General features: G+C 43.4%; 1 long non-coding RNA gene across 1 annotated transcript; it reads left to right on the plus strand.

Annotated features, from left to right (window-relative positions):
• Positions 1-25,280: 25,280 nt before the first annotated feature.
• Positions 25,281-104,811, plus strand: LOC146867662 (uncharacterized). Its single transcript, XR_014966119.1, has 3 exons — positions 25,281-25,338; positions 28,372-28,468; positions 104,694-104,811. It is a non-coding gene; the product is annotated as an uncharacterized LOC146867662 (long non-coding RNA).
• The last annotated feature ends 39,368 nt before the right edge of the window (positions 104,812-144,179 follow it).

Consider the following 144,179-nt stretch of genomic DNA (forward strand, 5'->3'; position numbering starts at 1 on the left):
GAGGTGGTTCGTTACGTCTTTCGGACGTGGGGAACCCCTCGGGTGGACCTGTCCGCCACCCGCGAGAACGCGCACTGCCCGTCATTCTGCAGTCTCCAGTTTCCGATGCAGGGGGCATTGGGGGACGCGTTTCAGTTGAGTTGGGGCTCACAACTCCTTTCCGCGTTTCCTCCCATACCCTTGATTCCTCGGGTTCTGAGGAAGATTCGCCAAGACCGGGCCCAAGTTATATTGATCGCCCCGGATTGGCCAAGAAGGGTGTGGTACACAGATCTTATCCACCTCTCCTCGTGCCCTCCGCTCCGTTCCCTCTGAGGGCAGACCTCCTCTCGCAGTCGGAGGGGCAGGTTCTACACCCCCACCTCCAGAGCTTACACCTTCATGCCTGGAGATTGAACGGGGCAACCTGAGTTCTTTCTCTCTCCCACCTGATGTGGTGGATGTTATTTTATCGGCCAGCCGACACTCCACCAAGTCCATTTACTCCTACAGGTGGTCCAAGTTTGTAAAATGGTGTTGAGAGAGATCCATTGACCCTTTAAAAGCCCATCTTTCTGAGGTGCTCCAGTTTGCTCTTTCCTTGGCTCAGCAGGGCTGTGCTGTGGCCACGGTCAAGGGCTATTTATCGGCCTTATCGGCTTTTCTATGTCTACCTGATCAACCGTCATTATTTAAATCTCCGGTTGTACTGAGGTTTATCAAAGGCCTTACAAACAAGTTTCCACCTACTCCTTTTGTAATGCCACAGTGGGACCTTAATCTTGTCTTAACTTTTCTGATTGGGTCCCCGTTTGAGCCTCTTCATAGTTGTCCTATGAGGCTGTTGTCCTTTAAGACGGTCTTTCTTGTAGCCATAACCTCGGCAAGGAGGGTGAGTGAGCTTCAAGCTCTTAGTTCTAAACCCCCTTTTCTAACATTACATGCTGAAAGGATGGTACTCAGGACCAGGGCTGCTTTCCTGCCCAAAGTTGTTACTCCGTTTCATTTGGGGCAGTCTATTACTCTCCCTGTTTTTTATCCACCTCCTCATCCCTCCAAGGAGGAGGAAAGGCTTCATCGCCTGGATCCAAAGAGAGCTGTTAGGTTTTACTTGGACAGAACGAAGGACTATCGTCTGGACGATCAGCTGTTCGTGGGTTATGTTGGACATTCCAAAGGAAGAGCGGTGCACAAGCGCACTCTATCAAGATGGATCATCCTTGCCATCAAGATCTGCTATGCCCTGGCTGGTAAGGTTCCTCCTGAGGGTATTAGGGCTCATTCAACTAGAGCTAAATCATCTACATCTGCTTTGGCCCGGGGTGTTCCTGTGGCAGATATTTGTAAAGCCGCGACTTGGGCCTCCCTCCATACTTTCGCAAAGCATTATTGCTTGGACTCTGAGATGAGGAGGGAGGGCCACTTCGCGCGCTCTGTCTTGCAAGACTTTCTGGTATAGGAAGGTGGACACCCACCTCCGGGAGTGGGGACTGCTGTGGGAATCTATTCACAAGGTGAGGAATCCACTGGCAGATGTATCCATCAGAAGAACAAGTTACTTACCTTCGGTAACGCTTTTTCTGGTGGATACAGTATCTGTCTGTGGATTCCTCACTGGACCGGCCGCCTCCCCGTTGTCCACCTTTGTATACCTTAAAAGTTGTCTTGTTTGAGATGTTGTTATGCTTTCTGGTACAATTGTAGGAAATGCCTATTTTGTTTAGCTTTCCTTTTGTTTATGTACTGTGTATATTTGGTTGTATATTGTATACTGTGTATACTTTGAATCTGTCGTTGGTCCACCGGAGGCACGGAAAAAATGGGTGGAACTGACGTCATCACGCCGACGTGGCTCTCTTATGGCTCCGGTGACGTCATACGGAGTCGCAAGCGGAGCCGATGCATTATGACGTCGTCCACGTCGGCGTAGAGAGCTGGGGAAAAAAGTTCAGTGGAATGCTGGCGCAGGGGATATTCACAAGGTGAGGAATCCACAGGCAGATACTGTATCCACCAGAAAAAGCGTTACCGAAGGTAAGTAACTTGTTCGTCAGCAGCGTATCCGTGGTGGAGACCAGCACCAGGAGGCGCAGTTCGCGCTGCTCCACAGCCACAGGGACAGGCCGTGGTGAGGTGGAGGAGACAGGTGATAGGAGGATGGGCGTTCGTGGCAAGCGCCACTAGTCATACAGTACGGCATCCCTGACCATGGTGCGGTAACCTTGGCCCTGTCCAATTGTACTATTGCACACCCGTGACTACAACGGGCATGTTTTGGTCCTCATTGTGTGGGGGAACTGTAATTCACATTTATGTGTGACCGCACATACATCAGTGCTCCTGTGCATTAAACAGTAGCACCACTAATGATATCGTCATGGCTCATTCTTACCTGGGTCAGAAATGATGTTGCGTGATGTATGTCCGCCTCCTTTGGCTCTCAGCTGTGTTAGGAACGTGTGCCTGTCGGTGTTGTGCGGGTGGTTGGTCATCCCGGTAGTCGTCATTCCGTCCACCCCTATGGGTATCTCCCTTCTGGTTGCGATGTTGTGCAGCATGGCACATACTGCTACAATCCTGCAGCAGGTGTCTGGTTTGTATTGCAAGGCACCACCAGTCTTATGTAAGATTTGGAAGCGACTCCTCAGAATACCAAATGTCCTCTCTATCACATTTCTGGTGCTTATGTGGCTTGCGTTGTAGCGTTGCTCCTGTGGTGTTGCTGGATTGATGTAGGGGGTGAGGATGTATTCACGCAGGGCGTATGCACTGTCACCTACAGGATGGAAGCAAAGGCTTAGCGGCAGTGATGAATATACATGTGTGATGCTCATTTTATGAAGAGGTATGTGTACGTACCAAGCAGGACTCCCTCTCCAAATTCTCCATTGAGTAGGCGCCTGTGGATGCCACTGTGTCGGAATATGTAGGAGTCGTGTGTGCTCCCTGGAAATTGTGCCACTAGGTCCGTGATGATGTGCTTTGCATCGCACACGACCTGCACGTTGATGGAGTGGTAGGACTTGCGGTTACGGAAAATGTACTCATTGGCTGAGGGTGGACAGATGGGGACATGCGTGCAGTCAATGCATCCTATGACATGGGGGAATTGGGCCACCTGGTAGAATGCCTGTTTGGTGTGGTCCAACTGCTGTGGGGTTGTGGGGAAGCTGATGTGGTTATGTATCATTGTCAGCATGGCATCAATGAATTTGTGGAAGAAGCGTGATAGTGCGCTTTGTGATACGCCTCCCGCAACGGCGATGACCCCCTGAAAACTTCCAGAGGCCAGTAGGTGCAGGCTGCATAGGACCTGGACGTGCGCAGGAATAGCATTGGTCCGACGTGTCTGGTGCTGCAGTAGTGGTTCAAGGTCTGCAATTAGGCGCATGATCATGGCACGGTTGAGACGATACTTGTCGTAAACCTCATCCTCATTTTGGCTAAGCAATGTGATGCGCACTCTGAAGACTCTCTCCTTGACCCTTCTCCTGCGCTGTCCTGCTGCATTGATTCGCATCCTCCTTGCAAGCACGTAGAGGGCTGCCATTTTGTGCAAGGTACCAGGGTCTCCTGGCCCTATTTGTATGGCTTACTGATTGTTAGCATCTGTGGCACTTTTAGAATTTTTTTAGGTATTTTTTTTCTTATGCAACTTTACCTCCTGGTTCCGATTCCCCTTAATCTGCTCATGCAAAATTGCGATTTTTGGGATTTTCGGTATTTGCGATTTTTGATGCATTCATTAGCGAATCGTCATTTGCGATTGGCACATGCCGGGCGCTATTAGGGATTTCGGTATTTGCGATTTATTGTATTGCGATTCTTTATTTTGACAGGGCTTCTTTTTGCGATTCTTTATTTTTGCGGGGAATTATTTAGCGATTCTTTATTTTTTCCCGATTTCTGTTGATGCATTGGGAATCGGTTTTTGCCACTCGCTAACGGGTGATTTTTGCGATTCGGTATTTTTGCGAGTTGATTTTTGGTTGATGCATGTGCCAGTCTGTTTATGCATTGGGAATCGTTTTTTGCCACTCGCTAACGGGTGATTTTTGCGATTCGGTATTTTTGCGAGTTGGTTTTTGGTTGATGCATGTGCCAGTTTGTGAGCAGTGAAAACTACTTGAAGGCAGTATACAATATTCTTAAATTCAGAGAGTTTGTTCCAATCCCATCCTCCTCAGTTTATTGTTCAATACATTACTCTGAGACTGTGAGAAGAAAGAAGCTCCATTTAAAATAGTGTAAAACACACGTGGATGCTACATCCAACAATCACCTCGAAAGGCTCAACAAAAAAAATTGATCAGGAACTTAAACATATATCTTCAGGATCCCTCAAAGAGCTGGTTGACCTACCCGTGGTGATGGAGGGATTCACTATTAGTTCAATGTCTGGGGAGGTAATTGAAAAAAATCTGATATATGTCAACAGGCAATCATTGTTAGACTTAATGGTCTTATTTCATCGGAAGCTCTGGCGACCACTGGCCCCACCAATGGTTGCAGCATCTTGTAGGCATGTGGGCATGTTAGACGTGACTGTAAGTTAGATGGAGGGCTGTGAAGATTTGATGATGCTTCATGTTTTCTTGTTATGCCCTCCCATATTTGTGCTGTTTTTGAGTCAAAGCTTGACTGCAGATTCTCTCTGTGCTTTGCGATTGCAAAAGGGAGCATTTTTCAGCGCCTCTGATTTAGTCAATTTAAGGGGAATATATAGGATTGCCCTTATTGATACAATTAGAGTAGAACTATCTTTTAACTCATCTGACAACTTCTAAGCGCCGCAGTCTGTGCATTGTTCAACGACCCCTGTGATCCTCATGTTTTATCTGCACCATGGATGTTCTAATGTAATGCCATTTCTATTGAGGGGTGCAAACACAGTGCTAAACCATTTGTTGGGCACTTGGTGTTCTGGTTTCACTTTGGTCCTTCTCATGACTGTGACCTGTTTGATATCCTGCTGCAAAGAAGGGATGCAGGATGTAGGGTATGCTGAGGGCTTATCACAGATTGAGCCACACAGTGCCAAATGGAATTTTCACTCTTAGTCCTCCGCCTTCTTAAATGTTTGATCTGTCTGAACAGAGGTGGGGTTTGTTCCAGAAACAGGCAAAAAGGTGTTAAATGAATAAACAGACCACGAGTATGGCCCTGATCTGAGTGAATACTAAATTTGCACATTGTGTGACATTGAGGTCAAACTCAAGGGACTCAAGAAGTTCAACTTGTTCTGTTGCAGGTTCATTCTCAGGGTTCTCCACTCATGACATGAAATCTCCTATTATCATTATCTTTTTTCCGGGTCAACATTTGGCAGTGAAAGCCTATATCAAGGAGCTCATCTGGGCCGAAGACAGGAAAGGGGGTGGCTTGCGGAGGCAAGGTCATGGCCTCTCTCCTAGAGTGGGATACTTGGCCCAGGCTGCTCTTCTACTGAAGTGTGCTCCAGAGCAATGGAAATATTAAGATGAACATCCCACTCCGCAAGTTACAACATTTTACGGAGGGCTGCCACTCTTAAAATACCTGATTCCAGAATTACGACACATTTTGGTGAGGATAGGCTTCATGTGTGTTCCCTAAATACCAGTTAATAGGTACATCTTCCCATAATACTGTAGAGTCTACAGCTCCATGGAGCATGTGAATGTGCTATGCAACACCAGACGTCAGCTGTTAGTGCCTTCATAGAAAGAGACGTTTCAAGGCACGGGCAAAGTGGGCAATTGCCCAGGGCCCTCACCTTCCAAGGTGCCCCTTGAAGAGTGAACTTTCTCTCGAGTTTAGTTCTGTGTAGTCGGTGCTTAATTTGTAAAAAATGACAGAACCAACAAAACTACTAAGCATCACACTCCTGCAAGTGTGACAATTCAGGCTATTCAAGGCCCCCATTGCAATAAGAATGGCCTGGGCGGCAAGTGTTAGTCATTTTTAATGTATATTGAATTAATGAACAACTGGTGTAGTGCTGAACTTTAAATTAGATAAAAAGTGCCGCCATGTGGCAGACTGTAATAAGTGCTGGTGTTGACAAGTAAGTGCTGGTGCGGAGCACAGGAAACCACCAGCTGAAATTAAGCAGCGTGTTTAGTTCTGGATCTCAATCCTTAATGTAATATTCAAGGTTGTTTGTCACCACAGGCCTTGAATTACCTAAAACATTACTTGCCTGGGGCTCCCAAAATCCGTTAGAAGACAAGGAGGCGCTGTTATAAGACAGAGAACTGAGAATGATGAAGAATTGCACGTCCCACAGGCCCGACCAAGTGATATATGGAGTCCCTTTAGAACATATTTGACTCTGAGAAATGAGAATGAAGGAGACTCTTGAAATGAACCAGCATCGCAGAGCTGAAAAAACATAAATGGAACGTTTTTCACTAATGTTTTTGCAAATTTAGAATATCGCGTTGTATTGACACAGCACACTGTTCTGCAATGCTTGTATGGTGGGGACGGAGACGGGAGTGACCCTACAAAACCGTGCCTGATCGCTAACTCCAAGGTTACAAAGCGAATGCATCTGCATGTTTACTGTAGAGTTGTATTTGAAAACTAATAAATACATAAAATAAAATGTAGATGTGAATTGTTTGCTGTTTCACCTAAATCAAGCGGTGTTAAGTGTGTTTTTAAACAGTCCTGTCTGCAAAAAGTCAATAGATTGTCATTACTTCATTTAACTGGAGGCCCAAGACTAAGGAATATCAACTTAGTGAATTCCTAGATTGCTTAAATCTAGGTCCAACATAGAGTCTCACTTATGAGATGTCACATTAAAAATCATTTCCATGTGACAAGTCAAGCTACTTCTTTTTAAATGCTTGCAGACTGCCCACATGTAACAGGAAGACTGTTTATGTGCATTAGTGGCAGGGAAGGGTGTATTTTAATACGGGCAAATGTATTCCAGATCCAGAGAGTGGGTGTAGTGCAGAATGAAGTAAGTTTGACGAGTTCATGCTTCACATCATTTCACCTTTGTGACATTTGGTGACTTTTCTGACTAATAACATAAAAGCGTATGTTATAATTATATATGCTATGTTTATTGGTATAGTGCACATTCAGCCATTGGTATTGCCTCGTAATGATTTTCGCATAAATTAAGATCAAATCAACAAAGAAATTAAGTCCTCCTCCAGAGTTTGGTCTGAAAGATGAAGACATTGAACAATCGAAATGATATCCAATGTCAAAACAGAGCAGCAATCATATAGATACTTTACTTGCTCTCTAAGGGCCCGATTCACAAAAGTAATCAGAGACAAAATCCTAGCTTTACGACTTTCGGTATTCACAAAAGGCATTTAGGAGTCGCACTGGCGTAACGAAAATTTAGGGGTCCTACCTGCTAGGAATGTGAAGGGGCCCCCTCCGGGCTCAATCAAGAGCTCTCAGGCAAGAGTGCTGTGCTCAGGGGCCCCCCTGGAGCTTTGGCCCTCCCGCACCGCGGGGTCCTGTGTTACACCCCTGAGGAGCCGTAAAATTAGGATTTTGTCTCAGATTACTTTTGTGAATCAGGCCCTGAATGTCAGTTACACTCACTTGCCTGATGTCGGAGTAGTCTTAGCACTCCACAGGTTGTGGTGCATAGCGATTCTCAGTCCAAGAAGTGAAACCTGTTATTAAGTGACCAGCTTCCTTGTCATCCATCTTTGTTAAGAATGTGGTGGCAATTACGTCTTCAATTAGGAGTCCAGTGATGCAGCTGTTGCCACTGAGGTTTTGCACTGGACTTTACTGTGAGGTCATGTTTTTGTCACACAGTGGAATGGCTGTATATCTTTCGACTGTAATGCAACACATCCAAACTGTCTGAAATAAGAGGCCACAGGGCTAATCTCACCTCAAACCAAACAGTTTCCCGCATCCAACAAAATGTGCTTCCATTCAAAAGTTGTAAAAAAACAGCTTTTCTTTGCAGTGAAAAAATGTGACTTCTCTGAAATGGATACCGTTAAGTACAACCTACATCTAAAGCTCTGCCCTCTTACATTTGGACAGTGTTAATTTGAAAGAGAGCTGCTACAGCCTCCATGATGCAAGCTACTCCACTCAAGAGGAAAAGGAACTTCCCTACGGAGGCGACAGATCTTGTAGTTACATACGCTGCAAAACATTACACAAAACGTGGCCTGCCTCCATGCACTCTCAGTGAAGCGGAGAAGATGGTCATGTGGTGAGAATTGACAAATTGTTAGTGCATTTGGAGTGGATGTACGCATCATGAGAGAAATAAAAAAGAAGTGGTAGGGTGAAGGTGAAATCTTTCATGGTGCAGGTGGCACAGGCTCTTCTTGGAGGTGACCTCGAATTCTGTCTCCCTCTCACTCATCCCGATGAATAGATCTTCTCCACCATGCACCCTGACCTGCTACATGGCGTGCCTGTTCTCGAAAATCCAAGGCCAGGTAAGAACCAAAACTGCTTTTTCTTTACATTATATTAAAACTCCCCACTCATGTCACACTCTCCTCACCCCTCAAAGATAGGCCCCCATCTCATCTACACTCAGCTTTACCCCCTTTTCAGTTTCTCAATTGATTATACCAGTCTTCATACACTCTAACTTACTTGTATACTGTATCAGTGTGTTGGTAGCAGCAGCTGGAGCAGAAGTAGCCTCTTCTGAGGCAGGGTGACAACCAGGCCATGCACCTAAACTCTTCACTGCCACCCACTCAGGTATGCCAAATTAAAATCAATGTCACTACCACATTTTAAAGACGTGTATGCCTTTGCTTTTCATACCACAGCACTGACATTAATGTAGCTTTAGTATATGTGTTGTGAAATAATAATTTTTCATTATTGTAAGTGTAGACTTCATCAGTCATGTTTTCTTTGCTTCTACTAACAAATGACTAAAGGAAGTGTCCATCTTTTATGATTCAAGCCCCTCTTTTACATCTTGGCGCCCGAGATAGAATGTTTGCTTAGCTTGTTCAGCCGAAATGTTTACGTTCTTGTTGATATCTGAAAGTTGTTTTCTTAATTTCCCATGATCTCAGTCTTCAGACACATGCATACCTCCTTTGTTTGAATCAATCACATGATCCTCATTGCAGACCAATTCACGTAGAACTATAAATTTGTGCCTTGCCTTTGCTTACTGAGCATGCTCCAATTCAGTTTTCTTGAAGCCTCTGTGGCCATTTGAGCATATGATTCACAAGTGTTGGAGCTGGCCTTCTCTGCAGGGTCACCCCCAAACCTTTTGCCTTCACTCATCCTGTTTTCTGAACCCGTTTTTGTTGGATTTTATGACTCTGTGCACTTTACCACTGCTAACCAGTGCTGAAGTGCTTGTGCGGCCTCCTTTAAATCATGGTAAAATTAACTTACACCCAATTGGGCCATTTAATTTATTTATAAGTCTCTAGTAAAGTGGTACTACATGTACCCATGGCCACGAATTTAAATGCTACTATTTGGCCTGCAGCACTTAATGTGCCACCCACTTAAGAAGCCTTTTTCAACATGTATCAGGCCTGCCATTGCAGGCTGTGTGCAGTTCTAAATTGCCATTTCGACAAGGCAAAATAAACCTTTTGCCAGGCCTCAACCTTCCTTTTTTTAATACATATATGTCACCACGAAGTTAGGCTCTACACAGGCCTTAGGGCAGGGTGCAGTGTATTTAAAACATTGGACATGTACTTTTAACTTCTACATTCGTTTTTCACTACTGCAAAGGCATTGGGTTACCTTATTGCATTTAATAAGGGTTAACTTTTGAATAGGAGCAGGTAGGTAGGAATGTCAAATTTGGTCTTAAATGATTTTCTTTTTTAAACCCTGCTTATTGGTAAAGTTGGATTTTACGTCACAATTGTGAAAATGACACTTTTAGAAAGTTGTAATTTTTATGTCCTAGCCATTTGATGCCTGCAGCATGTATCTTGGGTCAAATGAGATGGTGTACCTGGCAGTTAGCCTTTGTGTATTCCTCCCAGACAGCATCACAAAGGAAGAATGGGTGTTGGCAGGATCGGCCATCCCAACCTAATGGGAGGGGGGAGCTGTCACCTACCGCACCTGCACTTCAAAGGGACTGCCTCAGCACACTTACAAAGGACTTCACATTAGTCTGTTGTCACACCAGACCCCTCTGAGTTAGGGCAGGGGAAGGATGGAAATTTCAGAATCAGATGTGGAGGGAAGTCTAGAAGTTTCTCCCACTTCAAAGCTGGCAACAGGTATAAATATTAGACCCTCAGACCAACTCTTCCGATCACTTCTGTTTAGTGTCCTGTGTGTTAGAGATAGCTGGACCCCCTCTATTCCCTGACGGACGCCGTAGAAGAGTGATGTAAGTGATTGGGTGTGGTTAAGAAAATTCATGACATAGTCGGGCAGTTAACGTTTACAGTCTGAAGAATTAAGATGTGTAATACCGAGCTCCGTGTGTGGCGTGATCATTTACATGTACCTGCACAGGGGAGGACGCTACAACTGATGATGAGATTGGGGATTACGTAAACCCTGCAGCCCGAAGAACTGAGAGTGCTCTCCAGGAGAGTTTGCCATGGTCCAAAAAATTGCTGATGGTGCCACGTGTGCCTCAGTCGAAATGAAAAATCTAAGGTTGTTATATGTGTAGTCAAAGCGCCACTCCAGCCAGTGCAAGGCCTGGGCAGAGTAAAGTCCTTACAGAAAGTTTGTTTGTCAACAGCTAGAAATTTGTTGGCAAAGTTGAGACAAGAGATTCTGCTCCACAGCCTAACACAGAGCCGTCATTCATACAGTACCACCACGCCAAAGGCAGCAACAACCAGGTACAGAGAAACGTTAAAGGCAGTAATAGCCGAGTGCAAGGAAGCTTTGAAAGCGGAAACATTTCTGATGCAATAAAATGATAAAGGCAGTGGAAACCAGGTACAATGCAACGAGGTGAGAGTGGGGTCGATCCTATGCCAGAAACAAAGGAACCACACACTGCCAAATAAGAAGACGGCCCCTCACAACCAGAGACAACTGAAATGTTAGCGCAAGGCTAGAGCTTAACAAAGGTGCCGGTCCAAGTGGGCAGCAGACACTCCCGACAGCAGAAAGGTCCACAGGTTATGATGCTGCGGCATTCCTAAAACCACCGCCTCCCTTAAATACCGCCACAAAGCAAAATATTGGCGTCAATTGAACTGCCTGGATCAAATCTTTCAATGATTTCATTGATGCGCTGGAAGAAGCAAGTGACAAAAAGATAATTGAATATCTAAAGAATTTGGTGGGTGAGGGAGTTAAAGAAGTGATAAAGAAAATACCACACAGTGATGAAGTGTCGTACCGCCAAATCAAAGAGGTGTTAAACACCAAGCTAAATCCAATGCCAAATGTCCACTATGAAAGGTACATTTTCAGTCAAGAAAGGCAGAAAGCCAGTGAAACGATGGATGAGTTTGTAGAAAGACTTGATTCACTCATCAAGCATTGCAAGTTCAATGAGTTCATTGATGAAGAGGCCATGCGTCTCAGGGTACTAGATGGTTGTCTCTACAATTTCTGAATGCTGAAAGAGACACTCTGTCTGGAGTGAGTACTTATTGCTGCTAGAGTAGAAGACAGAGGTACAAACTTGCACTCATCTGATTTTCGTCTCTCTTCCTTTGTTTATCCAGGTCACTGTAAATCATGGTGGACACGCTGAAGAGTTTACGATCCAGAGTATGGAGGACCAAAGCCCTGGAAGAAGAGCCGGACCCTGGGTTCACTGGCTACTCGTAGGCACATGTTGGAGTTCCTGCTGACAGCTACTGCAAGACAGGAATTGTTACCAGAAAAGGCATGACCTTTAGTCATGGCTCCAAAATGGCCAAAGAAAGGAAAGTTCTGCTTTTACAGAATTATTGGGCTTTCCTTGGGCTCTCATTGTGTAAGTGTGAAGCACTTTTGTTTTTAACTTTATAGGCACTGTGCCAAAATGGCCGCCATTTAGGAATGTACTGGTTTCCCTGTGCCATTTGGCTTTCTTTGTATTCTTTTTTGCTTTCTTTGGGCTTTGTTTGTTTGATTTGATTTGATTTGAATTGTTACTTGTTAAGCGCACGAATGCCGGAGCGTCTTGGCGCTGACTGTGATACATAGATACTGAGGCATACATTGATACTGTGGCATCCTAACTCTAATTATTTAGATTTTGGAAAACAGCCAAGTTTTCAGCTCCTTCCTGAACCTCAACCGGTTTGGATGAAGTCGCAAGGTGGATGGCATCTGATTCCAGAGTTTGGCCGCACAGAATGACAGAGTGCGGCCCCCCCCATCTTGCCCCCCAAATTTTTGGAATACAGACAAGGCCTTTCATAGAGGATCTGAGTGTTCTAGCTGGAGGGTACATGATAAATAATTTCTGTATCTCCCCAGAAATTCCTCCGTAGAGGGCCTTATGTACTAGACAAAGAGACTTAAAATTGGCTCTTTGCTGGACGGGCCTCTGAGGTGGGACGACCCTTAGGGATATTCATGAGCAGTCTAGCAGCGGCGTTTTGTAATAACTGCAGCTTCCTCTCCTGCGCCTTATCAATCCCCACAAAGAGCGCGTTGCAGTGGTCTAGTTTAGATAGAAAGAGTGCCACTACAACGGTCTTTTGGAGTTCATGTATAATGAATGGAAAGTGTTTTTAGGAGGAAAAAGCAGGAGGAAGTTAGCTGGCTGACTTGGGCCGAGAGATTGAGCTGATTATCAAGGATCACCCCCAGATTCTTGACCTTGGTAACCGGGCAAGGACAGACTCCCGCCTCCGTTGGCCACCAGTTGTTATTCCATAGCAAGGGTCCCTTACCAAATTCTAGGACCTCGGTTTTATCAGTATTTATTTTCAAGAAGTTTTTGCTCATCCAGATCATGATGTCTTTCAGACATGCATGAAAGCTGTTAGCCACTAGCTCTGATGGTTTAGAGACTGAGATTGTAAGCTGCGAATCATCGGCATACATGATTAGGGAGAAGCCATGCTTCCTGACTAAACTGGCCAGCGAAGACACATAGATGTTGAAGAGGGTTGGTGACAAAGCAGATCCCTGCGGGACAGCGCATGGGAGCTGAAAGGTTCCAGACTGTAGGTTCTCCCAGTGAATGGGTTGTTCCTTGTTTTCTAGGAAGGAGGAGAGGAGGGTCAGAGCAGTATCCTCCACTTCCACACCTCTCAGCCGCTGCACCAGCACCGTATGATTCACAGTATCAAATGCCGCTGAGAGATCTAGGAGAATCAGCACCGTTCTGCCCCCCCATCAACTATCTTCCGAATCCCCTCAGTGGCTAGTACTAAAGCTGTCTCAGTCGAATGACAGGGCCTGAAACCATGTTGTGTAGGGTCCAGCAAGTGGTTCTCTTCCAGATAGTTTATCAACTCCTTGTTCATGGCTTTCTCCAGTATTTTTGCTGATAAAGGCAGCCTGAAATTGGCCGGTATTTTTTGGGCTCTAGGGGGTCCAGGGCTGACTTTTTAAGAATTGGCCTTATACAGGCCTTTTTCCATGCGCTGGGATATTTACCCGTTTCTAAAACTTGATTCAGGAGAGGGGTAAGATGTGTACTAATAGTCTTTGATACTAGTTGAACAATGACTGGAGGACAGGGGTCGTTAGGCGAGCCTGATTTTGTTGATATCACCGTGGTAAGTGCCCTGAAGCTTGAGAGCCTGCCATTAGCTGTCCACACATTTATGTTTGAAGGGCTATTACCGGACGTGGTGACGGCCGAGTTTAAAAGATCATTGTAGATCAATTGTACTTTGCTCTGGAAAAATTTAGCCATTTCATTACAAAAAGCTTGATCTGGTCTAAACTGAGCTGTATGCTAGGGTTTTGCTAATGTGTACACAGTTTTAAAAAGTTCCTTTGAGGAATGTACAGCATCTCCAATTTTAGCAGTAAAATATGCCCGTTTAGCTTCAATGATAGCTTTCTTATATTCTTCTAAGTTTCCATTGTAGGCTAACTTATGATTGGTACTGTAATCAGTCCTCCAGGTCTGTTCACTCCTTCTACATTTCATTTTTATGATTTTTAAATCCAGACTATACCATGGTGCGGTTACAGATGCTCTTTTGACTGTTTTATTTATTACAGGGACAGTGCCGTGTACAGCTGTCCTAACCCAATTATCAAACTGGTTGGCTGCTGTATCGTTGTCACTATCTAAAATGGGTGGACCAGGATTCAAAGTCTGTTCCAGGTCTTCCCTTTTTATCGTATTCCATTTCCGGACACTCTCCTTTATAGCAAGAATAGGCTGCGGTTGACTAGGCATTTTGGTGACCACCTCAAAATATATAGCTCTGTGATCAGTCCAGGGTAGCGGTAGAGTTTTTGTCACAGTTATATCAGGTTGGTTTGTAAAAATGCTGTCCAAAGTGTGGCCTGCCAAATGTGTCGGTTCAAATACTATCTGGGAGGGCCCATATGCTGCTAAATTATCTACAAGTCTTAATGTATCTGGATTATTCTCTAGTTCAAGGTGACAGTTAAAATCCCCCATAATAGTAAAGAAATCCGACTCCGAGCTTGATTCTAAAAAATTCAGGAGGGCCTGGGAAAAAGCAGTTCTAGGCCCAGGGGACCGATAGACAAGTAGACCTTGAAACATGAAATGGTCGCTTAATTTAAATGAGAACAGTAGCGCCTCTGCCGGGAGCAACGTTGAAGCCACATGGCGTAATTTTAAGTCATCTCGGTAAATCAGAGCTATGCCCCACCCCCCCGCCCTCTGTCCTATCCTGTTGCACCACTGCATACCCTGGAGGAAGGGCCACTTTCCAATCGGGGTCAGAGCTAGCGTCTGTCCAGGTCTCGGTTAAAAAGACGATATCTGGCTTGTCTGATTGTAAGAGGCATTCAAATTGATATTTTTGTTTTACGAGTGATCGCGTGTTTAATAGTATACAGGAAAGAATATGCACTTGTGTCTCAACTTTACTTGCCTGACCGCTATTTACACCCATTTTATGAGGAGGTGCTTGTCTGAGGTCATGCCCTTTATTGCCTTTTGAGGCGCCCTTATTCCCAGTATAGGGTGTAGTTAGATCACTCCCCTCGGCCCCTGTTAAAGGAGTAAAGCGGAAACCGCAACCAAGGCATTGTGTGAGCGTGAAGCGCTTTTCTTGCAACAGCTGTGGTGCACCTAAGAGTAATAATATATCAATGTTCTTCTCGTACAATGTGTCTCTAGGCCCAAACTGTTGCTTTCTAATCTGTGGAAGTGTAGTGTGACTTGATGCTGTGTACACATGATATTGTGGAGGTTGTGACACTAGTGGGACACAACACGGGTAGGGGAGAAGAAGGGGAAATGGTTGCAGTTTAGTAGAACAGGAGAGAGCAGAGTTCTCGGTGTTGGTCCGCATGTACCACTCAGTGTACCTTCACATCTGTTGCTACCTCTTGAAGTAACAGCAATCAGTTGCCTCATGTCCACCTGGAAAGCAGCCATGGTGACATACTCATGGGGTTTTGGGTAAGACACTATGTGAGGGCTAAGGTGTGTCACAATCAAATCTCACCCTCAACCACTGAGTATCCGACTGGGTATCTGCATTAATAGTACTAATTGTGGAGGGGCGGTTTCAGGCCTCAATAACAGAGGGACCTGCTCCTGGAATGCCACAGATATAAGCTTGTGTTGGCCAGGACGGACATTATTGTGGTGTTCAAATTGACCACGCACTAGGTGGTATTCACATCCTCCGTCTAGATTTTCTTGGATTGGGAGCGAGTCACTCTCTGGGTGGGTTCTACCACCAGGCTGGTGGATGGTCCCTCTTTCTCTGTAGTTATGGTATTCTTTTCCTGTGCCTGCCTAGCAGCTGAGACCTCCTTCTTTTTTGCCCCTGGCCCCACAGGTCCCTGCTTGCCCAATGAAAATGAAAGGCAAGGAAAGACAAAACTCATGAATGCCTATTTCCATTATTTCATGTAAATGAAAATATCTTTCAATATTAGTATGTTAAATGAGGCACAGAATGACAATGCCACGTAACCCACTCCCCTCTGCCGTACAACTTATATTCCACTTGCACTCTTAACAGGATATGGAGCAGCGCCCAGAGCTACCGGCTCGGGAGCTGGTGATCCGGGTTCGAGTATCGGCATTAGCGCAACATTCTGTGATTCTGGGCTATTCACTTAATCACCCCGTGGACACCACCTAGATACCCTCACGGGTGATAAGCTGCGCTATATAAATTTGCAAACAAACAGTTGGTGACTATTAATTCACAATTAAACATTTATAGTTGTGTATGATATGGGAAAAGAAATGTCACCTTATCATGTTGTATGCTTAGAAGTAGTAAAACAATGGTCTTCCTAATAGTCCTTTATGATGGCAAATAGGAACATACTCATGATTCGAAAGTCATTGAATGGTACAGCATGCATGCACATTATGTACACTTGATGGCAGACACTCGTACATTTTAAGTCAAAGTTGTGTGTATGACATGATGCAAATTACGTAGATTATATGTGTAATGAACATTTAACATTAGTAGGTCACTCATTGTACTAAATAAGGGCATATGACAATGGCAATTTATATTTTATATTAAAAACATAGATGTTTTCATTTAAAATGAAATGCTCCCTGTATGCCAACATACTAAACTATGAATTGTAATTATTTAATAAAAATGAAATTCATAGAAAAGTTTACAAATGTTTACATTAATAACAATCATTCAGCTATCAATTTTAGTCACAACATATAGTAAAAACAACATGGATTTAAACAACAACATTAAACATGAGACATGCACAATTACATTTTCAAACGACAGATAAAGATTTACATTTTTATATTCTTGGAATTACCACCATGTTGCTGGTCTCTGACCCCTAGCTGACCATGGAGTGGGAGCCATACTGATCTCAGGACATCCTGTGCCGTGAGGTGAGCTCGTGGTACCACAAATGTGACCAGGAGCATATCCTCTGCCTTTAGCCTGAACCAGTACTGGAGGTCATCTTAGCGCTAGAGGAGCTCAGTAGCTGGGCATGAACACCCACTGCAATGCGGGACAGGGCAATGATCCACCAGACCTCAGTCCACGCTGCACTGCTTAGCTGGCTTTCAGGTTCCTCGTAAAGCTGAGGGTCCTTCTGGAGGACCCCTTCCCTATGATTATTATTAATAATATTATTATTGCAGCTTATAAAGCGCACGGCTACCTCCAATGAAAGTGTCCCGGCGCTAGCAGCGGATGCAGTAGGGTAAAACTGGTGGGAAAGCTTTAAGGTAGGCCAAAAAGTCAGGTCTTCAGAACCTTCCTAAACATGGGTTCTGACTTGGCGTTCCGTATGTGCTCAGCCATGGAGTCCCAGAGAGAGGCAGTTTTCCCTGAGAAAGCTCGGACGCCAAACCTGGCTTTAGCAAATCGGGGAACCACAAGAAGTTCCTGGTGATTCGACCTCAAAGCCCTGGTCTGGTGGTATTTCTGGAGTCTCTGCTTCAAGTATTGAGCGCCAGTGTCTCTAGCTGCTCTATAGGTGAGGGTCAGCGCCTTAAACTCTATCCTCCTTTTTACAGGCAGCCAGTGCAGGCTGTGCAGGTGGGGGGAGATGTGGTGGCGGAATGGCACATTTCTAATAGGCCTAGCTGCCACCTTCTGAATAATTTGTAGTTTCCTGATCAAGTAGGCTGGGTGCCCCAAGTACTAACTGTTAGCATAGTCCAGCTGGGACGTGATCAATGCGTGGACCATCGTTTTCCTACAATCCATCGGCAAGAGATGAAGGAATCTCCGCAGGGTTTTCAGTTTCCAAAAGCATGACGAGGAAACGTGGCAGATCTGGGCTTTGCCTGAGACGTTAGAGTCAAATTTGAACCCCAGATTCCTAGCGGAAGCAACTGGAAAAGGAGGAGGATTGAGCTCCGAAGGCCACCAAAATTCGGACCGTGAAGGAGAATGCTGATTAAAAAACAGGACCTCCGTTTTATCAGTATTCAGCTTCAAGCAGCTGTCAGTCATCCAGGTTGAGATGTTAATCAAACACTGCTTGAAGTTGGTGAATGCTGCCTCAGTGTGATCCCTAAAAGAGAACACAAACTGAGTCTCATCAGCATACGAGACAACCCTTACACCACATTGCCCAACTAGCGAACTTCAAGCAGAGCTGTCTCTGTGCTGTAGACTGATCTAAAACCCGACTGGGAGTCATGAAGATAGTTGTTAGACTCCAGGAACACAGATAGTTGTCTCTGAACTTCCTTCTCAAGGATTTTGGCTGGCAGGAGGGAGATAGGCCTAAAGTTCTCAAGTTCTGCCAGGTCCGTGTCCTCTTTCTTGAGGATTGGCTGGACCAATGCTGTTTTCTAATTCCTCTTGGAAGAAACTGGGGGCCTTCCCACCTCGCTCCTCAGCTACTTAGTACACTTCAATACTCAATACTCAAACAAGCAGTAGGATGGAGGACAATTGGGCAGTGCTTCTTGGATGATTCAGGAATGGCCTACTCCCTGTTCCGTTATGTTACACCATTTGCCATGGTTGGCTGAGAACCAAACCCAACTATGGAGCCTTTGCCTCCAATACGAAGTTCTCCACCTACAAACTGGAGGCGGATACGTCCACTACGTAGCTAGATTAAATAGGGATGATCATTGCAAGTTCCCAACCAATTAAAATATAGCATAGCCATTTCACAGCAAACAACCATAAGTCAATATCTCATTACTTCTTATAAAAATACTTCTTTAAAAAGGTCTGCCATAGATGCCCTCTTTGCCTAAACGATCTTGTACAAGGAACCGCCTAAAGGGCCAGACTTTCAGCTACTGTTCATCCATGTCCTTGTGCATAAAACATGGGCAAAAGAGCAGAAAAAGTGCTTAGTCGTCCTTGTGCATTATTCATAATTAAAATATAAAACAGAGCAGAGGTAATGAGGATCAGTATTGTTAAAAAAATGCGTTAAAGGGCGCGGCTGTCCACTCAGTTCATCTATGCCCTGCTGCTTAAGTGATATAGAACAGGGCCAAGTAAAATACAAAGTCTTCCATTTGGGTTTGTCATGTGGCTGATTTTAGTCGTTGTTGAATCTTTGTGGGGTGATTTCTTTCAAACGGGCTCTTGCCACCAGTGTAAATTTGCCGAATTTGGCCAAATCTGAGGTTGTGGTGCTGGTAAAAAAGACTGCTACTGGTTCTACACAGGTCTGTACCCCCTTGGTCAGAAAAAATGTTCATAGTAATTTCCGTCAGGGCTGTTGCAAAGTTGAACAGCAGCATATAAGTGGCAGTAATGACTTTTTTCTTTAGTTGCATAGTCTGCATCCTATGCTATGTGATAGGGATTTCCAGTTCATATTTAGTTCTTTTATAGGGAGAGGCACCAGCTTGGCCCACAGAATCGCTTTCAGGCATTTCTTTCTCAGGGCTTGGCTCAAATATGGCTGTATGTTATGGAACTCATAAGATGCTGTAAGTGCTGTGTGCCTTTGTTTTCCCATCAGGCCAACAATGTCGGCTTCCCATGATAGCTGGTGTACTTGTTTATTTATTGCTGCTTTTAGAGCCATATAACTTATACATTCGGTTTTCCAATTCTCAAAGGCCAGGTTTAGCTTCTCCACTGCTGTATTTAGGTAGCTGCTCCAAGTGTTGATCTTTGCAGTGTATATCGGCTTTAGTACCTCCTTCATACAGCCTACTGGGGTATTCATGACCCGAAAGTAGTACATTGCATGAGTACCCATGCATGCATATTTTTGATGAGTAATGACGAACTCTAATCGTATCACCCTATTGCGTGTATATGGGGGTAACTGAAACATGCGCTTATATCCTTGGCACTGACTTTTCTCTAATTGGATCTTGCATTCACATGGGAATGCCTGTTGCGCAAAGCCTGCTGTGGACAGCAATTTTGCCTTAATGATCCTCCTGATTGATATGGTCGTTGGGCTATATAGTTTTGCATTAAGCTTACACAGGGCGTATGTGGTTGCCTGCACCTAAGTTTTCATCTTGTGGAGATGTACTGTCACCTTCCCAGTTTCACTAAACCATGCCCAAGGTAGTTGTAATTTCTGCCGGTTGATATTGTCTCGGGGCCCAGTCTCCATCTTTGAGATGTCTTCCTTGCGAAATGTCAAAATATCAGCACTTTAGTCTTATTTTGATTGGCAACCAGGTCATTATCAACATTGTAAATATGTAATGCATCTAGCCTTTTCTGGAGGTTTGTCTTTGTATAGTATTAACAATAGGAGGTCATCCGCATACTGCATTAAATACACTTTCTTCTGAGCTATCTTGGGTGTAGCTAGATTAGCTTTATGCAGTGCTTTGCCCAAATCTGCTGTGTACAATTTTAAAAGTGTTGGGGCAAGGACGCATTCTTGTTATAAACCTCGGTCTGCTAAGAGTTTTGAAGAGACCTTGTCCCCTGTGAACTTTACTTGCAGCCAAGTCCCTCAAGGGAACTGATGGCATTCAGGAGGCTGTCCGGAATCTTCCAATTTTGGAGCTTCCTCCAGAGGTTGTTACACACTACCCCGTCAAACAAGGAAGAGTAGTCTACAAAACAGGCGAACACTGGCATGCTGTTTTTGCCGGAGGCTTGCTGAACGACGTACGACAAGGCGGCAATGTTGTCAATAGTTGAACCTCCCTTGCGAAAGCCAGTTTGATAGTAGGCCAGTATCTCTTCTTCTTCGATCCATTTTTTTTAATTCTGTCACTAATGTTCTTGCATATGCCTTCACCTCATTATTCAGGAGGGTGATTAGTCTGTAGTTTTTCGGATCAGTATTGTCCCCTTTCTTAAATATTGGGTGCAGTAGTGACCCTCGCCATAAGTCAGAGACTTCAGCGTTCATTCTACATGCTGCAAACTGTGGGGAGAGGACCCCAGCTGAAAACGTCGGGTCTTCTCTGAACATTCCTCCTTGCAGACCGTTTGGGCCTGACGCCTCTTCTTTTCTTATCTTTTTTACTATTTTTATTAGTGGCTGCTTGTCCAGCAATGTGGCACCCTTCTTTATGGACTGTGGGCCTTCTTTGGTGTTTCTTGTTATGGGTATATCTTTTAGCATCCTCCCCAGCCCAAGTACAGGCAAATGACCACGTCACCCACGGAGCTCGGTATAACACCTCTTTATTCCTCAACGTGTAACCGTTAACTGAACATTCTACATCATGAATTTGATCAGCCACTCACTAATGGCACTGTTCTATGGAGTCCATCAGGTACCAAAAGAGTCCCGTCATCTCTAACTCACAAGACTTCTCCCCCTTTGTTAAATAAAAAGGACAAATAATACATATGTACATCACAACTCTTCAATAAGCCCTTTTGATGCTTGAATCAATCATCCACATCGGTCATGGGAGGTTGCGGAGATACAGGAGCAGTGCCCATGACTGGCACTGGTGACAGAGACACTGGTACAGTCGTTGGGCTCTCCGGAATCTCAGGTGGATAAGTCTCACTTCTGACATACTGGAGCTGGCGAAGGTCGAGGTAGGTGCTTGAAATGTGAAGAATCTCGCGTAATGGACCTTCCAGGGGGGTGAGAAGTCACCATGTGTCCTTTACTAATCACAATCTTCAGCGGGTCAGCATCAAAAGTGTAGTGATCTGCTGGACTCGTTCTAGTGTTCCAGCATGTGCCCTATGTAACCAGTCACTCCCCAAAGGCTGACCTGTACACTCACCCCAAACCCATCCATCACAGGTGTCACCGGTGAGGTGACCCTGCTAATGAAAGGTGCTGGGCACACGTGCCCTGGACCAGTTCCAGCTACCATAACTAAGTGTCCGTGTTGTCTGTGCGCTTCATGAGGGCCTAGGGCCCTACACATTGCAATGGCGATGAGCAGGTTGGACCCATTTATGAGCATGCAGCAGCCCTGAAGTTTGGCGAGGGGCAATCGTAGCCTGTGTCGAAGGCACCCCTACCAACAAGCTCCTCCCGGCAGGAGAGCAAGATGATGCCTGCAAGTTGATGACCCTGCAGCAGCTGCCTGCCGTAAGCCAGCACATTGACTAGTGGTGTCCCCCGAAGCAAGGAGGGTGAGCTGGCCGAATGTCCTGCCTACCACAATCCCAGAGAGGCAGTTGCGGACCAGGCGAAGTTTCCGCTGACCCATCGAGCGTGAGGTGAGCCCCAGAGATAGCAGCGTGAGGCTGTGAGTGAAGGCGAGTGAAAAGAGGGTAATGGGTTGCAGCTGGCTCCATGTATGAAGTGCCTCTATACTACAGACCGGGACCGCAAGAAGTGGACCCCCATCCTGCACCTCCGAGAGCCGAAAAGGAGACTGAGCCTAAGTACCCGCAGAGAGGTGCCAAAAGTAAGCAGAGTTGAAGCGCTACAGCAGATGTGATCCAACCTGCCGCTCTGCCCAAAGAAAGCACTGTGAGGGTGAAAAGATGGCTGAATGGACGCGGCGGCTGTGTCCCACCCAGGCACTGGTCCGCCGCATACTGTGAAGGGGGAGGTCTGCTCTACCTTGGGTGAAGGATCAGAGACTAGTCTACTTCCTACACTGCAATCTCAGTGCCAGCAGTGCCCTGACAAGAGACATGATGACAAGCGCACCAGCATAGAGCCGCTGTAGAGTGAAATGAAGGGTGGTTACAGCGCCACCTAGCCCACGCTGTAACACCGCACCCGGCCTGGGCGACTGCTGCCTTAGTGCGGGAACAGAGACTGCAACGGAATCTCTGCCGGCCTGGCAAATCCCAAACTACCCTTCCATGAAGCAGAAAAAACAAGTAGAAGGAACTGCTATGTCCTTTGGTTCTCTGCGGCACAATGTATCCCTACCTGCAAATGCGGGGGGTCTTCCAACGTTCATGCTGCCAGTTTCTGCAGCTGCTTGAGTATGGCGACTGCAGCGCCTCCTGGCGGCCCACAGCAGCAGTGCACCCGACATGCTGCAGCCCAGAAGTCTTCAGCGGCAAGCCGGTAAACCGGTGAGTGGGGAAGGGAGACATGCGTCTCTAAGCCTGCCTGGGGAAGGAGCAGAAGCTGCAGGCAGCACTGCCACCAGTCAAGCAAGTGAGGCCACGGTAATTGGGAGAATCATCGCCTGCTCCCCCTGCAAAGCCAGCCAGCCTGTAGAGACCGATATAAGCAGGAGCTGCAACGCTGGTAAGGGAAGTGCTGTAATGGTAAGATCATGGTGAAAGGGGAAGCTCCCAGCTCACCAGTGTATTTCTATTCCTGATACTGCTGCTACCCCAATGGTACCAGGGCAGTAGGTGAGACTTTGAGACAGAGGCTGTGAGGAACAGCTAGGAAGGGCGCTGAGAGCACCATATGCCCCCTGTTGATTGCTGGACATTATTACAAGGAGGGGAGAGACTGTGACCACCTGTAGAGGGAGAACTCTAAGCAGCTTGAAGCTGCTCCTGCCAAGAAAGCTACCAGACAGACAGTAAAACAAACTTAGTGAAACCAAAGACAGTGCCCAAGAAGAAGAAAGGAAGTAGAGCAGCAGAACTGGGTGTTTACCCATGCAAGGCCCTGCTCATCAGCCTGTAAGTAGTGCTTGTGGACAGTGTGGTCTGAGAAGGCTGAGGGCGGGTTGGCCTGAGAGAAGAGGCCCATGATGAGGAGAAGGAGTTCCAGAAGAGAGAGGACCGGGCACGTCAGCCTTCAGCAGAGGGTGCCCTTGGAGAAAGACTGACAGCATGTGGACAGAGATGCACAGAGGGCCGCACCGGGAAATCTGACACCAGGGCAGGAGCCCTGGAGAGAGAGAGCACTCTGAGAGTAAGAAGCAGAGGCTGCACCAACCTGCCACCCCATCACAGAATGGTCGCTGTTAGTCTACCGAGTGAGTCACATGGAGTGACCAACCTTGACAAGCATGCCCACACGTGGGCAGGAACAAGTGCCGCTCTGGCATAGCCCCAAGGTGCAAGCAGTGCATCCTCGAGTCAGGAAGGGACTGACCCTCCAGCCAGGGAGCAAAGCACCAAGAAGATCCCTGAGGGAAGGGACAGGACTTGTGAGAGGTCCGGGAGGAAAAAGAAGATCTGTGAGAGGTCCACGTGGGGAAGAGTCATGTCCTACAGATAGGACAGGACGTGACCAGGGAGGTTCCTGTGAAGAGAAGGTCACAGCGAGAGGCCCGTTCAGTAGACAGAGGAGAAGAGAATCAGTCCTCGGAACAGAACATAATAGGGATGTCCATGGGAAGTGCACGTCACATTGAGAGCCCTGGTCAAAAGGGAGAAGAGCGTGGCATGATGCCACATCATGGAAGAGCCATGGAGAAGAGCATGGCAAGATGTCACCAAGCAACGTAGCGAAGAATTAGAGGAGTGAGGAGAAGAAGAGTGGTACCATGTCACGTCACACAAAATAGCGATGAGCAAAAGGGTGGCACAAGGCCACAGAACCATATCGCAAAGAAGAATATGAAAGAAGAGAAGAGAAAAGAGTGTGATAGACCCGTCACATGGAGAATCACTGACAGTCATCAGTAATTGTCATTGTTGTCAAGTGTGTACGAGAACCACCTAAGGAGCACCGCACATCCAGTGTGGAGCTCTATGTCTGAGAAACACCTGGAGTGTAAAAGGCGTCCCTGGCGCCGAGGGAGATTGGCCACCCAAAAAACATCCTAACTGAGTAAAATCCTAATTTTAAGACTTTCGGTATTCACAGAAGGCATTTAGGAGTCCTAAAGTTAGGGCTCCTAACTTCTGTGAATACCGAAGTGAGTAAGTGTCTTCTGTGAATACCAAAACGAGTAAGTGCCTTCTGTGAATACGAAAATGGTAGTAAGTTTAGGATTTTGTCTTAAGTTAGTTCTGTGAATCTGAGCATTGCAGGGTCACTTTCTTCATGCCGAGTCATCCTAAAGCCTGTTATGATTTTTTTTAAAGCTTGGGCCTAGGAACCCAGTCAGTGTTTTGGGTAGATTGTATTTTAACAAGCATATATTCCAATTTGATCCCAAACAGGCTAGCATTTATGAGGTAGAATGATTAGTAATCCCTTTTCTTTTTTCGTCTTAATGAGCCAGGACTGATTTGCCACGATTGTCATCTTTCATTTCATAACAGCGCTCTTTACGGTAGAGTGGCTGATTAGTAATTGCTTTTCTTTTCAATGAGGTAGCTTAATTTTGCCATGTTGGCCATATTTCTTTGTATAGTAGTGATTTCTATAGCAACGATTGCTCTCTTTGATTGTAGTACATAACCGCACTCGGACGGTTACCATGGACGCCGCCGGGGATGCGACGCAACGTGGAAAAGCTCATGTACAAGTGATGTACACCCAGAAGCACTGCACCAAAGTATTTAGTTGGATGCAGCTTGGGAGCAAGTAGCATACGGAGCTCCAGGGGTCTGAAATCGGTTACAAAAACGGACGATCACCCTTGACGAAGTAAGTGTGGGTTGGGGGGCCCTATATCAGAATCTTTTCCTAAAAATAACTCTGCGAGGAAAGGTCTTGTCACAACATTACACATAATCCCTACAGTGTGTGACTACAGGGCTCGCCCCCTCGGAGCCTCCATTTTGTGAAACAATACCGAGCAATAAGTATGTTATTTTGATCTTGAAGAAACGTAAAAATGCATATTTGTGTCATTATCTTTACATCACTTTGTGTGCATTACCACTTTAAGCTAATCACTATGAGCCTGATTACCTCACACAATGCATGTTTCTTATACATTGCGCTGTCAAAGCAACGTTCAATTGCAGTGCGTGCATTTTCACATTGCACTGCCAATACAACATGGACAGCAACACTATGTAGAATTAAGCCTGCATCCTGTAATTGTCTCCATGCTTTCCAATACAGAACACAATTAGCAGCCTACTGTGAATTATTTCCGGGGCACAGAGGTTCCATCATGCTTGGAACTAAATGCATGGCGAAAGAGCGCTGGGAATGCTATGCCCATGCTCCCTTGAATAATCTACTACCATATAACAATGATGCCTTCCTCGTTTGATATTGAATACCGAGACTCAAAGGGTTAAGTAAGCACAGACAACTGTAAGTTACGAACTGTGAATTGAATGTCCCATGCCATAGCACACATGCAATACTGGTCCTGAAGAAAGCTATCCTGACCCAAAGGGCATTTAGACATTATGGCTGAAACATGTTGACCGAGACTTAGGATGTGAAAGTTCATTGCTTTCTCAGAGCACATCTATCACTGCTTTTAAACTTTGACCAAGGTTGCTTCTATTAAATATACCGTACTGGCTGCCAACCTGGAAGCAATTTTAAGTCACCCTTTTCTTCACTTGAGAGTACCCAGAAACACCTGCTCCAATGTAAGCAGGTGTTATAGCACATCCTTGATGCACTAGGTGTCTCGAGTGGTACCTCAATGATGAAGCATGCCACCAGCTAGGTTATTGGGTGAGGGGTACTTAAAGAAAACCTAAACGTGTTTTCACACGGACGTGTGAAGGACATCTCAAGCAGACAAAGTATGGTAGGATGCTTGCTTTTCTTTGTTGAGTGCATTTATGAGGGAAGATGACCGGACTGTCTTCTCACTCTCTAATGTTGTTATCCTACATCTTGTAAAGATATAGTCTAATGCTGTACTGTTGTTGAAGGAATGAACACAAGAGGCATTTGGCTGAGCATTCCTTGCTATTATCTCTGCGGAGGCGAGGTTATACACCTGGGAGAAGTTGTTAAACTACTTTCTGCCAGACAGCTAATCCCATTGCTCGTGGTGTCCGCACCAAGGTTATGTAGATTGAAGACGCCTGCTATGACTACATCTAATCCTGGATGTTCACACAGTGATTAAATAAGGACAACATAAATTAAATAAGGATAACATGTCTTGGATTGTCATAGTTTCCATAGTGATCTCTGAAAAAAACAATATTCAAGATCTAGATTTAATAAAATATGTAAGGAGATGTATGTGATAATAAAGATATGTAATCCTACATGTATTATTATCTGTACACTACGCGTGGGGTGTTATTAAATGAATCATACTTGCACATATGTGTGAATGACTAATGTAGTTGTAAGAGAAAATACTGGGATGAATAAGTGAGTTACATGTTACTTGGTACATATTGTATTGAGGCTTACAAGGTTAGATGTAGCATAATGGTATTGCAACCATGGTGTCTCAGGATGTATATGTGGACCCTCGTTTGCGGAGGTCTCCACCCTTTTGGCGGAGAACTCCACACCTATGGTATATGGCAAGTGTAGGAGGATATAGACGCCTGGAGTTTTTTGTAAACATCATTTGTTATACTGGTGTTTAGATGCACACATAGTCTTAGAATACCATGGGGTGGTATTAGATCCCTTCCCACTTTAATAAATCAATTATATTTCGATTCAGAGAATTACTGTTCGCTGCCTTGTTTTGTGGTCTTAACACTACATTTATAACCCACACTATACTGTGGCTTCTCTCTCTTTTTTCTTCTCAGATGTCAACCTAAACTGACTTCCTCTCTGCTGCCGATCTCTTTCAAATTATATTTTGGCTGCATTGTTTTTAGATGTCTCAATGACTTTACACCCCTTGTGTATGTCCCATGGCCATTTGCAGACCCTTTTATATAGTCTTTGCACATAGCCTCTTATCATTTTCTCATTCCACGCTGGGCCCATTTCCTACATTCACACTTAGGGCCCCATTAGGATGGCGGCACCCTAGCGGTGCTGGGACTGGCCGCCAGCAGTGCGGCGGTCCTGCACCACTGATTAGGATGCAACCGCCACCCTGGCGGTCGCATTCCGCATCATTGCCATTGCGGCGGGTGCTGCTGTAGGCAGCACCCGCCGCAATGCCAAACAGGCATGTTGTGCATTGCCATGCACAACGTGGCAGGCACCGCGCGGTGCCTCCCACCTTGTGCATGGCAATATAGGGGTGTACTATAGGTACCCCCCAAGTGAAGCCCCCCACCCCCTCTCCGGGGGCCCGCAACGGGCCCCCAAAGCAATTCCCGCCAGCCTCTCCATGGCGGCATCGCCATCATGGAAAGGCCTTTGAGGACACCCATCCTAATATGGATGGCGGTGCCTGGTAGGCACCGCCACCATATCAGTGCCAAGTTCCGCCTGGTCGGCAATCGTAATGATTGCCGACCGGCGGAAAAGCGCCGGACGCACCTTGTGTCTGCCGCGATACCCCCCGCCATGGTAATATGGCGGGGGGGTAAATGAGGTTGTGATGGCGGGCGGACCGCCATCATAATGACCCCCATTGTGCCCACAAGATTTAGTGTACTTTGTCCTGTCAGATTTTAATTTCTACTCCTCTTTCTTCCCTTTGCCAGCACTTTTATCCTAAATGATTGCTTTGCACTTTTAATAATTCACCCTATCGTTTTTAATTGTGACTGTTCTTTATTCTGTTGAATTGCTTAATCTGTTAAATTGCTTACCTGAAAGATGTTCCCTTTCCAGAACCCACCCCATGCTTGTTCGAGCTACCCAAGAGTCACATGGCAGCAGGAAGCAAACTTACAGTGGTCTGGTCTTGTGGATGTCATAAATCTTCAAGGTAGCCCCATGTGATCCTTTATCGTGTGTAATGACACAGATGTGCACTTTTAATGCTTGTGAAGCTGAATCAATAGCACCATCAGGAAAAAAAACACGCTTTAACGGCAAGTCTAATGTTTAAAAATACACCCAGCACATTTTGCTTATTTACTGAAAGCAGTTTAGAAATGTAATAACCACGTATCTCTTTACAAATATTGTCACATTGAGCTTAACGTGTGGAAAACAATACATCAAGTTAATAAAAAGTAGAAATGTGTATTTTTGTAAAATATCTTTTGACCTTTTAAAAAAAGATGGCTATGTAAGTGCAGATTTATTAAAAACAAATGTATGTCTATTTTGGTGTGTTTAAGTGAGCATAAGTAGGCTGCAAAACAAATTTTCTGGGCCTGCTGGTCTGGGCCTCACTGACAGCTAAAGAAACCTGGCTTTTAAAAATTGACAGCATGCAGGATTTTGTTCAATGTGTGTTATCCCTTTCTTCATAAAACAGAGGAAATTGTGCTCTTTCCATGGTATTGTTTATTTGTGCTGTAACAATGATTGTGCTTCAGAGAACGCCTGACTGCCAGAGGCATACACATAATCTTTCAATGCTCAAGGTTGACACACCACAGTTAGTTGAACTGTGCTTCATTCATGTTCTCAAAAAGGCATTGTTCAGCAGTGCACTGTTCCACCTGTATGTAGATGAAAAGACCTTATTGCTCATTAAGTTCGGGACGGTATCTAGAGTAGCCTGTTTTACATAATTGAACTTTTACAATGTTGATTGGTTATTGTCAGTGTATCTTTTTAGCAGGGCCGGACTGGGACCCATAACCGGCCCTGGCAAACTGCTCAGTGGGCCCCCCTGTGGAGCAGTGGGGGGGTGCGACCGAGCTGTTTCCTAGGGCCGGTTTGGGCCGATTTTGTTACAGGGGGCCGATATTGCCGGCCCCCGGTAACAAGAAAGGCACCCCCAGGGCCCCAAACCGGCCCCCACCCTGGCGGCCCACCGGGGAAACGCCCGGAGCCCGCTACGGCCAGTCTGGCCCTGCTTTTTAGTGCAGGCCAACGTGCCACTTCAAACTATGCAAAGGGCATTATTCACTACTACTGTGAAACTATAAAATGTGCTGCTTTTGGGATGTTTGTGAGAACTTTTTTCCTTATTCCTACTGAGCAGTCTCTACGACAGGTTGTGATTCGAGTCTATACGTGAAATATATTTGTGGCTGAGCTTATGTCATCCTCTTGCTGATTTGAATTGCCTGAATAACTAATCTTTTCGCTTTCTGTCATGATATTCAATTTTAAATAAAGCTTCAGGGTTTGGACTTTTGTCATGTCCTGTGTGGATTTTCCTTTGTTTGCCTTGGGACCTCATCCTATGTGACTCAGGCGACCCGATCTGCCCTATCGGCCCCTTAGGAAAGCGATGACAGCTATAAGGGCATGACATCAGGCGCGGCCAGTCCTTTTCGGCGGAGGGGTCGCGCCACTCTACCTTTTGTCCCGTAGGAACAGTGTCTGTCAGGCTGAACAAAGGTCAGCCTGATAGACACTGTTCACTTTCAGTTCAGGCAGCCAGACATGCACAACATGCGCAAGCTCCTGGTTGCCTGAACTGAACTTTGCTGGACTGAGAAAGTCACTGCTCCTGTGGGCGTGATGACCTCAGCTTAGCAAAGGGCCCTGAGGCCCTCCCCTCAGTGACGTGGGGTGGCGTCACTGATTGCCTCGCACCTGGGCGCTTCAGTTTTAAGCCCTGAAGCGCCCGGGGTCGAGTGTCAATCAGTGACGCTTCATCACAGAATTGTGTGGGGTCAATAGTCTCACTGACCCCATCCCACTCTGTGATGACATTGGGCCTGCTGCCTTCCCTCATTGGCTGACCTGGTCAGCCAATGAGGAAAGGCAGCAGTCCCAAGCCTTCTAGAACAGCCGAGGCAGCGCAGAGCTGGTTGCAGGTGTGTGTTTTGTTTTGTTTTTAAATTGTTTTGTGCGTGCAAGTATGAATGTTTGGGAAAGAGTGTTGTGAATGAATGAGTTTGTGTGTGTGCGTGCGTGTGTGAATGCATGGTTGTGAGTGTTATGTGTATGTGCGTGTGTGTGTCCCGTCTGCCCCCCTCACTCCAAAAATACCCGGCCGCCCCTGCATGACATTAATCCCAGTGGCTTCACTCCATGTGATATCATTGTTAATTGATTATGATAATTAGGCCCCTCACTATTTTCCTTAGAACTTGCACCGTGAGGGGGTGTACTGCACAAACCAAACATCGCTTGCCTCACAGTGCACATTCACACTTACACACTCACACACACACAGTCCACACTGTCCTTATGGACAACAAACAGGCTTTCACACTTCAGCACATCAAGCAGACACCTAGTCAAGTGTGATCAGAGAGTAGTGAGTTATCACTCAATCTCCTCTCTTTACTGGACTTGTCTGGCTCTTTTTAGAACATCTTGCAGCCAACGGGTGGGTTCTGCTCCCTTGCTTTCACAGCTAACCTGTTGGAGTAACATTATGATGGCAATTTGAGAGTTATATATCACTCTTGTAGACATCACATTTTATCAGATGTAAAAATGCTACAAAAGGGCACTGACTATGCTATTGCGTACATAATAAATTAAACGTGGCGATAAGCACCGCAAATCACATACGCCATTGGTGACTCGCTGTACGTTAAGATATTAATGTCAAACTTGAATCAATCATTGCCTAGACCACAAACTCTTGGCAAGTGCTGGACTAGGACAGGGTGCACTCAATCCCGACTTGGATAAAAACACTTAGGCCCTGATTATGAGTGGGTCAATGTTTTCGGACTCCTAAGCAAAATCCAGGTTTTATTGAACGCACTTATTGAACGCACCCACTAATCACTGAGTGCATTAAATATCTCACCCTTGGTTACATTTTGGCAGGTCAAACCTGCCGGAATTGAACGGGGGGAAATTATATTGGGGGAGTATACACATGGTATTCCCCAAATACTTAGTGGCAACAACATGCATGATTACAGGCAGTGATCACTTCAGTGTATCAGGGAGGATAGCCAGCAGTAATGGAAAAATGCTTTATCAATTTGGAGTGCCTCAAGATGGTTAATAAATGACAGTCATAGCTGCAATGTCCCTGGCACAAAGGTAATACCATTTGTAATAAGGCTCCCTAATGCCTCACGATTTATCACTCAGACATCACCTTTAAATATATTAAACATATTTTGGAAATCCAACTATTTTTCTCCAGACATCAGGTTATGAGCTCTAAAAATGCATATTTTCACCTTGACTAAAAGCTTTTCAATGTTGGGATACATATGCATAATTCAACCAATGAAAAGCTTCTAATTTAGCAGGCTGGCTGTACACAGGAGAGTCACTTGCAGGTGCCTGGCGAGCTACCAGTAGTTCACGACCTATTCATTGTTTTGCCCCTTCCATGACAAATGGTATTTGTAGGCGCATCTGAAAACTGCAGATAAAGTTGATGTTTGAGTGGCAAAGTTATCTACATTTCAAGACGTATTAGTAGTACTAGGAGTTTGGCATCGACTTATACCTTGACTTGGAGCTAGACCCATTTACTTAACATAGAGATGATTTGGGTTCTTAGTTTGGTTGATAGTTGTTACTAAGTTTAGCTTTTACAGGTGGTTGGTCCATTTATTTGTGTGTGGAGGCAGTTATAGTGCCAGGATGATGGTTGGTATCGACTGAAGAGAAGAATGATAATTTTTAATCAAGAAAGATATGTATGTAAATAGTGCAAGTTTGCGAAGCTGCAAACATTTTTTCTCTGAGACTAACTTAGTGACTTTTTATTAAAAAAACTTTGCAAACTTCATGATTTCACAACCTTTGCAAATTTTTAACTAAAACAATAGCAAGTGAACCATCTGGTGAATAGTGTTGAAGAGAAAGATTTTTGCCAAAAGCTCAAATTTTAGCAGGAAAATTCTCTCACAGAAGAGACTGGGAAGAAGAATGTGTTGTAAAACTTTTTTATGGGGGGAGAAACTTAGGTTGCAAGCAAACTTGAGAAAATGTGCAAACTTTGGAACTGGTGAAGTTTACAACTTCACTCAATTTTGTAGACAAAGATTATACTTCTTTTTCTTGAGTGATGAATTTAAGCATCAGTCTCCTGAAACTGTTTAGATTATTCTTTTAAGGGCTCACACTACTCACAACTCCGTCATTCCTAAGCTGTGAATACCTTACACCTACCCTTACAGAGAATGATGACCATTTTAGTTTCCGGAAAGAGTCAAAAACCTAGTTGCCTCTCACCAGAATTGCCATCTTGTGTATTTTCCCAGTAGTGGAGGTTATATTGGGTTGCTGAGGTCATCTTGATCTCATTTTGTTTGTGTTATGTAAATTCTGGTCATAATACAATGCAGGTTTCAGCAACGATACCAGGTCTTTAGATGCAGTGAGTAAAGGATAGAAATACTACAAAAGTAGAATCTCAAAGGAAGTCTACCAGAAGGCTGATATTTGACATTCTGATGTCATAATGTTGAAGAGTACTGTTACTCTATCTCTTGCCTGTGAAATGTGTATGGCATGCCATACGAAGCGTTATGTGAAAAAGAAATCAAAATAACCATAATATTCTCGTATTCAGGAATTATTTTTAAAGGAGGAAATGAGAACATTATTATTTTGTTGAGAATAATTATGATTAAAGAAGAAACATTGAAACAAAGCATGTTTTCCATGTTTAAAGCAGCAACGTGACAAATAAAAAGGGTTAGCATTAACGATTGTGTTGGGTTTTGAAGTGGTGGCATGTATAGAGGTAGTGTTTGGTGTAAAGGAAGAGGTTGGTGTAGTGGTAGTGGAGGTGCAGGTGCAGGTGTAAGGATTCAGGTCTGAGGTAATGGTATTCTGGTAGAGTTAGAAACATGTGTAAAGGTAGGTGTAGGAGCTGGGGTAGTTGTGGATAAAGAGGTTCACGTAGGTGTAGAAGCTAATGTTAGGGCCATTGTAAGTGTGAGGGCTTGTATAACTTCAATATATTCATCATCGCATTCCAATAAGAAAAGTGAATCATTATGAATTCTTCATTTTGTATTTAGTGTATTTCTTCATTACAGCGGCAGGCTCTGTTAAAGAGTCTAACCGAGTTTCTTTCCAGATTTTGGCGGGAAAATGAGGCTGAAGAGATTGCACATTGGGTTATTAGAATACTGTTGACCGGTGTGATTACTGCAACATGTGTGTTGGACACCAGGTTGTAAGAAGCATGGTGCTGGGGTAGTTTATTAGAGTACTGTTTATCAGTGTGATGGCTGTGACATGCGTTGGATACCAGGTTGTAAGATGGATGGTGCTGGCATGGGTTATTAGAGTACTGTTGATCGGTGTGATGCTGAAAAATGTGTGTTGGACACCAGGTTGGAAGACTGGAGGGTGCTAATGTGGCTTATTAGAGTACTGTTGATCAGTGTGATGGCTGTGACATGTGAGTTGGACACCAAGTTGTTAGATGGATGGTGCTGGCGTGGGTTATTAGAGTACTGTTGATTGGTGTGATGGCTGTGACATGTTTGTTGGACACCAGGTTGTAAGCTGGATGATGCTGGCTGGGTTATTAAAGTACTGTTGATCGGTGTGATGGCTGTGACATGCGTTGGACACCAGGTTGTAAAAAGCATGGTGCTGGCGTGGTTTATTAGAGTACTGTTGATTGGTGTGATGGCTGTGACTTGTGTTGGATGCCAGGTTGTAAGAAGCATGGTGCTGGCGTGGTTTATTAGAGTACTGTTGATCGGTGTGATGGCTGTGACGTGTGTTGCACACCAGGTTGTAAGATGGATGGTGCTGGCATGGGTTATTGGAGTACTGTTGATTTGTGTGATGGCTGTGACATGTGTGTTGGACACCAGGTTGTAAGATGGATGATCTCAGTGTGGGTTATTAGAGTACTGTTGATCGGTGTGATGGCTGTGACATGTGTGGGACACCAGGTTGTAAGATGGATGGTGCTTTCGTTGGTTAATGGAGTACTGTTGATTGGTGTGATGGCTGTGACATGTGCTTTGGACACCAGGTTGTCAGATAAATTGTGCTGGCGTGGTTTATTAGAGTACTATTGATCAGTGTGATGGCTGTGACTTGTGTTGGACACCAGGTTGTAAGAAGCATGGTGCTGGTGTGGTTTATTAGAGGACTGTTGATCGGTATGATGGCTGCGAAGTGCGTTGGACACCATGTTGTAAGATGGATGGTGCTGACGTGGTTTATTAGAGGACTGTTGATCGGTATGATGGCTGCGAAGTGTGTTGGTCACCAGGTTGTAAGAAGCATGGTGCTGGCGTAGTTTATTAGAGTACTGTTGATCGGTGTGATGGCTGTGACGTGTGTTGGATGCCAGGTTGTAAGATGGATGGTGTTGGTGTGGGTTATTAGAGTACTGTTGATCAGGGTGATAGCTGTGACGTGTGTTTGACACCAGGTTGTAAGAAACATGGTACTGGTGTGGTTTTTTAGAGTACTGTTGATCGGTGTGATGGCTGTGACATGTGTTGGACACCAGGTTGTAAGAAGCATGGTGCTGGCGTGGTTTATTAGAGTACTGTTGATCGGTGTGATGGCTGTGACTTGTGTTGGACGCCAGGTTGTAAGAAGCATGGTGCTGGCGTGGTTTATTAGAGTACTGTTGATCGGTGTGATGGCTGTGATGTGTGTTGGACACCAGGTTGTAAGATGGATGGTGTTGGTGTGGGTTATTAGAGTACTGTTGATCAGGGTGATGGCTGTGACGTGTGTTGGATGCCAGGTTGTAAGAAGCTTGGTGCTGGTGTGGTTTTTTAGAGTACTGTTGATCGGTGTGATGGCTGTGATGTGTGTTGGACACCAGGTTGTAAGATGGATGGTGCTGGCGTGGTTTATTAGAGTACTGTTGATCGGTGTGATGGCTGTGACGTGTGTTGGACACCAGGTTGTAAGATGGATGGTGTTGGTGTGGGTTATTAGAGTACTGTTGATCGGTGTGATGGCTGTGACGTGTGTTGGATGCCAGGTTGTAAGATGGATGGTGTTGGTGTGGGTTATTAGAGTACTGTTGATCGGTGTGATGGCTGTGACGTGTGTTGGACACCAGGTTGTAAGATGGATGGTGCTGGTGTGGTTTATTAGAGTACTGTTGATCGGTGTGATGGCTGTGACGTGTGTTGGATACCAGGTTGTAAGATGGATGGTGTTGGTGTGGGTTATTAGAGTACTGTTGATCGGTGTGATGGCTGTGACGTGTGTTTGACGTCAGGTTGTAAGAAGCATGGTGCTGGTTTGGTTTTTTAGAGTACTGTTGATCGGTGTGATGGCTGTGACGTGTGTTGGATGGCAGGTTGTAAGAAGCATGGTGCTGACGTGGTTTATTAGAGTACTGTTGATCGGTGTGATGGCTGTGACATGTTTGTTGGGCACCAGGTTGTAAGCTGGATGATTCTGGCCTGGGTTATTAAAGTACTGATGATCTGTGTGATGGCTGGGACATGTGTGTAAGGCACCAGATTGTAGAATGGATGATTAGAGTACGGTTGATCGGTGTGATGCTGTAACATGTGTGTTGGACATCAGGTAGTAAGATGGATGGTGCTGGCATGGGTTATTGGAGTACTGTTGATTGGTGTGATGGCTGTGACATGTGTGTTGGACACCAGGTTGTAAGATGGATGATCTCAGTGTGGGTTATTAGAGTACTGTTGATCTGTGTGATGGCTGTGACTTGTGTGGGACACCAGGTTGTAAGATGGATGGTGCTTTCGTGGGTTAATGGAGTACTGTTGATTGGTGTGATGGCTGTGACATGTGCTTTGGACACCAGGTTGTCAGATAAATTGTGCTGGCGTGGTTTATTAGAGTACTATTGATCAGTGTGATGGCTGTGACGTGCGTTGGACACCATGTTGTAAGATGGATGGTGCTGATGTGGTTTATTAGAGTACTGTTGATCGGTGTGATGGCTGTGATGTGTGTTGGGCACCAGGTTGTAAGAAGCATGGTGCTGGCATAGTTTATTAGAGTACTGTTGATCGGTGTGATGGCTGTGATGTGTGTTGGATGCCAGGTTGTAAGATGGATGGTGTTGGTGTGGGTTATTAGAGTACTGTTGATCAGTGTGATGGCTGTGACATGTGTTTGACACCAGGTTGTAAGAAGCATGGTACTGGTGTGGTTTTCTAGAGTACTGTTGATTGGTGTGATGGCTGTGACGTGTGTTGGACACCAGGTTGTAAGAAGCATGGTGCAGGCGTGGTTTATTAGAGTACTGTTGATCGGTGTGATGGCTGTGACTTGTGTTGGACGCCAGGTTGTAAGAAGCATGGTGCTGGCGCGGTTTCTTAGAGTACTGTTGATTGGTGTGATGGCTGTGACGTGTGTTGGACACCAGGTTGTAAGATGGATGGTGCTGGTGTGGTTTATTAGAGTACTGTTGATCAGTGTGATGGCTGTGATGTGTGTTGGACACCAGGTTGTAAGATGGATGGTGTTGGTGTGGGTTATTAGAGTACTGTTGATCGGTGTGATGGCTGTGACGTGTGTTGGATGCCAGGTTGTAAGATGGATGGTGTTGGTGTGGGTTATTAGAGTACTGTTGATCGGTGTGATGGCTGTGACGTGTGATGGACACCAAGTTGTAAGATGGATGGTGCGTTTTTTTAGAGTACTGTTGATTGGTGGGATGGCTGTGACGTGTGTTTGACGCCAGGTTGTAAGAAGCATGGTGCTGGTTTGGTTTTTTCAGAGCACTGTTGATCGGTATGATGGCTGTGACGTGTGTTGGATGGCAGGTTGTCAGAAGCATGGTGCTGGCGTGGTTTATTAAAGTACTGTTGATCGGTGTCATAGCTGTGACTTGTGTTTGACACCAGGTTGTAAGAAGCATGGTGCTGGTATGGTTTTTTAGAGTACTGTTGATCGGTGTTATGCTGTGATGTGTGTTGGACACCAGGTTGTAAGAAGCATGGTGCTGGCGTAGTTTATTAGAGTACTGTTGATCGGTGTGATGGCTGTGACGTGTGTTGGACACCAGGTTGTAAGAAGCATGGTGCTGGCGTGGTTTATTAGAGTTCTGTTGATCGTTGTGATGGCTGTGATGTGTGTTTGACGCCAGGTTGTAAGAATCTTGGTGCTGGTGTGGTTTTTTAGAGTAATGTTGATCGGTGTGATGGCTGTGAAGTGTGTTGGATGCCAGGTTGTAAGAAGCATGGTGCTGGCGTGGTTTATTAGAGTACTGTTGATCTGTGTGATGGCTGTGACGTGTGTTGGATGCCAGGTTGAAAGATGGATGGTGTTGGTGTGGGTTATTAGAGTACTGTTGATCGGTGTGATGGCTGTGACGTGTGTTTGACACCAGGTTGTAAGAAGCATGGTGCTGGTGTGGTTTTTTAGAGTACTGTTGATCGGTGTGATGGCTGTGACGTGTGTTGGACACCAGGTTGTAAGAAGCATGGTGCTGGCGTGGTTTATTAGAGTACTGTTGATCGGTGTGATGGCTGTGACTTGAATTGGATGCCAGGTTGTAAGAAGCATGGTGCTGGCGTGGTTCATTAGAGTACTGTTGATCGGTGTGATGGCTGTGACGTTTGTTGGACACCAGGTTGTAAGATGGATGGTGCTGGTGTGGTTTTTTTAGAGTACTGTTGAACGTGTTATGGCTGTGACGTGTGTTGGATGCCAAGTTGTAAGAAGCAAGGTGCTGACGTGGTTTATTAGAGTACTGTTGATCGGTGTGAATGCTGTGACATGTGTTGGACGCCAGCTTGTAAGAAGCATGGTGCTGGCGTGGTTTATTAGAGTACTGTTTATCGGTGTGATGGCTGTGACGTGTGTTGGATGCCAGGTTGTAAGAGGGATGGTGTTGGTGTGGGTTATTAAAGTACTGTTGATGGCTGTGATGGCTGGGACGTGTGTTGGATACCAGGTTGTAAGATGGATGGTGCTGGCGCGGATTAGTATTGGGTTGAGGACTTCTGGTTTGTCCAGGCTCCCGTACCCACCCCCCATGGCCAGCTCCTTATTCGTTATCCATCTCCAGCCATAGCTTGGATCTTCCTGCAGCACAAGTATGCATTTAACATCTCTGCAACGAGAGCCGGGCTTGTAATAATGTAGTTCCCCACCGAGCAGACTGTCTACCCTCCAAACTAGCTGGAAAAGCAACTTTCTCAAGCTCAATTGCTGACGATGGAGATGTGGTTTGTGACCCGCAACCATAAGTGGCCATTTGGAAGCCGCTCTGCTCTTCTCCTGTGTTTTGCGTAATGCGTGACAGGAGAGCTGACGCTGTGTTGTTTACATTTACAGTCACCCGACATACCTAAACTCGCAGCAACCGAAGTTTTCACCTAGGCTACTTATTTCTGCATCCCTGACTGCGTGTATTTAATGCTGTACTCACAGGCCGCACCCAGAAAATATTTCCTGTGCAGATTCCACACGCTTCGGACCCACACAGGGCGAGCTGTCGCATAGCTGCGATGCAAACCTCTCATCAAATCATACTATCTTTGAAACCTGTGGTCAGCCACATTTGTGGTCCCGTCACACTATTTTGATCTGAGTAGAACAGCTGCCTTTTCAGAGGCCCAGGCGGTAGGCGGGTTTATTGCATACCACTGCTTATGACGTCACGGCCACAAAAGCAAACACATCTGTCATATTCATTGAGGCGCATGGAGCTCACACAGATACGCTGTGACTCCCTCCGCGAGGTACCGTGGTGGCCTCGCTAGTCACAGAGCATGTCGCAAGAGGGCCCTTGACATACCTAAGATTTACTTTATTTATTCATTGAGAGTTTTATAAAGCACACACAAGCAAAGCCCGGGGTTTCAGAGTACAGTATACCAGGTAATGAGAGGTTACAGTGATATTATTTTTTGTGCTGCACGATTTCGAGAGGAGCGGAATTGCCTTGTAGTACTGCAACCCGATTTACTGTCTAAAAATCTTGGCGGTAAAATTGCATGTGGCTCGGGAAGCAAGTGCTATCCGGCCTGGTCCTAGACCCAGACCCTTTCCTGCAGGCACGTGGGGAACATGCAATGCCCCCCTCCCCCTGTCAGCCGGCTTCATCCCATTCCATCTGCCTCCCTCTGAACCCATCCTCCACCCGCCACTCACCGGACCCCCTCACTCGCATTTACCACATCCTTAGAACAGGTGGTAAATGTGAACATTAATACCCACGGAAAAGGGAAGACTGTGGAATTTCACATGTAAAAGCGGGGTTAGCACAGTTAGTCCACATTCTGTGGGAATTAACTCCTAATTGATCTGTACTGGGGGTGTTACTGCACAGTACTTGCGTTTATGGGTGCAAAGTTAACACCCTGCCAGTAGTGGGCAACCCATACTCAGGGCCTTAGAGTTCAAGCAGGAGTCTCTCAACTGGTGTTAAACACACTGCCAGCAGATGATAAATAAAACGATTTTAAAACATTGTTATTATCATGCTATTTATCTCTGTCTTACTGCTTCCATTTGTAGTCCGAATCAGATGGAGTTGGAGGGGCGGGTCTGGGCTATGGCAAGGAGGAGTAGTGTGCACTTATAAGTGCGCACGTCAGTTTGGCCTGCCGTCTTCGGCCTGCCAAGCAGACATGCGCACTTATGTTTCTCCAACCAAGTTGTGTTCAACAGCTGAATTGGAGAAATTCCACAGGCTCACAGGCACTGTTTGAGAGGCAAACCAGGCTGCTCAGACCAATCCTAGTGCTGCTCTCATGCTAGGTATATAGCATGAGAGCAGCATCCGGATTGGGTGGGGAGCCTGTGCTTCCACTTTCGGGATGAGAGGAGCAGGAGCAGGAGCAACGAGGCGTTCGGCAGCGGGAGCTGAGCGGAGCAGCAGGTAAGTGATTTTATTTATATTTTTTATTTCACAACCCCGTTTCCCTCCACGTCGCCCTACCAGTTTCGTTTGGCAGCAGCAGCTGCTACTGGCTGGGCCTCGAAGAACAACAATAGCAGAGCTGCTGTAACACCTTCAGTGCTTAATTTGTACACAAATAAGTCCTGGGGCCTTCGTGATGAGGCCACCGCAGCTTGCACCACACATTGCCAGTGCCAGCGCCGCCAATAACAGAACTTACACAACTACCAACCATCACACTGCTACAATTGTGAGAATTCAGACTGTTCAAGGCCCCCAAGCTTTAAAAATGGTTTGGGTGACTAGTAGTAGTTGTTTTAAATATGTATTGAATTATTAAATAACTATTTTCCTGCTCATCTTTAAATGAGCAGCTGTTCCAAGTGCTGGTGCCGGCAATTAAGTGCAGGTGCCAAGTACCGGAAAGCACCAGCTCAAATTAAGCGCTGAATACCTTCCATTTGTAAAGTGGTGAGCAGCTCTGCTAAGCCTAGCTGAGTTTTATGTACAGAACACCTTTGTTATAGCCCAGAAAACAGAGCTTTCCGAGATTTAACAGAATAGCATGCAAATAGTGCACACACAACCTGCAATTTGCAGACCTTCACCACCCAAATAACCATCCCATTCCCAAGACGAGTGAGAGACATGCTCCAATTGCCAGGTATCACCCTGACGTAGCTGTTTAATCAAGGAAAACAGCATTAACAAATGAAGTGGCAGTCATAAAGTGCAAGATATAAACACAAGCAAAACAAGGAAGACCACACGCAGATGATACAGCAATTGAATTGACATAAATAAAGCAAAATACATTCATCCTAGATCCCACAGTCTAGTGATTAACAGTTCATACATTAATTCTAGCCAGCAGCTGCTTTCCATATGCCTCCCCTGAAAGGGGCAGGTACCGAGCGCCTACAATTCTCATTCCCGATCAGATGCTCTTGGCCAATTAATGTATCAGCATTCCTTTATACAAGCTTTCACCTCTGACTAGACGAGGTAAAAAAGTACACAGAGTTAGCTACATAACATACATAGCCATCGCATACAACTCCAAGGCAATGCATAATGCACTGTCCCTGCCGGGTGCCTGTGGCCTGACAGGCCTCCAAGAAAATCCCCCTTCATAAACCCAGGGTAGGGCTGAAAAGGTCCAGAACCACCAGCTGCTCAGTCTCCCTTCCATCCAGCCCTTTGCCGAACAAGATCATTACCCCATCAAGGGGTCAATGCCAGCCAATCAGTCCAATTTCTAAGGCAAAACTGATCTCTTCTGCTCAAATTTCCACCTTATGCTCCAGGTGTGGGTGGGTGGGTGTTTGTTTACGATGCAGCCCCCACCGCAGGTCCAGAGCCTCCGGAGATGTTGACCGCCATGTGGCCATGGGACAAAGAGGGAGTACTCTGTGACTGCCTCCTTCTTAAAGGCCCCGCTGCTTCTCCGGTGCCCCTGGATGACATCACATCCGTCGTGAGACGAGAAGCCACTGGAAATTGACCCGCTGGAAGGCTCCTGCCTGTGATGCGACTAATCGAGTCTCTCTTCTATGGGAGTCTCTCTACTATGGGCAGGGTACGGCTGCTCAGAAGATGTAGAGTTTCAAACTCCAGAAGATTTATACACATTTCTGCTTGTAGGTTGCCAGACTTTGGCAATGTGTGTACCAGTCATCAGAAATATGTGCATAAGTCCCAGTTAATGGGCCAGTGTATAAAGAAATCCAACAGGGATATGAAGGTCATTGTCTAGGCAAAATAAACCCTCTCTGTGTTCAAGGTCTCGCAAATTGTGGACAATTAACGAGAGAAGCACACTAGCCTGTGAGAGAGCTTGGAACCAATTAAACATCCCCACTCAATCAGATGGTCTTTTTGGCAGCTTGAGAGGTAAGAAGGAGGAAACAATCACAGTTAAAATTCAATGCAGTGTAACCAATTGGGCCACACAATAATCCGCTCGACAACTAAATAAGAGATTTGTATGATTTAATTATACATTTAGAAACAGAACAATATAAAGCAACCTCAGCATTATCATGCAGAAATAAAAAACAAACAAAATGAGCTCAAATCTCCTAAAGAGATTTACCCAACACAACATAAAGCAGACAACTAGTTCTGAAATGACAATGCAAGCAAAGAGGAAAATGAATTGAGCATTACATTTCATCAAATGATTCTCAAAGGTAAGCATGAGCATGCTATCTTTTCCTAAACTGCCTTAAAAGGGACAACCCTAAACTAAAAGTGTTAAAAAAAGGTGTCAGTTGTCACAGTCTTCACTAGAAGGAACTCCAACCAAGGGTCGAGTAGCATGAAGCCATTCAAAGCAGAAACAGAAGCAGAGGTCTGTACCTCATGCAGTCCTAAGATGTCTCTCTGACCTTCACTACGTTACAGCATAATACATTAGATGCACTCAAGTTAAGTCACTTGCTCCTTCCAGTAACTTTCCACAATTCCCATACAAATTGGTTACTGACACTACCTTTCCCACATCGATAAGTTGCTACTTCATTTTCCCTTGGCCATTCTTCTCCTCCTCCATGAGAACTTGCCTCCTAGCTCATTACCGCGTTTCTCCTTGCCAAGATCCACCTTCTCACACCTTGTTATCTGACTAAAACAAAAACCCTTCTTTTCTAGCTATAAGCCATTGTCCACACCAGCAGTAGAAACAAAAATACAAGCAAATACATTCTACATTGAAAGTTAAATGCGAATTACATGTTAATCTCTAACCGGGAGCGTGTACTGAAATGGTTCTCGAAGCCCAAACTTATGTCAATTTAAAAGTGAACAAGGTTACAATACATGCACATTTCTACACATATAGCAAATACAACTTCTTAATACATGAATACATTGCAAAGAATTATGAAAATGTTGTTACACCAACATTAATATAATTTCTTGGAATACGTATAAATGTTTAAACATTAGTCTACACATACACATTCTGTTTTATTAGCTCCACAAAGAAACACATCCAAACGTTAACTATTGTACAGGGGGCCCTTGTTATTTTATTTGAATATTACCCACAGCCTGTCTGTATGGGGCTTAATTAATTATTCATTAACTTTTCAAATATCATAATTGATCTCTTTGCCACATGTAATATCAAAGTCTAGTGACATACACCTCATGTGAATTAAGAAAACTGTCTTTGCTATAGGATTATTGTCATTTCTGAACTGATATATTCTGAACTGATATATTGTGAATATTATCAATGTTGCTTGGTTGAAAATCTGCCGCTTGCTAGTCTTACCATTATATTTTATTATATTAGACTGTAACTGGAGCCCCTTAGGTTTTGTCTATACTCGACACAGAGCGACCTTTTGTAGTTTATACTAGTAAGGTTACACCTTTAATACACTGACTAAATAAAAAACAATTTATCCCTTTCCATCATGGAACAATTGAAAACATTTGGTTTCTCCGATGAGGATTTTGCCACCTTAGTAGGAACTAGTAATACCTTTAGTAATATCTCTAATACAAACATTCGTAATAATGAAGACATTAACCAATTGATAGATCTCAAAAAGAAAGTGAAACGAATGGAAGCCCATGGAGCCTTCATGCTTGAATATCTTAAAGTTGGCATAATACCACAAGGACTACGTATTCGTAATATTCCGGGTCTCTTTGTTGAGTATAGACAATTCCTAGAGAAATGGAGTATGATCGCCAATAGGTGCTCCAGAGATTTCATGATTTTAATTATAGAAACTGCTAAAGAACTAGTAAATAAGTTGAAATTAGAAATCATTGAATTAGAAGATAAAATTAAGAAATCCAATGATTTTGAAGAAGCAAAAAAGAAATTAGAGAGCTCAGAGAGAGAACTTCTATCATTCTCTGATTATTTAACTAAACGAAAAACAGAGAAGCTGAGTAAAGATAAACGTTATCACTCCTTGGAAAAAACGTACCCCTATCTAGGAGAGAATTTTTATAAACAAAACCAATATGTTAATGAAAATATCCCTAGACAACAAAAAGTTACAACTTTCTCAGATACCTCAGACTCAGAAGGAGAAGGTAGCTCTAATTACTATGAACCCCATAATCTACAAAGACCATATCAACCAAATCAACAAATACGTCGCCCTTTTTTAGTCCAACGCGGGGGACGACGAGGCAGACAAAGAGTGAGTTTTCAACCATCATCGAGAGAAGAATATCAGAATCACCAATACCAACCAGAGACATCTCATGTCCTAGAGACACGCAAGAGACAGTATTGGAGATAAGGGAAGAAATACCGATCTTTAATCTCTCTTCTGAGCCACTTAACACAAGTAGCCTTTCTCTTTTATCTAAAGGTCTATCTTATGTTCCCCACACTGTGACCAATAAATTTGAACTTCATAGAGATATTATCTCATTTTTTCGTAAGATTAGATTAAAAAAGTTCTTCGGTGACAACAATAATGACATAGAAACACCGGAACACAACGAACTACATGTTAAATCTCAGTTCACACCTTCACTTGACCAAATTGGCCCAGAAGTAGGTGTTTTCGAACATACTGTGTTAAAACGTCTGAACCAAGCATGCAAATTTGTCCCTAAACCAATATACAATCTAAATAGAGAAGAATTTCTGACTCTGAAAGCGTTGAAAGAGAACGCTACATTGACCATAAAAAATTGTGACAAAGGTGGCGGCATTGCAGTTATTGATACTGCCATATACGAACAAAAAATGACCACCATGCTTGATGATCAGAGATTTTACTCTAAAATTAGATCTAATCCTACCAAAAAAATAAGCCATAAAATTAAAAACCTGACAGATAAGGCCTATGATAAAGGAGATATTAGTAAAAAGGAATATGAATACCTTAACAGTTCCCTTGAGAAAATGCCATGCATCTATGGAATCCCTAAGGTACATAAGAATGAATTAGATCCTCCCTACCGTCCCATAGTATCAACAATTGGTTCGGTAACTGAACCTTTGTCGAAATATGTCGACTGTAAAATCAGACCCTATATCCCTAAGATACAGTCTTATATAAAAGATACTAGAGACATGATTAATAAAGTTGAAGGTCTCGAATTCAATCCAGTTAGGAACACATTAGTAACCCTTGATATAGAATCATTATATTCTAATATCCCACAAAAGGAAGCTTTACAAGCCGTAACATGGTTTATAAATACATATGAAGTTCCAGGCCCTACAAAGTTTATACTTGACTGTTTAGAAATTGTTTTAAATGAAAACAATTTTGAATTTGGAAATAGCCTTTATAGACAAACTAGAGGCGTAAGTATGGGAGCCTCGGTAGCGCCTTCTGTAGCAAACATATACATGGCTCTTTTTGAAACCAAAAACATTTTTAATGAAATCGCCCCTTTTTTCGAGTCCATCACTCATTGGTCTAGATATATAGACGACATTTTTTTTGTCTGGACCAATGATAACCACGAACTCGATGAATTTTTAACATGGCTAAATCTCACTGACCCTAATCTTAAATTTACTGCTCATTCAAGCACACAAGAAGTAGAGTTTCTTGATATTCTCATAAAAAACACAACTGTGGTACACTAGAAGTAGATCTTTTTGTAAAACCCACTGCTAGAAATACACTTCTTCACTTTGACAGCTATCACCCCAGAACACAAAAACAAAGTATACCATTCTTCCAATTTTTAAGAGTTAGACGTAATTGTACAAGGTTAGTAGACTTCGACAATCAGGCCATCTCTATGAAACAAAAATTCATATCTAGAGGATACCCACACCGATTAGTGAGGGAATCATACAAAAGAGCCAGATACTATGACAGAGATCATCTCTTAACAGGAACTACTAAAAAGAGACCTACACAGCTTGTATGTGTCACAAAACACTCGACACTCAATGCTAAAGTCAAACAGATAATAAATTCCAATTGGCATATCTTAAATAGTGATCCAACACAAGAATACACTATACCAAAACCTTTATTTGCATATAAACGCAATAAGAATATTAAAGATATGGTAGTACACTCACGGTTCTCTAAAGCTAATACTCTGATACAGAAAACAATTGATGGAAGTCAACCTCTAAAAGGAACTTTCAAATGCCTATCCTGCAAATCCTGTGACTCTGTTATAGAAGGAGAAATTCTGATCTTTAATGATTACACGATTCGTGCATCAGAAATGTGGAATTGCAAGACACAAAATGTAGTCTATTTAATCATATGTCCCTGTAGATTAGGGTACGTAGGAGAGACTTCCAGAGCAATCCACACAAGACTAACTGAACATCGATCAGCAATCAGAACAGCTAAACTTACCGCTCCCCTAGTGAAACATTACATTGATTCAGAGCATAAACCAGAACAGATGCAATGGAGAATATTAGAAAAAATCAAATGTACAGGAGAAAATGAAAATAGTAGAATCCGCAAGCTGAGAGAAGTCTATTGGATTTTTTCTCTTAATACAGCAACCAACGGGCTCAATAATGAGTTACCTTGGGAAAATGCGATCTGAATCTAATACTTTTAAAGAAATAGAAAAAATAGTGTTTCCAGAACAATTATTATAAATAGAGAAGAAAACAATTTAAATCATATATAGGACCCATATAAATACTATTATAGGAACATTTAATAGGAAAATTGATATCAATGTGGAAATCAGTGTTTACTTTTGAATATGCATTTTTCGGCATTGTCACAATCGTCTTATCAATAAAGTTTCTTTCTTAAAAAGAAACATAGGGTCTTATTTTAACCCTGATTAATTGACATAAGATATCCTATCATAGCTCTTGTCACATAATTAAAAGACAAAAATATAGAGGCTGTAGCGAATTGCTTTACAAACTTTACCTTAGGTAACCAATTGGAAACGAGTTTCCCGGTGCAACATCCTCGATATCCAATCAAATCCTGTGATAAAGAATTTAACTTAATCCCAGGTAACCAACCAGAAACGAGTTTCCTGTCACAATACCACTGATATCCAATCAAAGTCTGTAATAGAGAACAGAACCTCAGATACATATCCGTACCACGAGATTAACTGTTAACCAATGAGAATACAGGACTCATGCCAAGTGGCGTGTTTAAATAACACGAAGAGAAAAGGAGTATATAACGTCCCGTAACAGACCGAGTAGGACGCAGAGACGCCGCCGGTATACACATCGATAAGGATATCTGAAGGTAAAAGAATCTTTAACTACTAGCCCCACTAAGAGGACTTATAACGTCTTAAGGAAGCAGGTATTCCCTACAGTATAATCTACCAAATAGAATGTACGTGTAGGTTTATATTTAAACAACATGTTAAGGTTAGTTTAGACTAAATGTGACAATTGGTCTACTCAGAATCTCCTAATGTGGTAAATATCGACCATAGATAATGACGATATTCAATCAACGAAAAACTATAAAATAAAATAAGCAATCACCTGACTATATATCGCATTTGATTTCAGCTATATCTACATGAAGACTATTGCCTAATAAACCGTCGCTTTCATCGCTAATCTTTTATCATCGAAAGACGGAATAAGTTATATTAGGTAAATCCAAGATATGAGTTTGCAAAGAACACAAATTATATCTGATATGTGAATGAGGAAATTACCATGTATATTTTTTGTCTTTCCGCTTTAGCATACTTCGAATTATACCCTATATCATGATACAAAAAGGAGGAAATTTTTAAATCTAGTGAACAAAATCATTGTAAGTAATGAATTAAATTGTCAACGTCTCCGTATAAATAAAGGAGATATATATCTGATCTAAATAAGTATTATTGTTTTTTAGCACGAGTAATCATCCCCAATAAAAAGATTGACTATAAAGCGAAGGAAATAACGTTTTTTGAGCATTGGAAATCTATAAGAGATACAAACAAAGTAAGCATACAGCATTATTGATAAAAATCATAACAAGAAAATAAGAATTATAGGTATTCTCTTGAGACGTACCACCAAAACATAACTTTTAAGAGGATTACAGAATATAGACATTACTCTATACCTTTATTGTCTTTAAAAAAAAGAGTAAATGTTTTATATTTAAAAAAAATAATGTTAGAATCACAACAATCGGAGAAATTGATTCACAGAGGTGATGGTGAAGGTCAAAACTAAGCTTATCTATAAAACATCAAGGATTGGAGTGTAATTATCATATTATGTTGTAGGTTAACGTGTGGCCTTTCCTGATGAAGACGCAGGTTTGCGTCGAAACGCGCGTCGAAAAAGAATCTACTCGTCAGCCACTAAAGAATATGTATTGATGTAACTGTAGTTATTATGTATAATGATGAAAACGTAATGTTTTAATATTCATACAATTGTATTTTACCTTGTATTATGAAATGTTTTTTAATATGTCATTAAATGAATGTTTTTAAATTTAGTAAGTGTTAGTTGAATTTATATAGTGTTGCACTCCAATCTTTCTGAGAACTAAAATGCACTAGTGGGCATATGTATACTAATTGATTACAGATATTTGAATCATATTGCCTAGGGATTTATACCTTACTTTATAGTACCCTGCCCTAGGAATTACACAACTATTGTACAGGGGGCCCTTGTTATTTTATTTGGATACGTGAAGAAATTACACATTTTGCCTGGTTTTTTTTGCTCTTTCCATGAGTGCTGCATTCTGCCGCACCCATAGAAGGTGCAACTCGCCATTATTGATTGTTTATGTACCTGAAGGTGTCCTTTCCTCCACATAAACAATTGTCCATGCAGCGCAGGCACCCGTGCAACATGGCGGCAGGGTGCCTGTGCTGGTGCTAGGCAGCTTATTTTGTGCCAGTGGTAGGGGAAACACAAGAGTGCACTGTATTCTTGTGAATACGGCTCATAACTGTGTTTTACAAATGTCAGAGCGAGACTCTGCCAAATTTGATACAGCTCCGCTCTCCAACATTTTTTTGTATATATGGCCCTTGGACGGAACGCGGACTAGCAAAATATAGCTTTAAGTTTCAACTGTGCTTCAGTTCTCATGGTGAATGCTATGTGTTGAAAAAATCTTATATATTCGTCAATTTGGGTTGAGCTCCATTATCACACTCTCATCTTAAGTGTATTAGTTTACTTAGTAGAGAAGAAAGTAGGCCAAAGGCACTGGAGATCTGTTTAAAGAAAACACAGAGCTGATCAAGAAAGGTGTGAAAATTGTATCAGATATGAAGACATAAAATAATCTTCAAACCAGTTGGGTAGGGTGGTGAATTATTTAGCTCTCTGAATACAAATAGTGTTTTGCCATTTTGCATGTTTCTTGCATGCTATGGAGCAAGAAATTGTCTTAATGGTGACTTCTACAACAGGATTATCTGTGGGTGGGTCATCCTGAAGGAGGCAATCATCATATAAAAGATGGAGCTAAGATTTTGCTAGACTGAAAATGAAGAACTGCAGGAAAGAGAAGGTCATAACAGCAGGTCATCTCAGTCTATGCTCCCCACGCCTTGTACAACATCCTCATCAACCTCAAAACTGGTCCCACCCTCTGGAAATTGAGAAAGAATTGAATTGAAGACACAAAAACCTTTCACCTCACATGTTAGGTTCTCATCGCGCTCTGAAAATTTCCTCAAATGTTCCTTGTGCTCTCGCCCGCTCTGCGAGGGCTCTGTTGCTACATTTGTGCTATACAAGCCCCCCTACTTATATACATATAAAATGTTTCTGCTCTAAGATGTTCCCTGGGCTGGTCTAGAGCAGGGAATCGTTCCATGATGATTTCCCAAGACTGCCTACCTGCTGGTCACTACAGCCTACCCTTGCTCACTATGTAGGCTTTGGAGGGCTGCAGCTGAATTCCCTAGGCAAGATGGTTTCTAAGTTGAGAACAAGAGTGAGTAGTGGGACAGGCAAGGAGGATTTGATGAATAAATGTAGGATTGCACTGGGAATTTGCCTAGGGGTAGGGTTGAGGGTTGCCAATGTAGTGAGGTTATGGTTTCACTGCGTACATTGCTAAGTTAGGATAAGTTAGTATAAGCTTGGCTGCCATGTTGCTGCTTTTGCACACGTTACTACATACAGTTGTTTTGCACAAAGTCTCTGCTGGTGCTCGCTCACATGAGACCCGCCTACCCTTCACTTCTCTTGCTTTACTCTGAGGCTCTGTCTGCACAGCGTGTTCAAGGTCAATAAACAATGTACTCCATTAATCTGCTGCTGTTGGTCAGTCACACGCATATTAGACATAACACTGCCACAGCTGCACTACTGAAAATCGAGTGCTTTTAATATGGCATGGCGTGCATGTTAGGCACTTGGAGAAAATCATTCCAAAGAAGAAGAGCTGTGCTTGTCCGGAGATGTAAACCTTTGCATCTAAACCTGGAGGTAAGGGGTCCCCCTGACAAAGCCCAGAGGTCTTCTATAATTATTATAAACTAGTTCCTAGCACAGGGAGGGTGGCAAGGCCCAATAGGCCTTCTTTCCACTAGCTTTATAAAATGATATCCCCGTTCATATTTTATGGAATTGTAACAATGCTTACTATATTGAGTTTATGCATTTTGCTGCTAGTATTGGCTCGTGTACTGCATTATAGAGCACGTTAGTTAAAATAAACATTTTAAACTATACTGTGTCTCCGATTACTTACATGGTGGACAAGTATGAGTGAGTTGGCGAAAGAGTGTTCTTGCTCCCGCGATTACTAAGAGAGTCTGAGTTACATGTTTTAGGATGTTTAATCATTGGTAGCTTCGCTGTAGTACGGAGAACGAATGAGACACTATAGCTAGTCGGATAGGGGTTTCGGGAACTAAGGTGGGTTGTTGGTACACCACTATACACCGAGGTCCTGGTTTCCTGCACGTAGTTCTGTATATGTGTGGAATCCCTACAACACCAACAGCAGGGCTTTGCCCAGTACCGCACACAACCACAGCGAAAATGGATTCTAGTTGTGGCAATAGGCTGATGGAGCTTCCCTTGTTTTTTAAACGTTGTGAAGTTACAAACGTAATGAATTTTAAACAAAGGAAATCCACGGATTCCACAGTTTAAAAATACTCCTACACAAAATAAATGGTCAAAATGTCAGGTGTGTCAGACCAGCAAAGATTCGGAAAGGAATGTGCATGTAGAAAAAAGGCAAATACACTGGTGTTGAAGGTATGTTATAAGATAATCTAAGATAACGGGCCTATGCAGGGTCAGGGGTGGTGTTGTTCTCAAGAACGTATGAGAAAATGTGCCCCTTTTAAATATGATGTAGACTGTAAATCAACTAACATAATTAATTACATAAGTCTTCTTGAGACAAGTAAACAATAGAAACCATAAAGGTTTATTAAATAATTATACTCGTCACAGAAGGCAAAATTAGTTTCAGATTGAGCTGGCATTTTTGCTAATAGATGCAGCATGAGACTTCTCTCAAGCAGAATTCTGCAAAGCACTCTAAGTCCAGAGTATGCAATAATTCAATGAGTTTGCTCTCTAAGAATCGGTAAAACAACTCCAAAGACTCAAGACCAAAGTCTGGCTTATCTCCTGAATGTGCCATTTCTAAAATAAAATACACAGTGGAAATTACTCAGTCATCATGAGGTGAGCAAAATGTTACATAGGCTTACCGAATCACTGCACAAAATGAATACATCATTGATATTTCTTGGTGTGGTCTTCCGACATACATTTTGCCTTCACCACTCCTGTTTTCTGAATTTTGTTTTGGTTGGAATTGGGACTCTGTGCACTTGTGCTAAAGTGCTTTTGCTCTCCTTTAAAAAGGTACTATTGGCTTGCACTTGATTAGCATCTTTGATTTAGTTATAAGTCCTTAGTATGTTGTACTTCATGTACCCAGGGCTGTAAATTGAATACTACCAGAGGGCCTGCAGCACGCATTGTGCACTCACTTAAGTAACACTTTAAAACATGTCTCAGGCCTGCCCTTGCAGCCTCTAGTGCAGTTTTATAACTGCCAATTGGACCTGGCAAAATTACCCTTTTGCCAGGCCTAAACCTTGCTTTTTAAAACATATTGCAGGGTCCAGTGTATTTAAAAAGTAGGGCATGTGTTTTTATGTTTTACAGGTCCTAGTACTGAAAAACTCCTAAATTCGTTTTTCACTTCTGCAAGACCTTTCTCTGCCATTGGATAGCATTGGATTCCCTTATTACATTTAATAAGTGCTAATGTTTGATTGGGAACAGTTAGGGGTTTCATGTTTGGACTCCAATGATTTTAAGTCATAATTCTTAAAATGTCACTTATTTGAACATTGCAAAAACAACAGTTGATGGACAGAATGCAGAACAATGTCATGCATTCACCCCAGTACAGAGATCTGGGCCTAAATCCATTGTTTTTTTGCTCACCATTCCAGTTTGAACCCAGCCATATGTGAATCAGTCTTGACCCTGCACCCAATGGGAACTGTCCAGCCCAAACTGCCAGGCCAGGTGCTCCCTGAACTGGAAACAAGCATCCTAGGACCGGTTTCGGGCTGTCAGCCCTCATCAGCCAGGATAGCTTGACTCCAGTGACATGGAGAGCACGGAACCCAAGTCTGGGCATACCCGTCCCACTCAGGGTGACAAATGCAAAAAAAACAGTTGATGGACAGAATGCAGAACAATGTCATGCATTCACCCCACTACAGAGATCTGGGCCTAAATCCATTGTTTCTTTGCTCACAATGCCATTCCAGTTTGGACCCAGCCATATGCAAATCAGTCTTGACCCTGCATCCATGGGGTGGTGAAGTGAGCTAAAGAACAATGATGGATTCAACCCAAATCTGTGACTGGGGGTGAGTGTCTGAAACGTTTCAGCGCTCCGTCCATTATCTCCTTGTGTTTGCGTTGTTCGTCCTAAGTTGGCAGGGTATGCCCAGACGTGGGTCCCTTACTCACTTTGCCACTGGATTCAAGCTAGCCTGGCTGATGAGGGCTGTTAGCCCAAAACCGGTCCCAGGATGCTTGTTTACGGTCCAGATATGACATTGCTTGGCAGTTCAGGCTGGACTGTTCCCATAAGGCACAGGGTCAAGACTGATTTGTATACAGCTGTGTCTGAACTGAGGTGGCGAAGTGAGCTAAAGAATGATGATGGATTCAACCCTGATCTGTGACTGGTGGTGAGTGTCTGAAGAGTTTCAGTGCTCCGTCCATCATATCCTTGTGTTTGCTTTGTTTGCCCTAAGTTGGCAGGGTATGCCCAGACGTGGGTCCCTTGCTCACTTTGCCACTGGATTCAAGCTAGCCTGGCTGATGAAGGGTGTTACCCAGAAACCGGTCCCAGGATGCTTGTTTCCGGTTCAGGGAAGACCTGGCTTGGCAGTTCAGGCTGGACTGTTCCCATGAGGCACAGGGTCAAGACTGATTTGCATATAGCTGGGTCTGAACTGAGGTGGCGAAGTGAGCTAAAGAATGACTTACCTGCTAGCCGATCCGTTCAAAGTGTATCACTGGTCGGCCCTTTATCGCGGTAGCTCTCGCTATGTTCTTCTCCACAGAAGCAAATTCTGTTCAGTGTGTCCTCTGAGCAATGGTCCCTGGCCTCATGGGGCCCTCTTTGGCTACGGCTTACAGCTTCGTCCTACTGGAGGTTTTCGACTTCCAAAAAGTTGTCTAAGTACAAGGGTACAAATTGTCACAAGGCTTGACGGTGACACGCTCTCCATCGACAAAGACACCCTCCTCGGCCTGAGAATTCGTCCTCTCTCGCTTGGAACTCTTTCCTACCACCATCAACGGCTTCACCGAGACCTCATCCAGTGCTAGGAAGACTTCTCTTCGGACACAGCCTGCAGCCTTGGAAATCTGAACTCTAGCTTCTCCTGGACTTTTCAAAATTGCTTCTAACCCTAAAGGTAAACCGAGACTGGGTCCAGTCCACCACATGTATCTGAGCGTGCTCCATCGCAGTTGGCCTTAACCTTAGGCTTTGGCCCAGTCTCACACGACCAGATACCTGCATTTGGAGCTTTGATATTTCAGCTGCTATTTTTCACTAAAAGCATTAAAAATTCATAACTCTGGTTCAACTGATTGGATTTAATTTGTTTTTGTGCCATTTTATTTTTTCCAATTTTTTTTTATTGCAGTGGGATTTTTTGGGTGTTCCCCTTGTTACTGTTTGAGTGCTGCATACATACTTAACACAGTGCATTTAAGTTAAGCCTTAATGCTTTTGTACCAAGGTACCAGTGGGTTAAGCACAGGTTAATTTGGTGACTTTTGTGGTTCACCCTGACAAGGTTTGTGGTTTTTGCCTGAGTGGGGATTCCGGCCCCTCAACCAATAGCCACATATCTGACAGCCATCATCTACACCATTCCAACACCATCCCTTAAATGAATATTCAATCAGTATCCTTTTGGTCTAATGTCATTGGCTGTGCCAGTACAAATCTAGTAACATGCAAACCAATGACAGACTCATAGGAAGAATAGGCCCTCAGATTCACAGGCAGGAAGGGCCTTGAACAGTTACATTTTATAAGAAAGCTTCCTCCAAGACTCACCAAGTACAACATGTCTTCACAAAGCACTAGTGCACATTTTGCTGAATGTAGAGTCAGCGAGAGATGAAAACATGGTCACGTTTGAAATTGAGGATGGAGCCTGGGCCTAGCTTGGCCAATACAAAGAAAACAAAGGGACATATTTAAAAGCCCCTATCGCCAACACAGCTTCCCTTCTCTCGACGTTGTGGTGGTGATAGGGGCTTCTCCTTATTCACAAGGTGGCGTTAAGCCACTTAGCGTGGCTTAACTCCGCCTTGTGAATAAGGCCCCTTTTCACGCTATACTTAGCGTGAAAGGGGTGGGCAATGGGTGTTGGGGTGGTCGTTCCTCCGCAACACCAAGTGATTTTGACGCTGCCCTATATATATAAGGGCGGTGTAAATATGAGGGAAGCGCCAAAATTAAGACCAGGGAAAACCTGGTCTCAAACAGACGCAACAACGAGAACATTTTCATTTCTCCTCCTGTTTCTATGTGTGCTGCGTTGTGCAGCACACATAGCAACAGCAAAATGCCATTGATTGTTTATGTGCAGGAAGGCGACCCTTCCTGCACATGAAGAATCAATTTAAAAAAATGAAGTTTTGCAACTTCTATTTATGCTGCATTAAGCAGCACACATAGAAGTTTCAAAATGCCTTTTCAGATTGTTTATATGCAGGAAGGGACACCTTCCTGCACATAAACAATATTACCCTACAACGCACTATGGTGCAAGGGTGTCTGCGTTGGTGCTAGGCAGCTAAAATTAGCACCAGCGCAGGGGGAAACACAGGGCTGCACCGTATCCTTGTAAATACATTAAAGCCCTGCATTTTGTAAGGAGGTTAACGCCGCGCTCCACCACTTCCTCGTAAATATGCCCCAAAGTTCTGTAAAGTGCAGTGTTGTTTTCAATGTGAAAGAACAAGAATGGGTCTTGGCTCCAATCAGTAAGGCGGAGCCTCAAATACAACACAACAACAAATTGCCAATACTGATACTATATCAAATATTCAATTTGCTGGTGCATAGAAATAAAGTCTATGACACCCTTTTTCAATAATTGAATTATTTCAACTTTATTTAAACATTCTTTTGTTTTTTTGAAATTCATAGAAATTTTTTAAAATAAACTTTAACACTTCATAAAGCAATAATGATAATAAAAAACGTTTTCAATCCATCCAATCAGACCATACATGATACAAACTGACCACACGCTCTTATATATTCCTTAACACTACTAACATGCCTGATTCACAGCATTTGTCACCCACACTATATATCAGCCATACACAATAATCTCATGCTGGCAAATAATACCTGTACAATCAATTGAAAAAGCCTGGGGTAACAACGAAACAACAAAAGAATTTAGACAATAGTCTTTCAAGTGCACTAGTACACTACATAAACAACCCTTTAAATCTACAAGCAATTCACAGTGCACGAAAGCAATCACTATTTTAAACAAGTTTGTTTGGAACAACAAACGCAAGGTCGACGCGTTTCGAACCCACTCCTTTAGGGGTTCTCCTCAGGACCACAATAGCTGCAACAACAAAGAAAAAATGCCAAATCTTAATAACTATATACATAAAAACTCATTCAACTTAAATCCGTAGAGATACACCACCAGTATCTGTCTATTTACCTCTTATAACGTATGATTGATTCAAATCTTCAATGAAAGCATATTTATGAATAAGATATCTGTAAAATAATAAAAAGGAAGTAGAATAAGGAAAGTAAATAAAATTAATGTCCTTGTTTCTAATCTGTCCAAAAAAAGATCAAACACTTACAACGTTTGGAAGGTCTCAGCATTTGGATTGCATGTAGCGGATAAAAAAGCAAACTTCGTAGAGGAACTGCAAGGAAGAACACGCCTATATTACTGGTTTGTTGTATTTGTTAACCCATCAAGTATCTGTGTGGCTAAATAAAAGAAATACCTTTGGCGTATCTCAGAATTCCGTCCTTGTTATCACGGCCCTCCGTCATGCGAAAAAACCAGTCCATGGTTAGTTTTTCATGAACTGTAGATATACAAAACAAAACGGGAGTAAGCGTTTTCATGATCTATGTAGAATCGCTCGGATTTAGATATACAAAACGAGACGCTTATTTCGAGCATGCCCCTGTAGAAGGACAGGAATCCTTCATAAAAAATTGTATCTGAAACTGGGATCACCGCTTACCTAATATCCAGCAGTTTTTAATTTCGGATTCTTTCACCAATTGTAAATTTAAATTTGCCGTGCATGGAATACTTTGCCCATGCTCGAAACTATATGTGGGCAAGACTAACCAAGAAGTCTGTCAGAGAATTACGCAACATAAATCTAGGATTCGAAAAAACGTTGAAACTGCACCTCTGGTCAACCATTGGAAAGTAAAGGGACATACTGAAAGAGATCTCAAATGGACCATTATCTCAAAGGTAGTATCAGACCCAAGGGGTGGCAACCTGGATCAGAAATTAATGTTGATTGTTAAATTTAATACTACAACCAATGGGCTTAATGAACTTTCTGAATTATATAAATTATGAACATTCTTAATAATTGATCACTGAGTGTCAGGTGATTGATAAGGCTTATAACACAGTTTTATTAATTTTTTCTTTTAATTTTTCCTTTTCTTTTTTCTTTTTTGACTGGTGTGTGATAGTGATGATATAAGGTTCTGGTGTAGGATTAAATAGATCGATTTACGATCTAGATGTTGCTGACTCGGTGCTTAATCTGACGCTGTGTTGTTGATACTACAATTCCCATGATTACTTGCAAATTTCCCACAAGGCGGTGGGATATAGCACCAAACCATCGAGTCTTGCTCAAGGCTTACGGTAATGGCTTGAAGCGTGCGACACGAGCGCAATGCGGAAGTGGAATCCAAAATTAAAAAACTGCTGGAGATTAGGTAAGCGGTGATCCCAGTTTCAGATACAATTTTTTATGAAGGATTCCTGTCCTTCTGCAGGGGCATGCTCGAAATATGCGGCTCGTTTTGTATATCTAAATCCGAGCCATTCAACATAGATCATGAAAACGCTTACTCCCATTTTGTTTTGTACATCTACAGTTCATGAAAAAACTAACCACGGAGTGTTTTTTTCCCATGATGGAGGGCCGTGATACAATGACGGAATTCTGAGATACGCCAAATTTAGCCACACAGATACTTGATGGGCTAACAAATACAGCAAACCAGTAATAGAGGCGTGTTCTTCCTTGCAGTTCCTCTACGAAATCTGCTTTTTTATCCGCTACATGCAATCCAAATGCTGAGACCTTCCAAACGTTGTAAGTGTTTGATCTTTTTTTGGACAGATTAGAAACAAGGACATTAATTTAATTTATTTTTGGACTATTTTCCTTATTCTTCTTCCTTTTTATTATTTTACAGATATCTTATTCATAGATATGCTTTCATTGAATATTGGAATCAATCATACGTTATAAGAGGTAAATAGACAGATACTGGTGGTGTATCTCTGCTGATTTAAGTTGAATGAGTTTTTATGTATATAGTTATTAAGATTTGGCATTTTTTCTTTGTTGTTGCAGCTATTGTGGTCCTGAGGAGAACCCCCTAAAGGAGTGGGTTCGAAACGCGTCGACCTTGCGTTTGTTGTACCAAACAAACTTGTTTAAAATAGTGATTGCTTTCGTGCACTGTGAATTGGTTGTAGATTTAAAGAGTTGTTTATGGAGTGTACTAGTGCACTTGAAAGACTATTGTCTAAATTCTTTTGTTGTTTGGTTGTTACCCCTGGCTTTTTCAATTGATTGTACAGGTATTATTTGCCAGGATGAGGTTATTGTGTATGGCTGATATATAGTGTGGGTGACAAATGCTGTGAATCAGGTATGTTAGTAGTGTCAAGGAATGTATAAGAGAGTGTGGTCAGTTTGTATCATGTATGGTCTGATTGGATGGATTGAAAATGTTTTTTATTATCATTATTGCTTTATGAAGTGTTGAAGTATATTTAAAATAATTTCTATGAATTTCAAAAAAACAAAAGAAAGTTTAAATAAAGTTGAAATAATTCAATTATTGAAAAAGGGTGTCATAGACTTTATTTCTATGCACTAGCAAATTGAAAATTTGATATAGTATCAGTATTGGCAATTTGTTGTTGTGTTTTCAATGTGAAACATTCATGAATCTAAGCAAACATTTTTGCTAACCAAACATATCTTTTACTATGTCGTCCCTGTGATTATGGATGAAACATGCTAAATACATTATTAAATTACACTTTCTTAGCCCAAATACAAAATATATGCATATGCACCTAAATATGCCCACATCTAGCACCGAAGAAACCTACAACTAACAAACTAAAATGGGCAAAGCAAACTGAGCAAGTGCACACCGAAACATCAGTAGTGCCAATCTTTCCTATCACATCACAGACAGCAGATTAGACTTGGTTTCACCTCCTACAAAGAGACATTTGCTTCAGGGATCTCCATTGTCCCCTGCCCTCTTCCCCATTTACATGAGAACCTTTGCTTAGTTTATGTCTCAACACCACCTACAGTTTAAAATGCAAGCAGATGACATGCAGCTTCATGTCTAGTAGGGGAGTCAGAATGCTAATCTTAAAAGCCTCTCCAGCTGCCTAAAACATATATATTGTTGGATGAAGGTGAGCTACATCCGCCTAAATGTTTCTGAAGGCTGAAATCATAAGAGTGGGAGAATCCTCAGATAATAAGCTACCATTCAGCTGGCCAGAAGAAATATGAAAATCACCAGCCTATCTAAAGTTGTTATATATCTTGAAGCGTGATTTGACACAACTCAATTGACTGTCCATCATATCTCAACTGTGGTTAAAAGCACAACATGTTACCTCAGACTACTGAGAACGACTCCTCATAAATCTTCACATTGAATTGATCAAGGTCTTGGTACAAAAGGAACAACTAAACTATGTTTGACTCCAAAACATAGGAGCACTTCACCATGCCTCTCTAATGTGTTCACTGGCTTCCAGTGGCTCAAAGGCTAAAGTTGCAAATCCTCTACACCGTTTTCAACTCACAAGAGGGTAACAGCGCCAGTAGCTGAATTCACTGTGAGCTACCAATGTACAGAATTGAACCCATCTGTCCACCAATGGAAACTATATCAATCAGGCCAAATTCAAGTGCAAATCCTGTTGAGATAGGTCCATCTGCTTGGCAGGAGCTTTGGGGGTCATTAGAATGCGATTTCCCCCATCCAAATTAGGGTGGCAGGGGAATCCAACCGTGGCGGGTGCAAAGACCGCCCGCCACGGAGCACCCACAGGCAATCGGTCCGATTGCCTGGCGGAGCGGACAGCATCCGTAAAATGGTGGCGGTACCTAGCAGGCACCGTCTGCCAAATTACAACGCTGCATCCCCACCAGCCAGTGTATGGCGGTGGAACCGCCATTCACAGGCTGGCGGGGATTATATTTGGGGGCCTCGTCACAGGCCCCCCTGGGGTGGGGGGTGGGCGGGTGCACTGGGGGGGTTACCCATGGTACCCCCCTCATGTCCCTGCACTGAGTGGCAGGCACCGCGTGGTGCCTGCCACGTAGTGCAGGGAAATGCATGGCATGGCACTTTAACATTGTTAGAGATACACGATGCGGTGGGGGTCACATTGTAATCTCATGTGCGGGACTGCCGCCTTACAGGTGGCCGGTCCCAAGCCCCACAACAATGGCGGTCGGATGGATGTCCAACTGCCATCGTAATGACCCCCATAGTTCTGAAATGAATTGCACCCCGATCTAATGAGCAAATCAAACAGTGGCAGCTCCTCCAGTAAGGCGGAGGAGCGTTTCCCCATTGCTTAGAAACAGTGAAAGAAAGGAAAAATAAAATGATACTAAGTTGATGTTATTATCATTTCTGTTTTGTTCTGCTGTGGCAGCTTGGTGGGGCGGGTTGCTCTGCTCACAGAGCAGGGCAGGGGGAGGAGTGGTGGGCACTCTGAAGTTTGCATGACACATTGGCTGGCCCGAGAGGGCCGGCCAAACAGTCATGCGCAATTAGCATGTTCTCCACCCAGGCTGCATTACAGCCTGGGTGGAGAACATGCCAAGGCCCCCAGTTTCCATGTGAGCACCGATCCACAGCACTCAGACCAATCACGTGATTGGGCCCAGGGAGCCTGGATGTGCTTCCTGTTCAGCAACTTCGACCCACAGAGGAGAGACGACGTGGGAGAGACGCGGCAGGAGGTAAGTGTATTTTTTCTTTTTTATCTTTTTTAGACCCCTTAACCCAGGATCCATGCTGGCCGCCACTGAAACCAAATCCAGTCATTTTCAAGAAAAAAATGAAAACAGTACTCTTCAAAAAGACCTTTCCTAGTTTTCAGGACAACTCCAAGACTTTGCACCCTGTTCCAAAAAGGGACAAGTTTTTACTGAGTTCAGCTTGATTGCAGCCAATACATAGATCTAAATGCCTGCCTAAGATGCCGAGTCCATATATTGACACAGGATGACAGATCATTTTAAAAACATTAAACCATTTCCCCCAGCACTACTGAATGTCTTTGCTCATAAAATAGTGTGTTACAAAATAATTCAATAAATAATTCATTTTACAACAGTCCATAGAGGTATATACAGTGTCAACTGCTAGCAGGGGAGAGTGGTGGGACATAGCTGGGGACAATAATTATAAAAAAAGAAAAGAAAATGTATCTGCTTGCTGTTTCCCCCTTTGCCGCCTCTGTGCTCTTCTGCTCCTGATGCACATGCTCCCAGACCCACCTGCGGCAATACAGATGCTGCTGTCATGCTGGTAATACTATTACCCAGCATGAAAAAGCGCTGGGATTGGGCGGAACCAGCTGCTTTTATGCTTCTACAGGGACTGGAAGCCTGTGCCTGCTGTTCTCCAAGCAACAGACTGGAGATATCTAAGTGTGCATGTCAGTTTGGCCATCCTAAGACAGCCGGCCAAACCGACATGCGCACTTGCAGTGCCCACCACTCCTGCTCCATGCTTGCTGCTTGCTGCTTGCTGCTGTCAGAGGATGGACCTGCCTCCAAGACTCGGCTCTGGCTGCGTCATGAAAAATGCAATGACAATAAAATTGCTTTATTATCATTTTATTTTACATGATGTTTTCACCTGCTGGCTACAGTAGTGAGACAATGCTCCTCTGCCATAACGGAGGAGCCGCCGCTGGGTACATATAGAACAGTGCATGCAACATACATTGTCAGAGCAGCAGTTATATGATAGTTTCTAAAATTGGCAGTAGTAAAGTTTGTTATGATATTAATTCATCTGGGCATGCTCATCATCACACAAACACACACAAAGTTCCAGAACCGCCAACACAAATACATCCCAGCATGCAAATCCCGGTAAAGAAAGCAGAGGAGCATGTGGTCAACCAGGAATAATTCAACAAAGAGGAAGGCAAAGGTGAGTGAGTCCAATGTGCAAATTACTTACAGCCTGCCGTTATACCATTCTGTAGTATTTACCCTACACACTGTCGACTCCTACTGCACATGCTGAATATGAAATCCTAATGAAATGCATTACATCAGTGGGAGACATCTACAGCTCAGAAAACCCCACCAACTGATGAAAACTGAATCTCATTGCAGTGTGCCCTTGCATACCTTAAGCGCCTCATCAAATACCTGCATGCATGCATGCACAATCAATTAATTCTGGGTCCCTGTTACACTTCCCAGGTGGCACACATCACCTACAGAATTAGGGATTCAATCCAAACACACCTGTACCATGGAAAGGCAAGAGAAGCAGTCAGGAAACGGAAGAATCATTAGAAGATGGACATAACCAACACAAACCATGATGAAATCAGTCTATCACAGATGCATACATTCCCTGGACCCAACCACTAGTAGTTTTGCTGAGAAGTCTTTGACAGTTAGTTCTGCCCAAATGGAAAGGTACACGACAGCAAACAAAGGTGCTACATGTTGCCATGATTGGCACATAGTCTAGTATCAAAACAACACCACTAGTCTCACTAGCTCTACTACTATTTCCTCGCCACCAGAATGGTTTTCAAAAAGAACCAAGTGCAAGTGGGAAACATGTCTGATTCTCTGCTGATCAGGTCTGAACACGCCTGAAGGTGATCCACTATTCTAGCAAATACACATTCATACCTCGACAAATAAGGATATAAGGTTAGCACCTCACTCCACAAAATAATCTACATTTGGATTCTTGATTACTTTGGGCCTAATTATGACTACAGCGGTCCAATGGACTGCCGTAGCCACGGTCGCGGGTGGGCACCGCCGCATTGGCGGTCCGACCGCCCTATTGCAAGTTGGGCCGTCAGACCGCCGCAACCTCCAGGGATCAAAGATCCCGGATGATGTAGTGGATGTCTTGAGGCCACAATAGGCACCACCAAGCATATTATGAGGTTCCTCTCCCCCACTGTTTTCATTGCGGTGAGCCCACCATGAAAACTGTGGCGGAAAGAGAAAACAAAGGAGGCCTTAAAGGGCCCACTGTTGCCTTAGGGCCACGGGGTGCAAGCTGGTGGGCACATGTTGTGTGCCCCCTGTCTACATGCACTCCAGTTCCTGCACGGCATGGACTGCAGGGTCCATGCTGTGCAGGAACTTTGGCGCTTCCATTGCGGTTCCAATTTTCAGAGACACCGCAGTGGGACAGCCAAAGAAACGCCCACCAGATCCGAGAAAACCTGTAATTTGGCAGGCGGTGTTTAAGCAGCTTTGGCGGTGTGGGAGCGGGCGGCGGCGTGGCGACCCTGCTCCCACACCACCAAAGTCGTAATCGGGCCCTTTGTTTCTCTCCCTTTGACAAATCAGCACCAAGGTTTGGAAAATATATTGGGTGAGGTGGGCTCGTAAGAAAATGCCAAAGTTTATGTTGATTGGTTAAATGGTAAATAAGGTATAAGAAGGGGGTTCCAAACGTGCTTTTCAGTTACAAATACACCGTTAACTTGAGTTAATTCATTTATATTCATTATTGAATTCAAACTAAGTATATACAATTAATTTACAATATTATTTACCATAAAAATATTTTTACAAAAATACATTTTAGTTTAATAAACTTTTTTTAATGTTCCCTATACTTTACCATAGGGAGGTCTCCATCCCGATGGTGGAGATCTCCTTGCAGTGAAGTATAGGGAAAAGTAGAAAAGCTTATTAAACTTTTAAAAAAATTAGTAAAAATATGTTTATGGCAAATATGAAAGTAAATTAATTGTAGATATTTATTTTACATATGGAGCAAAGTAAACAAATTGCTGCAGCACAATTAATTTAAATTTCAAATGTATTTGGTTTCAATATATTACATTAAATTCCCAGCTGAAGTAAAAAAAAAACTCTATTGTATTGTTATGCGTTAATAATTAGTAGAAGTATGCACAGAACTAAATAATATAATTTAATCACATTCTAATACAAATAAATATTTTTTTAAATTAAAAAGTTTATAAATAATAAATATTAAAACATTTTGACATAAGTATGTTTTCTTTTTAGAATTTTTTTAACATTACAATTAATACATTTGTATTTTTAGCTAGTTAAAAATACTTTAATTCAACATTATTTGCTATGAAGTTGTATTATTAATATATATTATATATATATTAAATATTATTTAAATATATGGAGTGTGTGGAGTACCATTGGTTGGCCATGTGTCATGTTGCACTTTCTCCAGGTCTGAGTTAGAATACATTTACCTCTTTGGGCTGTAATAACATTAGAAGTGCAGTTTGTGAATAGGAATGGGTTTACGCTGTTGTGGGTGGGTGTACATCCCCCATATGGCCCTCCTTAACCCTTCCTAAATACCTCCTTACTCCTCCCTAAAACCTTCTCATTTAGTGGTACATATGCCCTCTTTTCCAGCCACCCCTTCCCCCTGTCTTTCCCACATTTTCTCACTAAGTAGTAAACATACATTTAAGAATCTCCCAATAGAAAAGATAGGAGAGGTGAAGGTAGAGATTGCCACTCGTAGGTTTGTGAATTGCATTCTGTAGTAATTAAGTAGTACTACTCTATCACTACTTTTCGTACTACAAAATGCAGTCTGTGAATCGTGCCTCTTATATATCCACATAAATGCCTGCATACATCGAAACACCCCTAATAAAAAACACACTTTCACATTTGTATGCTCACCCCCACAAACATACAGTCGCACACACCATCAAATCTCTACGCAACAATCATAATACACAAACACACCAACCCTCATATGACTAGTCGCACATTATATATAGCCACACACAAATTTTTACATGTACGCACAACCACCACTATGGGCTGAATCCCCCTGATAAGACAATCACACATTCATGCTCACACACCCAACATACAATCATGCGATAACTATAAAATGCAGACACACCCACCATCATACACCCATTTAGCCATCATATTATACCAAACACGTACCATGAGACACTCATGCAACCACCATTTCCTAGTAGTCAACATTGTTAGTCCAACAACATAATGATACCATGATACTACCTTAAAAACAGTTCCAAACTAAATCAATTATCTCATTTTCACGTACTAAGGGGTGTGGAAGTTAAGGTTCACTCAATAGAGTAAGGTGAAGGCAGGATCTTGACTCCTCAATTTCCTGATTTTATATGTGTGCGGCAAAGCCCTTGATAACATACCAGTCAACCCTATCTGGGCAGTGTTTAGCAGTATACAAATATCAATTGCATTGAACTGAACTGAGGGATTGAGGTACTAGAGTTTAGGTATGTATAGAGGGCTGAGGGAAATGAAAGCACTTGTGGAAGAATGAGGAAGGAATTGGCATGAAAATAGGAAGAGGGAGACAAAAAGTGGAAGGATGTAGTGGATCCACTTTCTCAAATGGGATAAGGGGTAAGTAAACAACTTGTAATGAATTTTAAATGTCACTCTAATTTTGAATGTCACTCTCTAACTCAACCCCACATGGACTGTGTTTTCCAGAGACCAACTTTATCATTGGATTGTGCTCCAATGCACAACTCAGTAGCAGCGTTTAATTGGATAACTCGGTGCCCCCTTCCGCACTGAACGGTGCAAAAGTTAACCACTGAAACAGAAACACCCGTATTATCGCTCTCTGAGTCAGTCCTCTGCGGCTGTACAGACGGCTCGAGCTCAACCGGGGCCCCCGGTCTAGTCATCCAACCTGCAGAGGAACGTGCTGGAAACAGTTCACTTCTGAAGTGAAGCTGGCTTAGGGCTTCAGCTGTTGTCACTGAGGCGCGTTAGGGGATGTCGCAGCAGTCTGCGAGTTTACAGCGGATGTTTTCACCACAAGCTTGTTTGTAATGACGCATTCCTTGGGACTGGGCGGAGGAAGCAGTCCAGCCGAACACTGGAAAAGGCCACTTCTTGGTTTTCAGCTGTAAACACCCTGCGCGGAAGAAAATGGAATCACTGTTCACTTTCACTCGCGGAGGATTTGGAGACTTACTAAATGAATCCAACATTTCGTGCCTTCCGCCCGGTGAAGCACTGTAACCCTTTCAGTTGCGGGTTGAACGGCGCACTAGAAATACAGAAATGTTCGCGCTTGTGGAAGTCTTACATAAGCAGCATAATAATAATGGCCGCCCGCCGGGCCACGTGCTGCACGCGCCGCACTGGACCGCGAACGTTTGGCTTTTGTTTTGGACAAACAGCAGTGGTGTTGAAACCCTTGATTCGAGAACATTAGAACGAACCAATGAATACATTCCATATAGTGAAAGGCAGTGTTTGTGAATTATCCATCTCAACCAGGAGAAAACACGTTTTTAACATGATTTAAGAAACCTGCAGGACTGCCTTATCAGGACTGAGAACCTAGTTTTCAGCAATGCTCCCCTCATCAGTGGCTGCTCCTCCGCTAAGGCGGAGGATCGTCGGCCCACTGCCTCAAAGAAGCAAAAGAAAGGAAAAAATAAAATGACAATAACTAATGATGTTATCATTTTATTTTGTCCTCCTGCTGCGGCAGCCAGCGTGATGGGGCGAGTGAGGCTGAAGAGCAGGGGAGGAGGGTCCAACCCTTCTAAGTGCGCAATGACTTTTTGGTCGGCTGTCTCTGGCCGGCCAAACCAGTCATGCGCACTTTTCCCCTTCTCCATGCAGGCTGCATGGAGAACATGCCCACCCCTACAGCCCCTGGCTGAGTGCCGTGTCACGGCGCTCAAACCAATCACAACGCTGCATTGCACCTTTGTGATTGGCTGCCCCTGCTTCCTGTTTCTTACAAGAAGCCAGGAAAGGACGCAGGAGAGGAGGTAAGTGTTTTTTTATAATGATCGTCCCCCCTCCCTGCCCCACTGCTGCTTCCAGGCAGCAGCCACGACTCGCCCGTTTTGGATACTATCAGGTAGGTGTCCAAAACCCAAAGTTAAGATTTTTGCTACATATGTTTATCTTGTGTGAGTGCCTCGTGAGACGACCAGTCATTCTGGGGTGGTCTCTGGAATCTGGAGTTGTATCTGGGGCCTGCAAACATAGCCTCAGATTTCCGGTGCAGTTAGTTTAATGCCTCGAGACACTAAGCCTTAAGTACAAAGGATAAATGGGATTTGGGGAGTAGGGCAGCACAGAAAGGCACCTTTCTGTGCTGGCCTACGCCAAAGTGAAAGGGCAGGGATGCACTGTATTTAAGCAATACAGTGAATTCCTGTCCTTTCTCCCTGTGTTGATGCCGTTTCTGCAGCCTTGAGGCAACCTAGGCACCATTGCACCATTGCACCATGGTGCAAGGGTGCCTCCGTTGCATGGAGGATTGTTTTTGTGCAGGAAGGGGGCACGGAAACATTCCTAAGAGGTGTTTTCCTCTTAGGATGCGTGTTGTAGAATGCAGCACACAAAGAAAGAGGAAAAAACAAGGAGAAATAAGCATATTTCTCCTCGTCACACCTCACCTCGGGAGGCGTACGGATTTGTCTCTCACCCAGGTTTACATGCTTTTGTAAATCTGGAGCAGCGTCCAATTCCATGGGTATTGCAAGGGAAAACCCCACCGCAACACCCATAGAAAGCCTGTTGGGCGCAGAGTAAGGTGACGTAGCGATTTGTGCTGCGTCGTCTTAATCATGATTTATGAGGCCACATAAAGCCACGCACAGGGCCGGACTGACAACCAAAACCGGCCCTGGCAAACTGCTCGGCTGGTCCCCCTGGGGGGAGGAGGAGGGTGCGGCCGAGCTGCTTGCTAGGGCCGGTTTCGGATGATTTTGTTATAGGAGGCCGATATTGCCGGCCCAGGTTACAAAACCGGCCCCCAGGGGCCTTAACCTGGTGGCTCACCGGGAAAAATCCTGGTGCCCGCTACGGCCAGTCCGACCCTGTCCATGCAGGGTGGCTTTGCATGGCTTCGTAAGGTGGCTTTGCATGACTTCATAATTCAAAATGAGAGCCCTGCGGCACACATGTAAAGCATCACTTTACATGGTTCAGAAGTGATTCATGGCTCTCATAAATAAGACCCAAAATGTTTTCACAGTTGCAAATCCTGAATAAGCAAATCTGAGGGTTTGCGACTACTAAAACATTTTTATAAATGTACTGAATCCATTTAACGATTCAGAATAGGTTTTTCCGAATTGTTAAATGTTTTTATGAAACATTAAGGAATCCCTAAGTGGAAAGAGTGTTTTAAAGGTGTTCCTTCCAAATACTGACCTTAAGATATGTATGAATGTTTTGCCACTGAAATGTAGTAGCAAAATATTAATATCTTACTAACAGCTCAAAGGAGATTGTAACCCATTTGCAAACAGACCCCTTCCCCTTTGTGAATGGTGAAAAAACATTTTTTAAGAGCTGGCACAGGTCCCAAGTTTGTAAACATTTTAATTGTCATTTTTTAAACATATACTTTTTAGGAAAACGGACAGCATTAAAACAAAAAGATTGATTTAAAAGCAATCATAGATAAAGTGGTCTGCTGACCCCAGCGGACCACTATGCCTGTAAAGGCAGCCAATCATAGTGGGTTGCAATTTGCAACCTACCTCATTAATATTTCTGAGGGCGGTCAAATTGAGACCCACTATTATTCTGTATTATGTGACCTGACCTATTATTAAATAGGTCAGTTCGCAAAATAAGAATGCATTAGGTAAAAGTCGGTGCACAATTTTTTTTTTTGATAATCAAATTTATTGGCATTTATAGAAAACCACATGACAGCGCAATTAGGTACATTACTTCGGAAGTATACAATCGAGCGTCTGATGACAGAGACCCACGTATCGGATTTCAGGTGAAGTACTTGAGTAAGTTGAACACATTCTATGGAACACACCCAAGAATCAAGACAGAAGATTGAACCATTTACCCCAGATCTTTCCAAACAGTTCAGGGCAACCCCGGGCCTCAAAGAGGGGTTCCTCTTGGGTCCCGCACCAGTCCACACCCCGCCTCCACTTCCGTACAGTAGGGGGCCTAGCCTGGGACTAAAGTGCTGCAATGTCACGTTTCGCTACAGCCACAGCAGTCCCCAGAAAACACTTGTTGGCCCGGGAGCCGTCCAGGCCATCAAACACCCCTAAGAGCAAACGTAGCGGGTCATGGGGGACAACCCACCACAGGGTCTGCATAAGTTCAAGTTCCACTCCCGCCCAGAATGGCGCAATAGCGGGGCATTACCAGACTATATGGTAGAAGTCCGCCGGGGCGTGGTCACATTGTGTACAAGTCGGTGAGGGTTGCAGTCGGGCGGGGGTAGATATGCCGTGTGTAAGTAGTAGAGTTGGATAAGGCGCAGTTTGGAAGAGGTTGTCAGGGTCTTGGGAGCCATGACGGCATTCCGCCAGTCCGCATCCTCCAAGGGGCCCAGCCATTCCTCCCAGTGGGCATGCAGTGGGTCTAGGGTCGTAGGGACATTGTTCACTAAAGAGGGGTAGATCCGCGACACCCCACCCCTACCCAGGTTCCCCATCATCACTTGGGCCTCGAGGGGACTGAATTCAGGGAGGGAGGTGGGAGAAGTAATGTGGGCATTGAGGGCATGCTGGAGCTGCAGGTATTTGTAGAACTGGGAGGCATGGAGGGAGTAGCGCTGTTGCAAATCCGAGAAGGCCCTGATATGGTCCCCAACCCATAAATCTCCAAGAAGCGAGATCCCTATGCGGTCCCATTGACAAAAGGTCCGGAGAGTTGAAGTCTCACACAGCCAGGTACCATGCCACAGGGGCGTTTGTCGGGTGAGTTTTACATCCCATTTTGTGTGGCGCAAGGCAGTGCGGCAAGCCAGTAGGACAGCCCTAGTGATAGGGAGAAGGGTTCACGGTATGGGAGCCCCGTACAGGTAGGCCTGGAGTTGTGGAAAGTCCATTAACCAGAGTTTGACTTGGTACGCCGGGTCGGACCAGCCGCCAGCGAACCAGTCATGCACCACAATAAGCCTCGTGGCCAGGTAGTAGAGGTGAAGATTGGTCCCACCCATGCCCCCATCATAGGGAGGTATTCAGCAGTGAGCCAAGGCCATACGAGGCCTCCCGCCCTTCCACAAAAACCAGGTGAGCATCTCATCAATCTCACAGAACCAGCTCCCCGGAAGGTGAAAAGTTATGTTTTGGAGAATATACAAAAAACGGGGGAGAACCATCATTTCAAAAAGCGCACTTGTGCCCAGGGGATTAAGAGGAAGAGTTTGCCATTGCTTGAGGTCTACCTTGGCCCTAGTGACCAGGGGCACAAAATTAAGGGCCCATTCAAGTTCGGGGATCAATGTCACCCAGACACCCAAATACTTGAAGGACAGCCTACACAGGGGAATAGTTGTTTTCCAGTCAAAACAGGCATGTGATGGGTGGAGGGGGACCAGAGTGGATTTCGCCAGATTGAGTCGCAGGCCGGAGACTCGCTCAAAAGCGGACAGGACTTCCAAGCATCGTGGGCCTGAGTCCTCAGGATCCGCCAAGAAGAGAAGGACGTCGTCAGCATAAAGGGCGACCTTGTGGACGTGACAGGGGACCCAGGCCCAACCCTTGATACGGGGTTTGTTGCGCACAAGGGTGGCCAGGGGCTCCATCGCCAATGCGAATAGAAGTGGCGAGAGCGGACAGCCTTGACGGGTGCCCCTCTGGATGGGGAAGGCCTCCGAGAGTACACCGTTAATTAGGACCCGCGCTCTAGGTCTAGAGTATAAGACGTCTGAATGGGAGGCCGAATCCCATCGTCTCCGGCACATCATCCAAATAGCTCTAGTCAACTACGTCAAAGGCTTTTTCAAACTCAATGGAAAGCAAAGCCAAGTAAGGAGTTAGCTGTTGGTGGTGCGCGAGGGCAAGGTGGAGACAGCGTATGCAGAGCCTGGTACCACAGGCAGGCATAAAGCGACATTGATCGGGATGGACCAAGTCATGCAAGTGAGGAAGGAGGCGTTGGGCCAGGACAGTAGCAAAGATTTTCACCTCTGTGTTGATGAGGAAGATGGGGCGATAATCCGCTCAGGAGAGGGAAGGCGTTGTGTTTTTGGAAGGACCACAATGCCACGTCAGCCTCCGGAGGGAAGGACCCCACTTCCACCAGGTGGTGGAACAGGTTGACTAGGTGAGGAACTTACAGGTCGCAATAAAGTTCTCCGAACAGTGGTATTGTGTTTAGGTATCTAGGCGCCACATGGAATATTCACACAAAATATTAAGATGTGATCAATTATTTGACGGTGCTAAAAGGTGGGGAGAACCACCTAACTCCCCAGGATAAACCTCAGTCTTTAAGAACAAAAAGCACTCCTTAGCACACGTCTATCAATTATTGAGGTGACTTAGGTACGTAATGTGTTCAGTCAGTACAAACATAAATAATTGACAAGAAATAGTTCTTCTTTCTTCTATATTGTTTGATTTAATATATGCAAGTCTTCACAAGTTGTCCTCTACACCCAACACGTGTTTCGTCGCAATCGGGAGGTCGTCCCGCGACTTTCTCAAGGCTGTATGATTGTAAAAACACAAAACCAATATCTGTTTAGGGAATCTAGCCCTATTCATAATTCAATATATTATGCTAAACGAGACGTCATCAGTGCCTCATGCAAATGGTGGGATAAAAGTAAGCCACTTCCAATACGGAGCAAATCATACAGAAAATACCACTGTGTGAAGACAGTGAGTCTATGACTCAAACCAGATGGAGAGACCTAGTCTAAGTGTGTGACAGTTTGGAAAGAACTTCCGGTGTACGTAGTCATAAATATTATCGTTGAGTGCATGGTTATAATAAGAGCAAAGTATAAGTAAGGATTAAGGTATAGTAAGTAATGTGTTGTACGTGCAAGGAAAGAAATATATAATAAGAGTGATACAGGGTGTTTATGTTTGGATAGTGGTTACAAGTCTTGATAAAAATCATAGATACCTAATTGGTGTGAAGAATATATTCTGTAAGAAAATGGGTAAAATGGAAACAACATATAATTAACCCTGCGTATTAGCACAATTTGATGTTGTATTAGCACCGGTAGTTATATTTGATTGATAACTACTATTTATGTGGTGATAATTCCAACCCACATAGGGTTTCTGGGGGGGAGGCGTCACTGTTCAATATTTTAAGTGGGTATATACGTCTTCGTGTAAAATCTTCTCAGTGTTGAAAGAAAAGGGAGTGTATTTGTCGACTAAGTTTTTAAGGGCTAACTCTGAATGTACATAATATGTATCAGAAGTGACAAATTAAAATGGCTCCGCTTAAGGCAAAAAACTCCAATTAAGAGTCTGCCAAGATGTCTTAATCTGTTTATTGCTGTCGTGAGTACACTTATACGTAGTCTCTTTTCAATGGCTTTAAATGTGCAATGGGTATTGAGCATCCGATTACTAAGACGGATTTTATTTGTTTGATAACTTTCCTTAGTGTCTATAACTATAATATTAACGTAGCGTGTATTAGTCGTGATTGCAGTTAATCTCTAACACGGATAAGCTGTTGAGGCGCGAGTGCTCTGAAAGCGGGGCAAAGTATGCTAAGTAGGAGCCGAATGATCCCGTAGAATCACAACAGTATAACAGAGTCAACTGTTAAAATTAGGTGACTGAAAACTGCATTCTTACTTCAAAATCCCCTATGTTATCGAAGACTGTATCTCTGTTCTTACCTCCTCGTGTTGACATTTTTTTTCGTTTCCCCAACGCCACCGCTCGGTTCGGATGCAGAGTACGCTTCCAAATCTCCTGTTCAGATGTTTGTTTAAATACCGGAAGTACGAGGATACATCCCATGTGTAGGGAACATGGCCATAATCAGTGTGGAAGGACTAAAAACTTAACGTTGTCTTTGGCGGCCATCTTAGGATGTATTGAAATTTATGTAACCCAATGGGGTGAAGGCTCAATTTATGTTCTCGGACAATTTAAACTTTAATTAAATGTCCTAAATCATTGAACTAGAGCATCTTTGAGCAACGTTAAACCTAATTTACCGGAGTGCAAGAGTGAAATGGCCCCGTGAATCTCTTCCGAGGTAAAAGGGAGATCCAAGGCCTCCGAGGCGGCCCGAGGAAGATGAGTCTTAGCCTCTGCCAACATTTCGCTCAGGGAGGCCTCGGGAGGCCGGGCCGCATACAATCTGGCATAATAGCCTGCAAAGGCTTGTGCGATAGCTTGGGAGGAGAAATGATGAGAGCCGGTCTCGTCACGGACCTCAGGGAGACCAGGTTATGGAGTAGCTTCTGATTTTTGTCCCCCCAACCGTAGACGCGTGCCACCGCGGAACGCCACAGGACCTTAGCCGATTCCAAAGAGATCTGGCGGATTTCCTCCCGAAGGAGTGCGAGTCGTCGGATGGAACGAGCGTCCGCGGCGGAGGTTTGGGCTGATTCTAGCTGTGCAGCCTGGGTCTCGAGTTGTATCAGTTGAGCCGTCTGGGCCTTACGCTTGGCATGAACCAGGCCTCTAGCCACGCCCCGCATGGTTGCCTTGCCCGCCTCCCACGCGGTACCCGGAGAGGGAACCGACCCTTCGTTAATCACCCAGTATTGCTGCAGCTCGTGCCCAAAGGTTTCAACGAATTGCGCATCTTGAAGGAACCAAGCGTTCATCCGCCTGACCGCACGGGTTTCCCCGGGGGCCTGCCCGAGCCGGAGGAAGACCGGGGAATGGTCGGAGATACCTCGGGGAAGGATAACAACCCCCGAGACCAACTGGCAGTCGGTGGCCGGCAGCAGGAGCAAATCAATCCGGGAGTGGGTGTGATGGGCTGCCGAAGTGTGAGCTTATTGTTCCCACCGGGGGTTCCACACCCTCCAGGCGTCACAGAGACATAGGGCAGAGGACCAATCAGAAAGGTGTTTAGCAGAGGCAAGGCGCGACGCTGAGGGAGTACCTGTTGTGTCGTGAGAAGGCTACATAACAGCATTGAAATCGCCCCCAATGACTGTCAGACCCAAAGGGAAGTTAGAGATCAGTAGTGTAAGACGTCGGAGGGTGGAGGACATTGTGGCAGGGGGGATGTATGCACAAAGGAGATTGAGAGGATGACCCTCGATTTTACCAGTTAAGGCTACATAGCACCCCTGCATGTCAGTTTCTGCCTGTAACAGGGTAAAAGGAAGACCCTTACGGACCTGCACGGCCACTCCCCGAAAACCCCGAGCAAAACCAGAGTGCCAGACCCTGTCAAACCCATATCTGGCCAGGAAGTTACAGTGTGTCCCCATGAGGTGCGTTTCTTGTAAAAAAAAGAATATCGGGGGTAAGCGTTTGGCCCTGCGGAGGGCCAAGGTGCGCTTTATAGGGTCTAATAGGCCATTAACGTTCCAGGACAGGATGTGGAGGGGTCTACTAAGAGTGGACGTCATGTGGTCAAGTGGTATGAATGTGGACCGACGCGAGGGTCCCAGAACTCAGGGTAAATGTTGTCACATGACCCGGGTGCGTGAGTGGAGCTCTGGTAGTATGGTAGGTCTCTTGTCAGTGGATGTGGCGTGTGCCCGCAGTGAGCTGTCATGAAAAATAAAAACAGTGGCCCAAACAAGGGCAAACACAATAAACAATTAGGAGACAACGGTCCCCCCACCCCTCCCTGCCCACCAACACCCCCCACCATACACTTCCAAAATTTAAGCATCTGTCGCCCTGAAAAGGAATTCAACAAAAACAAAAATTTACAAACTAATCTGAATGCTAAGCTAAAACGGTTAGTGGAGCATGGTTTTGGCGAAGATGGACCCCTCCATGTAGATGGATGTGGTATCATTCACAGCTGCAAAAAAGTTTAAGAAGCAAGACACAGTCCCAAGTCACTCGAGGTCCCGGGTCAGACTCCATCGTCATCCTCGGATCCCCGAAGTGCAGGGCTTCTGGACAAGTCAGAGTCAGACAAGGCAGGGCGCAGCGTCTCTGGAGGGCCTGGGACCCGGCTCAAATCGATCATGGACCCGGTCAGGTTGCGATGCACCGACACCTGAGGCATTCCAGAGGAATCGAGTGGTTGAGACACAGCTACAGGTGAGCATGATGTCCCATTGCGACGGTCCCATTTCTTGCGGGACCGAGTGCAGCGCCGCTGCAGCTTGGGTAGGCTTGGTAGGAGTTGTCTTGGCTCCCGTCCAGCCAGGGGAGAGGCGGGGTGAGTCTGGAGGGGGCACTCCTCTGTGAGCCAAGTCCAGGCCGCCTGGGGAGTATCAAAGAATAGAGTCTTGTCCTGAAACACCACTCTGAGCCGGGCCGGAAACAGGAGACCGCATCGAAGGCCCAGATTACGGAGCTTCTGTTTGACGTCATCGTAAGTTCTTCGCTGGGCTTGCACCTCCCTGGTGTAATCCGGGAAGAGCATTATCTCGTTGTTTTGGTAAAACAGTGGACCTTGCGTCCTCGCCGCCCGGAGAATAGCGTCCCTGTCTCGGAAGTTGAGGACCCTCATGATGAAGTCGGTGCACAGTTTACAACCCTTTACAACTTATGCATTCTTCACTCCAGAAAAAAAAAATCCAAAGAGCACACAGCATTAAATTGAACGTAACTCAATATCTATGCCATGGTCTGTAATAGTGTACGTACTGTGACATCAAGTTATAAGAAGGATATTGCAAGCAGGTATGAAGAAGGGACAGTTAACTACAATAGCCATGAAATAACCTTTGCAGCAGACTTCTCCCAAGGGATAAACGTCCTTTGGAGGAAATTCCTCACATTGCAGCCAATTCTGAAGGGGACACATAGAAGATACAACCTCTTTAATCCGACTAAGATGCTGGTAACCATTGTGGCAAAACAAAAGAGTTCAGCGACCCAGAAAGCTGGAGAGAGTGTTTGAACACATGGAGCTGACCCCTGTTAATATGGGAATATCCCCACAAAGAGATTTACATTCCCAGGCTTGAGAACTGAAATATCATCAATTACAATGTACAAGTGAGACAGAAACAAATCCCGGTATATAGTGAAAAACAGGGATAAATCCAGATCCCTTCTATGAACGTTATTGCTGCAATCTCATTGGAAGATCTCTAGACAACAGACATGAGAACATATTCAGCTCAAGGAACCACAAAGAGCCCTGCATGATTAACTTTGTTAAGGGCCCTAGAACCAACAAGCATGCACATGCAGGTATTGGATGCTCTTCACACCCAACTAAAGTTCATTTTCTTTCTGTAGCATCTTCTTAATTAACACTAGCATGTGCAAAGAGGAAATCTACCTTTCGAACTCAGTGTTTATCAGGACTTGACAATGCGACATTGCTGGTGAGAGAATAAATAACACTTGGCCTTGCTCGAAGATCTGTTTCTGCAGCACCTAATATGTCAAACTAGCACACATAATACAGAACAACCTCTTGTTGACAGGCTCTGTCTAAGCTCAAAGTAGCTTAAAGAGTGCATTTGTTTCTACCCTAGACAGGCTACTCCCAGAATCTTGACAATCCAAAACTGTGGTTGGTGAAGATTGTAACGTAATGATTGATTTTTTGATAGATAAGTCAGGCTAGCTGGATCAAAGAAATAACAAAGATAACGGTTTTCTCAAAGACTTGATGATAGACCACATGCTCCAAAATCCCTGGTGCTTCATATACCCTATGAGCAATGAATATACCTTTGTTTTCACTGTAAATGGAACAGAATCAAGGATAAACTTTTTTTCTACAAATAATGCTTCCTAAAATAGTCAATTGTGGTATAGATGTTTAAGGCATCTCATGCCAGGATCCAATATTCATACTAAACTTACATGTGAGAGTATCCAAAGCTGAGACAGGGCAGATGAAGATTCTGAGATACAAAATGCATAAGGACATAAGGAAAAAAAGAAATGGGTAAATCTGCTCAGAGAATGCATTGATATAAATGAACCATCGACCACCTCGCTGCAACTGTTATAGGCAGCTAGGAAACCAGGCTTGAGGTGTCAGCTAATGATGGAATCAACTAAAGCCAGCAAAACTCCCAGAGAGAAAAGAACTACCATTGAGAAAGAAATAGCAATATTACAGATGCCCTAGAGGCAGAAACAAACTAAGGAGAAGTTAAGAAAGCCACTGAACAAGAAATGCAAACTGAATATATTGTTCCCTTTTATAGTGGACAAATCGCTGACTCACAGTAAAAGCAGATCATAAGACCATGGTGAAAAGATGGGCTGCATGCTGGCTTTACAACTGAAACAAAGAGAGGCACTATTGGCCATACCAGCTATCTCTGATAAAGCAGGGCATCTACTATCACATCCAATGAAGATTACAAAAATAATTGCCTCTTTCTTACCAAAACTCCACACAACTGAGGCACCTACAACGTCTTTCTCAGAAAAAGACTCCATGGCCAAAATAGATGTGCCTACGCTGTCTCAAGACCTGAGTAATGGACTGGACAAGGAAATCACTGATGTAGACGTAGAATAAGCCATTAAGTCAATGTCCACTGGTAAAGCCCCAAGGGAAATGTATTGCAAATGGAGTTCTTTCAAGCATCACCCATGGTTGCTCCATCTCTAGGGAAAGTTTACTGGGAAGCCTTAGAAACAAAGCACCTTTGCTCAGAATTCAACAAGACATTGATGTCTCTAATCCCTAAAGTTGGAGGAAACACCATGCCCTGCACCAATGATGGACCAATGTCTCTCCTCTACCATAAAATCAACAAGATTAAGTAAAGTCATCCTGTTGACAATATATGAAAATAAAGTAGGATTTGTCATCCCCAACTGCACTTCACATTTTTGGTTCTAGACAACATCAGTACAAGAAAGTGTCTCTCTCCCTCGATGCTGAGAAAGCATTTGATTTGATCAAGTGGAGTGCAGTTATCTGTACTGTATCCTAATTTTTTTTATTTCATCTGGGTGATATTTCCTATTCGTGGTCTAAAGACCAAGTCAAGATCTTATGGCAAGAATTACCTGTAATTGATTTATGTCTAATCCAATTGCAATTAAAAGAGGTACAAAACAAGGTTGCCCCTTGTCACTGCTGCTCTTTCTAATAGCGTTGGACCACTGGTAATTGCCATCAGAACATCTAAAGAATTGAACGGAATACAAACCTGTGTCAGGAACATTCAATTTAGTGCTATACGAGAATGATATTCTAATGACAGTTAGGGAACCAGGTACCTCACTCCTTGACTATTTTCTCTAAGTTCTTGGGATACAAATATAAATTGGTCAAAAGGTTAACTCTAAAGACAACTGCAGAAGTTCTTAACAACTTACCTCTCAAATGGATGCTGCAATCGTTACTGACAACACGCAAGGCTTAATAGACCAAATGAGAAGAAAATTTGCCAAGTGGCAGACATCTGAATTATCGCCATGGGGCAGAACCAAAACCATAAGGGAGATAGTAGCATCACAATTTAATTATGTCTTTGGTATGTTACCAATCAAACTCTCAACCCATTTGATAAGGACAAATTATACCACAAACAACAGAAAGATATACATGAATCACTACTATACCCAGTTTGCAATGATGAAACTGTATGCAGTCCCAACTTCAGAAGGCCTGAGACTACCCCACATGGCAAAGTATTACAAAGCCCATCATCTGTCCCAAATATCATGCCATCTCAATTCAAAATTGAAAACTCCAGATTGGATACTCTTAGAGAGACACCTCCAGAATGGTTTTATTGGGCCTCAAACTTATTATATCCAGAAGCAAAATTCAAGCAATCCTAGAAATACAATACTTAGGAACATGTTTGATGTATGGCAGTCAGCACACCAAACGATGGGAAAGGAAATAGCAAGGAGTATTGCTGCCCCATCTAGAGCAGTGCATAGATTAGAATTGATGCTAAACAATTCTACTAGAAAGAGTGGGCTGCATAGACACCTGGCAAGATTTTTATGAACAATGATGTGAAATCCTTCGAAGATTTAGCAGCCGATTTTCAACTGCAGAAGAAACATTTTTGGAAATACCTACAGCTGAGACACTTTGTAACTGACAAACTAGGTAATGCACCATCTAATCTTTAATAATCATTATTAGCCAATTACATATGGTGAAATGTGCCACTGCCCTACCCATAAGCCAGAACTTAGTCATGTGTTGCAACACAAGCAGTATGACATACGGGCACATAATAGGATGTAACATGCCTTTGAAATCAGAAGATTCTGGTCACATTGCAGGGAGTGTTCCCCTGTAGTTCCCAGAAAAGGTATGGAAGATGATCCCTATAGAGTCCAAAAGTCTGGCAGCACCTTACCCTAGTGCCTCTGTGCTCCTTATGCTATCATTTTTATAATTTCTGTCAACATGAGTATTTTTTCCTACTTAACCCCTTCGACGCGCTTGACGGAACGGTTCCGTCATGCACGTCGGTTGGGCTGTGCTTATGACGGAACCGTTCCGTCATGGCCCCGCCCACGCACAAAATCTTCAGCGTGGCGCGGAAATCCACGCCGCGCTGAAGGGGTTAAGAAGACTTGTCAGGAGCTCACTGAATGCTGTTCCACATGCTGTGGAATGTTATTCCCCAGTGAAGTGGTAGACTTTCCTTGAAAGGTGGTCTACACAAAGTACTAGCCTTTGACACACTGTTTTGACAGCCAGATGATGACATGACTGTAATGCTGCCACAAGCTGATGGTATTTGGGCTAAAGGCCTTTTTATGTGCTCTGTCATTTGGAGAGTTCCAAAAACAAGGGAAACCCTGTGATCACAAGGGACCTCAGGTATCAATCAAATAAGCAAAGACAGTGGTCCCTAAAACCAAATAATGTCATGGGATTAATTCTTTTTGGATTTAATAATAGCATACATTTACAAGTCTTATTTCTGGATTGAAGACTTGTAAATATGTGCGATTATGAAATGATAAAAGATGATTATATGAATCCCATGACATTATTTGGTATGAGGGACCACCTGTTTTCATTTGGAGAAGCAACCCACTGGTCCTATCTGGTAAACCCTGCACTGCCGGTCATAATTAAAACTGCTTTAAGAAGTGGATGACATGGATGTCTACGCAGGAGGGTTTGGGGTACTGCTGCTCGGGAGTCCAAGTGATGTTTAGCCCCAACATGAGGACTGCCCCTTTGAGAATTCGGGCAATTGTATACTTGATTGGTAACTTCTTTCTACCTTTTTCCATGCATGAAGCAGTTCCATTCTCCCTTCACTGTGTAGCAATTTAGTGCACTATAAAAAACAAGAATATAATTATTCTTGGAGATTTTAATCTATAGTTTGGTCAAATGAGAGGAGCAGTAGTGCGGATCTGTGAGAAAATGAATTTTAAACCATCACAAAGGGCCGGCCATGTCTTACATTAAGTTATCTCCTGTTCCAACTTTCTTGAAATTAGGAGACCCCATCAAACTAGCATGGTCAGAGCATTGTGAGAATCCCTTCCAAATTCCTATCAAGAGGAAAAAATGTATGATATAAGTGCAGGTGTCGTAATGTAACAAGATTTGAAATTGTGTACACCGAAAAGATTACCCTTACTATTAAAGATCAATCAGACAGATATTATTTTTGAGGAGAACAATGCTGAATTAATTGTTGACCATTTTCACACGGATTTAATAGGGTCCTTGAATAACATTGCCCTGGAAGTAATAACAATAAAGAAAAAAAGGTAGGAATAATAATCCAGGTTTTACCAATGAGCCAGCCAAGGCCAAGTTTTCACTTGCCAATTGGACCGTAAATGGCACACTGATTATAACATAAAAGCAAAAACCAGATTCAAGAAACAGTTAAAAATCTATAAATGTTTGATTAAATAGCTGAAAGGGATTTGCCAATCTATAGCTGCCATTGACTTCCTGTAGGGCTCCAACCTCTTCACCTGAGTTTTGTAACAATTTAGAATCCTATATTTGGGTGAAAATAAATAACTAAAATTTGAGGAGAAATTTTATGATAAAGATTTTAAGGAACCATATTTAAAAATCATTCATGAAGCCTCAAAACAATTTTAAAAATAGAGGCAGGAAGATTTACGACATTCTTGTCCTGTTATCCTCTATCCGGCTGCCTGGATCACCAGAAAACCCTGCGCTTGCCCGTTGGCATAAAAATGTAATGTTTTATTTCAAGATATTTTTATTGTGATTTGTGACAGCAGTCTAAAATTCGGCAGTCAAGCGGTATGCCTAGCCTCATTCACTGCTCCTAAGATTACTACTACGTGTGGGGTCCATAAGGATCATCATTATCCCCCCACCTGTTCAATCTATACCTTTTTACCTCTGATCCAGCCCTTGAAGGACAGGAGGGTGACCACATTCAATTATGCTGACGACCTTCAGTTAATTTTTACTATTGACAACTCCCCTAACTCAATTCAGGAATTGCAGGCCACCATGCTCCATATCCGGCACTGGATGGACCTAAACCATTTAAAACTCAATCCAGGTAAGACCGAACTAGTTCTGACAGGGAGTAGCCAGATCTTCTGGGGCCCGCACTACTAGCCGGTGGAACTCAGGTCCCCTCCCGTTCCCTCTACCTCTGTCAAAAGCCTAGGGGTCACCATAAATAACGATCTCTCACTAAGATCCCAAGTTAGTGCAATTGTCTCGACCTGTTTCTTTCAGCTACGCAAAATCAGGAAGATCAGTCATTTGCTTACCCACGCAGCACTGACACAGGTCGTGATTGCCATGGTACTCTCACACCTAGATTGTGCCAACTCAATATACTTTGGCATGCCACTGTTCTTAATCAAATGACTCCAGATGGTCCAGAACCAAGCAGCGAGACTGATCCACTAGCAACCAAGATGGCAATCTGCCAGACCTCTACTAAAAAAACTCCACTGGCTCCCCATTTCCCAATGCACGGCCTTCAAGACGTGTTGCTTAATCTTTAAGTCTCGATACTGCCGGAGCCCTAAATTTATCAACTGCCTATTATCAAGGTATACTCCCTCCCACAACCTGCGTTCTACTCACCTTCAGCTACTAACCACCCCTGCCTTCAAGTTAAAACGTCAGGAAGGATGCAGGTTTGCATCCTTGGTCCCTAAATTGTGGAATTCTCTTCCACTGGAGATTCGGTCATGTAATAATCTCTTGAGTTTCAGGAAAATGCTCAAGACATGGCTGTTTGTGCAGGCTCATGAATAACTTCACCCAATGGTCCCGACACACTCTAGAGTTAGCGCCATGAAACCGCCTGGTGTACGTGCGCTGTATACGTTTTTTTATAACATAACATAACAGAGGTCCAACCATTTGGAAACAAGCTGTGGTCCGACCCCTGTTGAAGAAATCCTTTTTAGATGTTGAAATATTGAGTATTAATAGATCTATCTCACTCCTTCCTTTTACAGGTAATGTAGTGAAGAACACTTTCTACAATCAATTGCAGAAATGTGTGAAAGGTAATAATCTCGTAGCCCATCATCAGGCAGTTTTCTGCCCACGGTGTAGCATGGAGTTGGTAGTTGTAACCCCCATCCTCTGAGGTCAGACAGCAGGTCCAGTCCTCTACTCATCTTCTGCCAGTCCAGAAGGTGTTCTCAAGAGGGTTCCTGTAGTGCCAAATGCATGCCTGTCACCAGCAAGTGGGTGGGGATGCTCTGGGCACTCCTTTAACCAATGTGGTAAAAGGTCTAGGAGCCAATCTTACCCACTTCTCCAGTAGTTCCTGTTTGCCTTACTGTAAACATGCCCAAAATACTATGTGTCAGGACATTTTCAAGATGGTGAAAGTATCGGCCATGCTAAACCTGGGCTGGGTGTTGTGTGTGGGGAATGTACCATGGTAATTTTAGTGTCCTATTACATCCAACAGTAGGCACTGTACCCACACAAACCCAGAGACAGAAGTCTGGTAGGACAAAAGCAGGGCCCATAAGCAAGATAGTATCCACAAGAAATGTCTTGGTGTCCTGTTCTCTCCCTTCCAAGTGTGCCTTAAGCATTACATGTGGCTCAACAGACTTGTCAAGCAAGATTTGACACTATAGTGTCAAAAAGATGCCCACAGCCCCAACACTGCATATTCTGTGGAGTTCAGATGAGTTAACTCTGCTGCTCCTTGGAGACATTTCACAACTTTTCACACGTATTAAAGGTTGAGTGCAAGCACAGACCTGGCTGAGGTCTGCTAATTAGCCTTCTGAAAGTTTGGGCATGTTAAGCGTAATTTCTAACAGTGACTTTTCCTTTTTCTTTTTTTAAACATTTCTTTTTATTTGTTTTCCAAATTTTTACATTACATCAACCCCCCGCCCCCCCACACCCACCCCCCGGAGAACAGGTATCTGACATGTTTATTAACAAGAAACTAATTTATACATAAAAGACATAAAAAAAACCATATCATATTTACAAAATATGACACATAAATATTAAATTTCCACAATCAAACTTCTTGTGTCCAAGCAATCAAAGGCGCCCAGATCTTCATACCCCTGTTCCTCTTATCCCTCCCTTTCCTCTTATAAATGGCAACCTCTAAAATGCAAGTCGCCAGTAACCGTGCTCTCCATTCAAAAAATGAAGGGGATATTGGGTCTATCCATGCTGAGGCCACGCACATCCTGAAGATGGCCATACTAACAAAGATCAGCCCCTGTATTTCACTAGATCAAGTGTTATTGGAGCTGCCCAACAGCACTTCTACCTTCGTAATGTTGACCTGACTAAGTGAACTACTCGAGAGAAAGTCGGAGATTGCGGTAGGACTTTGGCTAAAATGGGGCACGAGGCAAACATATGAGTTATATCTGCTGCTGGAAGAGCACACCGCGGACACGCAGTTCCATTCCCCATCCCCCATTTTGCCATTTTTTCAGGAGTGTAATAAAGTGAAAAAAACGTTTTAAAGAATTGTGCCTGAAGTTTCATAGACATTAAATGAGTAAGTGACATTTCATAGGCGTCACAGGAGACTTGAGAGGTTGCTCCCAGCCTGGTATGCCATGCCGCCAAATGTTTATCCATATCGTCAGGAAATAAAGCGTTTAGCCCTGCATATATCTCCCCAATTCTCGGAGTTTTAACTGATCTCAATTTGTCTATAATATCGCAAGGCTGAAATTTAATGCGGCCGCCCATTTTCCTTGATAAGAAGTCCCTCACCTGAAGAAATTTTAAAAAATCCCGATTTGTCAAGTGAAACTCTATTTTTAGTTCATCAAAAGATTTTATTCCACTGCTAGAAAAAAAAAAACCAAGTCGTTTAACCCCTAATTCAGCCCATCTCTGCATATATATATCATGGAATCTTTCTGGGAGATCCGCATTCTGAAATACGGGGGTATAGTATGAATATCGGCCTAAACCAAGTAATTTTTTTATACTGCTCCATACTTTAAAAGTACTAGAGATAGTCTTAAATTTTATTTTTTTGAAATAATCATCATTCATATGGCGCCATAGGCAGCCAATGCTGCCGTCACCCAGAATAAGTTCTTGCGGGCTGGGTGTATTATGACCCATTGAATTCTCCATTAAGAGACTATTGCTGTACTTTAGTACTGTAGCCCAGTAGTATAATTTAAAATTCGGTAATGACCATCCCCCGCGTTCTCTAGGTAAAGTGATCCATCTAAGTGCTCTACGTGATTTATTGTATCCCCAAATAAAATGTGAGAACATAGTGTCAATGTTTTTTAAAATTAATGGAGAAAATTCTAGACAAATAGTTCGAAAAAAATATAAACATTTAGGAAAAAATAGCATTTTAACCACATTGGTTCTTCCGCCAATAGTTAGATGTAGATTGTGCAGCCGAAATAGTTCCTTCTTGGTCTGGATTAATAGGAGCTGAATATTATCATCAACAATATTTTCTAATTTAGCACAAATGCTTACCCCTAAATGTATTGCTTTATCAACAATCCTCATATCGTTCATATATATTTTGTTATTTACAACTATCTGAGTTTTACTAGAGTTCAATTTGTAGCTGGAAATTTTACCAAAATCCCGTGCTTCTTTCTCTATATGTTTCATCGCTTCAATAGGATCACCTGTAACAATAGCAATGTCATCTGCATAGCCCAGACATTTTGTTTCTAGGTCTCGTATTTTAATAGGAGGGTTTAAGGTATTCGTTTTTAATCTTTGTATAAATACATCAATATAAATGGCAAACAGAAGAGGCGAGCAAGGACATCCCTGTCTTGTACCCCTATTGATGATAAAGCTATCAGACAGTATCCCATTGATCAAGACACGGGCAGTGGGATTTATGTATAGTTGTTTTATTGCCTGTATATATTTTTCTCCGATCCCACAATTTGTCATGGCTGCCCACAGGAATTTCCAGGAGACCCTGTCGAAAGCTTTTTCTGCGTCCAATAATATAAGCGACATAGGGTCTCCTGTTACTCCTGTGTAATCAAAGAGAGAGATAACTCTTTGTATGTGATCAGTTGTAGATATCCCGGGGATGAAACCGTGTTGTTGTTCCGAAATAATTTTATGGATGATTGGTGCCAGTCGGGTTGCTAGGATTTAGAATAAATTTTTGAATCCCCATTAATCAGAGTGATCGGGCGATAAGAGCCCATCTCTTTGATATCTTTATTTTTCTTCGGAAACACAATTATTTTAGCGGATGACCAAGACTTCGGAGGATTCCCTCTCTGAAAGATATGTTGAAAAAGTAACATTAAAATAGTCCTTAATTGTGGAGCAAATTTAGTATAGAATTCAGTAGGAATTCCATCCATACCCGATGCTTTTCCCTTGGTTAAGCCTTTTATTGCCGTTAATATTTCCTCCCAAGAAATTGGACTATCTAAAAATTCCCGGTCATCGGATCTCAAGCGTTCGGGGATTGACAGATCCAGATATGTTATAGGGTCACCGCTATCATTGGCATCTTCGTGGTATAATTTCCTATAAAACTTCTGAAAAGCCATTCTTATTTCAGCGGGTTCAGATCTTAGACCCAAGTCTGGATCTCTAATTTCTTTAATTAATACAGATGAGATTTCTTCTCGAGTTCTAACGGCTAGTTGGTGTCCCACTGTTTCACTAAACTCGTAAATTGTTCCCATATTGGCACTAGCCCGAGCGATAGCTTTTCCAACTAGTATTTCGGAAATATAATTTTTTGCTACTGTCACTTTGCCCATCTCATTATCTGCCGCCCTGCCTTCCTGTATAGCTTTAGTTAGCTCCTCTTCAGCTCTTCGTAAATCTTGTTCTAATGATACCATATTTTGTTTTTCAATTTTGTTATGTTTAAAAGAGAACTTCATAGTTTCGCCCCTAACACAAGCCTTCAATGTATCCCATACTATGTCAATTGTAGTAGATCCAACATTGTCTTGTAAAAAGACCGGGATCCATGCACTCATTTGTTGGCAATATGCGTCATTATAAAGCAGCGCCCTTTCAAATGTCCATGTATTGATATTAGATCTCTTTGGAATATTCGTAAGGCTAAGCATTAAGGGATTGTGATCTGAAAGAACTCTAGGCAATCTATCAATTTGATAAGCTGATCTCATAGAGTTAGACATAAGCATATAATCTAGTCTTACCTGTTTTGAATGAGGGTATGAAAAAAAAGTGTAGCCAGGGTCTGTGGGGTATTTTGTTGACCACCCATCAATTAAGCCATGAAGCATGCACATTTCTTTTAAAGCATTAAAAACTTTACGTTTCCTACCCTGGAAGATAAACCTTTGATCTGTAAGCCATCCATTAGGTAAATGGATATTTAAATCTCCACAAATGATCATAGGTAGAGGCCAATGAGTTAATTCATTAGAGATCTGAATCAATACCTCCGGATCGTCACTAGTGTTACCATATACTGTACATATAGTTAATTTTCCTTCCCCGTTGTTAAAATGGCATTCAACTATTGCAAATCGTCCAAGAGTGTCAGCTATGGCTCGTGGGAATTGTACCTCCCCGCCCTTTGATAAAATAGCGACACCCTTGGTGCGTGTCCCCTGTGTTGTAGCGGCAATGATTCGATATCCTAATGATTTAAGTAAAAATTGCTGAGCCCCCTCGATATGTGTCTCTTGAAGACAAACAATGGCTGCCCCGGTAGCTTTAAGACCTTCCGAAACTTTCTGTCTTTTCTTTATATCGTTAAGGCCGCAGATATTTATTGATAATATATTAAGTCTAGCCATCACAATTTTTCATTCTCCCGACACCATCAGATTTACTAAGTTTTTCTTTTTTAATGATCTCTATATGCATGAGTTCCCACTCCCCCCCTCTCTTCCACCTTCTCCCCATCCCGACTCCCCCCTCCCCCCAAACCAACAATTGAGGCATCCTAGATGCCGGAGTACCCAGGTGTGGGCGTCCAAGTGTTTCCCCCGTTTCAGCCCCCTAGTGGCCTACCCTTGTATCCCTGGTAATGCGAGTTAAAAGAGGTATAATTAATCATCTCTATCAGTATGCTAGATATGCTCTATTACAATATAAATTCATAGATTGTTGCATATAGCGGTTCCCCCTTCTTGTGTTTTGATTTTTTTTTGCCCCCTTCATATTGTCTCCCCTGAGTTCAAGCATTCTAGATTTATAGTTTTTTATTACACAGAGTTCATTTCCTATCTGTATTTTTTTTAGCTGGGTTTCCAGAAGTTTTTGGCCCAGACTCAGATATTTCATTTAAATATTCTTGTGCTTGAATCTCACTGGTAAAGCTTCTCGTAGTGCCATTATATATTATTTCCATTCTCGCCGGGTTTTGAAGATAGACAGTCGCGCCAATTTCTTCAAAGGCTGTACATAGTTGTCGCATCTTCCACCTTCTTTCTATGGTAGAATGTGCAAAATCAGGTCGAATAAAGAATTTAAACCCTTTGTGTTCCCTTTGAGATTTTGGTCGGGCTAAGTTGTATATGGATTCACGGAAGAGGAAGTTCCCAAAGTTAATTAACATAGCTCTAGGGTATTGCTGTGGTTTCTGAGAATGTCTAGATAACATCAAGGGGAATCGATGTATTTCCTTATCCATATCCCAGCCTTCAAGTTCTGGGAAGGTAGATTTAAGGAGATTGATCATGAAGCCTCTTGCGTCGATTCCTTCCGATCCTTCGGGAATTCCAAGAAACCGCAAATTGTTTCTTCTTGATCTATTTTCATGATCCTCGATTTTAAGCATGAGGTCTTTTATGATCCCATCGTGTTTCTTTTCTCTTTTGAGCAGATCGTTAACATCAGTTTCCAAATTTTCTGTGCACATTTCCACAGAGGCCATTCTGTCTCGGTGCATGTATTTCCAACTTTCTTGATTGCACCTTGTAGCTTTTCAATAGCAGCATGATTTCTTTGATTATCTTTTTTAATATCCTTATGAAAGTTATTAATTGAGCTCAGAATTTCGCTAAGTGATGGTTCTACATTTGGACCAGAGTTTTTCAGATTAAGGTTTCCCCCTTTTAACTCTTCCAAGCCTCGGGGTTGCTGTTCCATTTCGTCCATACTTTTTGAAAAAGGATTTTTCCGTATAGAGCCTATTTTTTTTCCTTTGGCACTGTCAGTATTAATACCAGGGTCTGTAATTTCATCGTGTACAGCTTTGTTGTGTTTTTGATCATTTTGATGTTTTGATCTTTTTTTTCCAAATCTTTTCCTGGGGGTCGTGCCTGTATCAATTTTACCAGATCTTCGAGAATCAAAGGAACCTAAATCATCGGCAATTTTTCCGGAGCTCGGATCGCTTGTGTCTGTAATGGCACTAGATTCGCTTGATGTCGATAACCCAGTTTCATATATATCTGAGTCCGAGTCTTCCTCAGTAATTACTTTATTTGTTAATTGTTGTTGAATCTCAATTGAGGATTTGTTAACATTGCTGGAGCGGGAGCAAATTCTTGTATTATTGATCCTGTTGGATGATCCTCTTTTCTTTTTATTTGTTCTTGATGTTTAGTTATTATTTTATTTTCCATTGTTGTTATCTTTGCCCCTTCTTTTCTCAGAGTGGGTTCTGGGATTAATCTACCAGAGGCCGAATATTGATCTGTGCCTTCCTCCGAGTTTAATTGCACAAAATCCATAGTGTCACCAGAGCCCATGTACTCATCCCTGGGTCTACTCATATCATTATTTGGATCACTAAGATGTTTGTCATGCTTGTCGTATTTGTCGTTATTTCCAGGTTTACTCAAGCACTCTTTTGATAGAGGGCTAAAAATAGTGGAGATTCTAGGTTGAGAAGTTATCGGTTGCCCTGTATTTTTTGCGGCAGCTTTTAGGTTTTTGATTGTTTGGAGTCTTTGTGCTTTCTTAGCTGACAATTCCGTGTCGGAATTAGCCTCTATATTGTTCCTTTTCTCGTCCATGTTTTCTTTCTGTCTTATTTTCACCTTTACCATTTCAATTTCTTTTTGTGAGTTTTTTTCTTTGCTTTTGTCTTTCTTTTTGTTTCTCTCTTGAACTTCTTGGGCTTTATATCCTATGTTCCTCTCAGCATTATTTTCTTTGGCCTTAGACCCTCTAGTTTCCGGTCCCTTTAACCGCCCATTGCTTTTTAGAGATATAGGCGTCGTTTGTATATTCATAGGTTTCCCTGCATCATGTGCATCTTCTATGTTTTCCAGATTTTTTTTTGTATTTACTGATATTTGTGTGTTTAACTCTCTTTGCTTATTTTGTTTGTTTTGTTCGCCCCCCCATCACTTGGTTAAGCGTTGCAGGGACATGCTCCTCAACAGGCTCTATGGTTTCTATGGGCTCTACTTGCACGAGAGCGCCCATGTCATCTTCGGCAGCTGCCATATCCCGTGCTATCTGTACCTTAATATGTACCTTGAACTGTATCCGGATTGGTTGAATTTTCTGTACCTTATTGGCACAGTTTATTGATATTAGTATCTCTCTTATCCCCTTAGCCCTTTTTGCCTCTTTTACAATGTTTGACGTAAGTGAGCAAATTCCACCCACGGTGGGCAAGGACTTAGGAGTTATCTGACCAATTATCCGGTTTAACCAATTTAACCAGACTTTCCTTTTCGCTTCTTGTTCGTTGGTTCTATATATGCTTTTTTTTTTAAGGAAGTTTATACGTTTAGATACAACGCACTCAAAGGGCGCAGAGGGCTCAAGAGGCTCAACTCCACATCGTCGTCGTTGTCGTCTTACTCCTTCTCCTTCTCCAACTCTCTCTCCTCCACTCTTTAAGCTCTTTTTCCGAAGCATTCAGCAGCATTTAAAGCATTGAAGCGTTTTCAGACGTTTTCAGGCGTTTCAGGTGTTTTCAGGCGTTTCAGGCGTTTTCAAGGCGTTTTCAAGGGCATTTAAAAGCGCCAGTTTGCAGCATTGCAACATTGCCGCGAAATATTCGCTTTTTTGCCGCTTTTCGCCGCTATTTGTTAATTATTCCCCCCCCCACGCACGTTGACACACGTTGACACGCACTGCCTATCGAGCGCAGGAATACGTAGCACACAGCCTGCACGGGAATAAATGCGGACGCCCTGAGTCCGCGGATAACGTCAGACGCGCCAGTTCACTCGATCATACAAGGATTCGAAATGTAGCGGCGTGGTGTGAGCAGCACGAAGGATTCAGAAAACTATGGCCGATCCACAGATCTCTAGATCTCCGTGTAATTGCAAGAGCCGCACAGACTCCAAGCGCAATCACCAATCAACCATGCATCGCCAACTCTGTAGCGTAAGTTTAATAACATGACCCCCTTTGCTTGCTTGCTTAGCTCTCAGTTAGTCTCTCGTGCTGTCACGCCTCTTTAGAGGCCACCGCCTCTGACATCAATTCGGAACCGTACTCAAACAGGCCCCATCTCCAAAATCCAATCTCCAAGTCTCCAATCCCCAAGTCTCTAAGTCTCCAAGTCTCCAGATCTCCAGATCCGAGTAACAAGTAGGTAGCCATCTGATGACTGATAGACTGATAGACTGATGACTGATAGACAGGTGAAGAAACGGCAAACGGCAGACGGCAGACAGCAAATAGTTTTTTGCTCACAAGCAAATCTCAAGTCTTACTATATCTTACAGCATCTTCAAACGCCTCTTTTCAATTCACCCGTCTCTTCTCGTCCTCTCCATCTCTCGCAACCTGGGAAGTTCTCCCACAAGGGTGAGGCACACAAGGCTGTCACGGCCTCTCACTCAGGCGCCATCTTGCCTCAGGCGCCATCGAGTTTATTGGAGTTCAACACTCAAACTGGCGGTGGAGTGAGAACAACTCCCTGTAGTCAAACTGACTTTTCCTTTATGATTATGAAAAATCCGACTTCAGTATTGAATTGGGTTTTTAATAATCATAAAAATAGTGGGTTAATTATTTTTATTGATGGTCCCATTCCTGAGATACAGTATTAATATTTTAATCTGTAGTCTGGTTTTCTACAAGGGACAACTAGGCCTTCTACACTGAAAGCAGATTTTGGGGCCTTGTTACTGCAGAGGCATGATAATATTAATTTTCTACATGTCCTACTTTTAAATAATATGCAACCTACTTTGTGGGCTAGAAGCCTTACATGGGATGACTTACTAATATTTAAAAGGGAGGTTTTTACCAGCCAAAAAGGGTTCTTTTAACAGGTTGCACTGCAGAAATTCGGCTACACAGGTTAGGCCTGAAGCCATGTTTGCCTTGCCACTAGTCGATGGCACAAAAGGTGCTGCAGTCCACTAGTGGCTCTTAACTTCCAAGTCCTGGGAACATTTTGTGCACCATATAATGGGGACGTATAGGCAGGTTCAACATACCAATTAGGAGTAGGCCAATTCAACCATGTTTAAAGGGGGAACAAAGGCACTTTACTACTTGTTAGCAGGGGTAAAGCGCATAGAGTTCTGAAGCCAGCAAAAATATAGATAGGGTCAAGCAAAAAGCGAAAAATCAAAAGTGACCTCTCAGAAAAGACAGATTCCTGACATCTATGATAAAAGAGTATTTCAGAATTTATAAGCATGCTTTTCCTTTCCCTTCTACAAAAACATTATCTTCTCATAATGCTATAAACTGAACTGCTGCTACAAAACCGCCATGTAATCCCAAACTCCCCCATCCAAGTCATTACACATGATTTGATAATGTAGCAAGAGACATGTGAAGCTCGAATTCATTCCTACCAGTTCCAAATGTAAAGACACCAAACAGAAGAGAAAATGAAAAGTAACAAGCATTGGTATAGCCAATAGGTCTCGCTTTTGGGACCTTATAAGTATTTAGTTATGCAGCACAATATCCTTGGTGCAATAACATCAACTGTTGCATGGCTAAAAACGTATAAGGTCCCAAAGGCGAGACCTATTGGCTATGCCAATGCTTGTTTTTAGAGGCCTGGCATGCAGTTTTAAATGTAGGCTGGTAAGAAAGGTGCCAACCCGAGGGACAAGGTCTAGAGAGAAATAAGATAGGAAGAGAGGTGAGTTATAATGAGATAGCACAAATAGAAAGGTGAAGCACAGAATGACAGGTCAGGTAAACAAAGTAGCGAGGCAGGTAGAAGCGGTGGGATGAAAAATAGAAAGATATGAGAAGTTGAGAAAAAGAGGTGCAGATGAGGTAGAGAGATGAGGCTAATACAGAGGAAGTGCGAGGGAGAAGTAGAGAATGGTGAAATAGGGAGAGACAGAGACAGAGGTAAGACAGATGTATTAAACGAGCGAGACATTGGAAGCAGAGAGAGTGAACGGAAACAGTGAAGGAGATAGAAAGAGAGATGAATGCAAAGGGAGTGATAGATGGAGTGGAAGAGGGAGCACATTGTAGAGAAATAAATAAAATAATGGGAAAGGCGAGGGAAAGAGGACATCAATAAAAAGAGAGACATAGAAGGCCAATAGGTGATGTAAATTGAGAGTCTAGATAGTGTATGAGAGGTGGGGAAGAGAGAGATGAGGCAGTGAGTTGTGAGGCAGAGAGAGAAATGAATGCTCCATATTAGGCAAACTTTGATTCTGAAAAAAACTCCTATGAATCCCTTAATAAAATAGATGTAATTACTAAGGAGACGGGATAAAAAGGGGAAGCCACATGGTGATCTAGGTGGCTACCGGCTATATATGAGAAGCCCCAGAGAGCACCGGGTGCTTGGTTGCGAGTAAACAGCACGTACAATTAGCAGAGCTTAAAATGAGTTTCTTACCCTTCTGAAAAGTTTTCAATATATGTGAAGATGCTCAGGGGGTAGATAAACGCGTCCTGATGCTGATACGGCAGAAGCGATATGATGCACAACTAAGTGGGTTTACATAAGACTGACAAGAGGGAAGACGGGGTGTTAAGTCTCCTTACGATGACGGCACCGCGTAACGTAGGTAAATATGCCAATCAAAACAGGAGAAGGCATGTCATGTGATCGCGAGTGTCTAAAACAAGTGAAAAAGACTAGAATGTCTTTCTTGATGTGATTAAATAGCGAGTACTCTAGTATTGGTAAGCTAATTGTGAAACAAGCATTAGCCGCGCGGCCGTAAAAGTAACGGCCGCACGGCCGTGAAAGCGAAAGTAATCGCGATCGCAATCAATGCGAAAGTGATCGCGAGGACGGGACACGCTGTGTGGTAAGCACGCGAGTGGTGCGCGCACAGGAGTGATTGGCGGCTGCGTGCATGCATGTTAATGAGTAATGTTTAAATATGTAAATATCTGTATCAGTCTCTCACTTTGTGTATAAGTGGCTCCATGGGTTGGTGAGTAGCTACATGAGTGTCTATATGGGTTATTAGTTTGTTTTTTGAGTATCAGTATGAGTGTCAGTATGGTTCGGTGGGGGTATTACTTAGTGCATAGATGCACGAATGAGTGACTCACTGTTTGTATGTGTTGAAGACAGCATGTGTGCAGGACTGTATAGGTGGATGAGTGTGTGTATGGGTGTGTTAGTGAGTGAATGGCTGTCTCAATAGTGTCTTTATAAGTAACTACATATGTTTTAAACTAGTATATGTGAGTATTGGTGTATATAAGTGAGTATATGTGAGAGTGAGAGATTGGAAGAGTCCCTGTACAAATAAGTAGGTGTTTCTATAAGTGATTGTTTAAGAGAGTAAGTATGTGTAAGTTTCTGTAGAAGTAAGTGTGGTAGTGTGTGTATAACTGTATATGCAAGTAAATGGATGTTTGATACTTTGTTTGCATGTGTGACTATGTGTGTGAGTAACTCTATGGATGAGTGGCGGTGTTTAACAGGATGTATAGGTGTATGAGTACATATGATGAGTGAGTACATGTATGAGTGACTGTATAGGGACTGTTGGTGAATGAGTGGATGTGTGTAGTTCTTGGAATTACTGAATAGGTGTGTTGTAACTGGTATTGGTATGTCCATTGGTTTGAAAATGTTAGTGTGTATTTTTGAGTGTGTGTCTCAAAGGTTATATTAGGGTGAGAGGAGGTCTGCCACTCTATCACAAGAATGATGTCATCAGTGATGTCATTTGAGATGTCATTCGTGATGTCATGAGTGATGTCACTGACCATGTCATGAGTGATGTAATATGTGACGTCATCAGCAGTGCATTGCGGGCTCGCGAGTTATAGTTAGCTGGACTAACTATAACGGGGGAATTTCTATGGTTTTGTACGAGTGAAATGTCCTACTAATTATAACGCCCCTGAAACCTAAGTTTTTTTCAGTGATATATATATATATATCATCTATTTATAATGAGAACTAAACAACAGTATCTTGTGTGTTCGAGACAAAAAAATATATTTTGTAGGAGGCGAATATGCTTTCATTAGAAAAGGTACCTCTTTTAGGTATGGGCCCCTGCACATTTATGCAAATATGCGATAGGTGCATGCATTGGAGTCAGTGATTGAGGGAGAGGGAGGTCATGCACCGAGCTTGTACCATGTGCAAGGCTTTGGTGTGGGCACACAGTGCCCAACGTTGCAAACACATCTTCAGGCAGAGTTGTTTGAACGGAATCTAGCGCCGTTCACGAATGCCAATCAGTAAGTGCAGTGGCCGTTTTGAAGAGCTTAGAATAGTCAGGAGTTTTCAAAGGTAAGCTGTGAAGCCATGTTTTAGAAATCATATTGGGCTTGTAAGAAGACTCTTCTGTGAGAGCTGGTGTTGACAGAGTGGCTTAATTTAGAGAGGAAGTTAGCCAAGAGTGCATGAAGTATACATTTTGTAGGTTTTTAATTTATACAGTGAGTAATTGGTGCACAGGAGGCACCGTGAGCTTACAAGGCAAACATTAGGGCTGATCTACGAATATATGAAAATAGGCTCCTCTAAATGGCAAAGACATTTTCATTTGCAAAGTGTTATTGCAGGCATGTAAACTGCAGCCCGTCCAGAGCACAGTGGTGTTCCTGGCAGATATATTTGTGTCATGTATGGGGGTGATGTAAATACACTGCAGCCCACATATCACATTTAATGTTCCGTTGCATACTTATATTTTGGGCACCATTTCAAATGGACTATAGGGAATACCAAACAGGGGGTTCCAGGGTTAAGAACTTGTTTTAGGAACAGGCACAGGTGCTTTACTTCTCTTTTGCAGGTTTCTAAAGACAGCAAAATCAAAGAAGCCACAATTGGGAGGACACAAGAAAAATGGGATTCTTTCTTACCACTGGACACGTGCTGACTCTACCCCTATTATCTTCCTTGTTTGTGTTCTTCGTACTATCACCATTAGATGCACGCTCATCAAATTACACTTCACTTTCTCTGATGGTTCAGCAAAAGCCAGTTCCTCTAAAGAAGTGTTCATTAGTCCTAGAAGGTCCATTTTATAGGTGCGGGTGCATCCTTCGGTGGTACAAATGAGCACTTTGCATCCTGACTTCCATATCTTGATTGACAACATCAGTATTGGTTCAAGTTCACATTTGTAAGTTAGATTTACAAATGTAGAAACATACCAGTATGGAGGAACAGCTGTATGTGTATGAGAAGTGTTAAAGACTGAATTGCCATGAATGTTTATATGACTGAGACACTGCAAAACGAGGTGAACACTGCCAAACTTGTAATTTTCCCACCCTCGAAAAACACAAGCGTTTGAGGGCATTAAAAGCGTTAAAAGCAGGAATAAGTGATTTTAGTAGTGGGAAAGTGGAGGAAACATTCCCATATTTAAGGAGAAAATGTTTGTCTAAGAGAAAAATATTTTCTCTGTAAAAAATAAAGGAAAATGTGACACGTGCTGAGGCACATTTGAACGTAATTGATAAATGCAGAATACCAGCCTAGTGGACGTTCTGTTCGAATAATTTTCAAAACTGGAGTTCTCCAAGAAGTTGTAGTGTCCGGAAGAACTCTTGAGATTGGCTCCAAAATTGTAATGCGAACTCTTTGCAACAAGCCCGGGAGTTGTGTGCGCACGAGACGCGGCCGTCAAAGTGAAAGTGATCTCGATCGCGGGCTGGAAGGTTGCCCGCGCGTGATGCACTTAATGAGCCATGACTGAAGCGCGCGCCCGCGCACATGCACGCAAGCTGTAGGCCACAGTGGAAGCATTTTCTGGAGCCCTTACTAAAGGTCTCGCTTGAGCTAGCGCATGCGCTAGCTCAGGCGAGACCTGAAAAGGGAAGGGACTGCCCAAGAGGTTGCATCTGTAGGTGTCACTCACATAAGCCTTGGCTGCTATCTAGGCTGCCATCCCTCTAGTGCATGGGCCTTGTACCCATGAGGGCAGGGCGAACCCTGTGAACAGTAGCCAGTGGCAATAGATGGTCTAATCCAACTACTGAGGGAGAGACTGGATTTCAATCCCTCCTTTCCCGAAGTAGAACTTACAAAAAGAGAATTGAAGCACTGAAAATCTGCTCTCTCTTAATATAAACAGAAATAGATCTTACAGCAAACAGAGTGTGAAGAACGTGTTTATCTCGATTAACCGGATCCAGAAAAAAGAGAGAAGGGGAGTTTCCTGATCCAATTTTATTTACGAAATAATTTTTGAAAAAATCTTGGTCATAAATTGATGGCAGCTTCATCTGAAAAATTCTAAATTACAGGAATAATGTAACAGCTTCACAAAGCACTTGTCTCTGCAGACAGACACAATCCAGTACATTTTTCAGGCAGCAGTTCCGTGAATAGAATAATCGGAAGATATTTGTTGCATAATGACAATAGGAAACAGACCTATAAATGTCTGTCACTTGCATCGTAATGTAAGGAAGGTGAGGAGGGAGCAGTCAGAGGACGTAATCTGCAGTTACTCATCTGGTGTGATTCATTTTGGGCACCATTTCAAATGGACTATAGGGAATACCAAACAGGGGGTTCCAGGGTTAAGAACTTGTTTTAGGAACAGGCACAGGTGCTTTACTTCTCTTTTGCAGGTTTCTAAAGACAGCAAAATCAAAGAAGCCACAATTGGGAGGACACAAGAAAAATGGGATTCTTTCTTACCACTGGACACGTGCTGACTCTACCCCTATTATCTTCCTTGTTTGTGTTCTTCGTACTATCACCATTAGATGCACGCTCATCAAATTACACTTCACTTTCTCTGATGGTTCAGCAAAAGCCAGTTCCTCTAAAGAAGTGTTCATTAGTCCTAGAAGGTCCATTTTATAGGTGCGGGTGCATCCTTCGGTGGTACAAATGAGCACTTTGCATCCTGACTTCCATATCTTGATTGACAACATCAGTATTGGTTCAAGTTCACATTTGTAAGTTAGATTTACAAATGTAGAAACATACCAGTATGGAGGAACAGCTGTATGTGTATGAGAAGTGTTAAAGACTGAATTGCCATGAATGTTTATATGACTGAGACACTGCAAAACGAGGTGAACACTGCCAAACTTGTAATTTTCCCACCCTCGAAAAACACAAGCGTTTGAGGGCATTAAAAGCGTTAAAAGCAGGAATAAGTGATTTTAGTAGTGGGAAAGTGGAGGAAACATTCCCATATTTAAGGAGAAAATGTTTGTCTAAGAGAAAAATATTTTCTCTGTAAAAAATAAAGGAAAATGTGACACGTGCTGAGGCACATTTGAACGTAATTGATAAGTGCAGAATACCAGCCTAGTGGACGTTCTGTTCGAATAATTTTCAAAACTGGAGTTCTCCAAGAAGTTGTAGTGTCCGGAAGAACTCTTGAGATTGGCTCCAAAATTGTAATGCGAACTCTTTGCAACAAGCCCGGGAGTTGTGTGCGCACGAGACGCGGCCGTCAAAGTGAAAGTGATCTCGATCGCGGGCTGGAAGGTTGCCCGCGCGTGATGCACTTAATGAGCCATGACTGAAGCGCGCGCCCGCGCACATGCACGCAAGCTGTAGGCCACAGTGGAAGCATTTTCTGGAGCCCTTACTAAAGGTCTCGCTTGAGCTAGCGCATGCGCTAGCTCAGGCGAGACCTGAAAAGGGAAGGGACTGCCCAAGAGGTTGCATCTGTAGGTGTCACTCACATAAGCCTTGGCTGCTATCTAGGCTGCCATCCCTCTAGTGCATGGGCCTTGTACCCATGAGGGCAGGGCGAACCCTGTGAACAGTAGCCAGTGGCAATAGATGGTCTAATCCAACTACTGAGGGAGAGACTGGATTTCAATCCCTCCTTTCCCGAAGTAGAACTTACAAAAAGAGAATTGAAGCACTGAAAATCTGCTCTCTCTTAATATAAACAGAAATAGATCTTACAGCAAACAGAGTGTGAAGAACGTGTTTATCTCGATTAACCGGATCCAGAAAAAAGAGGGAAGGGGAGTTTCCTGATCCAATTTTATTTACGAAATAATTTTTGAAAAAATCTTGGTCATAAATTGATGGCAGCTTCATCTGAAAAATTCTAAATTACAGGAATAATGTAACAGCTTCACAAAGCACTTGTCTCTGCAGACAGACACAATCCAGTACATTTTTCAGGCAGCAGTTCCGTGAATAGAATAATCGGAAGATATTTGTTGCATAATGACAATAGGAAACAGACCTATAAATGTCTGTCACTTGCATCGTAATGTAAGGAAGGTGAGGAGGGAGCAGTCAGAGGACGTAATCTGCAGTTACTCATCTGGTGTGATTCATTTTTTAAACATTTTGTAAAACTATAATTGTGGCTTTGCATATACTCTCAGCACTGCTGTAAAAGGGCAGTAATCTCTCTTTCTGCTGGGCACACGTTACAGTGTCATAATGTACCAAAGCCAGCAGTACCGTAAGGACAATGAGCCCAGCTAGAGCTGTGCACAAACTGTGCTTACCTGGGTTTTGAACTAACCCAGTGACTTTGCCACAGGTATCCAAGGAGCTTTGACTGTTTGAGAGCTTTTTAAATAATTCTTTAAATAATGATTAATTTCCATGTCTTTAAGTTAACCTGACTAGGCCTCAAACAGCTTGCATTTACATCAATTCACATTATAGAAATAAAATGCACCAAGTGTAAGTGTTTCTCTGTTTCCTTGTTCATTTCAGAAAATCAGCAAAATAGAAGCCTTGTCTGTGGTGTTGTTTACTGTGTTAATATATTGTATTAATGTGTCCTCCTCACGAGGACATGTCCAGGATTTTCCTGTATGTTGTAATATTCAAGGCCTTTTCCTATGCATGAACAAATGAGCCATTCATTCACTGAACGTTTTATTGTTTGTTAAGTTACATAAATGTACTGTAGTCTTCTTCATTTCTTATGTACGCTTTTCAATAATATGCAGAACGGTAGGTGTTTACTAGATGTATCTTATTTGAAACAACTTGTGCATTTGAAAAGCGATTGGTTAAGTGAATGTATATTTGCTAATGAAAGCCCTATTATGTCATGTCTAAGCATACTGCGTGTGAGGCTTTTCTGCTTAAGACTCTATTAAAGATGACATTTTTAAGAAATGTGCCCATCTTTTGGCTTATTTCATACGAAACAGGCTTTATGATAGTCTGTTTACTCACTTTCTACTTAGACTTTTTGCTGCTTTCTAATTGAGCAAACTCTGTGCTAGTCTGTCATATGTTTTATGCTTAGAGCTGTTTACACTTTCTTAGAAAGCAGACTCAATGTTGGTCATCAAGCCTGACTATACTTTGGCTCTGGCTTCTGGCTGCTACTTCCTTTGAAGATTCTTTCATGTTATTTAATTTTGACTTATAATAAAATTCTGGTTCCCCATGGTTTAGCTAACAACTTTGTTCCCTTTGTAATGATCTTAGTTTTGAATGAACCTTTATGGTTTTGGCTTGTCTTATCTTGTGGAGGTTTGAATTAATGTAATTGGGCTTAGTTTTATGAATACTCATACAGCTCCAATCCTATTCCTTGACCCTCTTAATCATTTTAATGGAGCATTGACAACTGGAATCATTCCCAGTTGCTATATCCCTTTTGAAATTTGGACATGGTACTTGATGGGAATTGCCAAGCACCATGCTCTGTGCGCAGTACACATAGGGCAATTTTTGTCAAACTTTTTTTTATTGAGTTTTCAACTTAACAAAATACACATGGCAATACATCAAATATATTGTACTTTTTTGCATCTATTGTCACTCTAATTTCGGTATCAGAGTCTCTCGGGTAGTCAGAGTCAATATCTTCCTTATGGTCACTACTTGTATTATCAGAAAGAAACATATTATAGTTAGATATAACATGAGCAGTAAAATATCATAACATGTTCCCCTAAAAGTTCAACCTCCTGTCGTTCTATAACCCTCCTCCCCCATCAGGCCTGATTCTGATAACCTTGCGTGTATAGTTGCTTTCATTAGCCTGTAGGGGAAAGAGAGCGGCGGAATTACCCCTTAAGGGTAAGCCTGATAAACTGGGAAGATTCACAATCCACTTAAAACAAGGAGAACAAATCCGAGGTAGCGATTAGTACAAAAAAAAAAAGTTAACCAAAAGAAGAGCGAGAAGGAAAGAGACCAGAATGATGAGAGAAAAAGAGGAGACAAGAACACAGAGAGAAAAGCCGACCTAGTTAATACCTTAGGAGGGCTTGGTGTCCTGGTAGATGCTGGGTAATTTATGGAGTGTATTCTGATGACGTGTTGAGCTTCGGGTTAAAATTGGAACAGGTGTAGAGCTCTAATTCTCATGGGGCAGGTTGTCAATGGGAGGCCATTCGAGAGAAATTTGACCAGTGGATCCCATGAGTATTCAACATTTTTGAACTCGTCCTTGTAAATGTTGTTCATCCGCTCCATGTTGAGCACTTGCCATAAACGAGCATGACATTGCGAGAGAGACGGGGCTTCTCTTTCCTCCACGCGGCCGCAATTGCCGTTTTGGCAGCACTGAGACATAACCACATTATGGCCTGGTCCGCTTTTGTTTGAAATTGCAGTTCCGGATCTCGAAGGCCAAGAAGTGCAAAGCTTGGGGTGGTGGGGGTTGGGTATCCTAGTATCTCTTTAATTTGTGCCAGGATTTCAGAGCAAAAGGGACGGATGGTCGGGCAATCCCACCATATGTGGCGAAAGTCTCCCAATAGGCCACATCCTCTCCAGCACACTCAGGGCAATTTTATGTATTGTATTTATGTGGCACCAACATGCCACATTTTGGCCACTTCGGAGCATGCTGCATACAGATTGAGATACAGGTGATGATCATATTTGAGTTCCAATGTGATACAATTTGTTGCAGCATAGTTTCACCAGTGACTTACCAACAGCTAAAAGAAAACGTTTCACTATTTTTGTGTTGGTGTTTTTAGTGGAAGACTGGTTTAAGCTGCTGTGTGGGTGAGCATCACATCTCAAATGGATATAGTTTCTTTCCGCTGCACACAGCACGAATGCGGCCTCCCACGCTTCTTCCTGCCGCTGCTTCTTGGGCCTCTGAAGTCACATGTGTCTCTGCAGGGACGCAGCTGGCCTTGCAGCGCTTGCTGACAGAATTCCCTCTAAGTAGAGCAGTCCTGTTAATTTTCAATTATCACTGTCACCAGAGGATACTTCTGACTAATATATTTATACAATATTTTATCTGTGTCAATGATCATACCATATGTGGAATAGCAAAAGATGTGGCCAGTAGCGTAGCAAGGATGTCTTGGCCCCAGAGGCATAACGGGGGGGAAGGGGGCGGTTTCCCCAAGAGCAAAATTCTTAGGGGGCGCACATTCTTAAAAGAAAAATAATTTGGGCTATTATTTTATTTTTTTTAAACGTTTTTGCGCCAGGAAGTGCTAACGGTCCACGGGTTGAGGGCGCAATACTTGCCTTGCCTCGGGTGTTGGCAACCCGCGCTGCGCTGCTGCTTGACCCTAATACAAACAAGGAAGTGGCCCCTCTGTTGTAGTAGTAAAATACAGCATTGTCAGAGTGTTGTGGGCCCCTCGAGGCTCCGAGCCCCAGTGCCAGTGCACCAGTTGCACCAATGGTAGTTACGCCTCTGGCTGTGCCACTCAATGGCCTGCCAGCACAGAGGGGGAAAGGGTGGCATTGAAGGGCAGCAACCTATGAACGTGTGACGTGCCAAAAGTATTGTATTGGTATTCATACAGCACTTTCCATACCCCTTGAGAGACTTAACTTGCTAGATCAGAGGTAGACTATACAAAAGAGCGTACAGAGCTCATGACACAGAAGCAAATCCCACGTAAACGATGAACATGTTTGAGGCCTGCCAGATGCTGAAAGGGCGAGCCCAAAACCAACTCTCTGTAAAGTGTTAGCAAGAGGTCTATTTGAGATCAACTAATGTGTTCCTGTATCTTCTGTATAAAAAATGTGTAATAAAACTTGTTGAAAGCAAAATTTCAAAGCTCAGATCCAAAAAGACAAAATGGTGTAGTGGTTTCATGGCAACAGTCGCAACGTTTAGCATCTGTAATGACGCTGAGAAGACTGGAAAAATAATATTAAAACTTCAGTGTGAGGCATCATGTGCAGAATGCAGATGTGAGAAATCAGTTAAACACTGAGTGTTTTGACTGGATGGCCCATATGCAAGAAATATTTTCACCAATTGTATTTTGAAGGTTAAGACAAAAAAGGAAGAAAGAGTGAAGGGGAGGAGAAATCGTCAGAGGAGTGGCGAGGGAGGGGGAGGAAAGGGGAAATGAGCAGAATGGGAAGATGAGGAATTACTGAGCCAAAGAGAAATCAGACAAGTTAGAAGATGCAAGCCTTGAGGGTAAATGGGGCTTAGTAACTTTTCGGCTACCCTCCCTCACCCAAAACGTCATGCTTCGTTGATCTTACAGAAGCAGTGACAGATCTCTCTGCACTCTTGATTTCTCTTGAGCCTCACATAAAGGGAATGTCTGGCCCTCTAGATGTACACGTGAAGCACCTGCTGAGTAACCCCATTGGTCTGTTCTGTTGAATGTTTAGCAGTCTGGGAAGAGCTAGAGTTAATAAAATGCTAAATCTGGGTCTCAAAGTAGCAGGCAGCTCAGCTCTCCTTCATAAGCAGAGGCTTGAAATAGGGCTCTAATGTTCCCCCTCTCCAGACCGCCCATTCCCAGGGAAAAGACCCCCATCTTGGCATCTTCAGTAGCACACACCCTAGCTAAGACCTGGCGCGTGGAATGGTTGTACCATCTTACCTTCAACCATAAGGAATGTCTCAGACCTCTTCATCTTCAGAAGGTGTCCATCTCTGCCTAGGGGCAAGCACATGGTGGTATCAAAAAGGATGAAATAATCCTAAAAACGCAAACACATAAGAACGCGTGAGGAATAACATTAGAAACAAATCTGCCTCCGTGGGGATAGATCCCTGGAAGATCAGGTTCAGAGTCTTAACGTCTTCAAAATAGAGTCATATTTAGAGTTTTGCGGACGGATACTCTGTCATATTTTGACAGATATCTTGTACGCCATATTGCAAATTCCATAGTCTAGAATGCACTTGTAAACGGCGGACGGAATATCTGAACCATTTCGATAGAGTTTCCCATCCGCCAAATTCTTAATAAGGGCCCTCGTGCCTACGGACCGGTTTAAGAAATCTGAGAGGATGTCATTTGGTCCATTGTATGTCACACTTGTCTGCCATGACTTCCCACATGCGGAGGATTCGCCAGTCTCAGACATCCGTCACCGAGACATTTTGAATAAAAAATAGGGATATGTTTCATCACCAAACTTAAACATATGCAGTAGAAGAGAAGTTAAACAAAATCAAGCAAAAAAATGATGTAGGATGGCCAAGTCTAGTTATGAAAATTACAGCTTTGCTGTTTTAAAAAGAGAGATATTAATTTATGCGGAAGAGAGAAGTTTTGTTGAGTGAGTGGTTGAGTATTGGGTGGTGTCATGGATTGACGTGTACGGAAGCAACACTTAGCATCCTAATAGTTATATTTGCACAAAGCACAGTTGCAAGAAACTTGCAACCTTCGACGCCTTTCAGCAGGTTAATTTTAGGCATCATAATGGGATGTATAGTTCTGGGAGCATGTGACACATAAAGTTACTAATGATTAAGTATAGAAATTGTGAGTAAAAGCCGTTTTTGGACATTTCCCTAGCCTAGCACACCACACACTGTGATCTTTCAGTACTCTATGGGCTTATTCAGGGCAAAATGTACAGTCGACTAAATGCCTTTTTCCTCTCGTCTACAGTGTTCATTTTGCTGGTGTCATAACCTGGGAATCCATGTTGAGAAGTCCAAGTGAAGATTAATCTCCATGGCTTGAACATTAAGGTCACCAAGACAAGCCACTGAACACTAAAATTAACTTGGGTTTTCCTTATGCAAATAATCTTCCCGAAAAGTCTTAATGTACATTTTTCGCATTCATATTTTTTGCGGACATCCTTAAAATCTGACTGGATTTTACCATTTGGTACAGCACCACAGTTTTAACAAACACATATGGTATGTTTTGGTGCCTGAGCAGACGAGAGCGACCACAGGAAGAAAACTCTTGCAGCCTGGTCCTTTGGACATTCTACGTGATCACAGCCAGCTGAGTTGATGAAGTGTTGCCCCCGGCCACTCTTTGGTAGTTGGAGGGACCCTTCAGGGCCCTTCCACAACTCATTAGACCCTGCTGCTTCTTATAAACAACACCCAAGGATGGCTTATTCCTGGTGGTGGAGGTAAGCCGTGGAGGTGTCTCTGATCCAGGAGAAAATCACAGCACCAAAGAAGCTAACTTGCCGCCAAGCAAGGAGACCACCAGTGATGGCATGGAGCCACTGTACTCAGGCCCCTACAACTGCTTACATAATGGGAAGAGCAGGAAGTCCCAGGGACAAGAACCTAACACAGAAGGCTCTTGCCTCCACGGAGGAAAGGCCAGAACACAGTAAAACCTTTTGCATGATTAAAGTCAACTTACAAGCCAGTTTCCAGTCCTAGGCTTTTGTGTCTCAGTCTAATGCATTCTGGGTGTTGGAGTCTTGGTTTACTTCCATTGAACAAATTAGAATGGCACACCCAACAGCAATGATTTCTAGGTTCAAACGTTCAGGACTGGAAGTAGTGTCCATGAGGACTCGGAGTGATGGGAACACCCTAAACTGAAACCCTCACCCTAATTGAAAGCTGCAGACATTGCACCCATGTAAAACTTACCCTCTCTTTCCAGAACCTATTTTCTTTGTTTCTATAACCTTAAATCGATAGCGTCACACCCTCCAATTGAATATTTCATGGTGCATTTATTCTCCATGTTTCAATCTTACGGAGGTAAACGTGATGTACGCCTAGGCGGTCGGAAAAACACAAAGGTGAATAATGAATAGTAAAGCTGTCCAATGTATGGCACACAGCAGAATCTGTAGGTAGGAGCTTTATAAGACTTACCAAAAATAGTTTTCGGCCCAACATATTCATTCATACAAAGAAAAACCCCAAATTGACTAGTGGAAAGCAAAAGGCTATTGAAAGTTTATAAAACATTTAAACAAAACTATTAGTCAATCAAGTCTGTATAAATGAATATATGTTGACGGTATAGATCCCTGTAAATGGACCGTCAAAAAAGCGCAATAATAGTTGCAATCACTATAGCTGCACATTTTCGTATCTATCTTGGAAGAGGCATTAGATAATTCCGAACCCTGCACAAACTCTGCTCAAGCAGCGGCCAGGTTTTATGAGTTTTGTGTGTGGCACTGTGCAATTACCAAGTGCGATAAAATTCACTCCATTGTTACATTTCGCCAGGTTCAACCAGGAGGAATTAAAAGTAACCCTGGGCGTAGTTCGCGTAGTAGCACTATGCGTAGCTACGCAAAGTTAACTTCGCACTACGCGAAATACGCGTAGCACTACGCGAACTGCGTAGTGCGCTGTTCTCGATGATTGCACAGTGCCGGATGCTTGTCCGCACTGTGCAATCATTGAAAACAGCATTTTGCACAGTGCGAGCTGTCGTTTTCTGCCGCTCGAGTAGATTTTTACTCGAGCGGCAGCTTTCTCAATGCGGACTGGCAGTTTCTCATCGCGAGCGGTCGCGAGCATACGAGACCACTCGCAATGAGAAACCTGACCTCCCCGCGTTGAGAATCTCGCCGGGAGGTTTATTTTCCACGCTCGATATCGGCAACTTGATGTTGCTTATCGCGAACGAGGAAAAAGTCTTGCCAGGATGTCATTTTGCTCGCTCGCGATCGCCAACTTGATGTTGAGGACCGCGAGCGAGCAAAAAATGCCAACTACGCTATGTTACGCATTTTTGTACTGTGCTACGTGCAATTCGCGAAGTAGCACCAACTACACAAACTACACAAGCGTAGCGTAGTTGTCCGCCCAGGGTTAATTAAAATGATGAAAAGGTCTGAGGACTACCGGGACATGTGGAGTTTGGTGGAAGCACCAACGGTTGCCTATTTCCCCAATACTGGGAAAGTATTTGTAATAAGGATTTTGATTGTACCAGATACATTCTTAAACCAGGGGTGTTGTATTCTGTGCAGTGCGTGCCGACTAGTCCTTTGAAGCTCTTGCAATTAGGCCTTTAGTGGCCACCATTAAAGCAGCATTCTTCACCCTCAAATCTTGTCTCAGCTCCTGAATGCTCCCCCATATGGGCAAATGCCTGTCCAGGAGGATTCACACCTCAATTCTGGCTATGCCTCTGTTTGCAGACTTCTATTGTAGACATGAATCGACGCTGGACTGGGACAAGGATCTTTGGTGCTCTAGACAATGTGACATTTTGTGCCGAAGTCACTGGATCCATGTTTGTTGATGGTAGTCAATCTGGCGCCCCATTCCGTGGGAACCTGAGGTTGGAGCCTAGCCTTGTTCTAAAACCTATTCTGCCAGAATGAGATCTACAACAAAGGTAGTCACTATTGTGCTATTTTCATATAGTGTGAGTGCACCAAATGGCCTTATGATCTGATGGCACTAAGGGAAGCATTGGCAAAGTTAATAGCACATTGCCTTGGGAACCAATTGGCTTTGCTAATGATTTCAACCATTTTAGATCCGTAATTAAAAATACAAAAAGGCCGGACCGGCACGGGACTGTTAGTACCCGGGTGGCACCTACGGAAGGTTTCCGGGGCATTACTCATGGGCCGACGTCCCCCCCTTATTTTAGTTCTCTGTATCTCTCCTATAGCGATTGTAGGGATGGGGGATACTCGCCCTTATTAGGGGAGGCTGATAGTCGGTCTGGCGTTGTCTAACCATCGCTTATTGGTCCAATTGGCTATGAGGCACGTGTCAGGATGTGATTTGTATGTACTGCTCTTTTTTGTGTGACTAATAAAAACAAGTTTGACAAAAAAAAATACAAAAAAAAGTGATAACTTTATTTTTCAAAAGCGGTTGGGGGAGGAGGAACATTGTAGGAAAGCAACACCGGGGAAAGGGTGTAAGGCGGAAGTACCACAGGATGACTAGTTGAAGCAACACGGAAAGCGTAGGTCAGGGGCAGAAGCAAAACAGAGGTGTGGTTGTCAGGAAGCAAGATACAGCACGATGAGGGGATCAAATGAAAGACAGCAACATGGAGCTGGTGGGAAGAAATCGCACTGGTGAGAAAGCAACACAGGGGAGTGGGGAAGAAACACTTGTGGGTGAGAGGAACACGAATCACTGCATGCAAGGGAGAGAAGCACACAAGGGAGTCAGTTGGAAAACACATGCACTCTCAGAGTGCCTAAACGAAAGTAGTACCTGAAAAACTTAAAAGTGGAAGAACACAGTAATGCATCCATGCTCCAGGGGAGAGACAAATACAAGAAGAGGAAGTAAAGCCCACACACACCAATGAATAAGAAGCAAGCAAATGAGCGTGACAATGAATGCAACCAGTGGTAAGCAGTGGGTGGACCCTTATCCCACTGGAAGCTACCAATATGTCTGACAACAGATAGGGCAAGTGCTGTCTTAGGCGAGACTTAAAAATGAGAGGGAGTTTCATTGTTACATGGCTAAGTTGGAGAAGGCACTACCTCCTGTAATAAGCATCTGAATCAAGGCACTGCAATTTGTTATTTTAAAATGCTTATCTAGATTTTTGCCAAGTTATTCCTGGCATTTGGCTTACCGTGCAGTACCATCCAAAACCCCATGTAGTCCATGTGTTTACTGCTATGCTATTTTCCTACTTATGTGTCTGTTGAAGGATTTCAAAAATGTTTCTTGTATTTTTTTTATTCGTTTACAGATAATATAATAAAACAACAATTTACAGCAGCACTATAGACATCACCCACCACGCAGCAGCTAAAGAGGTATTGATTAGAACAAGAATACTTGAAAAGAGACTCCTAGCAGCCCTCCTGGCCTTTAAATGCACCCCCTCCCCCCAAGTAAATAGCAGCACTAGACTGCTGTATACTTGACTAAGCACTAACATTCAAAAAGCTGTTAAACGGACAAGCACTTATTTGCAGGTTAGCTGAAGTAAATGAAAAGAAGAAAATGTGTCCTGCACCACTCATCTTTAAGAATGCCTTCGTTTTTAAAGTCAGTGTGCAACAAAAATGAAAACATTTAAAGAAATTCCCTTAACAATCAGAAACATGTCACCTTAGTGCATCAGATTATATCAATACATTGAGAGGCATTTATTAAACAACAATGCGATTAGTGAAACCTATGTTATTATTATACATGGAACACAATTATAATAATGAAGAAAAGGGAGGCAAAGTGAAATAAACATTCACCTAGAATCACACAATTTTGCCAAGTGGAGAATCGGGGATTGATTCCAGGTTTTCTGGTTTCACATTGTGCAATTGAGCAATTAGAAGTGTATATCTTTCCCTATCTAATTTCATATCAAAAGTCAATGCTTTGGCTTCAGTTCTTGGCACATGCAGTTATAGCGTCAGTGGCACACTTCTTGGCCCATGAAGTTATAGCTTTGGTGGCAGACAGAAGCCATCGGAAGGCTCGGTTCATCTTCATTTTGAGGCTCCAAGAGAACCTTGAGCTAAGCCAGAGTTAGACATCTGCTCCAGTTCACCCGAAAGTTTCAGTGGCTTGCCCACCTCTATCATATAATGGCAATCAAGAGAACAAAGGCATAGGAAGGATATGATTTGACTATCATCAAATAATTTGGTGAAGCAGGAGTATCAACACCACAGTGCGGGATTGCTTTTTTCAAGTTTCATAAACTTCTTACTACACAATATTTTAGTGATTGGACTTTGAGACTGGGTGTTCTTTCCCACAAATGATTGAAAGGTTGCAGTACTACTTCCTTATCAAATACTACTAGAGTTTAGTTAGATGTAAGTTTTTCCTATCTCAGTTAAAAAAATGGAGCACAGAAATATGTTCCGAAAGTGAGTACCTAAGAGCACACAGTTCATCACTAGGAAGGCCGAGATTAATACAAAAACATGCCTTTTGGCTCCATAGTATCCATCCTGCTCATTACACAACAACTGGGGTGGGAGTGGTTCGATGGTAGGACTTAGGGACTACTCACACCAAACAAATGTCACTGTGCTGTGGGACCTTTCCATACTTTAAATACAGAATCTGAAAACATTCCCTGATGAACGGAATTAATTTTATTAAGCAGTTGAGCTGTGTTTATGCAATTCATCTGTGCGGCGGTCTTGTTCACACGGGCTTCATACTCAAAGTCAAAATTGAAAAAAATATTCTCTCACATACAGACTGGTCATCAGGATGTCAAGCTGCTTGTAAAAGCAACAATGCAAGATGTAGCAAAATTATTAAAGGACAAGCATTGTGCAAACATATGTTCCCTGGATAGGCGTTTCATTCCCAACCAGCATTGACCTCTGGAATCAAAGCAGGCCCTAGTACTGAGGTTATTACACATATAGCAAATGTAACCCGAATGCCTGGAATTCTGGCTGTAAGTGATTGACGTGCAGAAAGTGCTTAAAATCCCAACTTGTGCAATATAACAATAATGTGTTTAAATGTAAACAAAATCACCTCTGAATTCCAACCCACAACCTGCACATTGCCAGCAGTATGTGGGTACTAATGTAGATTTGACAACAAAGCCAAGCGAAGGAGGCAGTGTCCACCATAGGGTATTACCAAGAGAATCATGGGGTTCAGCGGGTGACTGCATACATATCGTAAGGCTCCTAAATATCTCCAGAATTGGTTAGGCGTCCTAGAGGAATATACTGCAGCATTCCCAATGCAGACCACCCAATTGTGCAGTCAATCCAATAACTAGTGGGAGGGCTTCTCGTCCATGTCACAGCCACCCACCTCCTGGACTCCAGCAACATAAACATGTAAGAAGTAGAATGTAGAGAGAGTTAATTTAACGTCTATGATTTCAGATCGCACATCTGATCGCTGCAGCCAGAAGTATTTGGTGTTGGGTAATGCAATACCAGGTGGACAAAATCTTCCTGAAGATGCTTGTATCTTGGGCATTCAAAGGAGCAACGCTATATATATTCTTTACAGGGGTAATTATAGTGTATCAGTCTGATTCTGCTCATGGATATCCGCGATGTTTGTGTGCATCTGTAAGTGTAATACACAATTCTATCTACCACTGCCCATTAGCAGTTTTCCTTACATTACCTTACATGACACAGCTGCATTTAGCCATGAACTCACATTATTGTCTCTCAGGAATATAACACCTGAGTTACTGCTTCACACTCTGGACGTTCCTTTGGAAAATCCATCTTCTCTGCCCCAGGAATTGTCTGATCCTAAAGTATATTAGTATGTCAGTCAAAAAGGTCCCTCTTTGTCCTTATATTGTGCCAGTTTTATAGATTTCCCAGTCTCCTACAGTTGAACCATGCGCCCCAGTCCTAGGTTAAAAAGGGTTCAGTTGGTCCTTTCATTCATGATTAGTGAGATGGAGAGATTATCTGGCAGAGGTATTGCAGGTTTGAACGGTTTGCGCATGGACATTGTTACTCTGAGTCAACATCGAGATCAGGTAAATCTGCCGATTGTTCACTGTCAAGGGATGAATTGCCATCAAGACATTCAATGTTGATGCCAAATGGGCCAAGTCTATTGATGTCACAGGATATGCCGCTGGGCAATACCTTGCCGATGCCAAAGCATACAACTTTGAAACACTTGACCCAGAGCCGGCCTTTCAAAGTGTCTCCTGCATGGGAGAGTGTGGTCTTGTGATGAGGTGGGGGTTTTGGAACTTGAAGGCATTCTGTGTTCCATTTGACTATGAATGGCCATAAAGATTCCTTTTGTGCCAGTTGATGCTGCTAGCCGGTGTTGCACTTATATGCAGCACTTATTGAATAAATGATAGTTCTTCAAAACACTCTTTGAGTTCTCATTGGCAACAAGTTGGTCACTGACCAGTGGTCCTCGCTTTTCTATGTCTGAAGAGGACCCCAGTTGGCACAGGATCTTGGTTGAGCACATAGGATCTTTTTGAGTCCTGGAGGGGTGTGAGGATCAGTCCCCAAAATGAACATTCATAAAAGCAGCAAAAATCTTGAAAGAAGAATCTTTAACTCCAACTTATAGGCCGGATCTTCCCTGAGGTGTGAGGAACAGCATCTGACACAAACCAAACCTTTCAGTCCTCCAGATAAAGACAGGCACAAAGCGACGTGTCTGCGTTGTTGCAGCAAAAGGGATAAATAAAACCCCTACTTCATCAATAACATTCTCCAATCACCAGGCCCATTTTCCTTAACCATATCATTTCTTGAGTTGAGCTGTAAGAGACTAGCATAGTCGGGGGGTGAACAATTATCCTATGGGGACCTGGAATAGATAATTGTTAGCACCACCTAATGTTCAACATACCTTATTACTTTTACCAGGCATGAATATAGATTACTTGAGAAAAAGAAAATCACCAAAAGAATGAGACAGAATCGGTAAAGATAATTTAGCAAAAACATTTATCTAATGCCTCAAGAATTGCTGTAAGTGCAAAAACACATTTAAAGATCAGAGTTAACAGATTGTTATTTTTTTGTTATTATTTTTTTTATTAGGTTTTTACAACCCCATTTTTTCCCCCCAGGCACAAAAGGAACAGAAACAATATTCAATATAATGGTGAAACAAACAAATATATCGAAACTCTAGAGTTCCGTTGTTTTTTTTTTTTTAAGAAATCCATTCCTGAATGGGTAACCAAATTTTATAACCCAGCCTTCTCTTCCTTCGCCCTTTGGTTCTATAAATTGAAAGTTCAAAATTATACACAGCTAACAATCTTGCTCTCCAATTCAGAAAAGTGGGGGGATCGGGACTTATCACTCAGTAGTAATACATGACCGAACCACTGCCATCATGATAAACAAAAGTGCACTCACTATATCATTTCTTACAATAGCAGTTGGGTCTGAACCTACCCCAATAATAACTAAATTGGACGTGATCTGTATGGGGGTTCCAAATATAATTTTTAGAAATTCCTCCAACTCAAGAAAGAAACTCCCCAATCTCGGGCAGGAAAAAAACATATGAAGTGAATCAGCAGCGAACGACCCACATCGATTACAGTTAACCCCGGTTGTAGCCCCCCACGGGATATCTTCCTAGGGGAATAATAAAGATCAAACAGGGCCATATAATGCTGACTACGCGTTCTTCCTGTCATTAAGACGCTATTAGCAAGCTCGAGTGATTTCCTTATATTAGGTTCAGCTACCCCAAATTTCAGTTCCCATTTCCTTCGGCATTCCTTTAAATCATCAGGAAGGACTTCAACTAAGTGTTGATAATACTGCCCTATCGAAATTCTGCTCTTCATTTTCTCTATTATAATACTATGTTGACCTATATCTACACCCAATTTATATATATAGCTCCGAATTTGTAAATATTTAAAGAAATCCTGTTTGCCTAACCCAAACTTTTCTCTAAGGTCTAAAAATGTTACTAAGCTCCCCTGATCAAACATATCCCATAGAAAACAAATTCCTTTTAGGCCCCATTTGAAGGCTACTTGATCCCGAAAAATAACCGGAAGAAACCCTGGGGCATTAAAGGGGGTATATATATTTATTTTAGGAATATGATATAACCGTTTAATTTGTTGCCAAACTTTATAGGCAGCCTTAAGGATCTTAAACCTGTTTTTTTTATAGTAACTTGGTTCTATCATAGTTACTAAGCAGCAATTTGCATCTCTACCTAACCCGAGTTCAAAGATAGATGGTCTGTGACAAAGAGGGATCGAGGTTTTATTCCCCACTACTAGCGGCCCCAAGATCTGCATCATGGCAGCCCAATAATACATTATAAAGTTTGGGATACCCCAACCCCCCCGATTTCTAGGAAGAATCATTTTCTTATAAGCTCTTCTAGTTCTTCGATATCCCCACAGAAATCTTGAACACATCCTCTCCAATTGAATGAAACTTGACTTAGGGAATTCTATAGGGATGGTTCTAAATAAATACAAAAATTTGGGGAAAACTAACATTTTTAGAAGGGAAACATCCTTTACCACGCAACCATTACAACGCGGTATGGTTACATCGTGGTTTTAACAACGCAAGTCGTTACACCGACTTGCACTGGAGGGCGCTGTAGGATAAGGAATAGTGTGAATTACTTTCCAACACCTTCCCTACTGTACGTAGACTGGAGTTGGAATAGTAATTCACACTATTCTTATGTCCAGCGCCCTCCAACGCAAGTCGATGTAACATACCGCGTTGTAATGGTACGCGTTGTTACATCATACATCCTTTTTAGAACATTGCATCTACCATGAATAGAGAGATGCAAATGATCCAAGCGTTCCAAAGTTGCATTGACCTTCCCAATCACTGGGAGCATATTCAAAGCAGGAATTCTGTCCACGCTTGGAGTGTTTATTATTCCCAGATACGTTGCCTCAGATGTTTTTACTACATCGTCGGAGGGTCCTTACCGGAACAGAGTACCTGTGTTTTTTCCTTCATTAGCCCTCCTACATTGATTATTACATCTTCTGTATAAAGGGTTGTATAGTAATTACAAAAGATCTTCAAGACTTCATCTGGTGTATCCTGTATCCTGCCTTGATGGTCCTGAATCGTACATATTCGATTTTGTGTTTCCCTTTGCTGAAGCCTCTTAGCTAGTATTCTACCCGCACCTTCTCCTGCTTCATAAACCTGAGCTCTGTGTGTGGCCAATTTTGCTGCAGTCTTTATTAAAAAATTTTGGTGAACTTTCATTTTCATAATAGCGATAGCCTTTAAAGTTTCGTCAACATTTTGCTGGTGAATCATTTCCTCCATAAAACGAATTTCTAAAAGCCTAAGCTGTTCCATCTCCTCCTTAATTGCCATAAGTGATTTGCGTTGTTTAGTTATCGAATAACTCAGTGTTACCCCCCCGCACACCCGCATTAAATGTGTCCCATACCATGGGATCCGAAGCTGTAGCACGATTGATCTTAAAAAACTCAGGGATCCACTCACACATAAATTTGCAATATTCGGGGTCTAACAAAAGATAGCGCTCAAAGGTCCAGACCCTTGGTTGTGTTTTTATTCTAATATCGAGTTCAAGTACCAGCGGATTATGGTCTGAAATTATCCTCGGCATAATCTCTATTTGCGCATTTGCCACCATATTTGCCGAGATAAAAAAAAAATCGAATCGAACATGTTTCTTATGAGGGGCTGAATAGAAAGTACTGCCGGGAACGTTACTCTTCTGGGCAAACCATACGTCTACAAGACCGAACTCTTTGACTATGCCCTTAGTTGCTCTAAAGACCATATATGGGTTATTTCCCATAATATCAAAGCCCCCCTCCAAATGGAGATTGAAATCCCCGCAGAAGATCAGGGGCAATGGCCAAACTGCCAATTCAATACTTAGATGATATAGCACCTCTGGGTCGTCCAAATTGGATCTGTATACTGAACAAATTGTACACAAAAAACCATTAACCACCAATTCAACAATTATCCATCGCCCAAGGGCGTCCTCTTGTACCCGCTTACAAACTCCTATCCCGTACCTCATAAGAATTGCTACCCCTCTGGTATTAGAGCTTTGTTTGGTGCATCCTAAGATTTCCATACCAAGATCGTTAAGCCATCTGCGATTGTTCCACGCTATATGTGTTTCTTGTACACATAACAAATCATATCGCTGCATCCGCAGTATCTGAGCCATCACACCCCTTTTCCTTTTGTCATTTAACCCGCATATGTTCCATGAACAAATAGACAATCAAGCCATATACTTTATAGGTTTAAATCAGCAAAATTGATCGAGCACTCTAGGCTGTCCTCCATTACCTTCAAACAGAAACTCAAGTATATTAAGATCCACATCAAAATGATAAGTACCATAAACATCCTGATTATCAACCACACCCGCCGCCCCTTTGTGCCATCCCTCCCTTCCCCTGACCCACCCCACCCCCTGTCCCTCCCCCCACCCCTCTCCCACCCATATGAGGCGTAAGGACTAGGTCCTCAATGATGGATAGTGGATTTGAGAGCGCACCCGCCGAAACACCCCCCATAGAAAAAAAAAAACCCTCCCCTGTGACCCTCCCAATGCTAAACCACGGACTTTTGAGACAGATATATAACAGACTAAATTATCACATTATCACATTGCCTTCAAAAATTCCTCTGCTAAATTTACAGACGCAAAAAATTGAGTTTTCTCCTTATAAACTATTTTCAGCTTTGAAGGGTTCAGCAGAAAGGCCTGAGCCCCTTTGGCCTGAAAAGATGGGATCAGTTGCCGTAGCTTCCATCTCTCTTGAACAGTAGCCTGACAGAAATCTGGACAGACAAAAAAAACAGACCCCTTACCGGTCCTCTTCCTGTCTGGCCTGGCCAGATCATACAGTGCCTCCCTCAACAAATAATTATTCAAACAAATGAGTATTGCCCTAGGTTTTTCATTTGGCCCTCCTGCTCCACCCTTTAGAAAAAAAGGAAATCTATGTGCTCTTAAGATCTCTGTCTCCAGATTCCAATGTTTAAGTTCAGGAAATGCTTCCGAAAATAACTCAACAACAAATTGCCTAACATCCTTCCCTTCCCGTCCCTCTGGAATGCCCAAAACACGTAAGTTATTTCTTCTGGAGCGATTCTCTAAATCCGTTAGCTTCCAGTTAGTATCATCTCTTAGATTTTGAAGGGATATTATCGACGCCTTCTGCTGCACTATTTGATCTTCTATGGCAGATATCCTTTTCTCCGCTTCCCCGATCCTGGTTGCGATTTCAGAGCATGTCTTCGCTACACGTCTCACCGAATTCTGTAACTTGCGGACTGCAGACTGGGTCCGCATACTTTCCACCTTAGTTTCCTCTCTGTGTGCCATTATAAGTTGATAAATGGTGCTTAGGGTAATTTCGCTTTGAGCTGTTTTAAATATATTCACCACCGGGGCCATAGAGCTGTTAATCGTATTGCTATCAGTCACCAACTGGGGGGAGAGTGAACAATCCCACTCTGCAGAATGGGCTGGTTTTTCTTTCACACACGAGATAATGGGGTTTAGAATTTTCCGGGCAGTCCCCTGATTAATAGAAGCATCGAAGCTTGCTTCCTCCTCATCACGCTGGGAGCTATTGTCATCAGCCCAATCCCTTGCGATACTTTCACAGGAGTTAGAGGGATCAGACATTGAATAGAATTTCCCTCCTGAATCTCCAGACTCCAAGTCATTGATCATCTCTTCATCCCTATTGTCCCCCTCTGACTGATGAGTATCCTTGCTCAATATTTCTGCCACTCTGGTCTTCCCCTTAGCCCCTAAAGTGGCACCGCAACTTTCCCCAGCCTCATTCCTGCTTTTTCTTGTCAAGCTACCTGACACAGCGATATTATGCAACATTGTTTCATTCTCGAGATATTTGTGCAACTGATCTTCCTCAGCAACAGATACAGATACTTTGTTGCCCCCCGATTTTGCTTTCTCCTGGTCCCCGAGCTTGTTTGCCTCAGGTTTGCCTTTCCCAGCAAGTTTTTTTAAACTAGCAGGCACCATTCCTTGTTTTCGCCCCAAACCTCCCTTCTGAGCATCGCCGATAGGAGAGGAGGAAACAGTCTCCGCCCGCTCAGTCTCCGCCGGCTCCACTGATCTGCAGCCCGCCGCCATTACGAGCACAGCCTGCCCGTTCTCCGTACAGGGAGGGGGGGGTTTAAGATTGCTGGCATATTTAATGTTGCTGCGGTAGTGCCCTGGGTCTTGGCACCCTTCCCGCTCCCTTTTGGGGCCATTAATCCTGTTCTCCGCTGCTCGGTGACCTGACAGACTTTCCCCCACCGGAACCGCAGCCGAAGCAGAGTTAAAAGGGCAAGCCGCCCTAGGCTGCCTCCCGACCGCGCACTGGCTCCGACAGCTCCTCTGAACGAAGACTGCTGACAAAGATGCCGCCACAGCATATCCTTAGTCCCGGTTCGGAGAAGCGGTATTCCGGGCGAGCAAGGACAGGTAAGGAGAGTCGCGGAGAGTCATGGAACGTCCTTCATCGGAGGGTGTGCGAGGGAGCGCTTCACAAACCACTCACACAGCCGCCGCAGCGACCGCCATCTTGCCTCCAGCATAACAGATTGTTAATGCAAAGTAAAGCACACAGTACATTACAGTCTTCCTCATCTGAGGGAGATTTAACATATTTAGCATGAAATGACAGGTTCAGTTGATGCTCATACAAACCAAATCTATGTAGTTCGTTCGGATTCTGTCCTCAGATAAATCAGTTTGTGTCTGTTTTGCAGCACCGATTGTCACAGCAGGAGTCAGGTAAGCTTTCAGACGAAAGGTTGTTTTCCTGCGCACGTTTGCCAACAGGCAATAACGCAGGATAAGGTCACTGTTCGCTTAGGGCTCAGTTTGTTAGAGTCTATTCCACCCAGAATGAGTGGAAAGGGGCAAGGAAAAATAAAACTTCCGACAAAGCAAACATGCGTGGATCGATGAACAAACCAACAGCATGCTGGTCAGGAAATGCAAGAAAGTCAGAATATCCAGCCCGTGACTCCTCCTTAATTTGGGCAAATATAATCCAATATATTCCAGGTTTACAACTCCTTAACGTATCGATTCCATCAGTCCATGGGGTTTCATTGGTCGTTCATGATTGGCTGTTATGTGGTGATTGGTAAAATATACAAATTTAAGTAATCCTTTTCTCACATTTTTCCGTAAGATCATTATTTTCCATTTGGTTAGTGTCTGTTAACATCCTTGGAAGTAGGCGGTATTTTTACTCATTCGCCGTCAGTCTGTTCCCAGGCGCATTTCTCTGGGATGTAAAAAGATTTGTTCAATTCAATCAAGTGTGCCACAAGTGAGATGTGAACCTATTGAAGACTAGACCACAAGTGGAAACTTTACAGAAAGTTCTCATAGGGCTTGGGTGACAGTTTTTACATGATTTAACGTTGGCTAAGGAAAGAAAGCTTTGAGGCCTAAATGAAAAAGAGCTGAATCACGATTATATTATTTAACATCACACATTTCTAAATTCTTTTGCTTTTCAAGTTAATCAAATGCGTTGCTCTCATATAATAAAAATCAGTATTAAGCACTACTCAAACTTTTTCTTCTTTCAAGTGGTATATCAGTATTCTTTTTGTATAATGCCATGTGAGTTTATTTCAGTGAGCTAATTTTCAATGCATATATTCATTATATCCGCTACAGAAAAACTTCTAAGAATCAATATCAGTTCTAGGTTAGATGCACTCTCTACACTTCGATAATATCAATACGCATGTTCAATTTCAGTTAAATATGATACATCCATTTTAATGCACGTTATAATAATGTCATTATAAACTCTCTAGGTTACTATTTGTTTTTCATCTTTTCTCATAAACACGTAAAAGCTTTTGCATGAAATTTATCATTTTTTGACATAGCTTTTCGTTGCCATATAATCTTTATTTTTAACATTCTACATGCTTTTATGATGCAGTATCTGAATCATGACTTTGTAGATGTAATTTCTTTCAGTAGGTAAACATATCATTGTTTTGTCTCATCCATTTAATAAGTGTCATAAATCAGTTTCTTAGGTAGGAATTGGTAAAGATGGATGCATGCTAACATCCACGCTTCATAAACGTCACAGCCCACATATGCCTAAGCACACATAACACAGGCCTCCAGACAAGGCTGGTTCACTGCGATGGTTTTCATTTTGAAAACAAAGCTTTACTTGTAAATCATCTACAGCCAGAGGGTAGAACTATTTCGAAAACGTTGCCTTTTAGTACAAGTAACAGTGCCTACCGTTGAAGGCACAGTAACCTGAGTCTTGTTACTCACTGTGCACTGACAATGTTCTCGCACACATTTTGCAATCACTTTATCCACATCAGGCCCCAAACATCTATCCTGATCCTCCATTTCATAATTCGCGTTCCATTTCACCACAAGCAAAAAAATGCTTGCCTTAACCACGCACATGCCTGAACCACTCATATGCATGGTTAAGGCGTTGGCGTTCTAGCTTACTAAGCGGGCGGGGAGAGGATCCAGAAGGGAGGACCTGCACGAAGGAAGAGGACGCAGCAAGGTAAGTTGGCCTGGGGTTGGTGAGGGGGGTAGGTTTTAAGGGAAGGGGCTAGTTTTAGGGCAGGGGCCTAGGGTTGGGGTAGGTTTTAAGGTAGGGGGCAGAGTTTTAGGCCTCAGGGCAGGAGGGGAGTGGCAGTTTTCAGGGCAAGTGGGCAATTTTCATGGCTCAGAACGCGGGTAGGTTTTACGTTAGGGGGCAGAGCTTTAGGGCTCCAGGCAGAGGGGTTGGGCAGTTTTCAGGGCAGGGGGATGTTTTTAGGGTTCAGGGCAGGGGGAGTCGGAATAGTTGAAGGCTTAAGGGGTGGGGTCGTTTTTAGGGCTCATGGGGGGGTTGGATGATAGGGCAGGGGCAAGGATTTTAGGTCTCAGGGCGGAGGGGCTGGGGTGTAAACTTTACCCCACACCCCTTTATCAAACATGCCTTTACAACAAAATTAAGTGGCTAAGGCATGCGTGGTAAAGAAATTCGTTGTGTTCAAAGAAAGAGATTCCACTGTTGTGGTACTTTAAATTTTGGGACCACGTAGGAGGCATGGCCCTACCCTGCCTATTTTGGTATCAGCGAACCGCGAATGGCCAATGCGGTATGTACAAGTGTTTTGCATAACGTTTCATCGATAAATTCACTTTGTATACGATATTACACATTGACTTCGTGGGTTCCATTTTAGAGCGGTAGCCATCTTATGGTTGCCCTCACATAGGCTGCACATTAAGGACATGCACAGGCCTTCAGAACACATTTACCTTCTATTGACTTCTCTGTGACCTGTGCGAACTGGCTCCACTGCCCGAGGTCAGTCCGGTCTCACGAGTTCCCCTTCCTACGGCCACCTGTGATTAGCATCAGGGTTTGACACACTATAAAGCCTTTCATCCCACACAAGCCCCCGACTAATCTCTTTCACACCTGACTCTGCTTCCTGCTTTATCGCCTGTTTTACGAGGAGGAGGTGCCCGTGTTTATTGGGGTCTGCTGATATCTGATGAGGGATCTGAGCCTCGCTGGGGAAATAATTGTGGGCTGGCTGAACTGAAATGTGGGATGGTCATCATGACTCTGCCTTTTCGTTTGTAATGAATACATATGAATGACCATATCGTAAAACGAGGAATGTGTGCCTGAAGCATGATATTTTGTATATAAGGAGAAGACTGGTTTTGTTTCTTTGAGCAGTCTCCTGAGAACATACTCGTGTGTACTTCTAGGATACCTGTTACTGACTGCAGTCATAATAAAATCGATCTTTGACACCACCACAAGACTCTGTGTTTCTGTGGTCCAAGACAGGAAGAACTCGAAGTCATAGGGTGCTACCCCTGGCACCGCTGGGGTCCTAAAAACCCCAGTACTTCAGTTGGCGCCCAACGTGGGGCGATTTCAGCGGTACTGGTCCAAGCCAGAGGTTCGTGAGGAGCTTCGTGTGGAAATTCTGGAGGAAGGTCGCCACTTCATCGACCCCTGCATGTCGACGTGGTCCGAAAGTCTTTGCTGCGAGGTTCCCCGCTTGCTGACGGCTACGAAGGACTGCTGCCCTGACTATCGCCCTGTTTTGGACCCTCGATAATTTGGTAGAGCGAAACGATTAACCGAGTCTTCTGGTGACGTCATCGATACCTCAGTTAAGTATAAGTGGAGCGTCTCCTAATTCTTAGTTTGGTTCTTAGTTTTGGTATCCCTTCGGGATCGCTTTGATTTGGAGCTTGCAAGCGCCAAAGCCGAAGGACTCGTGTATTCACGAGACTATCGCGTTTTGATAATCCTTTGAAGTTTGAAACTAGACTAGTGAGCAAAGATGCCTGGTTCTAGTATATTTGGAAACTTGTTTTGTTTGGGTTGTAAAAGGGATTCCCAATTAGAGGATTCGTGTCCGGTTCCTCCAATTGGAACTCCAACTTATGAGCTTTATGTAAAACATGGCGTGGGCCCCATTGCATATAATGAAGTATGGATCCGATACACCAGGAAGGACGGTGTTTTAAAATGGCCCCAAAATGGTAGTTTCGATACAGATATCTTAGACAATTTGGAAGTTAAATTATTTAAAAAGAAAGCCCGGCCGGCGATGTTTGATTCTTTCCGCCTATGGCGAAAGGAAGCCAAACAGAAAGAAATTAAATTAGCAAAAAGAAATAAGAGAGAAAAAGGTATGTCGATAATGCAAGCAGCTGTACAATTTAAAGATAATGAGGAGGAACAAATGAATGAGCAGTTACATAGACAGCGTAAACTAGGGATCGATAAATGTTACCCAGTTTTACCGCACCTTCAACAAAATGTGTTAAAAGAAAAGGAGAAAGATCCCCTAATGTCACATTTGCTGAGTTCGCCACCTCCGTATGCGCAGAGTGCTACAGCACCTTCGCAACCCTTGAATGCACAGCCTCCAGTTAATGTGTCGCAAGCTTTCCTGCAGCCGCCAGCTCCTCCTCAGCCGGCGCCTGCTCTTGTGGTGCAGCCCCCTCAAGGGCCGCCGACTTTGCTGCCAGCATCCCCTTTGCCTTCTGCGACTTTGCCTGCCCCATCAACTGCCTCCCTTGGCGCTCTTCCCGATACTGTCCTTGCATCTGCATCTACACCTACTGTGCTTCCCTCTGTTTTCTCCCCTGTTCTTATGCCAGATTCTCCTTCTGCACGACAACGCATAACTAGTGCGGTTACTAGTTTTGTGTCGCCTCTCCTTGGGTTATCTAGTGTGATCCCTGGCTCACAACGAAAGCAGTTGCGTAGTCAGCTGCCTGGTTCTGAAGAGAGAGAAGTATTAGACCGCATGGCACATAGATGGATTGTTTACCCTTCGAGATATGATGTGGAATCTGTTCTAAGTGTTTTTCATCAATGGGAAGCACCAAGGCAGAGATACGTTTTTGAACAGATGTGTGCTTTCCTTTGTCAGGAATTAGAGGATAATGGCTTAGAAGCAATTCCACAGGAGTTGTGTCGTTTATGGTTTGAATTCGAAAAAGGCACGATTGTGGGTTCTGATGTCGAAAAAGCAGTTGTGGCGTTGTTGTCTTTTAGGATTGAGGATCCTTCCCAGCAACTGTTTGAGCATGACCCCTATGGTAAAAAATTGCGACAATACCCTATGAGAGAAGTCCCTCCGGTATGGAAAGAAGCCGTTGCGGCTGATCCCAATAACGGTATTCCAGCTCATTTCCAGCGTGTTTGGGTGCATGTCCCTTGAAAACGATCTGAAGTAATAGCGCTTAAACAGACATTGCCTGATCCCCGTAAAAACCCTGCAGGATATTATAAGGAGTTGTCACAGACGGCAGGATCATGTATCATGAATCTAGCTGACATAGATATGTTGTTTGGAAATGTTGTTCCACAGCCTTTGTGGGGATTGATTCGTAATGCAGATCATGCTGCAGAGTTAGGTGACACATGGGCTAATATTATTATTGCTAATGATGGACAAGATGGTGGTGCCAAGCCTGACCCTTTGGTAGCAGAACTCCCTGCTAGAATCATTACTTACATGAAGACTTTAATGCCCGCTATGCGTGTGAATTGGGATAAATTGTCTGCGTGTAAGCAGAAGAAAGATGAAACAGTGTCTGATTTCTTCACCAGGTTTGAGGAAACGTTTATTGACCACAGTGGTCAAGATATGAGTACGGAAGGTGGTCAACGATTATTTGTTGATAAATTTGTGCATAATTTGCTTCCCGAGTTGTGTAAGAAGTTAAAAGATTCAGAGAGTTCTTGGGCTGTTTCCTCATCAGCGCAAATACTGGCTACTGCACAGTATTACGAAAATAGAGATAAGGATGAAAAAGATAAAGTAGACAAGAAAACGAAAGAATTAAAAATGAAGGTTCTTTTACAGCAAGCTTACCCGCCACGTGGTGGCCAGAGTAATTATCAGCAACAGCCACAGTTTCAGAGAAACGTGCAAAGGTACGAGTATTCTCAACCACGTGTTCCTGTAGGCCCTAATCAATGTTCATATTGCAAGGAAGAGGGTCATTTCAAGTATAGTTGTCCTATTCTGTTACAGCGCGCTAATGGCGCTTTTAGCACCAGAAGTAGAGGTGGTCAACAAGCTCCTAGAGGTAGGGGACGCGGGAATGTTCCCCAGAACGCACGTCCTCTTCCATCTCAAAATACGATTAATAGTTTTGATCAGCAAGGCAATGCAACTGGTAGGACAGCTCAGTACTATAACAATGACTATTATACAGAAGATGAAAATGCAGAAAGTAATGATTACTAGGATAGCTGTAGACAGAGAGAGGGAGTTGTTTCAGTGCCAGTGGATCAGAGTGGACTGTATGTCAAGGTGACTACAGCGGGTGTGTCAGAACCTTTTCTGTTGGATACTGGTGCTGCAAAAAGTTCAATTATGCATTCAAAACTCCCTGGCGCACCTTTGTCTGGCGACATGAATGTTTCAGTAGGTTTTTCTGGTGCCCCGGTTAGGAACCCGATCTCTAGTCCTATGCCCCTTTCTGTTGGACCTTGTGAGCTGAAAGCACCCCTTATCCTAACGACAGGTTGTGGTGAAAACCTGTTAGGATTAGATTTGTTGAAGAGATTACATGCGACATTATATTGTTCCCCCTCGGGAGTACAACTTACACTTGGTAGGGAAGTGATTTCTCCAATGTATTTGTCAAGGAATGAACTGCCAGCTGAATTGTTGTCTCTTCCGGATGCTCTTTGGGCTTCTGGTCTTAATGATGTGGGCCTTTTGGAAATACCGCCATACGTGGTAACTTTGAAAGCCAATGTTAAATTGCCACGCATTCCCCAGTACAAGATCTCTAATGAAGGTGAAAAAGCGTTGCTAGCGATTATCTATGATCTGATTGAAAAGGATGTAATTGAAGAGACAAGAGGTAACGTTTGCAATAGCCCTGTTTTGCCTGTTTTAAAACGTACTGACCCTTCACAGCCACCTGTTTACAGATTTGTGATCGATCTTAGAGAGGTAAATAAGATTGTTGTGCCACAGTTTCCAGTTGTCCCTGATATAACTGTCTTGTTAACTATGATTCCAGCTTCCGCTGCTTGGTTCTCAGTGGTTGATTTAAAGAATGCTTTCTTTAGCATCCCGATTGCAGAGGAAAGTAGGGACATTTTTGGTTTTAGCCTAGGAGGTCGTAGCTTCCGTTTTAAACACGCTCCTCAAGGCTACTGTGAAAGCCCATCAATATACAGCCAAGCTTTAAAAGCACAGCTTGATGCAATTATTTTACCTAGTGGTGCCACCCTTATCCAGTATGTTGACGATTTACTAATCGCCGCAGATACTGAGGAGATTTGTAAAGAAGCTACGGAGTCATTGTTGCGTCATTTGTCTGCCTTCCATCACAAAGTGTCTCTCTCAAAACTGCAATATTGTCGACAAGAAGTGACCTACTTAGGTCATCTCTTTTCGAAGGAGGGAAGGAAACTGACCCCAGAAAGAATTCAGGCCATTGCAAAATTGAGCGTGCCAAGAACACAGAGAGAAGTGCGTGCTTTCTTGGATATTACTTCCTACTGTAGGCAGTGGATCCTGAGTTTTTCTTTGCTGGCAAAACCTTTAATAGCATTGACATGTAAAGATACACCGAATCTCGTCCCATGGTCTGAAGAGTGTCAGAAAAGTTTTTCTGAATTGCGTGAGGCATTATGTTCAGCTCCTGTGTTGGGCACTCCCGACTACAGCAAGCCTTTTACATTGTATGTTCACGAGAAAGAAGGTTGTGCATTGTCAGTGTTGACACAGTCTTTTGGAGACAAACAGCGCCCATGTGCGTATTTTTCATCGACCTTGGATCCGGTAGCTAAGGCCTTGCCAAGTTGTTTGAGAGCCACAGCGACAGCAGCTGCCTCTATTCGACAGTCTGCTGGGTTAGTAATGAATAACACGTTAATTGTGATGGTTCCGCACGCAGTGGACACGTTGTTGAACAGGACCAAGACACAGCACTTAACTAGTGCTCGATTGTCAGGCTATGAGTTGACACTATTAGCGAGTCATGTACACATAAAAAGATGCAACACATTGAATCCAGCTACTTTATTGCCGATTGCAGCAGACACAGATGAGATTGAACAGCATGATTGTCTGTTTAGAACAGAAGAAGAAACAAAAGGGAGAGTGGATCTTAAAGATACTGCCTTGACTGAGTGTGATGGTACCTTATGGGTGGATGGTTCATGCTTCAAGCTTCCGAATGGTGATACAACTGCTGCATATGCTGTCACGACTTTGCACACGGTTGTTGAAACCGCACGTATACCACATAACTCGGCTCAAGCAGCAGAGCTAATTGCACTCACGAGAGCATGTGTGTTGTCGAAAGGTATGAGGGTGAACATATACACAGATAGTCAGTATGCTTTTGGCGTGGCCCATAGTTTTGGGCGCTTGTGGAAAGAACGTGGATTCCTGACTTCGCATGGAACCAAAATTCAGAATGGTCAGTTGGTGAATGATCTCCTTGAGTCACTGACCTTGCCGCTACAAGTTGCGATTGTAAAATGCAGTGCACACAAGAAAGTTACAGATGATGTCGGTCGTGGTAATGCATTTGCTGATGAAGTTGCGAAAGAAACAGCAAAGAATGTAAATAATCGAATGTATGTTGCAGGCCCTGCAAGATGGGTTGGTGATGTTGGAATTTGTGAAGACACGATAGAGAGCGTAAAGTCCCTCCAAGCTGAAGCCACAGAGAAAGAATTGAGCAAGTGGAGAGAAAGTACGGGTAGATTGGATGAAAAAGGTTGTTGGGTCGATTTGTCAGAACATCAGCGTTGGTTGTTACCCAATGCGTATGTGCTTGCAGTGGTGACGATGGCTCATGGAATGGCCCATATTAGTGTAAAAGGGATTTGCAAGTTGTTGGCTCCAGTATGGCAAAATGCTGGAATTCCCAAATGTGCAGAGAATGTGGTCAAGAATTGCATGGTGTGTCTGAAATACAATCCTGGTAGGGGAACCCCAACTCCAGCTGGTCATTTTGCACCTCCAACGTATCCGTTCGAGGTTTTGCAGCTAGATTTCATCCACATGGAAAGGTGCAACAATCTAAAATATGTACTCGTTGTTGTCTGTGCCTTCTCAAAGTGGATAGAAGCATACCCCTTAAAAGACAATACTGCCTTGTCCACAGCTAAAGCCCTTGTCAAAGAATTTTTCCCTAGGTTTGGAATGCCGAGAATGGTCTGGAGTGATAATAGGAGTGAATTTGTGGGTCGAGTGATGAAAGAAGTATGTGAGGGGCTAGGGATTCAGCAGAAATTTCACGCTGCAAATCACCCCCAATCAGCTGGATTAGTAGAGTGCTATAACGACACATTAAAACTTAAATTGGCTAAGATTCAAGCAAGCTCTGGTCTTAAATGGCCTGACGCGCTGCCTTTAGCACTCCTGTCAACAAGAATGACTGTGCACTCACGAGTGGGACTTAGTCCGTATGAAATAGTGTTTGGCCGCCCGGCCAATATATGGGGAGTGCCAAGGCCTACAAAATTCAGTGAAATCGAACATCCAATACTGCTTGATTATCTGCATGAATTGACGGCTAAATTGCGTGTTTTACACCAACAGGTGCACGATACTCTGCCTCAAGCCTCTGAAGCTCCAGGACACCCTATCAATCCTGGAACGTGGGTGCTGGTGAAGAATTTTCAACGGGCAAAGAATGATGAGCCCCGTTGGACCGGCCCCCATCTCGTCCTTCTTTCTACAAGATCGGCTGTCCGAGTGAAAGGAAAGAAGAACTGGATCCACGGTGTCCACTGTAAAAGAGTCCCTTTGCCTTTGCCATATGACCGGTGGGTCCAGGAGGGGATCGCTGATTCTGAAACTGAGACCGTGCCTCGTTTTCTGCCTTTTAGCGATGCGCGTGTGAAAGGAACAAGCTCTGAGCAAGAAAGTGACAATATTCTGCAAGAAGCTGTGCCACCGTCAATCCGATTGGATACTACAGAGCCTGAACTTTTGTTTCAAGATCAGACAGTACCCGGACGAGAACGCTATAACTTGAGGCCTAGAACTATGGACAAATAAAAATTATTTTTCTTTAATATTTTTGACAGTACAGCTCTCTCTCATCTGAGAAACTTTCTTATTTTTGGTTTTTCTTTTTCGAACCACCATCCGGGTTCAGCTGTAGGGTCGCGGTGCCAAGACTTTGGGGTACAAGCCAGAGACGTTAGGTCAACGGTTCTGGTTAGTCTGGGGCGTTCCCTGGACTGACAGGTGTATTCCTAAGCAGAAGTAACTCACCCGCCGCGAACAGCACGATTAGAGGATGGAGTTTTTCAAGATGGAGAGACCCGCTGAGGAAATGAACTTTAAGAAAAAAATATGTAAAATAATGAAAAGCAAACGTTTTGTATGATTATGTCTGTTTGCACTAGTTAGTATGATGATGTTTACTGTGGGATATGTATTATTGTCCTCTCAAGTGCCATTTGCACCCACTGTACAGCCTATACCTCCTCCTACTGTCTCCTTACACTCTTTCCACCCTCTGCCTGAACACGAACAAGCTAGACGGTCTGAGTTCGTAAACAACTCGTTTATTCAACTCCTGCACCAGTACCAACTAGTTATGAATACAACCAATTGCTGGGTGTGTGGTTTAATGCCACATACCATTAATAAGGGTATCCCATATCTAGTGCTGCCGTTTAGCTATAATGGATCATTATGGGCATTCCAGACTATGTTTCTTTTTGCATTAGATGCCTACTCCCCGCGACAACCGCGTTCCATCAGACCTAGCACAAACAATAAGGCCTTAATGAAAGGAGTTGCTGATATGAGTGAAGAGGTGTGGCTCACTGGTTAGAGGCGGCAGACCCGTAAGCAGAGAATCGGCCAGGGACCAGGGTTCAATTCCCGACGCGGCAGGGTCGTGGACCAGGGTCAAAACAGACTCGATAATTCTCGCCCCGGTACCTACTCTAACCAGGAACACACTCGGCAACTCTGGGCATTAAGCTTGCCTCATCTCTACAACGGCCCCCCACAGACGCCGGGGATGCCTGGTTTCACCTTGGAGATACCCAGAAAGGGATCATCTCACAGGGATAGCCAGGACGGGTTCCCCAGCGGTCTACAGCGCCGGGACGCCCCGTTGCTGGGGCAGCTGTGTGCTTTACAAGTCTACAACATTTACATTTATGAGCAGAGATATCGACGCATACTTATCTATTCCCAAGAATGAATTGCGAGCTTATGTAGGTTGGAACGCGACGGGGTATAGCATTAGTCTGGGCGAAAAGCAGCGCAAAATTTCATCCCCAATTTGGGTCGTACCCCACATAGGTCGGTTCTGTTTACAAGGCAATGGTCAGAATCCAAGAGCTCAACTGGGGAAAAGTGACTGTACTGATACGTACACTTTTCCATCACAGTTTTCCCCTGCGTTTTTGGCTGCCAAGGGTACATATTTTGTTTGCAATGACCGAGCATATACATGGTTGCCCCCTGATTTCTCGGGCACATGTTATATTGCAAATTTGCTACCGCCAACATTTACTGCTGCCTCTGATTATCACAAGACCAGAGTTGTGAGAGGCGTTGTTAGTCAGGAGGATACTGCCGGTCAGGAAGCGGGAGACTTCTTCATGGGTTTCCTGCCGTTTTGGGGACCAATGGTTAATAGCAGGAACCTGAGACAGCTGACTCGTGTAGTTGAATCCACTGTTAATGTAACGGCTGGTGCCCTTGGTAATTTGACAGCTGAGCTCCAAGCGGATCGCCTCATGACTTTGCAGAACCGTATGGTTCTAGACGTCATACTTGCAGACCGTGGTGGGGTATGTAAGGTCATCCAATCTAGCTGTTGCATTTTCATACCAGATAACGCTCCAACAGTTTATCAAGCCATCTCCAAACTGCATAAAATATCTGAATCTATTCACGTGGATAAAGGAGATTGGTCACTGATGGGGTGGTTCTGGGAACTGATATCTGCCTGGGGATGGAAGATTCTGATGGTCATTGGAATGATCTTAGCCATTCTTTTACTGTTCTGTCTGTGTGTACAGTGTGCTCCTACAGTATGTGGCCTCTGTGCTACATCGTGTATAAGGAAACCTGTAACGAGGGATGAGCTAAGCAATAGGATGATGCTACAGCAACATCTCCATGACCTTATGAATATAGACCTGGACTCGGATTAATATGAGTATAGTTATTGCCTATGTAAGGGCAAAAGGAGGGTCTGTGGTACTTTAAAATTTGGGACCACGTAGGAGGCATGGCCCTACCCTGCCTATTTCGGTATCAGCGAACCGCGAATGGCCAATGCGGTATGTACAAGTGTTTTGCATAACGTTTCATCGATAAATTCACTTTGTATACGATATTACACATTGACTTCGTGGGTTCCATTTTAGAGCGGTAGCCATCTTATGGTTGCCCTCACATAGGCTGCACATTAAGGACATGCACAGGCCTTCAGAACACATGTACCTTCTATTGACTTCTCTGTGACCTGTGCGAACTGGCTCCACTGCCCGAGGTCAGTCCGGTCTCACGAGCTCCCCTTCCTACGGCCACCTGTGATTAGCATCAGGGTTTGACACACCATAAAGCCTTTCATCCCACACAAGCCCCCGACTAATCTCTTTCACACCTGACTCTGCTTCCTGCTTTATCGCCTGTTTTACGAGGAGGAGGTGCCCGTGTTTATTGGGGTCTGCTGATATCTGATGAGGGATCTGAGCCTCGCAGGGTAAATAATTGTGGGCTGGCTGAACTGAAATGTGGGATGGTCATCATGACTCTGCCTTTTCGTTTGTAATGAATACATATGAATGACCATATCGTAAAACGAGGAATGTGTGCCTGAAGCATGATATTTTGTATATAAGGAGAAGACTGGTTTTGTTTCTTTGAGCAGTCTCCTGAGAACATACTCGTGTGTACTTCTAGGATACCTGTTACTGACTGCAGTCATAATAAAATCGATCTTTGACGCCACCACAAGACTCTGTGTTTCTGTGGTCCAAGACAGGAAGAACTCGAAGTCATAGGGTGCTACCCCTGGCACCGCTGAGGTCCTAAAAACCCCAGTACTTCACTGTGACCTGGTGAACAGAAGCTCAAGGTGAAATGTGGAGATTGGATGATGATCAGGAAACCCATTTCAGTCAAGAAGGGTTTATGACAGTTCAATAAGGTGAAAGACAATGTAGTTGTACTGTTTGATGGCAGAGTGTGGAACAACGAGTATGTTTCTCTTGTGTCTAGGAATATGGCAGGATATGTGTTGGATTTGATGTAAGTGAAAATGGATGAAACAAACAATACTTCACTCACTAGCATTAAACTGGGAATCAGGACCAGGACAATCCCTGCATGGCACAAGGATTATGCCATTACTTAATTTGTTGACCAGCTTTTGCCTGGAATTTTAGAGCTTAGTTTATTTATTCAAATCTTGTTTTAGCTTAGTTTATTTATGCATTTCGTTTTTTACTCCACTTTCCTGTGTCACCCTTGTTTTCCCATTCTGTGTGTAAGTGGATAATAAGAGAGAGATGTGGGATTGTGCTGGGGTGGTGGTGTATGGAATTTGAAGGCATTCTGTGTTTCATTTGACCGTGAATGGATATGAAGATTCTCTATCTGCCAGTTACTGCGTCAGCAAGTGGGCCAGTGTTTTCCTTAAATGATGCACTTACCAAATAAAATATTGTTCTTCAAACCACTCCTTGACTTTCCAACAGTAACCTCAAGTCCATTGAACTTCCTCCAGTCTCTAATCAGGAATACTCTAGAGCTAATTCTTCTACCAGAGATGTCATAATAGAGCTCTCTGATTTGTCCTCTGATGCTCTCAATTAGACGTTCTGCAAGAGGTTGTATGCCCGCTCCACAAACAACATCTCTGCAGGTTGTGATCTCTCCAGCATCCCCAAGACATGCTCCTCCTACAGCTTGTCTTCAAAGTGGAGCTTAATTCCTCCTGTGCTAGTGGGTACTGTCCCATTGGGAACCCCGCTGCCAAGAAAACCTTTATACAGAAACCTTGAACCATGGTTCATATCTCAAGTGTGTAAAATGTAGAGGCGGATTCTCTCAGCAGATCCTTTAAAAAAACGTATGATTGGCTCCTAAGTGGCAAGGTTTTAAATGACGCTGTTCATATATAAGGTTTTCCTCACCTAGATTTCTTCACAAATGTTTAAAATGAGAAGTGCCCTGCCTTTGCCACCTGGCACAGATGCGAAATACCTTTTCATAGTTTAATTAGGGAAATTTCTTTATGCACTCCCACAGATTCCCATGATTCTGGCAGTCATCATTAAACTGACTTATTCCAGGTTCAGAACGATGGTGGTGGTTCATAGATCATCTTAACCTTCATGAACACCTACACTGTAGTCTGGTGTGCAAACCAGATCTTTCCCAAACGTTAAAGGGCAAGATTCTAAATTCCTTCCTACCCTCATTGAACTTGGCTGCTTTACTCATGAGCTTATCCAATGTGGTCATTTAAATATGTCACAAGATTGCATGGACATTCTAAAAGAAGTGTAACACCAGAAACCCTAGTCAGACTGTAGTTTGACTTAATAATTTAAAATCTACACCTAATAGGATGATATTTTTGTAAACCATATTTAGAGCACAATATTATTGCCAACAGTATTTAAGGCAATGATGGAGTAGCCTGCCACCAGGATTTTCTCCTCTTTTAAACAGAAAAATGTATGCATCTGGTGTAGAAAAACATTGACCCGACCAGGTGCCAGGAAGAAGCAAAGGTACAGACGTGAGGTCGGCCAAACAATGAGGAACCTATCATAGCCCCTTAGATGCCGTGCTAAATCGTCTTCGTCTTCACTCTACACAATATCTAGACATATAACATTCCAATTAAGAGTTCATCAAGAAATACCCATTTATTGCTACTGCAACCAAGATGAAGAGTGGCCTAGACACAATCTTAGACCTCAAAAGTTGCATGTACGGAATTACTCCCATCACTTCTGCCTTTTACTACCGACAAGCTGTTAACTTCTTCTAAACAATTCATATATTCCTAAGCCTTGAAAAGGTCACGGATGTGACGAAACACGTGTTGGCTGTTTTATGTTTTATGCACCAAGGACTGGATCACTATTTCCATCAGTGTAGAGATTTCTCTTTCTGATTATATTATTTAGATCTAAGTGTCTCAGTCCTTGCAATTCTTGTGTTACTTTGATACTAATCAAATAAATTAGTGAATGTCTTGAAACATGACATTTCTAGTGTTTCCTGTGTAAAGAGTACTTCTCATGTTTCTTCTTGCTAGTTTGGACTGAACTGTGTCATTAATTGAATTCTAAATGTTTTGATTGCCAGGGTATTTCTTGTTGTATGCCAGGAAAAAGTGGTTTGTCCTCTTTTTTTCAGAATTGTAATTGTTAAAGACTTCCAAAGGGGATAGAAAATGTGTTTCTCCCAATCAGCAACCCTCCCTCTGAACTCAAGGTAGTCCTCCTGAAGTTAACGTGCCCTCTGTGCAACCCAATTCACAGGGCTCCTCAATAATATATTGCTTCAAAAGCTCCTTTCATTGTAATGATTGTTTCAACATGTATAATTAACAAGATCCAACCAGTATGCTTCCATGAATGATACATTGAATTCCATAAAAATAAAAGTGGTCATGAGGACACACTGACGTTTCCTACCCATGGTTGTTTTGGACTTCCACATTAATCAGTCCATTTCACTTCTAACATTCTTTCAGAACCCTTCCACTCCAGTGAAAAGGCCTCTTTATATGACAGATATTAAAAAAGGAGTAAACTTTTGGCCAGAAAAAACAAAGGACATTGGTAAGTCCAAACAATTGCTTGTCAGTTATGGGCCTGCTCATATGGTTTATCCTTTTCCATACAGTCTATTTTAATATACCTAGTGTTTTGGATCTTACTGTGTTATCAGAAAGCCAATAAGTCTTTACGAGGTAGGCCTAAAGCTCATTCAAGTGGATGTAAAGCTGCTACTACTGCTTTATTGAGAAACATCCCAATAGTAAAAATGTACAAAACAGCTACCTGTAAGTAAATGCATATTTTCACAAAGCCGTACTTCTTCAGTTTGATTCTAGAACTGACACTCAGGTGGGTCAGGCCTCTCTCAAAAACCTCTGGCCAAAGTTGGAGGTTTTTCCTTTGCCTGTTGTTCACCACCACTGTTTTGTCTAGGGAGGAGCTGCTACTCTATTCAGTACTTATGATTATCAATGATATCCCCTGAAACAGAAGAAAAGGTTACTTATCTTTATTCATAGTTCTCTTTCAAGGGTGAGTCCATTGAGATTATAAGCAACCTTTCCTTCTCTTCATGCAAGAGGAGATCTATGGTTTTCCTCTTAAGTAGCCTTGCCTTTTCTCCGATTATTCTTCTCTTAAGGGCAGTCACTTTCACCTTTTGGGTGAACACTAGTGTGAGTTGAAAAGGATCTCTTAAGGTTATATGGCAACATAATATACAATAATAATTTATACCTATATGCCAATCAATGCCACTGTGTGCCCATTATTTCAAACATAAACTTATGAACTTACTCTTGCACATATGCCCCAACTCATAATCAGCGTTGGACTACCCTTTTGGCAAGTATGGCACTGTCAGATGGGTCAAACTGAAAGGGTCGGTGTATTGGACGTAATGTACACACTGACGTAACACATTAACACATCCTCCTGTAAATACATGCACACAAACACACACACATGCATGCACACACTCACACACAAACATATGCACGCACACATAAACACACAAACATACGCACATAAAAGCCTACATACACAAACAATAAAGACATACACAGGCATGCACACAAAGATAGGCTCCTATGCTCAGGTAAACACATGTTCCTACATAAATACATATGTAGGAGCATACACACGTGCTCCTACTCACAAACATGCATACACACATACACAATCAGCTGCTACCTTACGTCTCCCAACTTTCTTCTCTGGTGGGCTGGCGATATCTGTAACACTTCCACTGGTTTATGTTGAGTTGGGGGCACAAGGTGCTGCGAACAGTAGAGTATTACAAGGCACAGAGCAAAGAAATGGACCGGTGAAAGGTGGCAGGTTAATTACATCCTTTGCTCGTTCCCACCTAGGTACCAACCTCCTCTTCCCCACAGCTGAAACTAAAAGACTACTAATTAGGCTCAGTCAGTGAAGCAAAGAGTTAAGAAACTAAGAAACTGATTTGTTCAAAGATACTCATAGCCTCAGTGTTATTATATGTACCACAGACTGTATGTGTGTGGACGTTAACAACTCAGTATCAATGTGGTATACACATTACAATGACTATGCAGAAGGAATTAATTATCAACTTTCCTACTGCAGTGGCAACTGTAGAAATCGATGGGGCTCTTCCCAACATGCCCTGCGCCTCTGCCTACTAGTCTAAACCAGAGGGGGTGTCCTCCAAGGCTCAGTCCTCTCTCCATCACTCTTCAACATTTACATTGATCCCCTCACCGCAATTCTGAGACAAGCTAATATTGCCTATCACCTCTATCCTGACAACACCCAGCTGTACCTAGAAATATCCTCTTTGAACGAAATACTCCAGCTTAACGCTACACTCTTAAAAGTACAAAACTGGCTATCACACAACCACCTCAAACTCAACCATGAAAAAACTGAAATTCTTGTCTTCTGCAACCATGGCCACTTACCACAGATCCAAGAATAGATTAATAACCTGGACGCCCAGCTGCCTCCTTACTCTAGCGGAGTACGCCAAGTCTCTGGGGATCTCTCTGAACTCAAGATTAAACATGACTCACACATAAGGTCCACTGCAAACGGTGCTTTTTATAGCTTAAAACGCTTCAACAAAATCAAGCCAATCCTCCCTACAAATGACCTAAAAACCGCAACACAAGCACTGTTTCCTTCTGTCCATACTAGACTATGGAAATGCCACACTCACAGGAGCAGCTAAAGCACATGTAGCCCCCAGGAGAGCCACCATGAGTGCAGCAGCACAAATGGTCACCGGGGCAAAGAAACATTATCACAAATCCCCCACACTGCAACATCTAAAGTGGCTACCAATCGAAGCACACTGCTGCTTCGAAACTGTCTGTCTCACCTACAAAGCCCTACACACTGGTAACCTAGATTACCCTGCAGCCAAATTAACAAAAGCAGGCCAATTGAGAAACCTAAGAAGTTTCAACACACTTCTTCTCTCCCATAACACACAGAGCTCACGCCTCCTTCATGAGCTTCAAGAGGCAACTGAAAGAATTTTTTCTCAACCAGCACCTTTATCCCTCCAGGAAATAATCTAATCAACCGCACCATGGAAAATCCACCTAGTTATGGGTAACTCTCCTGCGAGCTCTACACAATGACTTACTGCTCAACTCCACAATCATAACACATTATTTCTAAAAAAGAATGGCTAGGCTCTCAAAACAAACTGTATTTTTAATGCACTATGATTGATTGATAAGTGTCTAGAATCTCAAAATTGTATTCTTATTGTACTGTGATTGACTGATAATAGTCGAAACGTTGCTGTAAAGCACTCTGATAACCCTTGGGTCTTGCCAGCGCTATATAAAACTATAATTTTTAAAAATCAGTATGTGGTTTATATGAACTGTCAATTATTCTATATTAGGCACTAACAGCACTGCAATCCTTTCCTGTAGGTGACAAAACATGATCACAAATTTCTATTCAGGTATATAATCAGTCTCATTGGGTTGCAGGGCGCATGTGTATGTTCTGCATGGCACATGGCTCCGCTGGAGAGAAACTAACAGTGTTCCAGTGGGCAGACCCTAATTCTGACATTGTTTCACCTCAGTGCTTAATTTGTAAATAATTAAGTGTCAGGGCCCGTCTCAGAACTCGACTGCAGCGTGCACCACACATACCCTGCCAGCACTGCTAATGTCAGTACCAATATAACACCCACACCATACAAGTGTGACAATTCAGACTATTTCAGGCAAACAAAGCTATAATAATGGCGTGAGAGGCTGGTATTAATAATGTCCAATGTATATTGACTTAACAAAGACGGTTGTTGAGCTCATCTCTAAATTAAAAAGACAGCGCCACCATTTGGTGGCCTGTCACTAGAGCCAGTGCTGACAATTAAGTGCTGGTGCAGAGCATTGGAAACCACGGGCACAAATCAAGCACTGTTTCACCTAGATCTATTCTATAAGTGTTCTTGTTTAAGAGCCAGATGTATCAACGCTTTTTGCAGAATCTGCATGTTTGTGATCGCAAAAATGCGTTTTGCAATGTATCAAACATTTTTAACCCTTTCGCTGCGGCGGGAATTCCGCCGCAGCGCTGGGGGGGGGTTTGGGGGCAGCGCGGTGGCGCGGTGCTCATGACGGAGCCACTCCGTCATGAGCCACGGTTGAGCTGTGCTCATGACGGAGTGGTTCCGTCATGACTCCGCCCACTGCGCTAATCGCCCGCACAGGCGGGGAATTTGCGCCGCGTGGGCGGCGCGGCCGTCAACGGCTGCAGCATGACGGAACCACTCCGTCATGAGCACACGGCGACCGTGGCTCATGACGGAGTGGTTCCGTCATGAGTGGGGAAGGGGTTAATTCGCAATATGGGTAATCGCAATTATTTGCAATTACCTAAATTCTGAATGCAGTTAGGGAATCGCAATTACGATTTCCTAAATGCAATTCTTGTAGCTATCGTAAATTGAGAATTGGCATTAAGGAATCGCAAATTACCACCAACGTCTAGTTGGTGGTAATTTGCTAATTCCTAGAAAAAAATCACTTTTTTGCATTTTTCGAAATGCCATGTGCGACTCACTATTAAGGAATATGTACGAATCGCAACATTTTTGCAAAAACCTACATACATTGCATTTTGCGGGTCTATAATAGCGAATCGGTAAAATTAGCTATTATAGACTCACAAAATTTATTTGAGTTTTATATAGTGCTGGCTAGACCCGGAGGTTATCAGTGCGCTTTACATAAGGTTCCACAAAGTTACAAAATTACATCAGTTACCAGTTACATCAGTTACCACAAAAACATTTCAAGAGAGTAAAGGCGAGATAAAAGGAGCTTAGAAGGGAGAGGGGGTAGGGGGGTAGGAGGGAAATAAGATGGAGAGACGAGGGAAAGTCTGCCCAAAGTCCGGCTGGGTAGGTGACGGCCGAGGGGGAAGTCCACAGCCCATCTCCTCTATAGCTATCAGGTAGCTCCACCGGGCATCAGCCAAATAGCTAAGTCTCAACGGAAGAACATTAAGAAGGGGACGAGAATTTGGAGCATAGAGGGGGAAGGGGGTAGGTTAAAGGGGTGGGAGGGAGAATGCGAAGGTGAGACGAAGGAAAATCTGCCCAAAGTCCGGTTGGGTAAGTGACGGCCAAGGGGACCATCTCCTCTATAGCTATCAGGTAAAATGTAATGTTGATACATCTGGCCCTTAGTCCTTATATTTTTCTGAGTAGTCTGACCTAACATGATGCAGTTCCTCGGAATGATCGTGAATTGTGCGTTCCAACTCGTCATCTCTAATCCCCACCTCGCTGATGTCCTTCTGGATTTCCTTCAGATATTCCCTTAAATTATCCCTGATTGTCGCTACTTCTTTTGGAAGTGGTGAAGGAATTCATACGAGCTGGACACCGCCTGTACCTCTTCTTCTCTTTGACCTGGTGATTATCTAGCCAGCTGCAGTGATCTCTTGTCTTTGTCTGCTTTGTTCTCTTTAGTGGACAGCCGTTCTTTAATCGAGGTGGCTTTTCTAACTCTGTTCATCAGCATTTTCTAATCAGTTCTTGTTCAACATCTACCCTAGCAGGAGATGCAAATACTCTTTGATAGCAGCTGTTTGTCTTTGCTTCACCTTGGATTTACCTGCCTGGGGCCCTCAATGCTGAGAGACCACTGCAATGTCCGAAGCAATGTGGTCCTGCTTACTACAGCAGACTGGTACGTGCCCCCAAGGAGGTAGCTGTGAAACCTCTAAATGTTGCTGCTGAGTTGCACCCTATCATGGCCAAGGTGATCGAAAGTGTTGCTCACCAATCTTAGGTGCTCTCTCCTGCCTCAGGTGTTCTGTCCAGCCCTTTCTTCACAGGCTACCCCCATAGTCTGTTTCCAGCTCCTCCCCAGGACATCGCCAACACTAGGCTTGCGCCCCTACTAAACTGTGCCGAGAGGGGGTCTCCCCAGGGTAGGATTTTCAGGGCAGTGCCATTGCCCATTGCCCAATGGGCCTGTGACAAAGCCCAGCAGGTGGGCCGTTTTTGGGCTGTAAATAACCTCACATCTGCCTGGACCGGCTTGGCCACTGGCGCTCAACCCGAAAACCTGCTGCAACCTTAGAGCAGAAGTCAGTAAGACCAAATATAGAGAATGGCTGGCTCATTGTCATGTGCAATAGGACAATGGGCCAAACTGAGCAGGCACGGAATGTGGTGGGTCTCCTCACATCCTGAGTACATGAACGCAACAGTGAGGTCTTGGGGAGGGGCAGAGCTGTTTTTGAGCATCACAGTCAGCACTAGCGTTTCACAGCCAGCACTGAAGTTTCAGGGGGGGAAGGGGCTGTGCAGGGAGCCGAATTACGAGTGGTGGCCTTTTAAGAGGCTCTGCCTTTGTCTCCAGCAACAGTCAGACGAGCCCGGTGCCTGATAGCACCTTGTCATCTTAAAAATTGCAAGGGGGCTCCCGTTCTCCATTGAACAAAAATAAAAAATTATGCTTAATAACCGTTAGGAGCAAAAAGAAAACTTTTTTTGACACCTCAATTAGTTTTTTTAAACATTACTGTGAAAAATATTAATGGAGGAACACAGTGACAAAGGTAAAGGAGAAAAGAAATGGACGGGAGAGTAACAAAATAGATTGAGTGAAGAACGACAAGTGAGACAGAGTGGAGAAGAATGAAAAAGAGGAAAAGGAAAAGAAGGGAGAAAACAAAGTAAAAGTAGAACAGGGAGGATAATAATGCCATAAATGCAGACGGGGGGGGGGGGGGAGAGATTAGAGAGAAGAGGTGATAACAGAAAGTGGAGAGAAGGGAAGAAACTGGTAATTATATATAGAGAGAGCAAAAGCGGGAAAGCGAAAGTGGAGGAAAGACACAGGAAGGTGAATGACAAAAGAAATGATGGAGAGGAGATAAAGGCGGAAGAGGGTGTCAAAGGTTTCCTGTTCCATGAATACAAAAGATGGTTACCACCTCACATGCACTATTCTAGCGCTCTCCCTCAGTCTACGGCTTAGCTTAGAGGCTGTTGGCATTCCACGAGGTAGTGCAAAACGTAGAGTACAATCCACCCATTGAAATTCCTTTATAAAAAGTGTAGAATGATAAAGAAAATTCTACCATAGGATTCTCCTTTGGTTTTAGTGCTGCCTCCAAACACAGGAGCCCTTTCATTACTGTCTGCAGCAAGGCACTAAATGGGACGCATCAGAATATAATGTTAGGTGTAGTACATGATACAAAGGAGTTGAAGGGGCAAAGGGAAGTGAAGTGAGTGGGACTAACAAGAGAGAGCATGACTGGAGAAAAAAGGAAGGTTTGTAAGACAGAGAAATGAAATAAAACTCCAACGAGAGATACAAAAGGAGAGGAGGAATAAGGATATGAGAGATATAAGAAGAACTGAAGGAAAGCCTACAGGGGAAACACAGGAGTGAGAGGGGGAGGGGATTTGTAGATTGAAAGACAAAGATAGGAAATGGCAAGGGAAAATGATAGAGACATAGTGAAGAATATAGGTAGAATGAGAAACACCAGAGAGAGGTAAAGAAGTGTAGAATGTGAGATCGAAAGAGGAAGAACCGGCGAGTGGCTAAACAAGTGAAAAGGACAATAACAGACGTGTATACAGCAAGTAGGAAAGAGGTATGGAGACAGAGGGAAAGAAAGGCATAAGGATGGAGAGAAACAGAAAAGGTGGTGTTATAGATGGATAGACAGAAATACAGAAAGCTAGAAAATCGGACTGATAGTTGCACTTGGTGATAGTGGAGGTGAAGTGAGGGAATAGAGAAAGGGGTGAGAGAGAGAAGGGATGTATATGTGTTTTTGTGAGAGAACGCAATGGGGCAGATAATTCTTAGGAGATGAATTGAAATGTTGCATTTGGAGTGAATTTCTGTAACTTTTTCACATCCAAATCAAATCTCTCCACACAATACTAAAAACATCAAGTATCAAACTGTATGCAGATCCTAGGCACATCACCTGCAGAGAGGCTTCTGAGTGACAACTTAACAGAGGAAGCCTTGCAGAACTCTGATGTGTACGACTATGAATGCATTGCTGCAACTTCCAGGGGAATATGGCTGTCACCTAAGAGTGGGTGGCGGCTACAAAGGATCTGAAGGTGACCACGAAAGCCATTGGTTCAAGAGTGAGCAGGTACTCCTGGGGCATGAAAGTGAAGTGAGGAGGAACTTCAGTGACCCTAGGGTTGTCATGAGTCTCCAGCACCTAATGTGGACGGGGACTTCAGGATGTATGTCATGAGCAGGAAGCTTGTGTACCTGAAAGTGACCACTAGCCCGAGGGAACTGAGGGTGAGCAGAGGCCTGGGGGCAACCAAGAACATAAGGAACATGAGATTGAGCAATTGTTTCAGGGAAATGGAGGTAACTGGTGCCTCAGCTAGCTAAACTGAGCAATACCCTTGAGCCTCCTGCTCGCCTCATTATTCTCTGTGGGAACAGGGAGAGAACAGGAGCCTCCGGTCCCTAGGGTGAGCCGAGCACCAGATGATTTGGCCTGAAAATAAACATTGGAATCAGAGACTTGCAGGTGAACATGGTTCTCAGTACCGTTATCACAGATTTCTCTCAAAATGTCTCCCCTGGTACTAAGAAACGTTTTATGAAAGATCATTATCGATAAATGTGGGACACTTTTTCTTTGAGTGACCGATCCTAATTTGAATCCCAATCTGACCCTGGGTCTCCCTGCTCAACCCGTCCCATTCCATATCCACTTGTGGCCAGTCACGGAGCAGGCACGCCCGCAGTGCTGCTTTGCTGATTCGCGAGTATGCCTCACCCCACCGCGGCTAGTCTTGAGTCTGCTGCGTGCCTCCTGCAGGAACGGCTCCTCTATTTGAGCAGAGGAGTAAAGCACCTGAGCTGAAAAATAAAACGGTAATGAAGTTTTTTATTACCGTTTTATTTTTTAGCAGCCCGTCCTGAACTAAGTGTCAGGACGGGGCGGGGCGGGGCCAGTGCTGTTGAGTGGCAGCAGCAGGGAGCTATGTGCTTAAAATATGCCTGTCTCTTTGGCCAGCCGTCTTGGGCACGCCTGCCAGAAATGCACATTTTAAAGTTTCTAACCTAGCTGTCTTAAACAGCTGGAACAGCTAGGTTAGAGAAAGCACAGCCTCCATTGCTCTTAGGAGCGCTGTGAGAGCCTGCTCTATCCAATCCTGGTCCTGTTTTCATGCTGTGAAAGCAGCACCAGGATTGGGTAGTGCAGTTTCCTGCATGGGGAGCTTCCTGGAAGGCACCTCAGGGAGGAGGACGTCGTGCCGCTAAGGTAAGTACATTTATAAAAAAAATCGTACCCTCTAATTTGTTGAATGAGAGGGCTGAGGGTGTGAGCACAGATTCAAACGTAGTTTGTACGAAATGAATCCTTCAATCAACACTGATAACCATGTATTGTTTGTGATACTTTAAAAAATAAGGAAACACCCTTGAGAATTGAAATGTTTATATCGCCGTTTGCTATAACTGTAAAAGCATAGAAAGCAAGGCCTAGGAGCATTAGTCACTTTCAATAATTAGTCACCACCTGGAATACGAGGCACCCTGCCCTGCCCGATTATTTCCGTTCTGGGTAGTCAGGCACGCCACAGAGAGATATTATCTTCTGTAATCACTTCCTTCCTCGGTGACTCATTCGGCGCCCGCACCGGACGTTCCCTCCCCATCACCCCGAAGGAAAGCCCATGCTCCGATGATCTTCGCTCAGTGGTTCTTTCTCCTCTTTATATGTGTCGCTTTCATTGATTTTGTGGTCGTGCATAACGTTGTTCAACAAAAGTTGTCTGAGTTGCCTGTAGCCTCTTCATGTAGCGTGCTTGCCACGCGCTTTGAGATGTCTGGGTCAATAAAGAAAACATCCTTATTTTGGCTAGAAATATGTTTAAAGCACACATTCGTGAGACATGGTTAGAATAAATACATGTCATTGAGCATTTTATATGCACAAGGCCCAGACAATGTCTCAGCCTGCGCTGTTTCAATTGTGACTGACCTTCTTCCTTGGTCTGTCGCCCCAAGGTACCGGTAAGATGCAGGCGAGCATTAGGTCCTCTCTAAACGAATTCCATTTTGGGAAACGGAACGGAGTTTAGAGGGTGGCAGTGTTCCCTTAATGGGTGCACGATAGAAACATGTCTCCCCTTCCATTCCACAGCACGGCTCTATGTGTACTCAGTCACAGAGGCAGGGTTTCATGATGGCTCTTAATGCCCAACTCCACCCACCTCGTGCAATTACGCCTGGGGCGGGGAGACCCAAATCCTGGCTGGAACTAACTAATTATATATGTTTCAATTCAAAATATTGTATTAAAATGTTATTGGAAAGTGGGGGGGGGGGGGGGGGTCCTGCTTTTGTTCATGTTTGTGTCAAGACATTATTAGGAGCATGGTCTTGGTTGATAGGCACTTTGCTGCCTATCAATTCTCAGACGCCAACTGAAGCGGTGGCTGTGTGCAGGAGTATGGTTGTGTGCAGGAGTATGGCTGTGTGCAGGAGTAAGGTTTGCCCGATGTACACCATACCCATCCCAGTCAGTGAGGGCTCAGTGATCAGGAACGGCAAAGGCCAGGCAGCACTTCGTCTCATTAAGAAATGAGCAGAGAAGGGAAAGATCAAAACATTTAGACCATATGCTTGTTTTATTTGATTTGCTATGTGGGGATCTAGGATTACCACATTGTATCTTACTCCTAAACATGGAATTTATCAAATGATCTGCATTTTTATATTTCTATGATTTGCATTCATTGCTTTCCCTTGAATATTGGATCTGTCTCAACCTGGAGGTTAGTTATGCCATTTTATATAGAGGCCTTAGTGTAAATCATCAAAAACTGTGCAGCAACTGGTTGACATGTTTCTGAAAAGAATCCTACATATGACTGACAATGTTAATCAAAAGATCTGAGACATGCCATTCATACCCAAAAGG

This window comes from Triturus cristatus, chromosome 1_2, assembly GCF_964204655.1.
Source record: "Triturus cristatus chromosome 1_2, aTriCri1.1, whole genome shotgun sequence".
Taxonomy (NCBI): Eukaryota; Metazoa; Chordata; class Amphibia; order Caudata; family Salamandridae; genus Triturus; species Triturus cristatus.